At 36.8% G+C, this 144,179-nt stretch overlaps 1 long non-coding RNA gene across 2 annotated transcripts; it reads left to right on the top strand.

Moving 5' to 3' along the window:
* The first annotated feature begins 23,578 nt into the window (after positions 1-23,578).
* LOC103883511 lies at positions 23,579-114,607 on the top strand. 2 transcript variants are annotated; one of them, XR_002521441.2, is made up of 7 exons: positions 23,579-23,660; positions 25,838-26,016; positions 26,782-26,883; positions 28,967-29,126; positions 91,251-91,401; positions 93,026-93,176; positions 110,780-114,607. It is a non-coding gene; the product is annotated as an uncharacterized LOC103883511 (long non-coding RNA). The 2 variants fall into 2 exon arrangements; XR_002521440.2 differs by lacking the exon at positions 26,782-26,883.
* Positions 114,608-144,179: the final 29,572 nt, after the last annotated feature.

The raw sequence follows: 144,179 nt of genomic DNA, 5'->3' as shown, positions 1-144,179 counted from the left end.
CCTATTTCTACTTTATTTACTCAGCTTCTCTCTATCATTTTGCCTTTTTGGGGTCAGGTTGATCTCCATTTGGGTGGGTGGTTATACCTGAGAGCCTGGGCTCTACCGACTTGTCTCTGGAGGCACTCAAGAGGGCTCAGTGCTGTGCCTCACTTCTTCAAGGTCATCCAAGACTGACTGTAAGACAGTCTCGTTACCTGGTGTTGTAACCTCAGAGCAGCCTGCAGCATGACCAGTCACTCACTGAACAGAACAACAGCCAATTCTGTCACCCGTCCAAGGATTTGTAGCTTAGCCATGACATCTGGGGAAAGTGTTTACAGAGTCCAGCTCTGGACTCACTGAAGACATGTACTCACATCTGGAGTCTAGACAGCGTGGCTCTCTCATCTGGGCTCACAGCTTCTTCACACCTCCTGCACTTCTTTCTGACTGCTTCTTTACCCCGGTTTTCATTTTACTAAAGCTTCTTCCCTACCGCCATGTGCTTCTCTCTCTTGTTTTCTTCTTCCATTTTTTTTTCTTTTTTCAAATCACATTGGGCTTAAGTTTTTCCAGATAATCCTGACAAACTTCTTAGAAACAGGTTTTCCCAACAATGAGGAGACATACAGGCATAATGTCATGGTAGACAATGTCCTAGCAACGTTCTGATACAAGGTTTTCTACTGACCAGCTGCATGACCTTAAAAAAAATATATCACTGTGGCTTGGTTTTGAAAAAGTTAGACTACATTTGGTACAGTCCAAATGTATGTTTTTTTAAAAAGCAATAAAATCCTTTCTTCAAATAAAATTGTATGAGGAACATCAATATGGGGAAAAATGAAGAAAAGCTTTTCTGATTAACATGAGGGAGGGGGCAGAATAACTTTTTCACCTTCAAGAATCCCTAATGAATGCTGGGAGCAATAGAGCTCCTGGCATGCACAAATGGAAAATCTTTGGCCTGGATGATCTTGGAAGTCTTTTCTATTTGGTAGGTATGGCTGAAACAATAATGCTCATCACATATACTCTTTGTACCCTACACTCCTCAGCACCTTGAAGCTAGGTTTTGCAATGCAAATAGTTCTGGCCAATGTGGGCAGACATGATTTGTCATTACTGAGTCAAGACAGTGAAAACTCATGTGATTCTTGTAAGATACAATAAATCTTTCTGAGTTTATCTTCCAAGAGTTTAGCCTGTTAACTTCCTTATCCTTTGTTCTCAAACTCAACTTTCTTGTTCTTCCTTGCCCCTAGTTACCATAAACAGCCTACCCCCTTCCCATCAGCTCTAATCAATAACTCACATCCATTCCCTTGGTTACCTGTACCCATTGTTCCCCTGAAACTGCATGTCTCACATGCTCCACATCTGTACCTCACGTCCCCCTCCCCTTCTATATTTAGGAAAATATGTACAAGTAGCCAATTGGGTCAGCTCAGTTTGTGCAGTTCGACCCCAGCCCATGGGGGAGTCACATAGAGATAGGGACTGCATTAAGGATAAACCCCGCCTCCCCCGGTCTCCTTTGTTCTCCGTGCTCTTGCAATCTTGATTAACACAGGTAGCATCTTTCTGCAGAAGTAAATTGCCTTGCTGAGAGAATTAAACTTTTGCCTGAGTGCCGGTTTTACTTTGTGTCACTGAGCATTTATTCCTAGAGCATTTTTATATTCAACATTCTTCATACTTTTTTCCCTTGCTGCAGTGACAAAAGAGGCTGCCTCTTGCATGGGGTGTACCTATGAGAAGATGAACTCTCTGTTAGCCTGGGTCCTTGAATGGCAATGTGGAGCAGAGATGTTTATGGTGCCACTATGGACATATAGTATGATTGAAAAACAATCCTTTGTTGTGGTAAGCCACTGGGATTTGGAGATTAATTGGCATGCTGAACTGAAGCCAGCCTATGTTGATTAAGGAGAGAGGTAAGAAGAATAAAATTAGGAGAACAAGATCAAACTTTCCTTCAAGTTAGGGCTTATTCAGCTATCTGTGCATTGTGGAACTATCTCTTTCTACTGAGTTATATGATTAGACAAACCAGACAGTTTCCATACTGGTTTATTTAAATGAAATTCAATAAAAAAGGAGTCTCCTGAATAATAAATGGAAATGCTTTGAATATAATTATTCAAATCTCTTCAAATCTATAAAACAATTTTTAAACAAAATCCTTTCCCCAAATAGGGGTCCATACATTTCTACAGAATCCTATACCTTGGAAATAGAATGTTAGAGCTCTCAGGGCATCTTTGGAGAGGAGGGCATCAGAACAGGCTGGAGCAGAGGCTGCTTTCGTATTGTAATGCAGGACTTCCTTCCTGAGGGCTTTCTCTGTTTCTTCCCCCAAGGGCACTGTGCTAACTGAGGATCATTATTAGTTGGTATAAATACTCCAGCTCCTACCTGGGGATTAGTGAGAAGTGGAGGTAACTCTGAGTCCCATATTGTACAATGAATCCTGCAGGATTAAGCTCCAGTTACTCAATGGGTTAACTGGCATAATAAAATCCCCTTTATTGGCTGCCTTTCTTTCCCTCTTTCCCTGTTCCATTCCCTTTTTCCTTACTGTTCCCCTCGCCCCTCCGTGGTATCACATATCAATAAACCACTGCACATGAATCCTTATCCCATGATTTTGGGGGAACCCAAACCAAGACAAAAGCCATTTAGCCCAGTCACTCCATTTTCCACAGGTCCAACCAGTCTCCTCCAGGAAATTTCTAAATGACATGAATTCATTGGATAAGTGATAAAATCAGGTATTTGGGTGGGTTTTTTTAAATGGACATCACAAAAGAGTTGAGAGTTTCTAATTGGAATTGAGTTAAATCCACTATAGAACTGTAGCAGTGCCTCCTACTGGGTTTTGCTGTTAAGAGATTGCTAAAACTCATCTTCTACTTATTAAAACAAAAGTCTTAAAAGAATGCACCTTGTTTTTATGCTGAATCTCCCATTTCCATTTGTTCACAAGTGCAAGAGTATTGTCACATGACCATTGCCCCTAAAGTATTCCTGGTTTACTGGGTAAAGGCTGATCAATGTTCTTGGGAGAGTGTTGGACTATAGAACAGAAAATGCTAATGGATACAAAGAAAAGAGATCAGTGCTCCAAGGGGTGTAATGTCAAATAGATTTTTGTATTAGAAGCATTTGAGGGAGTGAAATGGGAGAAATGATGCTGATGATCTCAGAGTATAATGTCTGATTTCAGGAGTGGCACAGCAAAAGGAACAAATTACAAGGTATAACGACAGAAGAAAGTGGCTAAAACAAAGTGAGAACAATGGAGGAAAGATGGCAGAGAAGTATATAGCCGTCAGAGTAGGGTCGTATTTCTAATTCCTGTTAGTAATGAACTTCATGTTTCTAAATGTGCACTTAGTCTTTATATTTGTTGATTTCTCAAAAAATGTTGCCCCTCTCTCTCTCTCTTTTGTTTTCTGCCAACACACCCACTCCTCATCTTGGCTCCTTGGCTCCATAACTTTAGGAGTCTCATTTACCTCTTTTCTCTTCCCATATTCTTTGCAAATACCTCTTTTTAAAATGTTGGTGCTCCATAGGTGTTAAGTCCTACATTCTCGGTAGTTCCCAGTCAGCCTTTTTCTCTGGATGATTATATCTATTCTCATGGTATTAATTCCCATCTGTATGCTGACAAGTCCCAAACCAATATCTCTAGCCCAGACTTCTTTCCTGAGCTCCTTCAGTTGTATACCTCAGGCGCACCTCAAATCGAACGTGTTCGAAACAGAATTTTTCACAACTCCAACCTCCCACCTAAAACCCATGAAACACTTTCTATTTGACTTTTCTCTATCTTAATAAATGGCAACACTGGGATCCAAGCTTTATGAAGCCAGAGACTTTTATATGTTTTATCTACTGAAATATCCCCCATAGAATGGTGCCTTAAAAAAGACTAGTTATTAAAAACTATTTGAATGAATGACTGCTTGACTCTTCCATACTCTATAAAATCAACTAAAAAGTCCAGTTTAGCTCTGGCTGATTAGTTGCTTGCCAAATTTCTGTCCAGTTCATCACAGTGCAAAAATATAGGAGAAGTCCAATAATAGGAAATAAGTTTATCACATCGTTATTAGTAGCAACTAAATTTCATATTGATATATATGATTTTAGATTGGGTAATAATTCATACTCTGTGACTGAAAAATGTGAATATTATGGAAAAGGGAATAATATATAATAGTGCATTTTTCAAGGGAGCATTGACTTTTTCAAATATAGGATATTTTTAGTACATTCATATATAACTATATATGTGTTTAATGTACAAACAAGTGACTAGAAAAAAATATAGCAAAGTATTAATACTGATTTTCCTTAGAATAATGGTTTTTTAAAAATTTTATTCTTTATACTCTTGGCTCTTTACCAAGTTGTCTACAAATAGGCATGCTTCACTTTTATAACCAGAAAAGAGGTCTAAAATATTTATATGTAATAAAATCAAGGTTAAGCATTTGGTTCTTACCCTTTTTTGGGGTGGGGTGGGGTGGGGTGGGGTGAGGATCTCACTCTGTCACCCTGGCTGAAGTGCCGTAGCATGATTATGGCTCACTGCAGCCTTGACCTCCCCAGGCTCAAGTGAACCTCCTACCTTAGCCTCCCGAGTAGCTGGGACTGCAGGTATGTGCCACCATGCCTGGCTATTTTTTTGTATTTTTTGTAGAAATGGAGTTTTACCATATTGCCCAGACTGGTCTTGAACTCCTGGGCTCAAGCAATCTGTCTGCCTCAGCCTCCCAAAATGATGGGGTTAAAAGCCTGAGCCACTGCATCCAGCCTCTCTTTTTTTCATATTTTAAATTTTTTACAGTTTTCTTTTATTATTCAGTTAATTTTACTGAAAATATTTTCTTTTGATATCTAATAATGAAGTCAAATGTTTATTTTTTAATAGAACTACAAAAAAAAAAAAGAAAATGGTTTTATGTCCTGTGTCTCATTATTTTTTAAGTACTAATATACAATGGAATATAACATTCTTTTTATTTTATGTAACTACTTACAAAAGATCTGGGCCCTAGATGCATCTGTAAAGAATATAGAGTCAACAGAACAATATTGCTTTTTATATTAATGAAGGTATGGGTTAAATACCCTCATCCTGAGTTTTAATTGCCATTTATAAACTTTATGGTTCTTCAGTAAGTAAATCTGTAAATTGCAAAGCAGTAGTACCCATCACAATAAGAATACATTTCTCTGTCTCCACAGATATAGAAATATGACCAAATGTGCTATTACGAATGAAGATTGTTATATACATATAACCTGCTCCGAGAAAGGACTTTGTGAAAGAGGAAAGTAAAAACATGACTATGAAAAATTTAGAAAGATTATAAATATTCCTATGTCTACAAAATATGAGTGTACATAGAGTCTTTAAATGTGACCCATGTTAAACACAAATTTTGTTGTGAACTGAGAAAAGTTTATATCGTCATTTCAAATAGCTTGGATTTCAGAGAAGAATAGCACCTAGGAAGAAAAAGACCATCTTTTGTTTCATCAGGGTTCAGTATTAATTCAAAAGAGTGAATGGATTCCTTCTTGTTCTCTTCCCCAACCACCTGGCAATTTAGCTATATATCTCAAGCAAGCAGAGTTTTACATAAGCCTGTTCATTGCTTCCATCACACTCTCCAACACACATTCAATCACTCTCCTCTCCTATTTTGGGATAAGCAGTTGTGAAATTTTGTTGAAAATTTCTTACTGTGCCTTTGAGATTAATTCCCTCTGTTAAGTGAATACGGATGGAAATAATTAACCTTTCACTTGGTTTTAATAGAAAAAATGTAGAATTTCGGTAGCACTAACTTACTTTATAGGCTATTACTTCTATTGTCTCCATCCCATCTCTTCCCACATGTGACCATCTGGTTGGCTGAATGCAGCTGTTCATTTGTGTCATTTGCATGACTACAGGTCCAAAGAGCATAATAGGAGGCAAAGGAAATCATGCACATGTGGGAAGGGGAGAGCTGAGTTATGGACCCCAGGAGTTCTCATTTTGGATAATTTCTGAAAATGCATAGCATATCACTGCTGGGTGATGTGATTGTTAAATTGCTGTTCTGGCCTCAGAAAGGGAGCCTGGGTGCAGCAATTGGTGTTTGGGAAAAGAAACATGTTTATGGTATTATATGTTCAAATGACAAGTGAGATTTAATAAGCAGGAATACAATATCTCCTGCCTTTACTGCACACCTACTCTGACCATGGGAAATGAAATGTATACAATATGGTGTTCGATGTTGAGTATCAGATACATAATCCCACCTTCTAGGGACTTTTGAGGATGTCTCTGCCTGCCTGCTTTTTTTTTTTTTTTTGAGATGGAGTCTCATTCTGTCAGCCAGGCTGGAGTGCAATGGCGTGATCTCAGCTCACTGCAACCTCGCTTCCTGGGTTCAAGTCATTCTATGCCTCAGCCTCCCAAGTAGCTGGGACTACAGGCATGTGCCACCATGCCTGATTAATTTTTGTATTTTTAGTAGAGACAGGGTTTCACCCGATGTTGACCAGGCTGGTCTCAAACTCCTGACCTCAAGTGATCTGCCCGCCTAGGCCTCCCAGAGTGCTGATATTACAGGTGTGAGCCACTGTGCCTGGCCTGCCTGTCATTCTATACCCTAAGGACAGACTCTGGAGTTCAAACCCAGAAATCTGTGTTTTAACAAATTCTTCAGAAAATTCTGACACATACTCAAGTTTGAGAACCACTGGCAAAATCCTTCAGCCATTTACTCGAGGTGATGTTTCTTTCTACTATTTTAGATCCAACTATGTTGTTTTTTGATGTGTTTTGTTTTCACTCTTTCATTCCTTTTTTTTTTCCGGGTATCCAACAATTTTCATTGGACAATCGAATTATGTCTAACAATTGTTTCTCTACCCTGAATAACCTCTCCACCTTGAACTTTTTTCCAGGGGTGGGGGTTACTTATTTTCATATTTTTTTCATTGATATATTATATTATAGTTGTGCATCTTTTTTGGATATGTGTGATATTTTGATATCTGTATACAATGTGCAACGACCAAATCAGGGTAATTGGGGCATCTATCACCTTAAGCATTTATCTTTTCTTTGTGTTGAGAACATTGCAATATTTATTTTCTAGCTATTTTGAAATATACATTAAATTATAAACTATAATTTTTCTATTGTAGTATCAAATACTAAAATTTGCTCCTTTCATTTGACTTTGTTTGACCTTTTAATCTTTTTTAAACATCCCTTACATCATGGCCTCTTACTTCAACCCCTAGAAACTCCCCAGTGTCAATTGGATGAAGTCCAATTGTCCTGCCCTGTTCTGTAACACTCCACATGGTACAAGCTTCTGACAGTAACTTATGAACGTTTTTTTTTTTTTTCCTTTCTTCACAATTTAATTCTCTGGTGAAATTTATTTCCTTAATGTCTATACCATTCCTTGCATATATTTTTCCTCTGTGCTTTTGTTTACCCTCTTCTTCCAGGTCTAGATCATTCTTTTTTAACCGTTCTTGTGTTTTCTTTTCTTTTTTTTTTTTTTTGAGATGGAGTCTTGCTCCATCACCTAGGCTGGAGTGCAGTGGCGCGATCTCAGCTCCCTGCAAGCTCTGCCTCCCAGGTTCACACCATTCTCCTGCCTCAGCCTCCCAAGTAGCTGGGACTACATGTGCCCGCCACCATACCTGGCTAATTTTTTGTATTTTAGTAGAGACAGGGTTTCACTGTGTTAGCCAGGATGGTCTCGATCTCCTGACCTCGTGATCCGCCCGCGTTGGCCTCCCAAAGTGCTGGGATTATAGGTGTGAGCCACCGTGCCTGGCCCCTTCTTGTGTTTTCAAATCCTAATCACCTCTCAGTTTTCACTTCTTTCAGGAAGACTATCCCATCACCTCATTTACTTACTCATTTACTTGCTTACTTACTGTTCATTCTTCTCCTCTGACCACTACATGTACCCTATCTTATACACATGTCCTCAAGGACAAAAAAATTTGATTTTGACATTTTTTGTGTCTTTTCACCCAATAGCTTACAAGGCAGACTGAAGTGTTAATAAACCGTAGTGGTCTTTGAATAATAACTCCAAAGTTTTGAAAAATAGGTAGAAGGCTTATCTTCAGTGAATTGTTATTTAGATTGACATATTAGTATTTAATTGTTGGTCACGATTCACTATCCTAACTAGAAATCACTCTGGTGTTTTGGGATGAAGGTAACTGTGCAATGAGAGGTCATTGTTCTGTAGAAGCAGAGGAGCTCCGATGGCCAGTGGCAGTGAATGGCTCTGAGGATGGAATTATTGAACCAAGATAAGGAAAACTGGCACCGGCTTCAGTTTCTTTCAGTGTCAGAATTGCAAGTTTTCTAGTGTCACAAAGATAATGTTCTGGTTTTCTGTCAATGATACAAAAAGAACAAGGTGGGGATGTGGGAGGAGGAAGAAAATCCATCTCTCTGCTTGCCTTTGCTACTACAGGAGAAAAGTATGTTGGAAAATGAGAAAATTACATCAACTATACAACTCAAATGATAAACAAAGTCCTTATTGTAAATTCCAGATAAAGTTCTGATTTGCTATATGAGGTTGGTCAAGTAACTTCATGCTCTGATACTCAGACTTCATCTCTCAAATGAAGATTCGAATCCCTTTTCCTTGGGATTGTAAAAATTCAAGGAGATAATGGCTGTTCCTGGATCAGAAGTTGGCCAATTAAATCCTTGCTATTCTGGGGCTAGTACTGGGACAAGGTGTGAAGTGCAGGGTGTTCATCATACCAAGGATGACTGCCTTTGTTTCCCATGTCCTGCATTCTCCTTCTACTATTGGAGCTTTCAGGCCCAAAGGAGCTATGAAGAGAAGAAAGTCAAATGCTCAAGCAGATATGAGGGAAATAGCATGGCTATACCTTTATTAGGAAAAATAGATCTTATCCCTGGGTTTCCCTGGATACAGAAATATAAACGTCCATTTACTTGTGGAAACTATGCTTGCATAGTATCTCTAGATTTCTCGAGTTCCTGCCATGAGCCAAGCAACATGCTAGATGCCCTTACATAGATCACTTCAACCTGGTCACAGCTCCATGATGTAAATTGCCCAAAGAAGAAAAAAAATTCAAAGAAGGATATGTTGATTTCCCAGAGATATTTTTTACTCCGAAGATGATGTTCTTTCTACTCTCCCAGGATGCCATTCTGAAGCCAGCATGACCTAAGAGAAGAAGCCACACAGAAGAGGAGGGAAACTTATACTAACTATAAAAGTTTTGATCCAAGTGGCAGCTGTATTATTAAAGTCCCGGAGTTCCCTATTTTACTTGGGATAATCTACACAAAACCATATCAGTTAAGAATATTGAAGGGTGGAAATCAATAAGAATATAACATGTCTATACCTGGGATAAAGTTGCATACAATTTTTAAGTAATAGAGCATCCACTCCTGTCTGATCTAGATTCAAGACTCACTGGCACAGATTTATCAGTCTCACAAAACACTGGTTATTTTGCTCCTTCACTACTCCATTAGTTGTGCAGTCGTCTTGGGGCATCAGAGGTGAGTCCTTAAATGGTGGTTGGTCAACTCTCAGGGAAGCATGGGAAAGAGTATGAGACAGGTTCCCTACTCCATGCACTGGCCCTAAGCACTTAACATGGAGTCCCTCTTGCATGCTTCATTTGGTTCACAGGCTCCAGCATGACACTGGCCTTAGAACATCATCAGGTATCCTGAACCATTTCTTTGTTCTTTTTCCTGTCTTGTGCTCATGGTCCTGCCAACCCTTGATATTTGTTTAAGGTTCTCATTAGAAGACATCCTTCATGTCTTTTCTCCTGCAAAGGAGCAGATTATCCTTTCTAGAAGAGATTGATGGCCTATTTAGAAAGACCCAATTGCTAGAAATACAGAGTGAGTTCTTTGTCCAGCTTGGAGAACAGGTGGGGCAAATCCCTGTTATTTGCTGTTGATGTTTCACCCCTCAAAAGCCTAACAAAAAGGTTTCTTGCTATAGCAATGAAAAATAAAATACAAGTTAAATTCTCAAGGCACTCCGTAAGATAAGCCTTTGGCAGCATTCCCTCCTAAATTTATATTTCAACAGAGGTTATTTTTCCATATTAAAATGAACACAGGGAAATTATGAGAAGGAAGAGGAGAGGAAAAGATGGAAGAATTAGTAAAATGAATCCAAAAGGAGAAATTTAGATCTCAGGTTAGCAGTATATCTCTGAAATTTTGTTCTGTCAGTGCTTAATTTATCTGTGCACTAATGAAGGTAAATACTTGCTACTCTAATCTTAAAATCTCAGTGTTTCAACATAGTAAAAGCAAATTTTTCCAACACATTAGCATCTCATACATATCAGCCTTTGGGGGCTAGTGGAGGGGCTGTATACTCTGTTTCACACAGTCATTTGGGAACCTAGCTCCAGCTTGTAGCTTGCCATCTTTAAGAACTCAGGTTCTCCAATTATATTCTTTGCTTTGGGCAAAATGAAAGAAAAGCACAAGTGGAGAGTATTTCAGGAAGCTTCTAGGGGTTAGGACTAAAAGGGGTATACTTTCTCCAACATTCCATGGGTCAAAATTCAGAAATATGGCTTCATCTGTCTGTAATGGAAGCTATAAATAGAGCTTAGTTGTGTAAACAGGAATTTTAAAAAGCAGGATTTGGAGAAAACCCACATTGTTTGGTAATAATTTGGGACCAGAGCTAGGAATGGCTTTCCCCACTAGTAGTACTTCTTTCTGGCTAAGAGAGGAGTGTCCAACCAAGCTTTGGGAGCCTCTGGTTAGCCTTTTTAAACATTTAAACTGCATGTGGTAAAAGAAAATTTGACCTTCTTTTGTACTGTGTACAAATTCACAAAATATACCAGTAATTAATTTTTTGAATGTAAGTGAAGAGGTTTTATGTACTAGTTTAAATCTTAAATTGATGCTGCCATGAAAACATTTCATAGGTGTCTATATTTCTGCTGACTTAAAATTTAAAATACATTTAAAAAATTATAATCTGTAATGTACCTGAAATAAAATTTTGAGCAGAAAATAACCCCAAAATTGGTGTGTTATTTTCTCCCAAAAGCTTTCCCTTAAGTAGAAATAGAAAGGGTTACTGTAGGATTAGCATGGCAAGTAAAAATATTCTTTCAGCAAAACATACATTCTTCTATTCAAAAATACATAATGGCAAATACTCAATAGTTGATTATAGATCAACATTTGGGTAATAGAGTTGTTGTAATTTCCCCACACTCCTCTATGTTGCCATTACAATGCACTAAAAAGCGTTATTAACACCGTGATAAATTACATGTGCATAGAGATATATAAGTCAGAGTTTAACTAGAAAAATAAAAACCAGTTCCGGTACCTATGCTTAGAGAATTGGTTATACAGGTGATGGAGGAATTTAAAATGCAAATAAGACACAATAGAGTAATCTAAGATATTTAAACAGCAGGAAACCACTCCTAGTCTGAGGCTGGAGAGATAAAGGAAGGAGGTAGTGTTCCCTGGCATAGGGGCTGGGGTTACTGAGTGGAAGCCCGAAGCACAGCAGACGTGTCCTGCAGGAAGTGGCAATGTGGAGATTATGAAGGTGCTGGATATGAAGGATGTGAAAGAGCTGGCCCTATGGAGAGTATAAAACTGGTGTCCAAAAGTCTGCTGGCAGAGAAGAAGAGAAAGAAACACTCGGTTTCTTCTCTCCTTACCTCTCACCTCCCACAAGCTTCTGCCTGTGTCTACCATTGACCAAACACAGCCAAAGTGTGGCCGATAGTCAGAAAGGAAAATGCTTGGTACCTGCTTTTCGTCTGATAACACAGAGGAACAGAGAGTAAAGACCAATGCCTCCGAAACAAGGACACCCAGGATCATCAAATGCAACGAATGCACCTAGGCAGATCATCATGTGTGCTTTATATTCTTCACTGATTTCTCTTATTCAGAGCAAATGAATGATAGCCTCTCTCCATGTAGCTTCTTCAAGAGTACCTACAAGTTCAGAAGAATTCCAAAGCCTTCAAGTCATGTCTTTGAGTAAAACTAATGTTTGGTTTTAATAAATTGCTACCTAAGTTTCCAAAACACATGTTGGAAGTTTGATTTTTAGAATTGTGTTCTTGCTAGAAAAAAACTTTAAAAAAATAAACTAAAATAGTTGGGAAAATGCATCTAGACTTCACACCTAGAAGATCCTCTCCAAAAATATCTGAGAGATGAACATAGGAAGGAGATTGTGTACCTTGAGAATCTGAGTGGCAAATACTTTAAACTAAATGTCAAACTGACAGAACAGGTTGATAAACCCTGGGAATTCATTCCCCAGTCAACAAGCAAGAACTACACAAATAAATTCCCATACTTCCTACACTTCGCTAAAAATCTGTAACCTTTCTTTAGAGTTAGTTCAAAATCATGCAAATAACCTCAAAGATAAATAATTTGAGACACGCTGCTTTTTGAAAGGTGATAGAAATGAAACTGAAGTTGCAGAAATAAAAAGAGTTGGGCACAGGGAGAATCTCAGGGCAGTAATGAAAATGGCACATTTTCAACCCGGTAGTGCTAAACCTTATTAAAGAAATGTCTGGAAACATGTAAAATGCTTTAATAGTTCATAAAAATAATGAGAGTTCCAACAACTTTAGCCAAATCGATGTCACCAGAATTCTCTAAGGCTAGTGTCTAACGTGTATTTTGTCTGTGAAAAGCTGTTACTTTTTTTTTTTTTCAGAATGAATTACAGTCTAATAGAAAGAGCCAGAATTATGTAGCCCAAACAGCCTAATATGAGGCTGATTTAGGTATCTACTAAATGTATGGCCTTGGAACAAAGCATTTTCTCACAAGAACCCTCAGTTATTTCTTCAGTGAAAAGGAGAAATTACTTCTCTTATGGTTTGTGATAGGAATTAGCAATAATGTTTATAATGAGCTGACACATAGTAAATCAGTGTTCCATAAGTCTTGCTTGTGATTATTATCTTATTATTTGAGCATTTGTGCATAACACAAATTGACAAGGTAGCTTCCTTTAATATTATAATTTTTCTCTTCTCATCAAGAAAGAGATTATAACTTCTTGGAGACACCTTAAAAATGCAAACATCCTTGAGAGGAGTTACTTCTTTAAATAGTATCTGTGAATATAGTGGTTATTTTTAATACCCTTGCAAAGCTCAGTTGACAGTCACCAAAGAGCAAAATTGGGGCAGGTAGTTGGGTGGAAGGAGGACTTGCAGAAAGCTTTAATTCACATATTAATTGAAATGCTTGTCAAAAATGCAGGCAACTAGACACCATGCCTAGGATGTTAGAGCCCAAGAATCTGTATATTTACTAGGCAAGCCAATTGACTCTGAATTATGTAGCCTGGAACCTCACTTTGAAAAAATCACTGCTTTACAGAAAATATGAGAAGTTGCCAGGGAGGAGGAATTGAGAGTGGTGAGTGGTCATCCAACACAGACTACAGCTCCTTAAAAGTTTTGCTAAGCTTCTTGATTCTACCTTATTTTGTTGCCAAACAAACAAGAATAGACTGAGAGTAACCCAAAGGGTTTTATGGCTTGATGCCATAGCTTTGAGTCCAGGAAATCCTTTAAATGCCAGAACCTGTTGTTGAGGAGAGGGGAGTGGTATCTACAATTACATATTTAGAACTGCATTTTGGCATGATTAAAAAAATAGTCACTTTTTGCAAAGTATAGTGAATTTATCAATGCAGGTAGAGGGCCAAGAACCCACATTACCAGGGAATGGACAGTCCTCATTTTGGCAGAGATGGAGGGTGGGCAGACTGGTATGACCCTGACTCACATTTCAGAATAGTAATTGTGCTTCTCCTTTGCCACTTGACCTTGACCTTTTCTTGCCATGTTTTATTTTCTGTCTTCTGTCTGCTATATTTTGTACTCAGCACATCTACCACCCTTTCTTCTTACTCATCAGTGATTTGAGTTGGCCTGTGGCTAAAAAGGTCATACCCTATATATCCCAGCCCAAATGTTAAAGAAGTGACTTACTCCCGGGTTCTATAATGATTCTATATTGAGTAATAATAATGACAAAAATCATCATTGCTTTATTAATACTCCTGCCACTACTAGGAATATAACAAGTAAATGCAAAGGTATGCCAGAAAAACTAAAATTAATTTTTAAAAATGTTCTTATGGTTATCTATGTTAGTTTCAGTAAAAATACTTAAAAAGCATACAGTTTCATTGTTACAATAGTATTTTTCAGGGCTGAGATGATGAACCATCAGTAAATTCATTCCAGATTCAAAAGGAGAACCCACTAGTAGTTTGCTCCTCCCCCCTGTAATATCTTACTGTGACAGAAATAAACTCAAATTGCCAAATCACAGAGTAAATATGCAAGCTTCCTTTGCTGGTAGAAGTCTGTGAAATGTGTTCCTCCTGCTCTTTGGATTTCTGAACATGAAATTGAGTACCTTGTTCTTGGATCCAGCTGACAATCAAGAGAAGCTCACTGTTTTACATATTAGCCTCTGTAACTCTCTTTTTCCATTAGACCTAGGTGACTTATGAAGCTGATAGCAGACCTTTAGAATCAGGAAAAGGCCAAGGCTGAAGTCTTTATTTAATCTGATTTCATGGAACATCCCCTTTTTCTTTTGGATCATAGGTGCTGTGAAGTATAAAACTTGAGCTGTATGTCAGTTTCAGTTGAGGCAGTTTAATAATTTTACATACATGATCAGTTTCACACCTGATTGTCTTCCTTGCTCTAAATCTGGAGAAATGGTAAATTTACTGACTCTGGATCTCAGTAAATACGAAGCAAATATAGAAAATACACCCTGAGGCATGGACTCTTCTATTAAATATATGATACTATTTACTAAAATCCTTAAACTTAAATATGGCCACTGATTTTTAAAAATTAATTGCCTTTTTAAAGAACAAATATAGATTTACAGAAAAATTGAGATGATAGTACAGAGAGTTCCCATATTCCATCCCCTCTTTTGCACAGTTTCCCCAGTTAAAATCTTGCTTTGGAGCAGCGTATTTGTTACGATTAGTAAACCAATATTGATACATTATTATTAACTGAAGTCTACAGCTTATTGTAAGGTTTACTCCGTGTTTTACCTTCTATGAGTTTTGACAATGCATAAAGACATGCATCCACTATTGCAGTATCATACCAGAACAGCTCATCACCCTAAAAATCTATCATATGTCACCCACTTATTCCTCTCCACTCCCCTCTGCCTGTTTTCCTCCTGGCAACCACTGATCTTTTCATTATCTCCAGAGTTTTGGCTTTTCCAGAACATCAGACAGTTGGAATAATATAGTATGCAGCCTTTTTTTGACTGGCTTATTTCATTTAGTAATTTGTATTTAAGTTTCCTCCTTGTCTTCTCATGGCCCCCCCCCCTTTTTTTTTCACTGAGTATTTTATTGTATGGATGTACCAGAGTTTATTTATTTATTCTTCTACTGAAGAACATCGTGAATGCTTACAGTATTTGAAGACTACTCATAAAACTACTATAAACATTTATGAGCAGGTTTTTTTTGTGGACATAAGTTTTCAGCTTAATTGAGTACATCCTTGGGAGCGTAACTGCTGGATTGTATAGTAAGACTATGTAAGCTTTGTAGAAAGCTGCCAAACTATCTTCCAAGATGGCTCTACCATTTTTCATTCCTACCAGCAATAAATGAGAGTTCCTGTTGTTTTACAACCTTACCATCATTTGGTGGTGGTGTTCTTTGGATTTTACTCAAATAGGTGTGCAGTGGTATCTTATTTTAATTTGCAATTCCCTGAAGACATGATGTTGAACATCTTTTAGTACGCTTATTTGCCAGGTCATCTATATATATCTTCTTTAGTGAGGTTTTAGTTGAGCTCTTTGGCCCATTTTTAAAATTGGATTTTTTATTTTCTTACTGCTGAGCTGTAAGAGTTCTTTGTATATTTCGAACACAAGCTCTTTATCAGTTATGTGTTTTACAAATATTTTCTCCCAATGTGTGTTTTTCTTCTCATTCCCTTAACAGTGTCTTTTGCAGGGAAGAAGTTTTTATTTTTAATAAAGTCAGTGTATCAGCTTTTTATTTCATGGATTCTGCTTTTGGTGTTATATTTAAAAGCTTGTCACCAAACCCATGGTCACCTGGATTTCTTCTGTTATCTTTTAGTATTTTTAAAGTTTTGCAGTTTGCATTTGGATCTATGATTCATTTTCAGTAAACTGTGGAGTGTCTGAAATCTGTGTCTAGATTATTGTTTTATATAGAATGTCCAATTGTTCTAGAACCATTTATTAAATGGTTATCTTGTATCCATTGAACTGCCTTTGCTCTTTTGTTAACTATGAAAGATAGGTTGAAATAGTAAATTTCCCGACTCTGATTCTGAGTACAAAAGTAATTGGTTAAACCAAATACAGAAAATCTATACTGAAACGTGCTTTAGTATATCAAATATTTGGTAATGTTTGTTAAGATCCTTAAACTCAAACACAGCCATTAATTTTCCTGTTTCATCAGAGATATAAATATTTCACGGTGGCTTGAATTCCAATAATGAAGTAATCATTTATTGAATGTGAGATGCTAAGCTCTGTCTCTCTATATATATTCATTTAATCCTCACAAAACCCTTATGAGGTGTTATCAATATCCACATGGAGCATATCATAGAATGGTGGTTTACAGAAGTTAAATACCTTGCCCATGGTCGTCCAGTCAGAATATGGCAGAGCCAGGATGGGAAGTCACCAGGTGATTCCAGGAGCAAAGATCTTAAGCACCTTTTGATAATTTCTTCATGTTCTCCTTTAAAACTTAAGAGTCCTCACTTTAATTGGCTTCCACTTCAGGATTGTGGTGAAATGACTGCTGCAGTTCTGGGTCTCACATCTCTTCCAGAAACTTTAAAAAAGAAAATCAATGGAACTTTTTCTCAGAGAACCTCTTAGACGTCCCCTTTCATTTTGGTTTTTTGTGTATTCCTAAAACAACTCCAGTGAGCTGGGGAGTGATGAAAGGTGATTGACTTTGCCATATAGTGTTGATCAACTGCTGTTGAGGCAATTAAAATTGTCCATAGAAATATAAGGCCCCTTGAGCTGGGGATAGTCAGGTTTCCTTGCATGGGATGGTGATGATGAGAAGACACCTATTTGGAAATAAGCTAGGCTCTAAGTAGAAAGCCAAGAATTTCCATGATACCTGTTTGTATACTTTCCTAATCACGTTGCACCTTCCGGCCTCATCTCCTGTGTACTTTCCTTAACTTCACTTAAACTAGATGGTCACTGTTTCTACTTATGCTCATGATAAGCTCCCTCTGTGCCTTTGCTACTTTGTAGAGGCATTGTACGTTTGAGTCGAAGACAGCTGGTTGCAAATTCTAGTTCTATTCACCCAGAGTGAGTAACTTACCCTCCCCCATCCTTGGTTTACTCCATTGCAAAAATCGAAATCACAGATACCTCATAGAGTTACAACAACTATAAATTAAAAGAAGAACTTATCGCAATGCCTGTGGTGAGGAAAAATAAATGATTCCTTGAAATACCTCCTTGATAATACCTCCTTGCTAATAGCACACAATTGTCTTCTGGCTTCATCTCCATCTTATCTGTGTCAAGAGTTGAAAAATAACCAACGTATGAAAAGAGGGAAACATGGTAGTAAAAGCTTTTTTTCTAAATGTTTCATTTTAGACATTGGAAAAATAAACTTCTATAAAGTATGTTCAGAATCCTTGCCATGAACACGAGGCAAGGAAAGGAGCTAGCCTCTTACATTACCTTCTGTTCCTCAACAAAAGTGGCTCCTGGTGCCTGCAAAGCCTGAATTTCCCTCCCCTGCCATTGACATTTGGCTGATTCCTTTATTTCTTCTTAAAAATGTCACCTCTACAGAGAAGATATTGCTGATCCTTCAATCTTTCAAGCTCATTAAGTCTTCTGTCATTGGTTCAAACAACACTCCATCCTTCCCCTCTTGTAGCCCTCACCACATGTGTGATTATAGGTTCTGTCTTTGTCTTCTTCCCTGACTTGTGATCTCTCGAGGACCCAGGTGGCTTTATCTCCTTCATTGCCATAGCCTAGTGCTAGTATGGTCCCTGGCACACACACACAGGCACTTAAACATAGCTCTTAGTTAAGTGAATGAACAATTGGAACCTGGACTGAAAAGTGACAATTCTCAGAATCCAGAAAGCTAGATCTAATTATTTGTTTGCTGCTTATGCCTAGAAAAGAGTAAGAAAAATTAGCAGAAATAAAATATTTCTAACACAACACATAGATCTATTTACTGCCTTGTGGGAGTATTAAATGTCCAAACTGTTCCGTGAAAAGTAAAATGATAACTACATTGGGTAAGTTTTATTTCCAGTTGACAGACACATTCTTGTATAAGTGTCATATCATTCTTATTGAATCAAATCATATTTTACAAATGCAAAAAAATGGAGCAATAAGAAAATAGAGTATAAGAAAAAATAGAGGTAGACATGGCAATAAAACTAATTAAAATTAAAATAAAGGATGTGAGGCAAAATTCCCTGAAACATCTTTAAAATCCCACAGAATATTACAAAGAAAATGTTTAGAATGACTTAAACACAAATAAGGTGACTGATCTCATTAATATGTTAATCACATTAGACAATTTCTTTTGTATATTGAAAAATAATGCATAAAATTTGTTGATTTAATTTCACTGGTTCCTGAAGTACAGCATTGAAATTAAACACTTCAGATAACAACTTGAATGTTCCAAACGCAGTTCATTGCAAACTTGGAAAAAAACAAATATAATACAGTGTGCTGCTGCATGGATTTTGGCATTTTTCAATTCTCCTTGAAATGGGAAGGAATCTACATACTCCAAGGTGATTATCTTCAAGAGATCCATGAAAGGTGATTAGTATAAAGTTTGTATTTTAAAAAGTTGAAGCCTGAGAGAAATGTATTTATAGAACATTTATGATGGGAGGAGAATGGTGTAGAATACAGAATTGGAATTCAGATTTTCGTAGGTTTAAGTTCTAATTTCCAGTCAGCTATTTATTGCTATTTAATCACTCTGACATTGTTTTCAAAGCTACTTGATAAGGATAATAATTATAATAAAAACTCCATATTATTTTTGTTTGACTCAGAAGTAATATACACCAACCAGCTGACACAGAAATAATGGCACAATAAATAGTGAGTTTAATTTTATTGTGTAGAATAAGAAGCCACTTCTTCTCAACAAGACAATAGGCTGCTTCCCTAACATGAAATCAAGTTCATTTCAACACTGAAGTTGAAACCACCAACAGTTACAAATACTCAGGTAAAGAGCAATATATTTGGCCAATGTCATACAAAGAAACAGTCCTTGTCTATTACAAATTGCATTTATCATAAATCCTGCTGACAGCTTTGGTAAGAAGGCCTCAAAAGGAAAATATTTGCAAAACTAGAAAATGCTCTGAGGGCTCAAAGGAGAAAAAGACACTACTGCCAGCAAAAATACCTGTAAGAAAGCTTTGTTCTCAGTTGAACTTTTTTTTCTGTCAGTCTAAAAACCACCGGTTTCCTCCACCAAATGCAAAAACCAGTAGAGGAAACAGAACTGATGGATGAGTTCAAAGCCAGATTTCCTTAAGCCTGTGATGGCAGGTAGAGTCAGGGATAAAGATTGCTTCTTCAAGTGATCTGATTTCTTGAACTTAATTTCACAGTCTATCAGTTACCTGAGAGACATTATTTTCTTCAGCTTGGTCAAGACAAAAGCAAGATTTCACAGATATAAATAAAGAGAGGGAGTAATGTCTTCTTTCAGGGGAATATTACCCCCTAGAGACACGAACCAACTTCTTATAGCTGTTTGTACCTCTGATGTTTCCTGAAAGGTTGGTTAAACCATGGAATACCTTTAATAGCTCCAGCTTCCTCATGTGGAAAAAAAAAGCCCAATAATATCTTAAATGTACAAATAAAGGACATTGCAGCAGTGGATAAAATGTCACCATAAGATTTACAATATCAGTGGTATTGTGTTATTGTTCTTAGGTATATTTTAATGCCTTTAACATACTTCTCTTGGATGATTTGGAAAACAGATCCTCTTAGCTAATAGAAACAAAATCAAAACAAATAATTTTCAGAAGGAATTAGCCTTCAGGGGTAGATTTGTGGGTTGTGTAGTATAAGAAGACTAGCAGAGAAAATTTTGATGTATTTATGTATGAATTCATTTTTATGTATTTATGTCTTCCCTTGTTCCACAAATGATTTAAGATGCCTAAAAACAACACAACGTGATTTTTAAAAATTAAAAATAACTCAGTGAGGAAATGAGGGCAAATAAAAGAAAGAAAGAAAAGATAGACTGACAATTGGTACAAAAACTACTGGCCATGTGGTTTAGAATATGTGTTGTTTTGTCTACGATTCAGAATTAATTTTTAGTGAAACAGTTGCCCAAATGGTTATGGGCCAACAGAGATTTTACTTTTCAAAGACTGAGAAGAAATAAAGTGGTCCTGACCTGCTTCCTCTGGAAAGTACTTCTTGGACCCCACCATGATGGTAGGTGGCCCAGTCTATTTGGCTGAAGTTCCTGCATTTGACAGCTTGTATAGCTACAGCTTAATCACTGCTGAAACTTCAACAGAGGAAAAAGGGTATTCTAGGTATAATGAAAGTTAAACTTTTTTCTCTGTTATTCTGTATACCCTGCATATGGTCATCACAGATAATGCCTGCCAGAAAAGCTTCACAAAGCCTCCCAAGACAAAATCATATCAAAAGAAAATGGCCTCAGCTATAATGTAAATAGCAGTTTTTATTGTAGGTAGGACCACTTGAATCTACAGAGAGGATTTCCAAGGTCATGACTGTGTAGCTTTTCTCTCTCTCTAATTCTTACCCAGGGGATCGTCTATGTCAAGAATGACACATAGATTTTCATATTGAGTTACAACTTAGCTCAATGGTTAATTGGTAGTTGATAGCTAACACTATATGTTGAGCAAAATTCTGTGCCTGAATCTGGCCCCAGTGAGAAAGACTAATGTGATCAATTAATGATATTGGCCAAGAGAGTGAGAAGAAGGGTGGTGGCAACTGCACTGAGCATATCTGGTTTCAGGAGTTTTCTGTTTTTTTAATTCTGATTATACCCCAGAGGTGTAGGAAATTGACCTTATGGTACCTATATTTCTTTCTTAAGACCCTTTTAGAAAGGGTGATGATGAGTCAAGAGTTTTCTCAACTCTATATAAGGAAAGAATGATGACTTTCCTCCATTCTGTGATTGCTTCCATGTGTATTTGTTGCTGTGAACAAAGTACCGATATGAACAACAGCATATTTCATATGTTGAAAAAATTATCCAATTTAAGCAGAATTGATCTGGATTGCAGATGAAGAGCAAGAAAAGGGATCCATATCCAGGGTTATATATTTTCTGTCATTACGTTACAGATCTTTTCATTATATTAATTTGCTATTAAGCCAGAAATAGGCAGTTATGACAATCTTCTGCTTCTAGTGGTAGGTGGTTTCCAATTTTAGACTCTTCCTATTATGGATGGTAGAATGATTTCAAGTCCAACATAAGTCATGTTTGTCTTCTAAGATTCTGGAGGTATTACTTAATCCTCTAGGAATATGAAAGTATTGTGGACATTATCATGATTGAAAGGGTAAACACAGATGTGTGTTGCCAGTGAATTTTTGAGCATGAATAGTGTGAGAACATCATCGATGGAATTCCAAGAACTTAAAATGCTGTGGGAAACTGGCTCCCAAAAAGTTACACAACATCTGACATGCAATTATCCTTCCACTAATCATTTCACTCAGAGTCAGTAGTGTTCATGAGGCTAGTTAGTTGCTTAAAAATGTTTAGAGGAGAACATTTAAAACTATAATGAAATTGTAATTGTAGACTGAAATTTGTAGCTGAAGATAATGATAGAATCCAGGCAGTTACTATTATTTTCATATATAAATGTGTATAATGTATTGATCCATGACTGGAGTCATCTGTGATGTTGTAAAAGATCATAAAACTTGCTTAGAGAGCTAAGGCTTCCCAAAATTGGTAGGTGAATTTCTTTTTACTGATGTTGAATGTATTTACATTTTTATTATTGGAATAGAAATCTGTTTGGTAGGAAGCGAGCAGGTGTCTCTGAGGAGATATCACAGTGGGAAATGTTTATGGAATTTCCATACTTGGTTTCCACCCAATAGTACATATTTCATAACATTTCAGCTAAATTAGCACATTCATTTTTGTGTTATATGGGGGTGGGAAAGAACTAACCTTTTCTAGTTTTTGAAAATTAATCAGACATTTTTAGCTTTCATTTTCTTTTGAAATAAGAAATAAAAGTTGCAAATATGAACTTCCACCTTGGCAGGATTAAAAACTCATTCAGGCATGAAGAAAATCAATATCAAGTCAGGAGAAAAAGGAAATGAGAAGGCTCAAGTATGAAGGTTTGAAATAAAACTCCTGTGCACAATGAGTCCTATCTTTTCAATGTCATCCCTGGTAGCTGCTGATCCCTACAAAGACATGAACTTATGAATCAGGAAGTATAGTACAGCATGGTTGAGGAAACGCTCTCCAAGGGAGAGCTTCTGCATGACTGCTGCCGCCTTCAGAGAATCTCATAGCCATCACTGATATCCTCTAAGGCAGGTATTTAGAAGACGAAAGCTTGACCTGGTACTTGAGAAAAGCCACCTGACCAGGAATATGCATTATGTTACATGAATAAGAAGTAAATTTTTATTGTGTTAAGACATTAAGTTTTGAATTTGTTAGTTTCAGCTGCTAGCATCATTTTAACTAACGTGGACAATTCTTATCATCTCCAGAAATTTTTCCAAAGTGTCTCAAAATAATAACAAATTAAGTAAAACGATATTCTTGCTAGGTAAAGCCAGCTTTCAAGCAAATGTTCTAGACCCCAATCCCTCCTCTAGAGAAATTAAGAGATGAGCCTCCAATTCCCCCACCTGTCACATACTTCCACTACAGGGTTCACAGGAAAGAATATACCCACCACGAAGGTGCCATATAGAATGGGTTTCCTAGCAAATAGGACCTGGAGGTATTGTGATATAATAAGAAATATATTTGTGGATTCTGCCCCAGATTCCTGACATACAGAGCTCCTAAAACCCTGGTGTATAGGGGTGCTAGGATAATTTTTTGTTCTAATATTTGGTCTTTGATTCAGGTTCCTGACACAGAGCTCCTAAGACCTTTGTAATTTTCTGAGTGATAGGAGCATCTGGCACAGAGCTCCTACATTCCTTGGAATTTCCTGGGTGAGAGCAGTGTCTTTTGTTTTCTGGTTGCCAGGGAACCAACAATGTGATTAGAAGATTGGAACCTTCAGCTCCTGCCCCAAAATCCCTGGACCTCTGAGGAGAGGAGAGGGGCTGAAGGTTGAGTTGATCACTGATGTCAATGACTTAATCAATCTTATCTATGTAATTATGCCTCCATAAAATCCCAAAATGACTAATTTCAAATAACTTCTTGGTTAGTGAAAACATTTGCATGCCAGGAGGCGCTCACACTCCAACTCAACAGGTATGGAAAATCCTCCACTCAAGGCTCTTCAAGACCTTGCCCTATGTATCTCTTCATCTGGCTGTTCATCTGTAGTCTTTATTATATCCTTTATTAATAACCTGGTAAACATAAAATGTTTCTCTGAGTTCTATGAGACACCACAGCAAATTAATTGAACTCAAAGGAGGGGACCATGGAGACTCCAACTTATAGCCAGTTGGTCAGAAGCATAGGTCACAACCTGGGGCATACAACTGGCATCTCAAGTTTGGGCAATTTTTTTGGGACTGAGCCCTTAACCTGATACAATCTCCAGGTAGCTGTGACAGTATTGAATTGAATTGGAAGACACCCAGCTGGTGTCCACTGCAGAATTGCTTGGTGTGTGGGAAACACTCCACAGGCACCTGGTTACAGAAGTGTTAAGTGGGTGTGTGAGTAGAAAAAAACACTATGATTTTTCCTATCCATATTATATTCCCACCTCAATTCTAGGTAATCCTTTTAGTTTTCTAACAAGCAAACAAAACAATGAACACCTTAACACTGAGCGCTACCTTAGGAAGCCTTAACTGACTTACAGGACTAAGAAAGGCAAGATGCTTTATGTAAGGTAACAGGTTCCTGGATATTTTGTTTATTTGCCTTTTTTGCATGGAGTATCAAAGCAATAAACAATTTTATGTCAGGCTAATAGTGTGGCTGGAACATGAAATTTATAGAAGTAGTAAAAGCAATGATTTACGTTCTAAACTGAAAGGGTAATCACGTGATCTAAGACTGGCAGAATCAAAAGTCAAAACTGCTGTCAGTCATCTGGAAGTTTTCAAATATTTAGACATTTGGCAGTAAGTAAACAAAAGGTTTGAAGAAGTCACAATTTTTTCTTTAGCTTTTGAGAAAATTATTTTGGTATGTACATTAAATATTAATTGAGATAGTATATTTCAAATATGCATTTTAAATTGTATAGTAATATAGTACTACCACTATTTTAAAACCTTTGTTATAGCTTTGGTAAGGTAGCTATTCAAAATATACTTTAAATTTTTTATTGCCTGATAGATACTGTCCATATAAAATATCCTTCCAGGGATATGACAATAGAGTAATTTTACTGAAACATTTCCTAATTTTTCCAAGAATATTCTGAACAACCACGTATATGGAAATGTGAAATTTTCAACTAAGTGATGATTTTCTGCAGTCATTGAAAGCAAAATAGAAAAATGCAACTGTGAATCTAGACTCAGAGGTTTAAAAAAAAATCAGGTAGAGTCCTAAACAAATTAAGGCTGTCCTGGTTCATGCGCTGGCATTAATGTTCCATATGAATTTTGCTAAAACACATGCAAGTACTAGAATTTGTGGTCAACAATTGTGGACAGGTTACATTTTCTTTAAATCCAAGATACTTTTAATTGCTCTAGGCCTGTATTATTAAGAAGATCCATTGAAAGAAAAGATAGAATCCTTGAATTTATATTCTTTTTCTTTTATGAGATTCCTAGATAAGAATCTTAGGATTATTATGGTGGGGGAGAATTGGGAGGTTAACTTAACTGGGTTATAGCCTTTGCATCATATAAATAATAGTAACAATAAGTAGTTAGCAGATATCAACCATTGGTCTTAGATGCTATTGCAGAATTCTTTTTACAGAAAGAAAACAAATTCCATATTTTTGAAAAAGTTTACAATCTAGTTAAGTTTTGAAAAACAAATACTTTAAGGATTGATATAAAGCAAAATATTAAAAAGTAAGTGTTACAGGGATGCCAAAGAAGACTGGCATTAATGGATAATATTACCTCCAAAAGAGCTGAATATTTGAGGTTGATCTTAAAGAGTATGATGGGTATAAATTAGTGAAGAGTAGGGAGATAGAGTTCCAGACTACAGCAGGGTAAGAACAGGGAAGAAACACTAGTGGAAAGTTATATTTACACACTTTTTCATGTAGGTGAGAGTTTAATTTACCTTGAGAATGCAGCATCTAGGAATTGTACTTTTTGTGCCTCTTTCAGCAGATTTTTTAGTTCATAATTTTCCTCTGGCCCTGGTTGTAAGATATTTATGCTCGATTGTGTTCATTGTTTTTTGTGAACTTATAAAAATTGCTTTTTTATTAGTCTATAAAAGCCATGTTTGGAGACAGCCTAAAATAAAAATTAATGCAACTTATCACCCTACAGCATGGAACAAGTGCCTGTTTCAGTCTCTTATTTAAGCACCGCAGATGCGTTGAAACCTAATAAAAACAGTTCCCTGGCATATCAACCCTAACCAGAGAGTAAGAAGCTAAAAATCTGTGAATCGCCTACAACCAAAGGGGAGTCTTTTGAGAGCTGCATTGTTAAAACTCTGAGAACAGGTATGTTATGTCTAGAGGCCTAAAATCTGGGCTTTGTGAAGAAGCAAATGTTTATGACTTAGTAAATACTCTTCCTCCTTCATCACCTTGACTTTTTAAAACAATTAGTCCTTTTAACTGTGATATGGCACTCTTTGGCTTTGAAATATATCTTGCTGGACAGAAAAGGAAGCTGCATTCTTTATGGTCCTGAAATAATAATTGCAAGTAGTAAGACATATGAGATGTGCTAGTTTAAGGCATGTTCAATAACTATCTCTCTATATCCATGAGGGCGAGGGTCATAGAAAATATATTAAAATGAGCCAGTTTGGAAAATCATAACAATAACAGCAATAATAATGATTATTATTATATTACCAACACAAACACAGCACATAGCCCTGTGGATGTGATTGTTTCCCAGCAGAGAGCTTGGGCCTCCCAGTTTATTTCTGAATGTGTCCAGGGATGCTGTGCAGATGGCCAGTACTTGCAATATGAGCCAGCTCACTGGTACACAGAAAGCTGGAGTTTGAGAGGAGAGAGCAAAATACAAGGTGTGTGTCCTAGACTTTCCCATCTAGCCTTCTCATGAGATAGGCCAACAGCCTTCAACAGGTGATGCTTCCTTCAGTAGCCCCACCTCCCTTGGCTCCTGCCCCTGCCCTGGCTCGGGAGTCTTCATGGGAACAGCTTGCCCTTGTCTTAATCAAAAGCAGCCCTGCGGGGAGGAGGCTCAGAAGGAACTGGTAGGAAAATAGCACTCTAATGCTTTTTCCTCAGGTGCTCTCCAGATACGTTCTCAAGGACACATTCATCTGTGAATGCGGATTTTTATTCCTGTGCCTCATTCTGTTGGAGCTGTAGAAAACCAAACTCTATCTGGTTAGTTTTTAGGAAAAGTATGCTGGTCCTCCCAAATGTGATAAGAAGCCAGTTAAAATGATCTGGGCATTAAGGCAGCCACAGTGGAAGAATTATAGCTACATAGACACCATCTATACCCCCAGAGCAAGCACATCACATCCAGCTCCTGACCCGATTATCTCTGAGCTATGGCTCTTGTGGCTTGGTCCACAAGTCCATGCCTGGGGTTCCCAGAACACAGACCAACTTGTTGTGCAATGAAGACTTTATGAGAAACTTTGTTTTCTCTTTTCCTAAGGGCCTGAAATCAGCAAGCCAAAAAGCATTTTATCCTAATATAGAAAAGAATTAGACAGCAGATGCTTCTTCACAGCAGCCTGTGTGCTGGGGATAGAAAAAAAAATGGCGTAGCCTTCTCTCTGGCAAGAGTTAGGACTGAATCATCATGGGAGTGTTTGTGGTAAAATTACATTTTTCCTTTAGATAGTGGAATTATTATCACTGGGCTATAGACAGCTAGTCCGGAGTGACTTTGATGAGACATACTCTTTTTCACCACATAAAGAGTGTGTCTTTTGACTCCAAGGGAACAAAATATCCAAGAATATCGTCATGGGAGGAGAGCAGAGACCCTGGAAAAAAGTTGGCTACGATCAAGAAGGGAGGGGAGCCAGCAAAGTAATGAAGAGGATTTGTTTTCTTTTTGAACTAAGGATGGGGATTCGGTCATGTCTCAATAATTGGGTGAACACAAAAGGTCATTCCAACGAACAAATTTCCCAGTGGCCTTCATGAAGCAAACTACAAAATCAATTCTATATCATCCAACCAAAGACCACCAGTAGGGACTAGGACGCTTTCTTAGGCTTGATGAGTGAAAATACAATTTTGTCTAGAGGTTTATTCAGATCAGGAAGGGAAAGGAGAAAAGAGAATTATTGAGGAAGTTCCTCCAATGTTGGACAACATTGGATTCCCCCCCGCACCCCCCTCTTTTTTTTTTTGACAGACCTCACTGTTGCCCAGGCTGGAGTGCAGTGGTGCAATCCGGGCTCACTGCAACCTTCGCCTCCCAGCTTCAAGTGATTCTTGTACCTCAGCCTCCTGAGCAGCTGGGACTACAGGCGCTTGCCATCACACCTGGCTAATTTTTGTATTCTTTGTTAGAGACGGGGTTTCACCATGTTGGTCAGATCAGTCTCGAACTCCTGGACTCAAGTGATCCTCCCGCCTCAGCCTCCCAAAGTACTGGGATTACAGGCATGAGCCACCGTGCCCGGTGATTTTTTGCATTTCTAATGCTTTAGGTTTTCATCTTTACCTGGCAGTTGCAGAGATATCCAACTTGACTCCTTGCCACTAATGTCTTCTCTCATTTAATCAATTCTTCCAGTTGGCCTTTGTTTTATCTTTCTGAAAGATTAAATTTCCCTCTGCAATCCCTTCCCTTTGCTAGCTCCTCATGAAGTATCAAAGTCCAGCTTCTTCAACCTGAACATCATCTATAAAATATGGATACTCCCTGCCTCCTCCAATCCTACCTCCCAACAGTCCTCTGATCCAAGATGACTTTCTTCTCACTATTCCTGGAAGATATCTCCTCTTGCATTTCTATGTATTCAGTTGATTATGTTGTTCTCATCAAAAATGGGCACCTCCTTATATACATCTGCTTATCCAAATCTGTCCACTCCCCAAGCCCCTCCTTCAAGATCATCTTCAGTGCTCCTCCAGATGTGTCTTGCGTATCTGAATTTCTATAGCATCTAATGCTTATACTTTTGTAATTTTAGCACTCCATTTAGGCTTATTCAGATTTTTTTCCAACATTATTATGTATTTGTATAGAATGTCTTCTCCATTGAAAGAAAAATCTCCTCTATGACACGAACTGTGTCACAGACATTTTAATATCCCTCATGATAGTTCAAACAGTTTAATATAAACATTCAAAATCTTTTTGTTCCCAAATCAGTTTACATGTATGTAGCCTTTAAACCTCATTGCCAGCCTTTGGTAATGGGAAAATAAGTCCAAATGAGGCATTCCATTGGAGGCTCTTTTAAAGTCATCATGCTTCTATCTCTCCTCTCCCCACTAGGTCAAGAGCTCAGGGTGATCTTTGAGCTAACGAGGACGCTAGGTGACACCAAGCCCAAACACTCTCTGAGCAAGTGCCTGGTCCTGAGAGGTGATCGAGGTCACACGACTATAAGATATAGGCAGGAACTGAAAAATCACATCTCCAGACTCATCACTTGGTATGTTTTTTCTCCTTTTGTTATATTGCTCCCCAACCTAGCTTTTCTATGGCTGGTGGGCCAGCAAATATTGGTTAATTCAATTTTAGAAAGAAAAAAAAACCCAAAACTAAATAAATGAAAACAGTAAGAGAGAGAAAACAAAATTTAGGGTTGGTGTGAACAGGGTTTTAGCTTTTCAGTTAGGTTTCCAATGCTTCAGGAATACAGGGCATGGATGTCAATTATGGCTGTGCTTTTGTTCACTTTGATTCTGTTTTGATATTTTCTTTTTGACATTTTAGAAGTTGCTTTGTATCGAACTAACCACTAACTAACCACATAAGTGGTTGCTTATACCACTAATTATGATCAATTGTCAAAAAAGAGCCACATTATGCCCTCCAAACTGTTGGGTTGCTGCTTCTTTGTTCCAGATAATTCTACCTGAGATAAAGCAAGAATCACAATGTTGGACCTAGGAAGGTAACTACCCAAAGGGGATTCTAATGAAAATATTGATGAAATATTCAAAGTGGACAAATGCATAAAATGTGAAAAAAAAAGAGTAGAAATTTGATGCATTTTAGAAATACTCTAAGAAATCATTACATTTATATTTTAGGATGCCAAGAGGTATTTCTAGAAGGAATAAAATTAACATATCAGTATGGTTTTATAGAAAGAATTCTAAAGCAAGGTTTAAAAGTCCTTGAATTTAGCTGTTTTTCAAGGTATCAGTCATTAAATTCCTTGATTCTCAGTTCCCCCATCAGATGAGAATTACACAACTCACATATTTGCTTTTATTATTAGAAATATATATAAAAGTATGGGAAAATGTATTTACATATTGAATTTACTTTTTGTGGACTTAAGGAAGGGTTGTCCCCTGGGCTGAGACTTATTTTACTGTTTGTGTTATACTGATTTTCCATGTGCATTTGCTAGGAAGAAAATAGTAATAGGATTTTTACTTTTTAAATGTGAGGCTTACCAATCAGGCTCCAAGATGGATGAATTCAACCATATAGCATACAATTTTTTATTCTTTATGCTTCTTTGTTATCTTCCCTCCATTTCTCTCCACATCCCACATTCCATCACCCCATTCTGATCACTGTCAATCACTGCACTGTTTTTTCCTTGCTCTAATGTCATAACCAGATAGATCCACAACTGACAGGAATTTATCGGGAGAGACACAACAACTCACAACATACAAGCCATATATGAACCTGACAGCCCCTATTAGGGGTGGATGCGCACAGGATAATGATAGAGCCGTTGACAAATAACTAGCAGTTTGGCTCATTTACACTGAAGAGTTTTGCACGCTGGGGTAGTTTTGTGCCCATTTATTGCACCTTCATAGGCAGTATAAATCCGATTTAGTCCACTTAACCCTCTACTGTGATTTCTGCTGAGAATGCACTTACATAGTCTCACGGTAAAAGAGATTATCAGAACTGAGCAAAAAACAAAACCAAAAACTTACTTTCTAATTTTCTTTCTCATAATCACCTTTAGGATCACTACAGATCAAACATAACTAGTGTTTCTGCAAAGCAACATTCTTTTTTCATATGTGCAAAGGTAATTCTGTTAACATAATAGTTATTTATAATCTAAGTAGGTCTCTGTTTCTGCTTTCAGCTTGGTGTAGTTTATAGCAGACCAGTGTTAAGACCCAGAAAAAAAATCAGATAAAACAAACATGTAGAAAATTGAAATGTAAAAATAATATATGCTATTTACAATAGCTCAAAAAATATCAAATACTTAAGAAAGACATGCAAGACCTCTGCACTGAAAATTAAAAACAGTATTCAGACACACTTAAAAACTTGCAAATAGAAGCATATTCCATGTTATAGACTGATGACTCAGTATTTTATTTTTTAATTAAATTCTAAAAATATTCTCAGAGTCAGGGGATGAATTGTAAAGTGTACATTTTATGAACTATGTCCCAGTTCTGGCCACAGCGTCTTACTGATTTCAGCTGCCGACGACTACCTGCTCCCCAGAGAGGACCATTTTATATCTTAATGGTGTCAAAACGAGGGTTACTTCATTTGCAGTTCTGTAAAACCTACAGTCAGATGGGTATGGTGACAGGATCTGGTATAAGCAGTAATCATATTCAAAATTAACATACTAGGGGTTGCTAAGTTGCCTATAACCAATCATAGAAAGGGTGTGAACTAACACATGTAGAATGATTAATAACAGTGTAGTGAGTTAACTAGTGTCCACTCCAAATTCATGAGACACAATTTTTTCAAGGTTTTCTGGTATTTCCAAAGTAACATATATGGTTACTACAATTCCTATCAAGATGCCAACAGGTTTTGCTGCTGTTGCTGTCGTTGGGCTGTTGCAATGGTGGGGTGGGGGTGTGAAGATTGTCGGGCTTATTTAAAAATATATATGCATATGACAGGTTACCTTGTGGAAACACAACGTTGAAGGACTAACACCGTCAGATATCAAGATTTGTTCCAAAGTTTCATAATTAAGACAATGAGGTGTTGGTTCAATGACAGACCATCAGATATCAAGATTTGTTCCAAAGTTTCATAATTAAGACAATGAGGTATTGGTTCAATGACAGACCAATACAACAGAATAGAGAATCCAGAAATGGACTCACAAATATATAGTCTCCTGGGGCATAACAAAGTGTAATTGCAATGCAGTGAAGGAAAATATTTTATTTTCAATAAATGATGTCAGCTGAAATGTATATTTGTAGAGGAAGAATTAGTTTAAATCATAATTTAAGGTGGCTCATAGATACAAATGTGGAAGGTAAAACCCTAGGACCTCTAGAAGAAAAGATAATATTTTCATGAAACTTGGGGAGAGAATGATTTTTTAAAACAGGACTCAAAAAGCACTAATTATAAATAAAACTTTGATTAAGATTAAAACAGTTTCATTAAAACACACCATTAGGAGAGTGGTAAGGCAAGTTACAGAGAGGGAGAAGACATTGGCAATGCATACACACACACACACACACATGCACACACACACACATATATACACACACAAAAGACTTATATTAGGGATACATAAACTCTTACCTATCAGTAACAAAAAGATATGTCAGTAGAAAAATGAGGTAAGGATTTCAATAAGCACTTCTCCAAGAAACACATCCAAATGGCCAATAAAAATATGAAAAAATCTACCTTCATTAGTTGTCAAGGAAATTCTGACTAAAACATAAAACTCCTACGATACAACCAAATTGACTACAATAACAAAGACTGACAATAGCAAGAGATTGTAAGCATGTAGGGCAACTAGAAGCCTCACACACTGCTAATGGGTGTGAAAAGTGGTATAGCTGTTTGCAAAAGTTTGGCAGTATCCATTAATATATATAATATGCATAGTTTATTACCTAAATGTTTGTGTTCAACAGAAATGCATATGCGTGTGTTCCCAAAATACTATTTGTAAGAGCACAAATACTAATAGATATTTAATCTATTGTTGATACCTGCAATAAGATACTATACAGCAATTGCTATCACATGAATGACTTGATAGCATTGCTATCACATGAATGACTTGAATAATCGCTGCACACACTACTGAGTGAAAAAAAACAGACATAGAAGAGTACACACTATATAATCCGATTTATGTAAATTTCAAATACTGGCTAAACTATGTTGTTAGAAGTCATGAGAGTGATTACTTTTTGGGGAATTGTGACTGGGCAGGGCATGGGGCTTCTTGGGTGTTAATGTTCCATTTCTTAGTCTGATAGTTAAAGGGGTGTGTTTACTTTGTTCAAATACATCAAACTGAGCATTTGAGATTTTTACACTTTTCTACATGCATAATATACTTCATTAAGAGCTTTCTCAAAAACAATCCAGATCACCTATTCCTTCTGCTTCTACTAATCACTTTAAGTCATTTAATGCAATTACTGTTGCTCTCTAAAATTGCTATGTAATATCAGTGCAGTATGTAGAACCTGGTCTAAAATAATCAGGAAATTCCAACTTTAATGATTTCATGTTGTCTTTTAAAAATCAACACACATACAATCAAGCTGTCAAGGACCCAGCTTGTCTATCGGAGATAGGAGATTCAGGCCAAGAAGAGAATTTTAATATGGCCATGCATTATCTATAACTTGTAGGATGAATAAAGATAAGAATTAGAGTGGACTTAACTGAAAATAGCCTTGTGATAAAAACAAGTCACTTTATTTCAATGACACTTCCACTGTGATTTTTATCTTGTGCTTATTTAGTTCCTAGGCCCAAACCAAGCCTTCTCAGGTTTTTTTTTTTTCTTTTCATTCTTTTCTTTTTTTTTTTTTCTTCAGCTCTGCAAAGTCAATGTAACCTATGGAAATGGAATTGCCCTTTTGCACAATGTCACTGAAGACATAGTAGAGAAGGAAAGCAAGTGTGAAGCCAAAAGTATTTGTGAAGTCTGAACTACCTGTTCTGAACTTAAATTTCAAAAACATTGTTTGAAGTGACTCTGATATTATTTTTATTTACTATATTAGAAACAGCCCTTTCTTAGTTCAGACTTCCAAGCTAGTCACATAAATTAAAGCAGGATCTCATGAGGGCTGATGAGAGAGAGGAGAGAGAGAGAGAGAGAAAAGACAGGTAACTTCATACAGGCAAGCGGAAGTATATGTTTTAAGTAAGACTTTGAGGGGACATTGCCAGATTAAAATTCTTGTCCTTAATTTTTCAAATGATACCCTCCTTAGTAAATTTAAATACTATGCCAACTTCAATTCATTCAGATACATCACCTACAATATTAATTTAATTGCTCCTCTATTCCATTCTGGTTTCTCTTGTTGCTCTGACTTTACATTTGGTCATCAAAATATAAAGACAGAGTCACCTCAAAGCAATTTCCCCAAAGGCATGGAAATAAAATAACTTGGGGCATTTTTAAATGTAGCTTGAAAGTTCTAGGTAAGAAAATATAAAACTAACGAGAGTGAGAGATGAGAGGGTAAGCAGCCATCCTTAATCTAGTCCTGAGAGATTAGGATGATGACATCTTGTTGTAACAGGAATTCTTTGAGAAGGTGATGAAGGGTGAATAAATGGGTTGTCACTGGCCATTTTACTTAAGGATGTTTGCACCACTATGGTTATGTACCTTTAGAAGACTTCAATTGCCTGAAGATGAGGTTAGATATTAACAAAGCCATGTGAAATTTACTGTGATCAGCAAATAGCTCACCACAGGTGAATCTGGAATTATACTCCTCCAATTTAGCAAGGAATAAACTGGAGTTGTCTGACAGGGACAAAAAAACTGATATTTAGTAAAAGACATTTCACAGAAGGTCTGTTCAGAAGGAAATAAAAATTTAACTTCTAACAATTTTTTGTGGCTAAAATTGCATTTTAAAAATGTAATAAGCAGCCTCAATAGAAACTCATATAACCAACTGAACCATGCTTATACACACAGCAGTTTTCACCACCTCTTAAGAGACAACAGCTGATTCTTTCGATCTGCCTGCTTCCTAGACAAAAGTTCACGGTCTCTGAATTAGCCCCATATTTGGAATCATAGCCCTTTTTTTTTTTTTTAAATCTATGCACGTTCTTATTGAGCAAATCCTGCACACTAACTTGCTGCAGAGTAAATCACTGGTCTAAGACGAATGAGCACTCTTCTCCTCCCCCTCATCACCAGTGCTTTATTATATGTCACAGCAATAATGATGGCATGAATAAAGAAACAGTAATCAAACTACCCCACTGTAAATGGAAAGTTTATACTGAGGCTCAAACCATATTCTATTTAGGTGGAGAAATGGGTATCTTTCTCAATGAAATATAGAAAATATCCTATGCTACAGTTGTGGCTAATGCTTCTCTGTAACCAATCTAACAATGTTGGAAAGTTATTAGAAGTCAACTTTTTCCAGGGCTGGTACTTAGTGATATATACGTGGACTTGGACACTGGAAACCTCGGCATGAATAGCTTCACCAAGATAACTAGGCATTCATCATGTCCCATTCAATAAAATAAAGAAGTTAGAAAATAATGCACTCTGTGACATCTTGTATCTGCCATGTAAAATTTTAATCATGTATATGACCTTGCATTTGTAGGATATAGTAAATTCCTCTTCAAAGGTTTTAGCCTGTAATTTGTTAAGTACAATGAGTTCTGAGATCCTCCTTAAAGAACCAATGTATCAGTATGTTCAGCTCCCCTGTTCTTTGTTCTCCATTTTAAAATTTAACTTCCTTGTTCTCCTCACCCCTAGTTTCAGTAAACAACCTTTCCCACCAGTTCTAATCGGTAGTTCACAACTGTTCCTCTGGTCACCTGCTCTGTCTTGAGTCACTCCTAGTCACCTGCTCCATCCTGAGTCACCCCTGGTCACCTGCTCTGACCTGAATCATCCTGAGTCACCTGTTCTGTAACTGCCCTTCCGACCAAACTACTCACCCCGGCACTATGGCTAGTACCCCTGCTTTCTTTCAAATAGCCAATCAGAATTAGCTTAGACTGTGTAGTCCAACCCTAGCCAATAGGGGAATGACACAGCAGTAGGGGCTACCTGCATCAGGAATAAAAACCCCTTCCCCTCCCTTGTTTGGGTGTGCTCGCCATTGCTCCTTCCGTGAGTCATACCCTTCTATGGAAGTAAAATTGCCTTGCTGAGAAAATTGAATTTATGTTTGAGTGCTATTTCTTTTGCTGCACCAAAAATTTATTTATAACACATTTATGAATCTGTATTTGCTAATAATGGCTGCTATTGAAAGATCGGAGAGCTTAGAAGCAACTTTCATCTATATTTTTTGTAAATAAGGTGATGCTGATTCTAGATCTTACCAAGGTGTTAGACAAAACAAGTTATTCCATTGAGTGAAAAATGAAGAGCTTTTGACCCCAGCCTTCTAATACTACACTTGCCTCAGTACCCATGGAAGGCAAATCATTTATACACTAATACTCACATTTGCATTTTATAATTGGTATGGTAGTAAATAGTTTATAAGCAAAATGAAATTCAGTTTAGTTATTAGGAATTCATGTTCACAAAAGGCAAAGATACAAGTGTGTAGCTGGTTTATCAGAATAGGAAAGCAAAGGATTATATGGATTGAGAATGCCAGAGAATTCAAAGATAGAAAGAAAGTTGTGATTCATGTTGCATGTTAGATATGGACTAGGAGCTGAAACCCAAAGAAGTTCAATTACTTGTCCAAGTTCATATAACTAGTTGGGGGTAAAACCAGGGCTATAAGAGAAATCTCTTCTTTGTGATCCAATTCTTACACCACAATACTGTGCTTCTTTTTGAAGATTAGATTTTCATATCTGTAGCTCAATACATTTTAATCATATATCTCAAAATTTCCTTCTAAGTGATTGTTAGGTAAACACGTTTATTTTCAAAAGTAGCAGTATTGCCTCAGGAGGTCACCAGGAGCTTTTAATGCAGTTTTCATTGTCAGTTGTTCTGCTCCAGCTGAAAGCAACAGTCTCCAGGCTCCTGTGCAACCCAAATTCAGAATGTGTTAAAATCCCTGGAGACCGCTCTGCCATGGGGCCCTAAAGAATTCACACAGTCACTAACAAGAGTCCAGAAATCAATTTAGTGGCTAAAATATGGTACCTTGAGTCCCCACATAATGTGAGGCTGTGGGTTCTCTGCCAAAAGTGGGGTCTACAATGTTTGACTCTGTAAGCTTTAGTGTGAAGAAAACCAGGGCTTGGAGGACATCTGAAACCCTCATGACTTTTTAAAAAATTTTTTCCCTCTTGAATTTTAAATAGAGCTGAGCTGTGAGAATCCTTTTAAAGTTTTTGACAATTTCCTAAAATACAGTATGCACATTGCCATTGCCAGGTGATATGAGTAGAGCTCATTTCACCCAAGTCTTACATTGAAAACCAGAAAGCTAAAAGAGACCGTGACTCTTTTTTCAATTAAAAATACCAATTTGACAGATATTTTACTCACAATAGCCTGGTAACAATCTACCCAAATGGCATGTAGTCATGCATTTTCTTTTTCTCCAAGGACTAGCTATGTCTCATGATTTTCACATATATTATGCAGAAGAAGAGGAAATGTTCAAAGAGGATGCTTAGCTCAAGTGAGTACTCAGTGAATGCGTGGAAGGGAGAACCATTAAGAAAACTGAAACAAGAAGAGAAGCAAGTCATTGTGGGAGAGGGATCGATAGGCACAGCTGGTATATCATGCATCTATCCATCCAGTTAATATTTATAAAATAAACTCCATTTTCTTGCAATAAACTCACCGTGTTACAGCAGAAACCGATCAAAAAGGAAACAAAGAAACAGATAATTATTTACAGGTACATATCCTGGTGGATTTTTCCAGCAGACAGGTTGGAAGTACTAGCTTGGGGATGAAATAAAAATTTACAGATGTTTGTATGGGAGAGGGTAAACAAGGAGTATAATAATTCTTACAAATGGCACCAGAATTCCTTTTAAGGTGGGAATTATGTTTGTTGGGAAATATCACTTAATTGCTTGGGGGAAAAATCGAGATCCTTGTTATTGGTTGGTTCCAAGGTCTCCAAGAATAGAGCTAAGTTGTTCTGTTAGATAAAAGGGTGGTATGTGTGTTTGATTGGCTGGGTAGGAGGGGCGTGCAGGATGGGGAAGACTAGAAGATTCTAGAGCACTTCTAAAAGTGGGGTCTGCAGAATTCTAGGGGTTACTGATACTCTTCTAAAGGACCTGAGAAGTCTAAACTATTTATAAGATAATACTTTGGTGTTACTTGTTTTTACTTATAACATTGACATTTGTACTATTGGTACAAATGCAATGGTTGGTAAAACTGCTGGTGCCTGTGTGAATGAAGGTAGTGGCACTGAAAGATATTTTGTAAAGCTAATCTAATTTAAAAACATCTTTTGGCCTTGTGCAGTGGCTCACGCCTGTAATCCCAGCACTTTGGGAGGCTGAAGTGGGAGAATCATTTGAGCCCAGTGGTTTGAGACTAGCCTGGGCAACATAAGGAGATCCTGTCTCTACGAAAAAATTTCTAAAAATTAGTAGCATGTGGTGGTGCATGCCTGCAGTCCCAGCTACTCAAGAGGCTGAGGTGGGAGGATTGTTTGAGCCCAGCAGGTAGAAGCTTCAGTGATCCGTGATTGTGCCATTGCGCTCCAGCCTGGGCAACAGAGTAAGGATCTGCCTCAACAGAAAGTCTTTCATAAGGCAGTAAACGTTGTTAATTTTATCAAATCTTTTTTTTTTAATTTTTGTAAATTATTTTATTTTATTTCTTCCTTGATGAAGGTACTATCAAGGTACTGTCTTCAAACCAGTACAAATATTTCATACTTAATACCTGGTCATTTTCTAACCAATTGAGTAATTTGTTGCACAGTAAGCTACCTCACATCTTTCAGCAAGAAATACATTAAATCTGAATAGTAAAGACATTACATAATGAATTAGGACACAATTAAAATTTGCTTTAAATATTGCTTTGTGGGAGAGGACACCATACTTCTACTCAATAAAGAGAAACATTTTTGCAGTCTAGAGGTCTTTTATTTTTTAACACCTACGAGGCCATGAATTCATAGAGAAGAGGTTCCAGCAGCTCAGGCTCCTTCCCATTGGTTCTCACACAGTGTGCTTCTCTGGGTAGAGCAGGCTGGTGCTTCAATTGAACCCGGGGACCTTTCTCTTTGGCTTCTTTCTTTTTCTGATCATTATCCTTCACGCGTTTCAGGAAGCTATCTCAGCTCTTAGAGTGCTTAATGTGCTCAATACGCACATTAATTCTCTTGGCAAGAATCTTACCCTTAACTTGTTTGTTTACAACAATGTTACAGCATGCTGGGGAACACTGTAGACTCTCCCAGTTTTGCCATGGTGACATTGTGGGCATTCCTTTTTGAACAGTACCCATTCCCTTGATGTCTACAATATCACCTTATAGATTTGCACATACGTAGCCAAAGGAACAACTCCATGTTTTTTAAAAGATCTAGAGAACATATATCAGGTGCCTCTCCTCTTTCCCTTTGTGTTCGTCATTTTGGTGAATTACTGTAAGATGGCAGTTCCGGCCAAAAGAAATGATCAAATCTTAATTCTTGAGTTTATATCTCCCTTTCCAAGCATATATCTGGGCATGGTCATATTTTCTTCATAAACTTCAGCAAAAACTATTATAACAGGTAGAATGCAGAAACAGATATGAGAATCAGCCATCTTCTATTATGCCAAAAATTAAATAGGTTTGCAAAAATAAAAACAATGCCATAGTTCATACGTCGTAGAGCAGCTATGCCACCCAATACAGTAGCCACAGCCACAAGTGATGATTCACATTTAAATTAACTAAGATTAGAGTAAATATCTAACTCTCAGTCATACTAGCTCACTTCAAGAGTTCAATGGCCACATCAGCACAGAATGCATTTCCATTTTCACAGAAAGTTCTACTGGGCAGCATTGTAATAGAGTATACATATAAAGGTGATTTTTATTCTGTGTTTCTAGACAAAAATGAAGTTTTTAAGAAAAAAAGTGAATACTTTCATTGTAATGCGTAAAAATAAGCATTTTTCAATAAAACTGGTCTCTGTTCTCCTCTTCAACTTCACTTCTTTTGGGCACTCGGAATCTCCAATTCCCACTGTCAGTCATTTCAGATCAAGGATCAGATGAAGTAAGCATATTTATTTACTCCATAGCCCAGAAGGTGTCAACCCCAGGCTGTTCCCAAGCAATAAGGTCATCTTCAGTCAAAAGTCCCCGAACTCAAGTGACCCTGTTGTCGGTAGAGCTCTTCTGTTGTCAGAAGGAAGACAGAGAAGGCAAAAAAATTCTTCTTTCTAGCATGAATTCAAGTTACCCTCTCAAACCTTCTTAATAGCACATTTGCCCCCAAAGTCACAGTTCCCTCTTCTGTGTCCAAATCTGCAATACTTATGACACACATTTCGAAGAATATGGCTCTACCCCAGAGATTTAAGATTGCTAGAAACTGGGACAAGAGAATGCCGGTTAGCAGATGCCAATGCTTTACTTTCCCAATATTTTCTCTTCCTGTGATAACAACCATCATCATTCTTTTTTTAGGAGACAGAAACCCATGCACAGAAATTTGTGTGCTGTTATTCGCAAGGTAACGATATTTGAGTGTTTACTCTCACGCTGGTGTTAATTAGTTCACAGCATATTTAAGTCTGGGAACAAGGCAAGTCAGCTAACATCTCCGAAGGACATCTTTTACACAGCTACATTATGTTCTGACAAAACCCAAGCAGCATTGCCAAGACACCAATGGTGCCTGGTAAACACGGTTTTGGCAGAGTGCAGGGGATTTTTCTCTACTGGCAACCAGGCAAATCCAGGTTTACAAATGTGCCACTCTTGGTTAATTAGTGACAGTGCTGGCTTTTAATTTAATTTAAAGCAATGTGAGAAAAAAATAAGGAAAAAAAAAAAAAGTGGGTAAACAAGCACACTAGTCTCACTGCTGGAGAAATGAAGTTACATAAGCATGAACGATCCAGGCCTGCAAAGAGCTTGATGGATGTGGTTGCTTCTGAAACACAAGAACATCTGGTCACACTGCACAGCTGAGGGGGAAAAAAAAGAAGGGTCCAAATTCATGGACACATTTCTGTCAGAGACATCGGTAAACAGATGGCACTGGTTCCAAATAAAGTCCCATAGATATGCTGAGAGGTTTTGAAAACTCATGTGCCCATAAAGGCATTCTTTCTACCCCTTTATTTCCAGCTCAGTAACTTGTCATTAACTCCTTCCCTATGCACTATCTTCAGAGCAGCGACATTTCTGAAGGCAGAGGCAGTAGTCGTCTGAAGAGGTTCTGTGCTGTGCTCTTATCCTCAACCAAGTCTGACAGATGTGATGAGGAAGAACCACATACCACGATCTAGGATTTCAGTCTAGGTGGGAACTGTACTGCTACAAGAACCAAAATGCTCCAGATAAATGAAAGGCTAATAGATAGTAATGGCCAGCATTTATTGAACACTGAATATCAGACATTGCTTGTATTATCTCATGTAATCTTCATTCATTTTATATGGTGGCTACTATTATAATAATTTAAATTTTAAGGATGAAGTTCAGATACACTGGATACCTGAAGTTATCTAATTAGTCAGCAGCAAGCTTAAAATTCATACTCCGGTCCCTGCTGGCAAAATAATAGGTTCCTAATTACTTCACTGTCCTGCTGATGAATATTTTGGGATAAATCACGTACTTTTCATTTGAGGCAGACAAGTCCCAGGCAATAAGAAGGTAAGATGCATCATTTAGAGTAGTAAGTTGCTGTAGTCTTTTGAATAGGAAATCATATGTTGTTGAGCAAATATGTCTAGAAACTGAGATTTTTGCTTCTTTTTGTGATCTGCTTCTGGTCCAGAAATCTCTTACACATGGAAAGGGGAGGACAGAGAGCGGCAGCTGAAACTCCTTGGAAAGCCAGCAGAAGCCTGTGCTTGCTGCAGAACCAGAACCCCACAGGTTTCGCCCATTGCCCCCACTCAGCTGAAACCAATCAGGAACAGAGTTATTACTCCTAGGAAGAGGACATATCAAAGTTCACTTGTTGCCTTGCTGTTCTAATAGATGATCACAAATACCCACAAACATCAATGTCATCCATGAAGACGAGATACAATAGAAATTAAAAGCATTGGCACGGTGGCTCATGCCTGTAATCCCAGCACTTTGGGAGGCTGAGTCAGGTGGATCACGAGGTCAAGAGATCGAGACCATCCTGGCCAACATGGTGAAACCCCATTTCTACTAAAAATACAAAACTTAGCTGGGCATGGTGGTGCACACCTGTAGTCCCAGCTACTCGGCAGGTGGAGGCAGGAGAATCGCTTGAACCTGGGAGGTGGAGGTTGCAGTGAGCCGAGACTGCGTCAGAGCAAGACTCTGTCTCCAAAAAGTAAAATAAAATAAAATGAAATAAAACAAAACAAAAACACAAATATATACAGACTTAAACACCTTGAACACAATGGTCTGCAGAGAATCTATGCAATCCTACAGCTCTGAAAATCAGACCAGATGCAGGCAACTGGTGATACTGAAGCAATGCATACTTTCATTAAGCATGACTCTAATAATGTAACTTTTTCATGAGAATCTGGTAATAAGGCCATCTGCAGAAAAAGACATAAAAAGGCAAAGTCATGACTGTATTATTGCATTACTTATGCCATACAATTTATGAGACCCAGACTTGTGGTCCAAACTGATAGTGGAAATTACATAAGGCAAAAGAGGATTTTGCATATTTTCTGATTTTCTCACTTCTGAAGCAGTGCAAAACTCCACAAAATAATTTGGTTCTGTTTTTGACTGTTTGCAACTACACTGGTTCACTGAAGTGGTAGAAGGTAGAGAATTAAGACTCAGTTCACTAAATTGAATTTTAGAACTAAAAGAAAAAAATACTTTATTCTTTCAAGGCTCACATTGTTATACATGTAATAATATATGTAAGGATAACAAAATGCTTTATGAATTTATGTGGTATGAACTCAGAATACTGGTTATATAGTTTTAGTGTGTTTATAATCTGTTACTTCTATCTCTGTCTTCAGATTGGGCCCAGGAGTGATTGCTGATTACTGTATAGCCCGTAGTGAGCCCAATGTTGGACTAAACCCACATGGGTGAAACATATTATGGGCACCCCTTACTGCACTAATACCAGGGAAATGACATCTGCAGGGAAGTCTGACACTGCGAAAAGGGCACTCCTTTGGAACGTGAGAAGTTCATTAGCTGCAAAACATCTTAGCTCAAAATTAACTCTAGTCTGTGGAAGGGCTCTAGATGGGGTATGACAATACCAACAATGATAATGATAACCGATAACATTTACTGGGTGCTTGTGTATGTTCAAGGCAATGTGCTCAACCCTTTATGGACATGACTTCGCCACAATAACTCTATTCAATTAGTTCCGTAATTATTCTTTATCATCGGAGAAAACTGAGGGACAGAGAGGTTAAAACTTGCCCAAGAACAAACACTGCCAAAAACTAAGTCAGAAAATGACAGCTTCTAGATTCAAATTCTAATCCATCTGGTGCCAGAGCCCCTAAATTTAACTCCTATTTTCTGCTGAGTGTATGGGAGATCTGGAAGCAGAGCAAACATATCATTTAACATCTTCTCAGGGACATATTTGAAAGTGGAAGGAGGCACTATTGATAATTACACCAGGACAGCACGAAGTAGGATGTAAAACCATTCTACCTAAGAAGAGTACTGACATGAGACGTGTACCTGCCTGAGAGAGGAAATGACAAGTCTGAATGCACTTGGACATTAACATATGTCAACTGCCCCCAGATTTTAATAGAAACATTTTCAAAAGAGAGATCACCATCACCAGGTAGGCAGTTCCCCTTATCTGTTTCAGATGAATATGGGCTTAAAAAGTTAGCCTCTGTTTGCCTTTGCCTAATATATTTTAATACCTTTCTCTTAGTTTCATTTTATGCTGTCACAAGCATTTTTAAACATCAAGAATATTTTGCTTTCAAGTATTTGTTGCCTTTCTAGTTTAGGTTGGCATTAAAGTGAGCTGTTTTATATAGACACTAAGGCAGAATTGCAAAATCCCTGCACCCAAATGACCATTTTCAAATGGTTTGGTTTTTAAAGTCTTGGCTATAGTGAAAATATGCTCACAGCACTTGGTGTAAACTCTTAGTGATTCCAGTATACAGGAAACTGACTTTGGGAGAAATATTAAATATAGGATTATCAATTCTATCTGTTCTTCTCACACATTGCCTCCCCCAAGGCAATGTACATGTAACAGTAGCATTTCTTTTTAAGCAAGTCTCTAATATCATGAAACTCCTATCACATCTGACACTGTGGGCCACTTCCCTCTTTTCCTGAAACTTTGCTCTGATGATTTTCTGGGACTCCTCCTTCCCTGTTTCCTACTCTTCCTCTGTCATTTCTGTTTTCTTTCTCAGCCACTCTGAATGTTGCCACTGTCCCTGGGTCTCACTACTGTCTTCCTGTTTCTATTTTTCTCAATACGACTTGTCATTTGACAATCTCATTGATTTCATGGATTCAATAAATACTTTCAGGTAATACAAGACTCCCAAATCTATATTTCCCGCTCTAGCACTCTCTCTCAAACCCTAACACTCTATCTGTCTAAAATTCTCTATCGGGATTTCAGGATATTTCCTTCTGACATCTCAAATTCAATGCGTGCATCTGAAGCAGGTCTCACGTCTCTCTTCTCTCAGCAGCCCTCACCAGTGTCCTGTCTATCCCAGGCATGCCTCTTCCTTTGAATTTCCTCTTTGCAAATGAAACAACTTACCTAGGCTCACAATCTTTGCATCCCTTTTCTTTTCCTCATCCAAAATAATCCAAAATAAAATTAGTTGACACATTCTCTCAGGTTTGCCGTTCTAATACCTCTCAAATATAATGTATCACTTGCTCTGATTTTTTCTAGCCAAAGTTGCCCAGGACATTGCTGTCTCTCACCTGAAATATGCTAACTGTTCTCTCCTATTCTTAATTCCTCTTTTGCATTCATCCTGTAGTAAAGATTCAACTGCTTTAAAAAAAAAACCAGATTGGAGTACGCCATTTTTTTCTTCAAATTGCTGTGCATGCAAAATATCCTGTTCTGTTCACATTTCTCAGGCTGGCATCTAAGATTCAGTATTGATTTGACCCCACCTCATGATTCAGATCTTAGTTGGCATGACATTTCTTCTGTGAGTCCCTCTCTGAACCCATGGGTTGTGTAGCCCTGATCTGAACTCTCCCAGCACCTTTCCCTCCATCATAACCTGCATCGTGCTTTATTGCAAACACTCATTTACTTACTTATCTTCCCTTAGTCTTTCAAGTGTCTACAAGGACAGAGAGAACAGAATGCTTAGTCATATCCCAGTCCTAGCCTGTGGGGGGAATTCAATAAACATTTGTCAAATTAACAAATAAATGAATCTACTCACTGTAAACAAATAAATGGACCCATTCACTCTAAAGTTCTGTGGCTCTGGACAAAGTGACTCATTCTCCCCAGTTTAGCCATTTATCTATCTCAACGCGGTCCTTAGCTGGTCCCACCCACCAGTCTCCACATGGCTAACCTCAACCTACTTTGACAGAAGTGTAAGTAAAAATGCCCCCTCTACCAAGAAGTCATCTTTGAGTCTCCTGTGACTGACCTGTTCCACTTCTAAACTCTCACAGTATTTTCTGTGTACCTCTTTTATGGTATTGGGTACCTTCCACTTCGTAGCATGCATATTTTACTCCCCAATACATCTGTAAGCTCTCTGAAGACAGAACCTTCGTTTGATTTGTTTTTAATCACCCTAAGTACCTAATGTAATGCCTTTTAAAAAGAAGCTCAGAAGATCAATATTTATTGATCTAATGAATCAATACGTGGCTTTAATGACCTAATGAATTTCTTATATCCACAAATAAGACACTCTCTTACTTCAAACCATCAAATCTGTATTTCTCAGAACTGTTTTGTACATTTTTATTGAAACAGATTCTCAATTAGAAAAAAGTGATGTCCCCTCCCTCAGTGATTTTAAGACTTGCACTTAGCTCCATAGTAAAGACCTTGTGCACACAGTTGATTTCTCTCTCTGTGTGCATGTGTGTATGCATGCTGTCTGTATGCAAGTGCGTATACATTTTCAAAATATAAACTACAAGCAAAAAGTACAATGATCACAGATGTACAGTTTGGTAAATTTTCCTACAGTGAGTATATCCATGTAACCAGCACTCAAATAAAGAAACAGAAACGGCAACAGCACACAGAAACTCCCTCATACTCCCTTGCAGTCATTAAGTTTCCAGAGACAACCATCATCTTGACTTCTAATCATATAAATTACATTTTCCTGCTTTCAAGCTATATGTAGATGAAATACTAAAATATATGTTTTATATACATTTTTATGCACAATCCAACATTTCATTTATAAGATTCATCCACGTTGTTGTATGCAGCTGTAGTTTGTTCATATTCATTGATGTACAGAATTTCATTGTATCAAGATTCTATGGTTGCTTTGTCCATTCTATAGTGGATGGACATTTTGGTTGTCTCTAGTTTGGGGCTATATGGGTAATGCTGCTATGAACATTTATGTTCTTTTCATGAACACATTCATATATTTCAATAGGGCATATATTTAAGAGTGGAAAAATTGAGTCAAAGCACATATAGACCAGACTTTAGAAGATACTTCTAAACAGTTTTCCAAAATGATTGTTTTGATTTATACTCAACTACAGTGTATGAGAATTCCAGTTGTTCTGTAGCTTCATCAATGCATGACAAGGTCATGATTATGATGAGGTTATGATTATTAATAATTAATCATTATTAATTTCATTATTCTGGTGATATGGCATTATATCATATTGTGGTTTTAATGAGCTTTTCTCTGAGAAATGAAATTGAACATCTTACATTATTGATTATTTGCATATCTTCTGTGGCATTCAAGTTTCTTTGCCCATGAGTTTTTTTAATCATTTTTTATGGGTTTGTGAGAGTTCATTTTTACATATTTTAATATTAACTTCTTAGTTAGATACAGGTATTGCAAATATCTTCTCCCAGTTTGTGGCTTGCTATGTACTCTCTTAAAGGAGTGGACTTGTTTTTCTGCTTCACTGATATTCAAGTTCAAGGACCATACCATGTAAGTGTGATTAAAGAAACATTCTTTAGCTTGACATATCTTACTTTAAGCCAAAGCTGCCCCTCCATGCTGCCTAAGTTAGATGATAAGAAATATGTGTCAGCGTCCATGGCAGCTGGCAAGTGTCCTAAAACTGCTTGTTCTCTAATCCCTGTGGGAGCCAATTTTTCTGGGTTACACAGAATCACATAACACATAGAGCATGAAGTGAACTGAAGGGGCACCTGATATAGTACATCTAAACTGGGTTCCTCTGAGTTCTAGGGTCCCTTACATGTGAAGTTGAGGACTGAAAACAGAGAACGGGATATGGGGCTTTATACCCCTTTTCAATTTATACAGCTACGCATTTCTTTGATTCATTTAAGAGGGTTGTATAAGATTTCATTTGATGAATTTGGAATCCGTGCTTGAAAACCTAGATCTTATTCAACTATCTAACACAGTGTCTGTTGAACAGTGCATTTCCATGTTTGGTTGATGGGTTAAATTGAGTTGCATTTAATTGATGAGAAAACTGAGCTCTGGAGAAGTTAAACAACATAGTAACTTTATACAGTATATCTGGCATCTCCCATCCACTACATCAGTTCACCCATTGCTTTGGCCACCAACTGATGTAGTGAACTACCATGCTCTGATGACTTCCACGCTGGCTTTGTCTAGGTTTGCACAGGCACAACAGGCAAAGCCCTACATGAGGCCCATACTACATACCTCATGGTTCCTGTTCAGGGACTTCTCTGATGCCTTGTATTGAACACTTCATGGAAATGAAACCAGAGAGTTTCCTGATTCCTCTTGCAGGACGTGTGATGGAGTGTCATTGCTTGGTCACCCTGCAGTTCATACCCCCAGGGGAACATGCAGATGGGCAGCTGCAGAGGCCAACATGAGTGCTTTGGGGCTCTGGCCTCATGGTAGCGTCTAGGGATGGGTGTCTGCAACTCCCGAAGCCCCAGTGGGCATGTGTTACCAAGCTCTTTCAGATTTGCCATCTGCAGATGGCATATGTGTTAATCAACTCAATGTATCCTCTGCCTTATCGCAAGAGCAGGGGGCCAATGTGACAGTCTTCTGTATCCCGAGTCCTTGCCAGTGTACTGGAAGATTTGGATCACATACTGGAAGAATGTGTGCAAAGTTTTATTGAGTGGTAGAGACAGCTTTCAGTGAGATGGATGGGGAGCCAGAAGGGGGGGATGGAGTGGGAAGGTGGGCTTCCCCTGGAATCAGGCCACCCAGTGGCCAGACTCTTCTCTGACTTCTCCTGGCTGAACTGCCCTTGTCCTCCAGGCATCCCTCCTCTTCTCTGTTTCTCTGCCATGTTTTTCCACTGTCTTTTGCGCTGGTCCCAAAGTTCAGCCACTTGTGTGTGTGCCTGTTGAGGTCTCGTGGTGGGCCAAAAGTCAACTTTTGGGGTGCGAAAACAGAAATGCCTGTCCTCATTTAGGTCCACAGGTCTTCAGGCTTGAGGGTGGGGCCTTTGCAAGGGAACCACTCACTTCTAGCCAGTATTTTCCTGTCTCCTGTCTATACCAGAAACACATGTAGCACTCACCTATGTGTAAGCCAGAAGTGTAAGGGAGTTAACCTACACAGGTATCAGGTGACAGCAGATAAATGCTTCACTCTTTTATACTTGGGTGGACAGTACGAGACCTATTTCATAAAGCTCCTGAAGAGATCTAGTGGGACGGAATTCTAGTTATCCTCTCTGGTTGCTAGCTTAATAATGCTTCCTTGTATTGGCTTTTTTTCTTTCCTATTTCATTATCTCTTCCCTATACACTTGGTCCTTGCCATGGCACTCTCCAGTATACAACCTCAGTGTCCTCACATGAGACATGGTCTCAGTCTGCTTTCAGAGACCCAGACTAAGACACATACCTATTAAGTTGAAAGACCCAAATATTGGACTTTAGCTCTATATATTTAAATGCATTTTCTGCTCCTCTGGCCCAGAAGGTGTGAGCTTTGCAAAAACTTATAATGTCCTTATTTTATTATCTCTCTAAGGAACATCACACCTAGAAGTAGAATTAAACAAACAAAAACCAGTGTCACTGGTTACCACTCACTTTTTCCCCCATGAAAGAATGAAATAACCAGTATCTGGAAAACTTAGAAACACATACAACATCCATGTGTATGTGTACATAGTAACCACCAAATGCTTTTCAGTAGAGACGATGCTATAGAAAAAGAATATATTACAGCACAAAGTGCAGATTTGGACTGCTTCCATTGTGGGCTTAAATATTCAGTCAATGGTTAACTATGATAATTAGTGCAGAACTTATTTATTAACACAGAGAACAAAGGAATTCTAAACTGAGACGATATGAAGAACTCTTTACTGGATATCCAAATACCACGCAGATAATCAGGAACAGACATCAATGAACATGAACCTGACTGAAAGCCCTATCTGCCACATCACATGGCCAAACCATCATTATTTCAGAGAAGAGGACTCCAAAACAAACACTTACTGTGTCCCCAATTTGTGCCAGACACTGTCTTAGTGCTTCCCTCTTATACTATCACCCCACACAGGCATCCTTTACAATAATATGAGTAATAACATAATCATAATAATAGTAGCTCTCTGTCCTCTTTTATTACATATATATACGCAGCACTATTTCAAACATTTAAAACCATGTTATTTAATATTCATGACAACCTTATGAGGTAAGCACCCTCATTACTCCTACTTGTCAGATGACAAAATTAAGGCTTACAAGACTTGCTGTCTCTTGCCTGGTGAGCGAGAGCAACAGATAGGTCTGTAACTTGAAACCTTGAGTTCTTAAATTCAGATTACTTCTAGAACTTCAACGACTTTTACTTCTCACATGGACATCCAGGTATTAGTCAGCACTGTCTCAGATCTTTCATTCTAACATATTTCAGTCACACTCTTTGCTGCAAAACTGTATTCCTCATCTGCCTGATCACTGAATCATGGCTCAGTTTTGCTATCTGTGGCCCTATATTTCCGAGGAATCTCAACTATTCTCTGGGCCACCCTATCCTCTGAGATATCACTCTTATCATTAGTATTTGGTGAAAATCTGCTCATTAACATGGGCAAATGGATTTTCATTCATCCTGCACAGATAGGCTTTGAAACATAGGCCTTTTTTCAAGGAGATTTCTTCATCCTAAAGAAGCCTAAGATTTACACTTGCAATCCTTTATTATTTGTTTGTGCTTAGGTCTCTGAGAATCTGCTTCCATTTTTAAGATGGCTATTGTGATGTATCATAAATAATCTCAGATGCAAAAGTTTCCTTATTTGCCAAGTAGCCATTCTCAATAATCTTATTGAGGTTATGTTCCATAGTTTTAAAAACACTCTATTTTAGGAGTCACTTCCAAGTTCCAAAGTCTACTCTTTCTGCAAGCATATGACAGAGACACATTAAGGCACATTCTTTTATATATCGCTTTTCCTAGAGCAACAAAATGCCATGTTTTTTAAAATAAACTTTCTATTTTAGAATAGTTTTATGTTTACAGAAAAATGTTCAAGAGAGTACAGAGAGTTCCCATATACCCAATACCAGAAAGATCACAGAAGTAAAAAGCTATTTACATCACATCATATGAAATGTACATACTATCAATGTGACTTACCACTGTTGATGTTGACCTTGGTCCTTTAGCTCAGACAGTGTTTCTCAGGCTTCTCCTGTTAATAACATCAAATATAGTATGGCACATTAGTTACATTAATGAAATAATATTGATACTTTGATATTAACTAAAGTCCTTACTTTATACAGATTTCCTTAGTTTTGTCCTTTTGCTATTCCAAAATCTCAGTATTTCATACAGGCTACCACATTACATTTAATCATTTAATTGTCATGTTTTCTTTTATTTTCTTTTTCTTTTCTTTTCTTTCTTTCTTTTTTCTTTTTTTTTGAGACAGAGTCTCGCTCTGCCACCCAGACTGGAATGCAATGGCGTGTTCTTGATTCATTGCAACTTCTGCCTCCCAGGTTCAAGCAATTGTCCTGCCTCAGCCTCCCAAATAGCTGGCATTACAGGGGTCCACCACCATGCCTAGCTAACTTTTTTGTATTTTTAGTAGAGGTGGGGTTTCACCATGTTCAGACTGGTCTGAAACTTCTGACCTTGTGATCCGCCTGCCTCGGCCTCCCAAAGTGCTGGGATTACAGGTGTGAGCCACTGTACCTGGTGAATTGTCATGTTTTCTTAGGCTCCTCTTGGCTGCTACAGTTTCTCAGACTTACATTTTTTTTTTAAGACTTTGATAGTTTTGAGGAGTACCTGTCTGGGTATTTTGTTAAATGTCCCTCAATTAGGAGTTGCCTGGTATTTTTTTCATGATTAGCCTAGGGTTATACATTCTTAGAGAGGAAGATCACAGTACAGACTAGCAAAATGACTTATCACTACTGATGTTCACCTTGATCATCTGGCCAAGTAGCATTTGTCAGGTTTCTCCATTATAAAATAATTGTTTTTCCCCTTTTCCATACTGTACTCTTTGGAAGGAAGTAACTATGTACAGCCCACACTTAAGGAGTGAACAGCTATGCTCCCCTTCATGTAGGGTGGAGTATCTAAATAATTTACTTGAAATTCTTCTATATGGGTGATTTGTCTTTTCTCCTCCATTTACTGATTTATTAAATCATTTATATGCACTCACAGATATAATACTTATTTAATACTTTGGGCTATAAATACTGCTTTTCTTATGCTCTAGTTGTTCCAGGTTGACCATTGAGAGCTGCTTCTGTTGTCCTTGTAACATAACTTCATCATTATGGGTTTTCAGTTTGTTTGTTTGTTTTGCTTTTAGTACTTCTTCATTTCTGAGCAACAAAGTGCCATGATGCTTGAGGTCATTTTGTATATTTCCAGCCCTGGTGCTCAAATCAACCATTTCTCCAAGAAGTCCTGCTTACCTTTACTAGAGAATGGTATTAGACACCAAGATCTTCGTGCTAGGTGTGCTTGTTGCTAACTGGTTGTTTTTAGGCTGCCTCAACTGACAGAAGAGGAAAATAAATGTCTGTATACTTACCCCTATACATACACATATTTATAAATATTTCTATTCATAACTATCTGTATATTAAGCTAAACATGAGTTGATACTGAAGTGTCCAAATCTAACCTACTACCACATGGATCATTCTAGCTTCCTCCCCTTGTTTTTCTATAGATTTCTACTCCAGCAGTGAGAAACTTAGCTATCATCATCTGTCATCTATTTACTTCACTGTTCAATCCCAGTGTACCTGTATAGCAATAACAGAATTAACAACCCATACTCCCATGGAAAACAACTTTATCATCTAAAGTATTGAGCATTGCCATGTTTTTTAAATGTATGTATGAAAAAATAATTCTAAGGGGCTCTCTTCATTTTTCCACCCTTGATTTCTAAATTTTATTCACTTTACAAGTGGAACAAAAACTACAGACCAGAAAAAAAATATATATCTAGAAAAAGTCTTAGGAAAGAGTAAAACTGAAGTCCACAAATATAGAGTTGGTACCTCAGGACTATGAGAGGAGTGAGTGCAATTTCAGATACGACTTTAACAACCCCAGCACAGGGAGCTGTGTTGCTGTCTTTGAGTACAGCACAAAGCTGTCTTTGATTGACAGGCTATCTGAAAGCTGGTGGCAGGCAACAATAGCCCTTTACTTTCTTTCTTTAGTACCCCGACTTGAGAAACAACTCCAGGCTCACCCTTATCATTGCTAGGTGAATGTAGAGGATAAAACTAGAAACTCTTTCTTTAAAAAGAAAAAAAAAAAAAAAAAAAAAAAGCTTTAGTTTTTAAAGCCATTTTGAGTTCACGGCAAAAACCGTATACAGAGTACCCAAAGAGTTCCCCCATACAGCCTGCCCTCACACAAGCACAGCCTCTCCTACTATCAACATCTTGTATCACAGTGACACATTTGTTATAATTGATAAACCTACACTGACACACTGCTGTCACCCCAAATCCATAGTTTATATTAGGGTTCACTCTTGGTGTTGTATACAATCTAGGGATTTTACAACTGTATAATGGCATGTACTCACCTATTCAGTAACATGCAGAATAGTTTTACTGGCCTAAAAATGCTCTGTGTCCTGCCTATGCCTCCCTTTCTCCTGCTGAATTCCTGACAACCACTCATCTTTTTACTACCTTCACAGTTTTATCTTTTCCAGAATGTCATATAATCAGAATTATATAGCATTTGGCTTTTTTTCAAATTGGCTTCTTTCTATTAGTAATATGCATTTACACTTCTTCCATGTATTTTTATAGCTTATTTCCTTTTTACAATAAATAATATTCTATCATCTGGATGTACCACAGTTTATTTATCCATTCACCTACTGAAGACCATCTTGCTTCCAAGTTTTGACAATATGAGTAAAGCTGCTGTAAACATGTGTGTGCAGGTTTTTGTGTAGATAGAGTGTTCAGTTCATTTTGGTAAATACCAAGGAGCACCACTTCTGGGTTATATGGTAAGTTTGTTTCGTTTTATAAGGAAACTGCCAAACTGTCTTCCAAAGTGGCTGTACCTTTTTGTATTCCCACCTGTAATGATCGAGAGTTCCTGTTCCTCCAACTCTATCCTGTGTTCTCAGTGTTCTGGATTTTAGTTCTTCTATGTGCGTGGTGATAATTCATTGTTTTTCTAATTTGCATGATGTTGCTTTAATGCCATGATTTTGAACACCTTTTTATATGCTTATTGCCATCTGTATATCTTTTTTGGTAAAGTGTCTGTGTATATCTTTGGCTTATTGTCTTTGGGTTGTTTATTTCTTATTGTTGAGATTTAAGAGTTCTTTGTACATTTTGGATAAGTCTATTATCAGATATGTCTTTTACAAATGGTTTCTCCCCATTTCAAGCTTGTCTTTTCATTCTCTTAACAGTGTCTTTTGCAGAACAATTTTTTTTAATTTCAATGAAGTCTAACCTTTGTTATTTCTTTTATGAATCATTTATTTGATGTTATATCTAAAACATCATTTCTAAACCAAGGTCATCTTGGTTTTCTTCTATGTTATCTTCCAGGAGTTTTATTGTTTTGCATTTCACATTTAGGTTAGAGTTCATTTTTAGGTAATTTTTGTGAAGGTATAAGATCTGTAACTATATTCACTATTTGCCATGTGGATGTCGAGTTGTTCCAGTACCACTTGTTGAGAAGACTAGCTTTTCTCCATTGTATTGCCTTTGCTAATTTGTAAAAGATCAGTTGACTATATTTATGTGGATCTACTTTGGAGCTCTCTATTCTGTCCCATTGGCCTATTTGTTTATTTTTTTGCCAGTGCCAAACTGCCTTGATTACTGTAGCTTTGTCTTGAAGTTGGATGGTGCCAGTCCCCCAACTTTGTTCTCCTTCCATATAGGCTCTGTTTTAGGCCAATTCCTTCTGAATGTAGTGCAAAGGCATTTAACCATATTCTCTTTTTCTCTTCCTAGCTTTTCACCTTTCCTACAGTATTTGTCTTGGGAATAACTGACAAAATGGTATTCTGCCTTTTTTTTTCTCTCTGACCTTAAGAAAATTTTATATTAGAAACATTTCTCTGTTAATGCTTCTGATAGGAAGAAGCTGGTCTAACAAGGTGGGTAAGACAAAAGAGACTGAGAGAGATACAGAGACCAACTTCCTGGATGCTTCTGTAGTGATTCCAGATACTTTCTTCCTGGAAGATGCCAGGCAAATGAGCTTCACTGAGCATGCATCTTTCTTAGGCCAGACCCTCTCCTATGACCACAAGGAACTGGATAAATAGTTTTAAACACTGACTGGTGAAAAGTGTTCTTTGCTACATAAAGTTCAAAAATAAGAAAATATTGCAAGGAAAAGATTCCACAAAACCTGAAGTATATTTTCCTAATGCTGGTCACACAGGAAAAAGTGAAAATGTAGTTTTTAAAAAACTATAAATATAATGTGTATATTGTTCTAACTAGAAAAAGTGTCCTTCAAGTATTTAGTAGTATTCAAAATAGGCATTTTTTTTTTTCATTTTAAGTTGTGGGATATATGTGCAGAACATGCAGGTTTATTACATAGGTATACACGTGTCGTGGTGGTTTGCTGCACCTATCAACTTGTCATCTAGGTTTTAAGCCCCACATGCATTAGGTATTTGTACTAATGCTCTCCCTCTCCTTGCCCACCATCCCCAACCGGCCCCAGTGTGTGATGTTCCCCTCCCTGTGTCCATCTGTTCTCACTGTTCAACTCTCACTTATGAATGAGAACAAGCAGTGTTTGGTTTTCTCTTCCTGTGTTAGTTTTCTGGGAATGATGGTTTCCAGCTTCATCCATGTCCCTGCAAAGGACATGAACTCATTCTTTTTTATGGCTGCTTAGTATTCCACAAAATAGGCTTAAAAATCTTTACAATGCTTGGGGCTAAAGCAGGTACTTCAAGACTTCCTTTTGTTACATCAGTGAGATTCATTTAATAATCATATTTTAGAATGCTTTAGTGAAAATAATTTTTATTGTCATCAGGTTTTTAAATATTCAACACAAGTAATTTTCATTTTTGTTAATTTTCGTAGTAAAAGTGGATACTTCAGACATATGCTTTCTTTCACTCACAGAAGCATATTCAAATTGTTTTGTTTTAGTAACACAGAATTAAGAAAGTTTCTCATATTTCATTTAAAATGAATAGTGCATTTCTGGATGCAAAGAGCTATCAATAAGAAAGGTAAGAAATGTGCTTTATTTTCTAGACTACCTGAAACAGCCACAGGTATATTTACAAGGTCTCCACTAAGAATCTTGTAAGTAATATTGTTACTAGTTTTAGAAATGAAATCTTCATTTGGAAGAAGTGTCCTTAGAAAGTATTTATTTATAAGTAATGAAGAGGACTAGATAGAATCATTCTTGAAGAGCAGTAATCCACAATACAAAACCACCTGGTACTATTTTTAAACATCAGTGTAACATGCATTTTCTATTCAATAGGAGATGATCATTATTTGGAAAGTTCTGCCTCCCAGCACTTTCTGAGTCATTATCATTACATATATAAATGTACCTTACAGAAGAAGAGAGTTCACATGATAGTTGTCATTGCTTATGTACTATTCTTGTTTCTTGTTTTGGCCTAGTCCTTAGTCTTACCAAATTTGTTTGAAGCAACTTACTCTGGAATACATCCTGGAAAAGTGTGTGATCCAATATTGCTTTGTAGCACAAATCTTCTCTCAGATCAATCAAACACAACTTCACACTCTACCACACATTTTACACAATAATAGGATTATCTTGCAATTTATCAAATGGGCACAATTTTGAACATGAAAAAGTATGTGTTAAATATTACTTTGGGACAACAGGCACAAACTGGACATGTCATATAAATGGAATATACAACATGTAGTCTTATGTGTCTGGTTTCTTTCACTTAGCATAATGCTGTCAAGGTTCATCCATGTATCAGTACTTCCTTCCTTTTTCGTGCTGAGTAATATTTCGTTGTATGACTAAACGTTTTGTTTCTCCAGTCTTCAGTTGATACACACTTGGTTTGTTTCTACATTTTGGCTGTTATAAGTAATCCAGCTATGTACCAAGTATACATATTTTTGTGAAAATCTGTGTTTTCAATCCTGATGGTACATACTGAGAAGTATAATTCCTGGGTCTTATGGTCATTCTACATTTAACTTTCTGTGAAACTGCAAAAAAATGTTTTCCACAGTGGTTGTATGATTTTACATGTCCACAGGCAATGTATGAGAGTTCTAACATCTTTTCAGGGTCCCCAACATTTGTTCATTTGTTTAAATTATAACCATCTTAGTAAGTATAAATTGGCATTGCATTTTGGGTTGAATTTGCATTTTCCTAATGTCCAATGATACTGCATACCTTTTCATAAGCTTATCCACCGTTTGTATATTTTTATAGAAATGTCTATTCACACCTTTTGCTCACTGTTAAAAACTCGGTTAAATTTGTTTCTATTACTGAGTTGTAAGAATTCTGTATATATTCAGGATATTTGACCTTTATCAGATATATGATTTGCAAATACTTTCTCCCAGTTTTACCTTTTTCACTTGCTTGATAGTATCCATTAAAGTAGAAAAGGTTTAACGTTTTTTTTCCTGGGTTATTTTTAAATAGTGTTTTCTTAGTGGTGCCCTGGGGATTACCATGACAACTTCATTTATAACAATATATTTTGGATTAACACCAACCTAATTTCAATAGTATACAAAAACTTTGCTTCTATAAAGTTCTATTTCCTGTCTCTTTCATGCTGTTATTGTCACAAATTTCATCTTTTTACATTGTGTGCCCATCAACTTAGACTTACAATTTTTTATTTATGCAGTTGTCTTTTAAATCAGATACAAGAAAAAAAAGGGTTACGAACAGAAAATACATTATACTGTCATTTATATTTACCTTTGTCCATACCTTTACTAGTGTTCTTTATTTTCTTTACATGTATTCGAGTTACTGTCTCGTGTTCTGTCTCTTCAACCTGAAGGACTCTTTTCAATGTTTCCTAGGGAGCAGGTCTGCTAGTAGCAAACTCTCTTTGTGTTTGCTTATCTGGCAATGTCTTAATTTCTCTATTTTAAAAGAATTATTTTACCAGAGATGGTGTTCTTGATTGACACAGTTTTTGTCTCTCAGGCCTGTGAATATGTCATCCCATTTTCTTCTAGTCTCCATGGTTTCTGATGAGAAATCTGCTGTTAATTTTATTAAGCATCTCTGATATGTAATGTATCTTTTTTCTCATGCTACTTCCAATTTCCAAAATGTTTTAAAATTATCATCATGATGTCTTCTTTGAATCCATTAGTTATTTATTTGTATGCTGCTTAGTGTCTAAATATTTTGAGATATTATAGTTGTCCCCTTTTATTTCCACATTTGTTGTCAAACCCCAGAAGCTAGTTTGAGTACATTTTGCATAGTAAGCCAAACACTGACATATCACTGATTAGGAGCAGAGAAAGGTTTATTTGATTTGGCCAAAGCATGAGAAGAGGAGAGGCAGACTCTCAAATCCAACATGGCTTTGAACATAACTTGTGACTTTTATGAGTAAGGTAAGTATGCAGGAGGTGAGGTCCCCAGTGATCAAAGGTGCTTGCATCCCTCAGCTGATCAAACTCCTGAACGCCATCGAGGAGGTCAGCATGACCTAAGAATTACTGTTCTCTGAAAAACAAGTTCATTAATCAAGTAGGCAACTCCCAAGGGTCAGGATGTGAAGTTAATCAATTAGTAGTGACTTCTCTCTCTCTATGGAAATGACTAAGCGCAAGCAATCATGCATGGAAGAAGAAAAGGACAAAGAGAATGGAACATAAGTAAAGCAAACACGTTAAGATTTTTAAAATATAGGCTCTGTTATACTTTAATCTTACTTGGCACAGAAAACATACTAAGTATGGTTCTAATACTATAGAATTTGTTCAGAATCACTTTATGATCTGGTATATAGTCTATTTTTATTAATGTTCCATGTACAATTGAAAAGAATATGTATTTTGCAGTTATACTATATAGTATTCTATATGTTTAAATGAAGTCAAGTATATTAATCACGTTGCCTAATCATCTGTATCATCTATATCTTTACTAATTTTGTCCTGTTAATTTTATCAGCAACTGGGAGTTGTCAGTAAAATCTTCTCCTATTTGCCTGCTTCTTTCATTTCTCTAAGAGATTTTCTTTATATATTTGGAGGCTGTATTATTGGGTAAATATAAATTTAGAACCTCATTTCTTTGTTTTAAATTCATTATTAAATGATTAAATTTTTATCTCTATAATATCTACTGCTTTAACTTCTAATTTATCTAATATTAGCATAACTATATAACATTTAGTGTTTGTATGGAATGTTTTTTCTGTTCTTTTACTTTCAATATTTTTGCCACTGTACTTAAAGTATGTATTAAAGGAAATAAAAACTATTTTACCCCAAAATGTATTTTTTTGATATATTTTGAAATGGTTGCCTTGAGACTAGCAGACTGAGGTAGGGGAAATTTGCATCTGTAGAGAATCTTCATTAATGCAGCCATGCCATCCATTTCTATGCCTCTCTTGGATCTAGGAGAGATTGAGAGTCTGACACCTTCAAAAATCTGAAAAGAAACATTTACCATCTATTCTCTATAAGGGAGGCTTCATCTACACAACAAATCCAACTTTGCTAGCCAAATCTATTCGTTTCTCCCTCTCATGATCTGTCTTTCCAGTAAACCTGATTTACCCACATAACCTGTTTGGGGCCATGCTCTGAGTCTGCATTTTTTTCAGTGGCCTCAGGATGGTATATAAGCTTCTGTATCTTATTGTTGGGTTGAGTCTTCATTCTGAAGACTCCCATATAAACACGTTAAATAAATTTGTATGCCTTTTCTCCTATTAATCAATCAGTCTCATGTCAGGGATTTTTCAGTGAACTTTTAGGGGACCAAGAGTCTATGACTTCCACAGTTTCTTATAAGCAACCTATCACGGTTATTTTTACACAGTCATTTCCTTTGTCTTTTAATTCAAACACGCTATTTACTTTTAATATAATCATTGATACATATATTTGAGTTTATATCATTTTACTGTTATCTAGCCCATTTTTCTCCTATATTAACTTATCAAGATTAGCTCATTTTATCTTAGCCCATTTTCCTCTTATATTAACTTACCAAGTGTGATCCTCCAGCTTTGTTCTTCTTCCTCAGCATTGCTTTAGCTATTTGGGATTTTTTGTGGTTCCATAAAATTTTCAGGATTTTTATTTATTTATGTGAAAACTTTGTTTTTTTCATACAAGGTAAGAATTTTAGAACAGTTTATTTTCTCTTATCTATCTTCTGACTTCTGTGCTTCTTATTTTTTGTATTTTAATTCAATGTGCCTTTTAAATCCCAGGAGACATTATTTTATTACAGTTTTATGCAATCTATATATACATATACATATATGTGTGTATATATACACATACATATATATTTTATGCAATCTATAGATACATATATGTATATGTGTATATATAGACGTATATGTGTACGTATACACATACATCTATGTGTATATATATAGATTGTATACAACTATAATAAAATTCCATTGATAGGAATTGCACTGAATCTGTGCATTGCCTTGGGCAGTATGAATATTTTGACAATATTGATTCTCTCAGTCTATAAACATGAAATATCTTTCCATTTATGTGTATTTTTTTATTTTTTTATCAATGTTTTATAGTTTTCAGTGTGTAGATTTTTTAACCTCCTTGGTTAAATTTCTTCCTAAGGATTTTACTATTTTGGATGCTGTTGTAAATGTGAATGTTTTCTTGATTTCTTTATTGTGTAGTTTGTTGCTAGCGTAGAGAAATACTAGTAATTTTTGTATATTAATTTTCTATCCTGAATTCATTTATTAGTTCCAATACTTTTCTGATAGAGTACTTAGGGTTTTCTCTATATATATAATATGCCATCTGCAAACAGAGACAATTTTAACTCTTCCTTTCCCATTTGGAAGTCTTTTCTTTCTTTCTTTTGCCTACTTTCTCTGGCTAGGACTTCTAGTACTTCTAGTACCCTATTGGAAAAAAAAGTGGTAAAAGTGGGCATTCTTACCTATGTACTGATTGTAAGGGAAAAGCTTTCAGCTTTTCACCAAGAATGATAATGTTACCTCTGGTCTTGTCATATGCAGCCTTTATTGTACTGAGGTACATTCTTTGCAGATCTAATTTGTTGAGTGTTTTTATCATGAAGAATGTTGAATTTTGGCAAATGCCTTTCCTGCATCTCTTGAGATAGTCACATGGTTTTTATCCTCAATGTTGTTAATGTAGTGTATGAAATTTGTTAATTTGCATATGTTGAATCTTTCTTGCATTCCAGGAATAAATTTCACTTGATCATGGTGAATGAGTCTTTTATGGGTTGTTCATTTCAGTTTGTCAATATTCTATTTAGAATTTTTACATCAATGTTTATCAAGAATATTGGCTTGTAATTTTTATTTCATATTATGACCTTGTCTGGCTTTGCTATCAGAGTAATGCTGGCCTCACAAATTAAGTCTGGTAGTATTACTTTCACTTCCATTTTTGGGAAGTTTGAGATAATTGGTATTAATTATTCCTTAAATGTTTGGTAGAATTCAGCAGTAAAGGCATCCCATCCTGAGCTTTTCTTTGATGAAAGACTTTTTGTTACTGATTCAATCTTCTTACTTATTATTGGTTTGTTCAGGTTTTCTATTTCATAATGATTCAGTCTTGGTAGATTGTATCCAGGAATGCTTCATTTTCTTCTAGATTATCCAATTTGTTTGTATATAATTGTTCAGAGTAGTTTCTAATAATCCTTTGTATTTTGGTAGTATCAGTTATAAGTGTCATCTTTTTTTCTTTAAAAATATTTTTAAGTTCTGGAACACATACGCAGGACATGCAGGTTTGTTACATAGGTAGACGTGTGCCATGGTGGTTTGCTGCACCAATCAACCCACCACTTACGTGTTAAGCACAGCATACATTAGTTATTTATCCTGATACTCTCCCTCCCCCTGCCTCCTCCTCCCAACAGGCCTCAGTATGTGTTGTTCCCCTCCCTGTGTCCATGTATTCTCATTGTTCAGCTCCCACTTATAAGTGAGAACAAACAGTGTTTGGCTCTGTTCCTGCGTTAGTTTGCTGTGGATGATGGCTTCCAGCTCCATCCATGTCCCTGAAAAGGACATGATCTCATTTCTTTTTATGGATGCATAGTATTCTATGGTGTGTATGTATCACATTTTCTTTATCCAATCTATCATTGATGGGCATTTGGGTTAATTTCATGTTTTTGCTATTGTGAATAGTGCTGCAATGAACTATTCACATGTAGAATGGTTTATATTCCTTTGCGTATATACCCAGCAATGGGATTGCTGGGCCAAATGGTATTTCTGGTTTTAGATCTTTGAGGAATCGCCACACTGTCTTCCACAATGGTTGAACTAATTTACATTCCCATAAACAGTGTAAAGGAGTTCCTATTTCTTCACAGCCTTGCCAGCATCTGTTGTTTCTTGACTTTTTAATAATCACCATTCTGACTGGCATGAGATGGTATCTCATTGTGGTTTTGATTTGCATTTCTCTAATAATCAGTGATGTTGAGCTTTTTTTTCACGTTTGTTGGCCACATAAATGTCTTCTTTTGAGAAGTGCCTGTTCATGTCCTTTGCCTGATTTTTAATGGGGTTGGTTTTTTCTTGTAAATTTGTTTAAGTTCCTTGTAGATTCTGGATATTCGACCTTTGTTAGATGGAAAGACTGCAAAACTTTTCTCTCATTCTCCCATGTCTGTTCATTCTGATGATAGTTTATTTTGCTGTGCAGAAGCTCTTTAGTTTAATTAGATCCCATTTTTCAATTTTTGCTTTTGTTGCAATGCTTTTCATGTTTTTGTCACAAAATCTCTGCTCCTGATTATGTCCTAAATAGTATTGCCTAGATTTTCTTCTAGAGTTTTTATAGTTTTGGATTTTACATTTAAGTCTTTAATCTATCTTGAGTTAATTTTTGTATAAGGTATGAGAAAGGGGTCCAGTTTCAATTTCCTGCATATGGCTAGCCAGTTCTCCCAGCACCACTTATGAAATAGGGAACCCTTTCCCCATTGTTTTTTTTTTGTCAGGTTTGCTGAAGATAAGATAGTTGTAGATGTGTGGTCTTATTTCAGAGTTATCTATTTTATTCCATTTTTCTATGTGTCTGTGTTTTTATGAGTACCATGCTCTTTTGGTTACTATAGCCTTGTAGTATAGTTTGAAGTTGGGTAGCATGATGCCTCCAGCTTTGTTCTTTTTGCTTAGGATTGTCTTGACTAGTAATGTATCATCTTTCATTTCTAATCTTATTTATTTGAATCTTCTCTCTTTTTCCTCTTCTAGCTAAGAGTTTCTCAATTTTATCTTTTCATAAGCAAACTCAGTTTTGTTAATCTTTTTTAATGCTTTTCTAGTCTCAGTTTCATTTATTTCTGCTCTGCTCATTTATTTCTTTTTTTTTCTTCCTCCTTCTAACTTTGGTTTTAGTTTTTTCTTCTTTTTCTAATTCCCTGTAGTGTAATGTTAGGTTTTTTATTTAAAGTCTTTCTTTTTTATTAATGTAGGCATTTGTTGCTGTAAACTTTCCTCTTAAAATTGCTTTTGCTTCATTCCATAAGTTTTGGTATGCTATGGTTCCATTTTCATTGTCTGTAGATATTTTTAAATTTCCTTTTGACGCCTTCTTTGACCCATTGGTTGTTCATGAGTGTGTTAATTCCCATATGTTTGTGAATTTTCAAATATTTTATATTATTCATTTCTAGTTTTATAGCATTGTGGTTGGAAAATATACTTGACATGATTTCAATATTCTTAGAAATGTATTCAAACTTGTTTGTGGCCTAACATATAATCTATCCTAGAGAATGTTCCATGTGTAATTGAGAAGAATGTGTATTCTGCAGTTGGATAAAATGTTCTATAAATTTTTAGGTCCCTTTGGTTTAACGTGAAGGTCATATTCAATTTTTTATTAATTTAATTCTGAATGATCTATCCACTGTTGAAAGTGGGGTATTTGGTAGAAATGATGTTAGCAAGATGGTGGAACAGGAATTCTTCAGCTAAACTACTCCCCCATCTCCAGCCCACACCCCTGCCATACACACACACACCCACACACAGAAATCCAACTAACAAATATCCTCAGGCAAAAATACCTTTGTGAATATCCCAAAACTCAGGAGTGAGGCTGAGATATCCCCTGGGAAACTAGACCTGAAAAATGCTGCATTCAAAGGATAAGCAGAATGATTCTCTTTGGCGATGTTACCCTTCCCATAACCCAGTACAGCACTACACACAGAGGATGCGACAACATCCATGGTTTTTACAGTGGAAGAAGTGTGGACATTCAGCTCACCACCATTCTGTGACCTTTTTCAAGGGGCTTATTTCTGTCTTGCCCTATAGGAAACATTGACATTACCAGCAGGAATAGATCACCTAGATCAATTAGAAACAAAAAGCAAGGGTGGGGCTCACAGCAACCAAAGTACAGATCTTGGCTGTTGGTCTGCATTCTAGACGACAGAGGCACCACAATGTAGAGACTTGCTCACAGAATCATGTGGCAGAAAGCATGTTCCATAGATTTTCCAGACTTGAGTCCCTAATCAACTTCCTCACACAGCCCTGGTGCTCTTGTTAAGCCATATCCAGGCCAGAAGGCAATAGCAGGTCAGTGGTTATTCATAGAGGGAACATCCAGTCCCACCCATTCACGGCTGTTGAGTGGCAACTCTACATATCCTTGGTGCTCTGCTTAAGCCCAGTTTATCCTGAGAGGCAAGCCCAAGTCCATGCATATGTGTGGAACATAACCTCTGGCCCTACCCACTCAGTGTGGACCAAACAGCAAGCCCAGAGATATTACCCAGCCTCAGTTCCCTGCACACAGCATTTCCCAACTTCATATTCCACACAGTATTGCCCAGCCATGGAAGATGATATTCATCCCTGCCCAATCAGAAATATTTACAGGACCTCGCCGGCAGCTCTGTCTGATGGCATAGTCCAGCCAGTGGTATCACTGGAACATGGACCACAGCCAACAGTACCACTTGACCTCAGAGCACAAGAAGTAACCCAGCCCAACTAAAGAACCTAACACCAAGGTCTGCCTGTGCAGGGTTGCTACCAGTTAGCCCATCCAAAATCCCAGGCTAGATTAAAGAGTAAAGGTCTGTAAATTCCAAAGAACACCTGCAAATGATGAAAGAGGTGGCAATCTTCTCAAATGTGGAAGCATTATGTAAGGACACAAGGATTGTGAAAAATCAAGGAAATATGACACCATCAAAAGAAATGAATAAAGTTCCAATAATCAACTCTATAAAAAATGGAGATCTGTGAAAAGGCTAACAACGAATTCAAAATAATTGTACTAAGGAATTTCAGAGAAATCCAAGAAAATATGGACAAAAATTAAATAAAATATAGAAAGCAACTTATGAACAAAATGGTAAGTTTGACAAAGAAACAAAACAATAAAAAATTTGAAATCCTAGAGATAATACAATAACTGAGCTGGAAAATTCAACAGAAAATTTAAACAGGAGACACGATTAAGAAGAAGGAAGAATCAGTGAGCTCTAAAATACATTTGAAATTATTCAATCATAGAGGCAAAAACAAAAAAAAGAGACTAAGTCAAGAAGACAAATGGGAATTATGGAACACCATCAAGTGAATTAACCTTCATAATAGCAATTCCTGAGGAAGATGAGAAAGAGAGAGTCCTGAAAAACAGATTGAAGAAAACAATGGCTATCAATTTTGCAAATCTTGGGAAAGATGACACCACTTGGTTACAGAAAACTCAGAGATTACCAATCAAATCTAATCCAAAGGGAAGTTTACGAAGACATGTCATATTAAATTATCAAAAATCAGGCAAAGAATGAATACTGAGCAGCAAAAGATATAAGACATACCACATTCAAGAGAGTTCCAACATGGCTGTCAGCAGATTTCTCAGCAAAAACTCTGCAGTCCAGGAGAGAGTAGGATGACATATTCAACATGCTAAAGCTGAAAAAAAAAATTGTCAATCAGAAATGAGGGGGAAAAAACTTTCTCAGAGAAACAAAAGCTAAGGTAGTGTATCACCTCTAGGACTCCATTAGAGAAATTGCTAAAGGAAGTTCTTTAAGCTGAAGTGAAAGTCTGCTAATTAATAACATAAAAACATATGAAGGCAAAATTCTCAATGATATAAGTAATACATAGTCATATGCAGAATCTCTTGTACTGTGAGAGTGGTGTGTAAAGCAATTCTATCCCTACTAGAAGGGTTAAAAGACAAAACTATTTTAAAAACGATAACTACAATAAATTCTTAAAATATAAAAATTACAAAAAAAGATAAATTTTGATAGCAAAGTCACAAATGGTGGGAGGGAGAAAAGGAAAGTGTAGAGATTTTGTACATTATTAAAATGAAGTTTTTATCAGCTTAAGCAGCCTGTTACAAGGAAAAGATATTTATTGTAAGCCTCATTATAACCACAAACCAAAAGCCTAAGGCAATTTCATAAAATATATAAAGACAGGATTCAAGGCATACTGCCACAGAAAATCATCACACCACAAAGGAAGAAAGCAACAGAGGAAGAAACAAAGAAAAGACCTCAGCTGGGTGCAGTGGCTCATGCCTGTAATTCCAGCATTTTGGGAGGCCGAGGCGGGCAGATCACTTGAGCCCAGGAGTTTGACACCAACCTGAGCAACATGACAAAACCCCATTTCTACCAAAAATACAAAAATTAGCCAGGAGTGGTGGTGTACGCCTGTAATCCCAGGTACTCGAGAGGCTAAGGCAGGAGGATTGCTTGATCCTGGAGGTAGAGGTTGCAGTAAGCTGAGATCACACCAGTAGACTCCAGCCTGGATGACACAGAGACCTTGAGAGGGGAAAAGAGGAGAGGAGAGAGAAGCAAGGGAAAGGAAGGGAAACGAAGGGAAAGGAAAGGAAACAAAGGGAAAGGAAAGGAAAGGAAAAAGGAAGAAAGGAAGGAAGGAAGGAAAGAAGGAAGGAAGGAAAAGAAACTACAAAACAATCAAAAGCATATTACAAAATGGCAGTAGCAAGTGCTCACCTTTAATAATTACTTTATATTTAAATGGGTTAAATCATCTAATAAAAATACAGATTGGCTGAATGGAGTAAAAAACAAGATCCAATCATATGTTGCCTAAAAGAGACTCAATTTTCTAGTAAGTATACACAAAGATCGAAAGTAAAGGGATAGAAAAAGATATTCCATGCAAATGGAAACCATGAAAGAGCAAGGGTAGGAACACTTATATCGGACAAAACTCACCTTAAGTCAAAATTTTAAAAAGAGACAAAGAAGGTCACTAAATATGATAAAGGGAATAATTCACCAAGAGGACATAACAATTATAAGTATACATGGACCAAACATCACAGAACCTAAATATATAAAGCTATTATTAAATAATCTGAAGAGAGAGATTACAATACTATAATAGTAGAAGGACTTCAAAATTCTACTTTTAACAATGGAAAAATTATCTAGACAGGAAATCAATTTAAAAAATTAAACTTGCACGAATTTTACAACAAATGAACCAAACGATCATAAACAAATATTTTTATCCAACAACAGTAGAATACATATTCTTCTGAAATGGACATGAAACATTCTGCAGACTGATCATATGCTACACTACACACACAAAAAAAATCTTAACAAATTTAAAAGATTTAAAATTATATCACGAATCTTTCTGGATCCCAAAAGGAATAACTCCCAAACTTATTTCCTGAGGCCAACCTTAGCCTGATGGCAAAGCCAGACAAGGTCATAAAAAGAAACAAAAATCACAAGCCAACATTCTTGATGAACATAAATACAAAAACCCTAAACAAAATAAAACATTAACAAGTTGAAGTCAACAACCTATAAAAGAATCATTCATCATGATCAAGTGGGATTTATTCCTGGGATGCTTGCATCCATATATAGTTCAATATATACAAGTCCATGTATGTGATATACCACATTAACAAAATGAAAAACAAAAATTACAGAATAATTACATAATAAAAAATCTCAATAGATGCAGAAAAAGCATTTGACAAATTTTATCACCTTTTCATGATAAAAATTCTCAATAGATTTAGTATAGAGAGAATGTACTTCAATACAATAAAGGACATAAATGGCAAACCCATTGTTATCATCATTTTCAACGAAAATTTGAAAGCTTTTCCTATAAGATCAGCACCAAGCCAAGAATACCACTGTCACTGCTTCTCTTTAAAAGGGTACTTGAAGTCCTAGCCAGAGCAATTAGAAAAGAAAGCAAAAAAAACTCTCCAAATAGAAAAGGAAGAAATGAAATTGCTTCTATTTGCTGACAACATGATTTTATATAGAGAAAATCCTACAGACTCCACTAAAACACTGTTAGAATTGATAAAAATACAATATAAGTTGCAGGATACCAAATAAACATATAAGAATCAGTAGTTTTTCTATATACTAAAAATGAGCTATTTGAAAAGGAAATTAAGGGAAAAAGTCTAATTTACAAAAGAAACAAAAATTATTTTATTATTTTATTATTTTATTTTTCAGTTCTGAGGTACATGTGTACAGGATGTGCAGGTTTGTTACACAGGTAAACGTGTACCATGGTGGTTTGCTGCACCTATCAACCCATCACCTAGGTATTAAGTCCAGCATGCATTAGCTCTTTTCCCTAATGCTCTACCCCCTACCTTCCCCCTACAGGTCCCAGTGTGTGTTGTTCCCCTCCCTGTGTCCATGTATTCTCATTGTTCAGTTCCCAATTATAAATGAGAAGATGCAATGTTTGGTTCTCTGTTCCTGTGTTAGTTTGCTGAGGAAAATGGCTTCCAGCTTTATCCATTTTCCTGCAAAGGACATGATCACATTTCTTTTTATGGCTGCATAGTATTCCACAGTGTATATGTACCATATTTTCTTTATCCAGTCTATCATTGATAAGCATTTGGGTTGATTTCATGTCTTTGCTATTCTGGATATGCTGCAATGAATATATATCTTTATAATAAAATGATTTGTATTCCTTTGGGTATATACCCAGTAATGGAATTGCTGGGCCAAATGGTATTTCTGGTTCTCGATCTCTGAGGATTTGCCACATTGTCTTCCACAATGGTTGAACTAATTTACATTCCCACCAATAGTGTAAAAGAGTTCCTATTTCTCCACAGCTTTATTAGCATCTATTATTTCTTGACTTTTTTTTTTTCTTTTCTAGATGGAGTCTCACTCTGTTGCCCAGTCTGGAGTATAGGGGTGGGATTTCAGCTCAGTGCAACCTCCACCTCCTGGATTCAAGCAATTCTCTTGTCTCAGCCTCTCAAGCAGCTGAGACTACAGGCATGCACCAGCATGCCCAGCTAATTTTTGTATTTTTAGTAGAGACAGGGTTTCACCATGTTGGCCAGGCTGGTTTCAAACTTCTGACCTCAGGCAATCCACCTGCCTTGGCCTCCCAAAGTACTGGGATTACAAAGGTGAGCCACTTCACCTGGCTACTTCTTGACTTTTTAATAATCGCCATTCTGACTGGTGTGAGATGGTATCTCAGTGTGGTTTTGATTTGCATTTCTCTAATAATCAGTGATGTTGAGCTTTTCTTCATATGTTTGTTGGCCACATAAATGTCTTCTTTTGAGAAGTGTCTGTTCATGTCCTTTGTCCATTTTTTAATGGGGTTTTTTTTTCTTGTAAACTTGTGTAAGTACCTTGTAGATGCTGAATATTAGACCTTTGTCAGATGGATAGATGGCAAAAATTTTCTCCCATTCTTTAGGTTGTCTGATCATTCTGATTATAGTATCTTTTGCTGCGCAGAAGCTCTTTAGTTTAATAAGACCCCATTTTTCAATTTTTGCTTTTGTTGCAATTGATTTTGGCAATTTAATCATAAAATCTTTGCCCATGAATATGTCCTGAATGGTGTTGCCTAGATTTTCTTCTGGAGTTTTTATAGTTTTGGGTTTTACATTTAACTCTTTAATCCATCTTGAGATAATTTTTATATAAGGTATATGGAAAGGGTCCAGTTTCAATTTTCTGTGTATGGTTAGCCAGTTCTCCCAGCACTGCTTATCAAATGGGGAATCCTTTCTCCATTGCTTGTTTTTGTCAGGTTTGTTGAAGATCAGAAGAAGCAACAAAAATTTAAATACTTAGAAGTAAATGTAACCAAGGAGATAAAAGTCCTCTACACTGAAAACTATGAAAGAGCAATGACAGAAATTGAAATGAATACAAATAAAGATATCACATGATCAAGAATAGTAAGAATTTATATTACTAAAATGTCCCTATTACCCCAAAAGATCCACAGATTCAATGCAATTTCCATCAAAATTCTCATATACTTTTCACAGAAATGGAAAAATCAATTCCTAAATTTGTATAGGACCACAAATGATTCTGAATACATAAAACAATATTGAACAAAGAACAAAACAAAAAAAATAAAAAGAAAGCTAGAGATATCACACTCCCTGATTTTAGAACATATTATAAATTGACTATAATCACAATAGCATGACACTGTCATAAAACAGACACATTACCCAACGAAACAAAATAAGAGCCCAAAAATAAACCCATGCATCTATGGTCAAGTGATTTTTGACAATGGTGTCAATAACACACAATGCAGACAGTACAGTCTCCTCAATGGTGTTGAGAAAATTGCAAATCTACATGCAGAAGAATGAATGGATCCTTTTCTAGCACCTTATAAAAATCAACTCAAAATGAATTAAAGTCTTAAATATAAGATCTGAAACTATAAAACTATTAGAAGTAAACATAACGGGAAAGTTCTAAGACAATGGTTTTGGAAATGAGTTTTTGGAAAGCACCCCCAAAGCACAAGCAACAAAAGCGAAAGACACACACACACACACACACACACACACACACACACACCCCTGGGACAGCATCAAACTAAAGCTTCTGAAGAGCAAAGGAGGCAATTAACAATGTGAAGAGACAACAAACAGAATGGGAGAAAATATTTGCAAACCATACATCTGATAAGGCTTTAAAATTCAAAATATACAATGAACTCAAAGCACTAAATAGCAAGAAAACAAATAACCCTGTTTAAAAATGAGCAGGACCTGGACAGAAATTTCTCAAAAGAAGGCATATAAATGGCCAACAAGTACATGAAAAAGTGCTCAACATTACTAATCCACAGAAAAATGCAAATTAAAACCATAAGATACGACGGTAATCATAAGAAGACAAGAGAGTAATCTTGTGCTAAATTTCAAGGGGACTGCTTCCAGCTTTTGCCCATATCAAAAAAAGGAATAACTTTTGGTAAGGATGCAGAGAAAGTGGAATTCTTGTACAATGATGGTAGGAATGTAAAGTTGTTGCAGCCATTATAGAAAATGGTATGACGGTCTCTCAAAACTAAAAATAGAACTAACTATGGGCCAGTAATCTCACTTTTGAGTATATATTAAAGAAATCTGAAGTCAATATGTCAAAGAGGTTTCTGCCTTCCCAGGGTTCTTGCAGCATTATTCACATTAGCCAGGATATAGAACAAAACCAGATGTCCATGGACAAATGAATAAATAAAATGTGGTGTGTGTGTGTGTGTGTGTGTGTGTGTGTGTGTGTGTGTGCGCGTATATATACACATATACCTATGCTAAATGGTCATGGACACAAGAATGAAGAAAACCATCTTTACTCATTTGTCCATGGACATTTAGCTTCGTGGTGTGTGTATATGTATATATACCTATGTATACATATACATACATGTACGTATATACATATACATACACACACATATATACACATAGGTATATATCTGGTGAGTGTATATATGTGTATATATGTGCATATATACACACATGGATACATATACATATATGTATATGAGTGTATGTGTATATGTACACATATGGACACACATATATCCACACAAAGTATGTACATATATATACATATGTATGTATATACACATACCAGATATACATATATACATATATATATATAAAAATGGAATACTATTCAGCCTTTAAAAAAGAATGAAGTTCTGTCATTTAAAACAATATGGAGAAACCCAGAAGACAATAGTCTAAGTGAAATAAGCCAGCTGCAGAAAAATCAATACTGTATGATCTTACTTTTATGTGGAATCTAAAAAAGTTGAAATCACAGAAGTAGAAAGCAGAATGATGGTTATCATAGGCTGTGGATGGGGTGGGGTGGGAGGGAGGAAATGAGGAATTGCTGATCTAAGGGTATAGAGTTTCAGATAGAATAATTTTTGAGATCTATTGTATAGCAGTGACTACAGCACATAATAATTGATTGTACATTTCAAAATAACTAGGACAGTAAATTTCAAATGTCTCACCATAAAAATGATGGGTAAGCAAGGTGACGAATATGTGAACTAGCTTGATTTAAGCATTCCACATTGTATACATCTATCAAAAATTAATTACATTTTACCCCACAAAGTATACAATGATTTCTAAATCAAAATCATATTAACAGAAAGTAGAATATTAAAGTATCCTATTATTTTATTATTGTCTATTTCTCCTTTCTCCTGTTACATATTTTCATGCTTTATGTTTGATGCATATATACTTACAATTGTGGTAACCTCCTGATGAACTGACCACTTTATTATAAAATGACCTTTGTCCATTTTTACAGTTTTTGATTTAAATGTCTATTTTGTCTGATGTGAGTATGCCTGTCCTTGCTCTCTTTTGATTTCCATTTGCATGGAATATCTTCTTCTATCTTTTCAATTTTGGTCTTTGTGTGTTCTTACCAGTCAAGTGAGTCGTTTATAGGCAGCTTATGGTTGGATTTTCTTTTTACATCCATTCATCCACTCCGTGTCTTTTATTTGGAGAACTTAATCTATTTAAATTTAAGAAAACTATGGATAGGTAAGAACTCACTATTGCCATTTTGATAATTGTTTTCTGGTTGTTTTTCAAATCTTTTGTTTCTTTTTTCCTCTCTTGTCTTCTTTTCATGATATTCTACAGTGGTATACTTTGAATTTTTGTCCTTATTTTTTGTGTATCTAATGTACGTTTTTGCTTTCTGGTTGCTAGGAGGGTTACTAAAAATCTCATAGTGTATGTGATTATAACAGGCTATTTTAATTGGTAACAACTTAACTTTGAATTTGACTATATACCTATCTTTACCAGTGAATTTTATACTTTTATATGTTTTCATGTTAATTAGCAGTTTTTCATTGGAACTTGAAGAATTCCCTATATTATTTCTTGTAAGGCAGGCCTAATGGTGATAATCTCCCTTAGCTTTTGTTTGTCCAGGAAAGTCTTTATCTTTCCTTCATGTTTGGAGGAAAACTTTGCCAGGTGAAGTGTTGTATTCTAGGTTGACAGATTCTTTCTTTCAGTACTTTAAATTTATCATCCTCTTCTCCCTGACATGTAAGGTTTCTGTTGAGAAATATACTGATAGTCTTATGGAGGTTCCCTTGTGCATATAAGCCTCTATTCTCTTGCTGTTTTCATAATTTCGCCTTTTACTTTGAGTTTGATTATAATACACATTGTTAAAGTCTTCTTTGGATTGAAACTGCTCATTAGAGGAATGCAAGTCAAAACCACAGTTAGATACCATCTCATACCAATTAGAAGGGCAATGATTAAAAAGTCAGGAAACAACAGATGCTGGAGAGGATGTGGAGAAATAGGAATGCTTTTACACTGTTGGTGGGAGTGTAAATTAGTTCAACCATTGTGGAAGACAGTGTGCAGTATGGCAATTCCTCAAGGATCTAGAACCAGAAATGCCATTTGACCCAGCAATCCCATTACTGGATATATACCCAAAGGATTACAAATCATTCTACTATAAAGACACATGCACACATAGGTTTACTGTGGCACTATTCACAATAGCAAAGACTTGGAAACAACCCAAATGCTCATCAGTGATAGACCAGATAAAGAAAATGTGGTACATATACACCATGGAACACTATGCAGCCATAAAAATGGATGCGTTCATGTCCATTGCAGGGACATGGATGAAGCCAGAAACTATCATTCTCAGCAAACTAACACAGGAACAGAAAACACCACATGTTCTCACTCATAAGTGGGAGTTGAACAATGAGAACACATGGACTCAGGAAGGGGAGCATCACACACTGGAGTCTGTTGGGGGATGGGAGGGCTTGAGGAGGGAGAACATTAGTAGAAATACCTAATGTAGATGACAGGTTGATAGGTGTAGGAAACCACCATGGCATGTGTATACCTATGTAACAAACCCACATATTCTGCACGTGTATCCCAGAACTTAAAGTATAATTTTAAAAAAATAAAAAAATTTTAAAAAAGAAGTAGCACTGAATTTGTAAATTGTTTTGGACAGTATGGCCATTTTAATGATATTGATTCTTCCTATCCATGAGCTTGGGATGTTTTTCCATTTGTTTGTATTTTGATTTTTTTGAGCAGTGTTTTATAATTCTCATTGTAGAGATCTTTCATCTCCCGACTGGCTGTATTCCTAGGGGTTTTTTTGTGTGTATGTGTATGGCAATTATGAATGGAATTGCCTTCCTGATTTGGCTCTCAACTCGGCTGTTGTTGGTGTATAGGAGTGTTAGTGAGTTTTGTACATTGATTCTGGATACTGAAACTTTCCTGCAGTTGTTTATCAGCTTAAGGAGCTCTCTGTCCTAGACTATGGGGTTTTCTAGATATAGAATCATGTCATCTGCAAAGAGGGATAGTTTGACTTCCTCTCTTCCTATTTGGATGTCCCTTATTTCCTTCTCTTTCCGATTGTTCTGGCTAGGACTTCCAATACTATGTTAAAGAGGAGTGGTGAGAGAGGGTAATCTTGTCTTGTGCTAGATTTCAAGGGGACTGCTTCCAACTTTTGCCCATTCAGTATGATGTTGGCTATGGGTTTGCCATAGATGGCTTTTATTATTTTGAGGTACATTCCTTCAATACCTAGTTTATTGAGAGTTTTTAACAAGAAGCGATGTTGAATTTTATCAAAAGCCTTTTCTCCATCTATTGAGATAATCATGTGGTTTTTGTCTTTAGTTATGTTTTTGTGATGAATCACATTTGTTGAATTGTTCAACATACTCAAATCAATAAATGTGCATCCCAGGGATGAAGCCTATCTGTTTACAGTGGAGTAGCTCTTTGATGTACTGCTGGATTTGGCTGTGTATCCATCTGCTCCTGGGCTTTTTTTTTTTTTTTTGGTAAACTATTTATTACAGATTTAATTTTGGAGCTCATTATTGGTCTGTTTGAGAATCAATTTCTTCCTGCTTCAGTCTTGAGAGGGTGTATATGTCCAAGAATTTATCCATCTCACTAGGTTTTCTAGTTTGTGTAAATAAATTTTCTACCCCTTTATATTTTTCTCTTGTTCCCTTTGGACTCTCATTAATGTGTATACTAGTTTGCTTTGTGATGTCCCATAAATCTCAAAGTATTTTTTTTCACTAATTTTTATTCTTTTTGTTCTTCTGACTGGATAATTTGAAATGGATTATCTGTCTTCAAGTTTGCTTATTCTTTCTACTACTTCATTGTGCTGTTTCAATCTCCTTAATTTTTCAGTAGAGTCATTTTATTCTTCAGCTCTAGAATTTCTGCCCTATTATGATTTATACCTCTCTTGAATTTCTAGTTTTGTTAATACATAACTTTCCTGATTTTATTAACTGTGTTTTTTTTGTTGTTGTCTTGTAGCTCACTGAGTTTTTAAAAGACAATTATTTTGACCTCTTTGTCAGGCAATTCATACCCACATTTCTTTGGAGTCAGCCATTCAGCTGTTTTGTTCCTTTCATGGTGTCATGTTTCTTTGATTTTTTTATGTTCCCAGAAGCTTTGTGTTACCATCTTCCTTTCATGTTTCTTGAAGACTTTCATTGCTGCAGTTGAAGGAGCAATCACATCCTCCAGTCTAGCTAACTAGTTTATAAAACAAACAAACAAAGAAAGAAACAAAAAAACCACAAAACTTTTATCAGTCAGCCTGGCTAGAGATTCTGGGGGTCTCTCAGGCCTTTTTTTTTTTTTTTCAGACAGAGTCTCACTCTGTTGCCCAGGCTGGAGTGCAGTGGCACGATCTTGGCTCACTGAAAGCTCCACCTCCTGGGTTCAAGCAAGTGTCCTGCCTCAGCCTCCCTAGTAGCTGGGACTACAGGCGCGTGCCACCCCCCACCTCCCGCTCCCAGCTAATTTTTGTAGAGATGGAGTTTCACCATGTTGACTAGAATGGTCTCAATCTCTTGACCTCATATTTCCACCCGCCTCGACATCCCAAAGTGCTGGGATTACAGGCATGAGGCACTACGCCCGACCTCTCAGACCTTTCTATGAATGTGCCTTTCCCATTTCTCTTGTTCCTTCGCAGTGGTGGTGGTGGTGGGGCGGGGTGCAGGGTGAGGGAGGTGTCTTAGAACTGTGTGCTTTCTCAGTCCCACAAAGCAGGTTGGACTCTGAGAGCCTTTTGTTTATTTTTCTTAGGGCAGTGACGGGAAGGTTCCTAGCTGTGCACTTTCTCCTGATCCACGAGAGCTGCCTGCTAAAGTATGTGTCCTATGTGTGGAAGCTCACATGCAATCTGTGGTAGTTCATGTGTACTCTCCATGGGGGGAGTACATACATGTTGATGTCTATGGTGTGCTCAGGATGCCAGCCACAGCAAGTGGTGCATGCGGAGTGCTGGGGATATATGTCAGCTTGTTGGGTGTTCACAGTTGAGACACCCTATGAGACTCGCGTTTGGAGATCCGGGCAGAGTCTTCACCCCAGCCAGTAGGATCTGCAGCTTGTTGAGATTTGTGTGCCAGTTGCCACGATGCCTCTCTTCTTGTCCCTGCTCCTAGCTGCCCCCAGATGTTTTTGCTCTGCGTATTCCCTGTGTTTTGGATGGGGTGAAACAGAAGTGAGCCTCCTGGATAGCATCCCAGAAGACTGGGGAAGCCAGGTACTCATTTCGATCTCCATTTTTCTCGTTAGGAGAAATCACAGGCTGAGTAAATCTCTTAGCATTGAGCTGTGCTGCACTTGGGCAGGGGTAATATGGGTAAGGTGAAGCTATTCTTACTCCCCTTAGTGTATTTATTCTTCAGGTTTTTTTCACTTCATTGAGGTGCTGGAACCTTTTAACTAAATGACTGGGCTACCATAAAAGCATTGCTATCATGTGTAGTTGTTAAAATCAGTGTTTCTGGGTGGGGGTTGGGGATGGAGGGAGAGTTGAAGGCTGAAACTTCCCATTCTATCATCTTGACATCCCAAATAGGACCTTCACTGCAAGAAATTGGTTTCTATGTTTCTTTTTATAATTCATATTGCTTATCTTTTAAACATTTAATTCAACAATCATCTCTCTGTTCTCTGCGTCTTAAGTGGCCTTCCCCAGTTACTTTCTATCATGCCATATACTTTATTTACTTTGCAGCATATGTGACAATGAAAATTATTTTGTGTTTTCATTGCTGTTTATTTCTTCATTATTTATTTCTGCCATTGTAATAAGGTCTTAGAAATTTTATCTATATTGTTATTTTTGTAGCCTCTAGAATAATACATGGCCCAGAGTAGGTGCTCTCTGAATAGTTATTGAATAAATAATTTTTTCAAAGGATTCTAAAGTTTTCTTCAAAGCTCCAGAAAGTTCCAATTAGTCTATTATTTTGCTGAAATAAAATCTAATTTCTCAAATATTAGCATTTGTAATAAAAATGATTTATTCTTCAGCTTTATGTTTTGATTATATATGTGGCATAGCCAATTATATTTTATTGCAAGTCTAAAGCAGTTCTGTTATATCCTAGATCAAATAGGCTTTATGAGCCTTCCAGGGAGCTTAAAGTGTATTTATTACATTGTTTCTGCATGAAAATATGATTTTGTGATTGAAGTAACAATAATTTTTACTTTCCAACAAACTTTTACTTTGTTTACTTTTTTTGTTAAAAAAGAAGTTATTTTTACATTGATAACAGTCTACCTTTGAGTTCCGAGCAAGCATTAAACCTTTGGGTTATAAACCACGTTTGCATTAAAAGCACACTAATATTCATGCAACAACTATACTAAGTCTTTTTTTCAGAAGTGAGTAGGAATGTAAATGTCAAATTGGTAACTATAGAAGTATATATGAAACAGATAAGGTATCTGATATATAACTTCTGCCTTTGTTAGGTATTTGTTTCTGCTGTGGCCATTGGATTTGAGTGCAGTACCCCACGGTATTGGATAGTCACTAAGACAGTGGGTCTATTTAAAAACACCATTGAATAAGAAAATACTTATTGGTACATATTTGCCTATTGTTTAGAAAAAAGTTAGAATCTGTTGCATCCCACTCACTTTCTTAAAGTTCACCTGAGAGATAAATATAGAAAAGGCATTATCGTCTACAACAAAATGTTTTGTTTTTATTATGTATTCATATTTTTCTTTGATATTTATTTAACTTCTTTTTGTGAGATTAATGGAGGCCATATTCTTTACTATTTAGCCAAACTATTTTTTAATTCCTTAAATAATTATTTTATTTCATTTAAGAGGTTTAATTTTTTTTTAATGAATGGGACTTTTAACATATTTTTCCGGCCAAGAGTTAATATATAATTTACTGAAACATGAATAATATCCAAATTTCTGTGTTTATAGTCAGGAGCTCAAAGTGTTACTCCAATAGAAAATTATACATATTTGGTAGCTCTTATGGAATAATTAAAAATACTTCTATGCCCATATATCAGCAAAACTATTTATACATGTTTCTCTTAAACGAATTTTATTTTCTCTGAAGTTTAGAAAAACAATTTCATCCTTTAAAATGTTGGAAAAGAAAGAAAATGAGTTAAAATGTGTTCTGATATTTGAATGTTGCAAACTAAGATATGTGTGTGTGTTTGTATATTCTTTATATGCTTGAAATACAGTTTTTCTCTTCCCAGGCTAACGTTAGGCATAAAAAACTTCCCATAACAGGCTGCATTGGTCAATGTGTCCCTGGAAGAAGGTATTTTGTATCTCAGAGGTAGCATAAGCAGCATTAGATGTGGTGTTGCCATGGTAACTGCTCTCTTTTTTTTAATTGAATGGCATAGTAAGTAGTCTTATAAAACCCACCAACCCATAACTTGCTGGTGCCCCAAGGCAGTTTTAACTTAAGTACCTTCTCTTTGTCTTTATATTTTTAATCTAAGGGATTCAGGTGTTTGACTATACCAGTTTTATGAGTCTAATGTGCTTTGGAACTTAAATCCTTGGTTTCTTGACCATAGATTATTTCTAAATAGGAGCTCAATGCAGTTATAGTATCAAGGAAAGAATACAAAATTTCCAGTGCAAAAAGAAGAAAAGCAAACTTGTACATAAGGCCATGTCTATAACACACAAACTGAGTAAGATGCTAATATTTGATCATCTGATTTCACCAGAACCTAGCTACACATGGCAAAGCGCAAATAAATCATTCTAGAAATGAGAGCCACAGAAATACTATACTAAAATATGTCTTGGGCAACCAGTACAAATAGCTTAGTTTAAATATAAATTCTCCTGGGATGCAAGAGTCCTTTGTATTTTTTTGTTTGGACTCAAGACACACCTCTTAAAATATCTATACCCTGCTGCAAAGATACTGCATAGAGTCAAATAAAATGTATTGTAACTTCCTCTTCACCTACTTTGCTTCCTAGAGACACTAATTCTTTTGATTATTTTGCTAGTCATTTATGTTTAAACTGTTAATAAATCTATTTAAATTAAAAATTCAATATATAAGAATTGATAATGCTCTGTAGGAAAATAGGGCTCTTATAATATGTCTATTTGTGGAAAAGAGGGCATTGCAATATTGATGAAAAGATTATTCCAACAATATTAATTTAGTATCAATAAACATTATCTTCCTACTGAGTAGCATTGTCATTTTCCAAAAGACTGTGTGGGTAAGTACAATTAGAAATAACTGTAAGTTTATAATGGGTACTAACGATTAAGCATACCAAAGAAACCCAAGTTGAGAGTTTAGAATTTACCTTGTCCAGCTTCCTGAAAACATGCTTTATCTACTCTTTTAGTGCTTCTAATTTTTTTTTTTAAGAGAGGGTCTCACTCTGTCACCCAGGCCAGAGTGCAGGGGTGCAGTCATAGCTCACTGCAGCCTCAAACTCCCAGGCTCAGGTGATATGCCCACCTCAACCTCCCAAGTAGCTGGAACCATAGGTGTGTGACACTATGGTTGGCTAATTTTTGTTATTTTTTGTAGAGACAGGATCTCCCTATATTACCTAGGCTGGTATAGGACTCCTGGGCTAAAGTGATCCACCCACCTCGACCTCAGAAAGTGGCTTATAAATTTTGAGGCAACTCAAATATAGATGATTGTTTTCTCAAATTTGCTAGCATCTTTTTATAAGGTGAATAATTTAATTTACATATAGACAATTAATACAGACCACAGTAGAGTGGGAAACTATGACAGCTTACTCTTTGCAGGAAATTCCTCTCCCTAAGTCAGAAAAAGCCCACAGGAAATAAGGGTATTGGGACAAGGAGTTAAGTATGATGATGAAACGTATCCACACTATTTTTTTGGAAGAATCACATCTCATTGAAATCAGAGTAAAGAGAACTCCAGAGGAGAGATGTTGGGAGACACTTCTCCATGGGTATCTTTTGTTCCTGCTTTCTTGCTTAATACGCAAAGAATTCAAGGCCCTCATGACTCTTACATGGTCATTTTTCAGTGTTGTGTTTGTAGCAAGCAACCTTAAGGGATAAGATAATGTGTTCCTCTGGAACAAAGAGCAGGTTTGCTTACTGCTTGCTATAAAACAGCAGGTTTCCAATCTAAGCGTTCCTTGGCTGTAAGACAAAGTCACTGCATCAACCTGGGCTCTATGCATCACCCCTGTGGAACATGGGGATCAAGGGGGAACTGATGCAAAGATGCTGGTGCTTGTGTTGCTTGCTTTGCCATGATTAATAAAGTCCTTTGTCTCTGATTCAGGAGTCTTGTGTCTTCTACTAGCATTCATGAAGCAGTAGCAGCCTTACTTATTAGCTTAGAAGTAGGGCAAAATCCCTGACCAGATAGGAGAAAGCTGCATTAACTTACTCCATCATCCTTTTGGGGATGGAATTAATGGACCACCAAAACTGCAATCTGATTCTTGCCAGAAAAGAGAGCCATGATTTAATGAATCTAAATCTGAAGCCATTACCTTGGTAGATGTTCCATGAACAAGTGAAATGTTTTTTAGAAGCACATTCAAAAGTTGTGGGAGTGGGGGAGGGATCGTTTACTCAGAGGTATGTATTGTTAGTCCTTTAAATAAGATGAGGGTTTTTGTTTCCCTCCCAGTAGCAGAAAACTTTTAAACTAACATTATTCTGAACATTTGGAATAAAATTTTGCACCTTTGACCACTTATGTATTTATATGGTATAAAGTAATTTTGAATCCATTATAAGCAGAATCTTGGCATGATCTACAGACTTCTAGCAAAAGTGGCATTTGGGTCCTAATACTGACCTAATACTGACCTAATAACTGAGTTGTTGGGCAAATCAGTTATCAAGTAAAAATGTCAGATCTATCCCTTCACAGATACCTGCTTGGGCGTAACTATTTGTATTCAACTGGTAACAGCCTAACTACACTTTTGATCCTATGGGAATAGACAGTCTGGAATGTGGTGATACTCTGTAGCTATCAAATCTGCAGGTGAGAGAAATAATATTTATGAAAATAATCCAAAGAACATGCAGTCCATTTATTTCTCTAAACGGTTATTTCTCAACCTTTTGCTTTTTAAATTGGTCCCTTATGGAGCCTTTTTAGGCATTTTTCTCCTTATCACCTTCCTGCTCCTAGAGAAACTTGAATATCAGAGATAAGTGGTGTATATATTTATGTACTGTGGCCCTTTAGAAGTCTACAAGCTATTTTAAGATCTAAGATTTTCTTGCCTCCTAAGAACAAATAATCATCTGCTTTTGGATGGTATTGCCTATGTTGAAAATTCATGCTCCAAGCACTAGGAAATCTATCCCTGGACTGATAGAATATTTCTCTGCCTACACTCCATTATATTGACTCCCAACAATTGCTTTTTTGCTTAACTGTCCTGTACTTTGGATTAATATGTATATCTAGTAATGCTATAAGAAACAACACCAATAAACTACTGTAAGGCTACAGATAAATTGCTAATTGGAGGCAACATAGCATAGTGATTACAAGTTCTATCTGACCACTTAAATTTAATCTTGACATTACCACTTACTAGCTATGCAACATTAGACCTATTATATATCATCTCTCTAAGTCTCAATTTGCTCATGTATAAAATGAGAATAATAATAGTACTCACACCACAGGATGATAAGAATTAAGGATAAAACAAACATAAACTGCCTGACCCAGAATAAATGTTCAGCAATATTAGCTCTTAGATATACATACAGTAATGCAGGGTGCTCTCCACAAATATTCTAAATGGAATGTTTTTTAGCCAGGACCAGTGGCTTATATCTGTAATCTCATTGTTTTAGGAGGCTGACGTGGGAAGATCACTTGATACCAGAAGTTTGAGACCAGCCTGAGCAACATAGTAAGATCCTGTCTCTCCAAAAAAATTTTTTAAAAAAAGAAAAGCTTAGAACTTAGCCTGGTGTGGTGGGGTGTATATACTGCCTGAAGTCCCAGCTATTCAAGAGGCTGAGTTGGGTGGATTGCTTGAGCCCAGGAGATCGAGGTTACAAGGCTACACTGAGCCATGATCACACCACTGGACTCCGGCCTGGATAACAGAGCAAGGCCCCATTTCAAATAAGACAAAAAACAAAAAAAACAAAAAACAAACAAATAAACAAAAACAGAAAACAAACAAAAAAACTCCAAAATCAAAAAGAATGTTTTTACTTGTCATACTGAGTATGTTCACACTGGTCATATTAGTTGAGTAATGGATTTTATCTGCAGAACACTAGAAATAGACATTGAGGCTAGTGATATATCAATTTTCTTTCTTTGTACCATCTGAAAGTTTTAAGTCCAATTTGTCTCCTTCCGTTAGCAAGTATATAGTAATTCATAGCATATATATTTACTCCTGATATCTAATTATGTCCTTACTCTCATTTCCGTTTCTTGTTTACCATGGATATACAGAACTGGATTTGAGTCCTTCATTCATTATTCATCAACTGGTTAATCTTGGTTGTGTTTTCAAGCCTCCTTAACATCCCACTTATATAAAATAGGGTCAATAGTAGGACCTAATTAATAGGATTGTTTTGAGGAAAGTACACAGTACCTAACAAGTAATAAGAATTCAATATATGCTAGTTACTTTTACTATTTATGTTATTTTGCCATATTTTGAAAATCTGTGTAAACCACTGTAAATATTTTTTCTGTAAAAAAATGAATAAATAAAATATACTTAGAATGTTGCCATGACAGCAGTGTCTTCTCCACCAGGGTTTGGGGTTTCAGGTATTTTCTCACACTATTACTTAAGCCTTCTTGACTAGGAAAGGAGCAATGAAATTCACTCAGCACCACTCTGGTCATCATTGTAGACTCATCTTCAAGTCCCTAGTTGGGACACTGGCTTATGGTCTGTGGATGAATGAGAATGAGAATTTTACCAGTATGATGACTGCTTTAGTAGAGCAAGCCCTGGAACTAAATTTAGATCTTTAGACACTTTCCTTGAAGGTCAATGAAGCTTTGCTCATGATGCTAAGCAAAGTAACTTGTACATCCTCATGCCTGTCTCACATCTGCTAATAAAAATAGTTGTCTTTTTTAGTAGCTGACATCTAGGGCTTGTACTAACATATTTAAAAATCCTCAGCCTAGATGAAAGTTCTAGCTTCTTTATTTCACTTCTGTGGCCTTGAGCAGGTTATTTTATCTCCTAGGTTTCTCTTCCATAAAATGGAGATAATATTCAGACATGCTGTTGAGAAGGAAGTGAACTTATATATAAATATGTAAAGCTTGTGCCATGCCTATTGTAGATACTTTGTCAATGTAAATTTGATTCATTTCCCTTTTCTTGGTAGGGGGATCAGGGTTTTCAGGTTGATTCTCAGGTTAAGAATAGAAAAAGTAAAGCATTTCTTACCTTAAGTCCCTTATACTGCTGATTTAGCCTAGTAAAAATAGACCTCAATACAAAGTGCAAGGGCAGAATCCTCTCACCACAATAAGGAATTTCTTGCTTTTCTCTTTTCAGAGGAGTTTGGCTGCGCATGGATGAAATTAATGGGGGTAGATACGAATGGAGGAAGGGGAAGGGGATGTTTAATAGTTTTTCTCCTCCTTTAGTGTTGGTGTCATGGGGAATGCAATTTCTGAGACCCTGTGTGATAGTCATAATTCTAAAATGATTCTCAAGGACCCATTCTTGTATAATTTCCTCCCTTTAACTGTAAGAGGAATGCTTGAATATGAAAGGACATCACTCTGGTTAAGTTACACAGCAAAGATCTTGCAGATGTAATTTGGGATGCTAATGAGTTGACTCTGAGTTAACCAAAAGGGAGATGATTTGGATAGGCCCAACCTAATCACAGGAGCCCCTTAAATCTGGGTCTAGAGGACAAAGACAAAGTTAAAGACTTGAAATATGACAGGATTTGACTTGGCACAACAACTGCAATAGAAAGGGGGCCATATGGTAAGGGTGGCCTCTAGGAGCTGAGAGCAGCCCCACGCTGACAGCTAGCAAAGTAACAAAGACCTCAGTTTTATCACTGCAAGAAGCTGAATTCTGCCAAAAGTGAGAATGAATTTGGAAGTCCGTTTTTCTCCAGAGTCTCCAGCCAAGAACTCAGTCTGGTTGACACCATCATTTCAGACTTATGAGACCCTCAGCAGAGAAACCAGTCTTGCCATGTCCAGACTTCCGACCTATGGAAACTGTGAGATAATAAATTTGTGCTGTTTTAACTTGCTGGGTTTGTGGTAATTTATTGTACAGAAACAGAAAACGAATGTGCCCTGGTGCATTATATATTTACTCCTGACAATACAATAGGTTTTCTATTAAATAAATAAATATGGCAAAAAACATAAATAGTAAAAGTAACTAGCATTTATTGAATTCTTATTACTTGTTAGGTACTGTGTACTTTCCTCAAAACAATCCTATTTATTAGGTCCTACTATCGACCCTATTTTATATAAGTGGGATGTTAAGGAGACTTAAGAATTCAACTAAGATTAACCAGTTCATGAGTAATGAATGAAGGACTCAAATCCAGGTCTGTACATCTATGCTAAATAAGAAAGGGAAATGAAGGTAAGCACATAATTAGATATCAGGAGGAAATATATATGCTATGAGTAAATAGTTTTTATCATATTTATTATATTTTTTAATAGTTTTTCTATTAAAAGAACCATGATATAGTGAGTTTTACTTGTGCTTTAAGTCTTACCCTCAATTACTAAGCATATAATAACTTACAAAGAAGCCCAAGGCAGCACCTGGGAAGAGCCTGAAACTTGTTCCACTTATTTGAGCAATAGCTTCATCACTGTTAGACATTATCCTCTTGAGCTACCAGCCCTTCAGATTTAGCAACTTTATCCTACACACAGCTTGGGAATGAGGTCATGGTAGCTCCTCACTGGCGTGGGCCCTAATTCATGATTCAAACATATCAGGCTTTTCTGCAGTAGTCAGTTCAAAAGTTTGATTCTGTATGATTCATAACATGCTCATTTATTTCTTTTGTGCCTCTTAATGTTCTTATTCCTTCATTATTATTATTTGAATCCTCCTAGATTCCGAAGTCCTGGGATGACGAGACCTTTTTCTTCCTTTTGATCTTCTACAGTACTTATTATTGTTTGCAAACTAGATAGTCAAAGATTGATTAAAAGAACCATGATATAATAAGTTTTGCTTGTGCATTAAGTCCTGCTCTCAATTAGTAACAATTTTTCTGATCTAGCATTCACCTGAAAGATAGAAAGGAGATGGAATCTTATTAATAATAAACCACCAGAACAGAGTCAAATGATGCAATAAGAGTGGAAGCTCTTCTTTCTGGCAGAGAAGAGGAAGTCCATATGCTCAGAACTGTCAAGCAGTGAGAGCAGAAATGGGCTACGGTAGTTATCAAGGAATTAATTCACATACTCTCTATGAAACAACTGAGCTACTAATGTCTTGGCACCCCAGACACACTTCCCCATGTGAATCATAGCCATTTCTATCCTGTGATACAAGCAGAGAGCTGCCATTAAGGAAATGCAACAGTTTGCCAGAGGAGAACTAGAAATACAGGTGCTGATACATGAAAAAGTAGAGCAGAGACTAATGTAAACTGTCCAACAGACAAGATATTTTAAAAGGAAGGCAGATCTGACCAAGAGGGGAAAACGATAATATGTTCCCAGAGTAATGGATGACATCACACACCAGAGTAAGTCCATCCATATTGGCTGGACCCTAAACCAACTGGCTAGAACCTTTTCATACATACTAAAATCAGTCATGCTACAATGCACACTTTACCCATGTAGACAAAGCCTGCAGTCATCCCACTATTTCAAGGGAGAATAATAGAAAAACAGACCACAAGTTGCAGAGGCAAACCACATCAGTGACTTGCTAATGTAAGTTCAACTGATATTAGGTTCCAAACTGGAAGCCAGCCATGGTGGTTCATATCTGTAATCCAAGCACTTTGGGGGGCCAAGGGAGGAGGATCGCTTGAGTGCGCATGAGTTCAAGACCAGCCTGGGCAACATAGCAAGACCCCGTCTATAAAAGTTTTGGGGTTTTGTTGTTGTTGTTTTTGTTTTTAAATTAGTCAGGTATGGCGGCACACACTTGTAGTCCTAACTACTTGGGAAGCTGAGATGGAATGATCACTTGAGCCCAGGAGTTTGAGGCTGCAGGGAGCTATGATCAGTCCACTGTACCGCAGCCTGGGTGACATTCCAGCTTGTCTCTAAAAATTAAAATAAAAAACTCTTCTACACCATGTACTGTGTGCTATTCATTGTAAGTGAATACTAAAAGATGGGAGCTATTTGTGAATTTTGGAACTAAGAAGGCCTAACAGATGCAGATGGAGTCACAGTATGAGCTCAAGTACAAAGATGGAAAGAGCATGGCGCATTGGAGACAGACTCATCCACTATATCCAAATTACTTAGTGGTTCATGAACAACTGTGAGTGGATAATCAAGAATCACCAGATACATGCGTAGAAGCAGCAACAAGGGGCCTTATAAAAAGAAACTTGATTCTGGAAAGAAATAGATAATTCAGGAAGAAAACTTAAACATGATCATTTTGGTATTCTCAGAGAGATCTAAGAAGCCATTATATCCAGAATTGAATAAGATAAAATAACTAGAACTGGTCCTTAGAAATGCGTATGATTGTCAAAATAAAATACTGGATAGGATAACTGAATAACAACTTGGACACAAATTGTTAAAGTTGGTGATACAAAATATTCATAAATATCTCTCTACATATATATAGAACATAAAGAAAAAGACAAAAAATTTTTTTAAATGGGTGAAAATATTGAGCTATGAATAATATTTATTAAAATATATCAATCAAAGTGTTCACAAAAAAAGTAAAACACATTATTGAAGATGCAACAGGAAAATTTCTTTGGGCAGAGTAAAGATTCACATCTCCAGATTTGAAAGGAGCTGTAAAGTATCTGTTTATTTCTTTACTCAACAATTATTTGAGCTTAGTATTATTCAGAATTTTGTGGTTATCAAAGTATCAAAAAGGGCTGGGCGCAGTGGTTCCCACCTGTAATCCCAGCCCATTGGGAGGTCAAGGCGGGCAGATCATGAGGTGAAGAGATCAAGGCCATTCAGATCAACATAGTGAAACCCTGTCTCTACTAAAAATTCAAAACCTAGCCAGCACGGTGGTGCGCACCTGTAGTCACACGCAGCTATTCGGGAGGCTGAGGCAGGAGAATCACTTGAACCCTGGAGGCGGAGGTTGCAGTGAGCTGAGATTGCACCACTGCACTCCAGCCTGGTGACTTCATGACAGAAGGAGACTCCATCTCAAAAAAAAAAAAAAAAAAAAAAAAGAAAAAGGAAAAGGAATTGTGTGAAAAATACATGATAGGCAGTGTTTTAAAATACCCCCCAGGAATCCCACTCACTGTGTACATGCCCTATGGCATCTCTTCTTCTTAAATATAGGGAGAGACCCCTGATTCTGATAGATGTCATTCCCATACTAGGTTACGTTATGTGGCAAAGATGAGGAATGTTTTCAGATAGAATTAATGTCCCCAGTCAGTTGACTTTTAGTTAATCGAAAGGGAGATTACTCTAGGTGTGCCTGACCTCATCAAGCAAGTCCTTTAAAAAGGCTCCCTGGACTAGAGACAGGAAGAAGAGATTCTCTTTCTATGGCTGTCTTTGAAAAAGCAAGCTTCCATAAATTCTACAGCTTCAAGGAAGTGAATTCTGCCAGAAACGTGAGGAAGTGTGGAAGTCGACGCTTCCCTAGCCAGTTGAGAACGTAGCTTAGTAAACACCTTGGTTTTAACCTTGAGAGACTCTGTGCTGTGGATTCAGCTGGCCTTTCCTGGACTTCTGACCTTCACAAACTGTGCTATAACAAATGAGTATTATTTTAAAGTTACATTTGTGGTAATTTGCTAAGCTGCAGTAGAAATCTAATGTATCTACATAAATTATGGTGAAACTTCAGAACACTGTGTGTAAAAAAATTTCTTACAGCTTTCAAATAAAATTTTAAAAGTTATAAAACTCAAAATAACTTTAAACTTTTCATTAACAACACCATATTCTAGAAAACAATGCAACAACTCTCTCCATGTTCTGACAGAAAATGATTTGGAGCCAAACAATTAATAAAGTCAGAGTGAAATAAAGACATTTTCTGACATGTAGACTTTGGAAGTTCACTGTCCATATGGCATGATTCTGAGAAAGTGATAGAATATTTTTTTAAAGAATGAATTTGACTTTCACTCTTAAGATAATCTCCTTGCAGGGGTACATATGAATATGTGCCAGATATCTCACTTGGATCTGGATGACATATTTGAAATATCTTAGTATTTTAAATGCTGTTTATTGTTTTTTACATTTTTTACTGAGGTAGAATATATGTGGTCAAATGAGTATCAAGTTCACTAATCTTTAGGAGGTTTGATCAAGTTTTAAAGATGTATACACCTAAGTAAACACTACTAAGATGAAAATATATAACATTTCCAGCACCCAAAAGTAGTCTTTATGCTCCTTTCTAGTCATACCCTTCCATTCTCAAAATAGTAATCACCATTCACACTTCTTTCTTCATTCATTAGTTTTGCCAGTTCTTAAACTTCATCCAAATGTAATCCAATGGTGTGTATTATTTTGTGTCTAATTTCTGCCATGGTGAGAGTCATCCTTGTCATTGCGTTTACCAGTTGTTCATTCTCTTTTCATTGCTGTGTAGTATTTCTTTACATGCTATAATTTAGCCATTTTTGTTGTTGGACATTGGACTTGGTTTTGGTTCTTGGTTGTCATAAATGAGTCTGTTATGTACATCTTTCCACAATATTTTGGTGGATGTGTGCACTCATTTGTGGATGGGAAAATACCTAGGAATGGGAATGCTAGGACATAGGGTAGTAGATATTTTTATTGTTTTTAACATTTACACTCAATTTACAGAGGAAATATTGAAGGCTTATGTATAGTTATAAGCTAATAAAAATAATAAAATTATTGCCAATTTGAAAGCAATGTTAAGACTGAGCAATAAGATCTATAGAGAAAGAAATAAAATTTCAGTTTATTTCTTTACATCTACTAAGCTGTAATTAGGGTAAACTCTCAAAAACCTTATTCTGATCATGATTTGATCAGAATTCAGTGACTTTTCCTCGATCTTAGGATAAAGGCGAAACTCCTTTATAAACGCTGCAAAGTTCCAAATGGCCGGTCGATATTTATCTTTTCTTTTTTATGTCTCTGCAGTTCTTGACTTTCTCCACTTGAGTCCTACTGACACTCATCATTACTTCTCCGCCACAGGGTCTTTGCACAAGCTGTTCCTCTGCTTAGAAAGCTTTTGTTACAATTTTCCACATAGTTAAATCCTACTCATTGGTCAGATTTCTTATCAAGGGTGGTCTCTTCTGAGAAACTATCCCTGACCTCCTTAATATAAATTCTCATGACTTATCTCATAATGATTTTATTTTGGGCCATACTTATAATTTATTTTGTTTTGTTATTATTGATCACCCTTTTCATTAAGTGGTAATTTTCACTATGGCAGGATTTATGTCTGTTTTTACTCATTTTATTGCTAGAATCCAGTGCAGCATTTGATCCATGTGGACACTCAATATTATTGAGCAGAAGAAAGAATCTTGTATGATTTTCAATGTCGAAATCTCAAAATTGAAGGAGTAGTATCATTTAAAATTATGAAGGCAACCACTTGAAAAACTGAAAATAGTGTAAATCGGAATGAAAATAGGAGAAGACTCTAGTAAGGGAACTAAATTTCTCTTCTTTGTAGAATGGAGTCTGTATAAGCTATCTAAAGCCCAGTACTTATAGTGACAAACACTAGAACTAAAATTAGAAATATTTAAATGTAATTGTCTCTGGGAAATGAGACTGAGGCTGAGGAATGGAGACTGGGAAGGTGAATTTCTAAGTTTTACCCTTATTTTTAATTTATTTTGTTACATTTATTATAATATATATCAGAAAGATGAAACTCAAGGTCACAATACACGCCCAGCTTTAGAAAACTTTGGAAGACTGGGAGACCTAATTTGCATATCTGCCCCTGTGCCACAGATTGGGCATAAGGTATGGCACATGTAAATAGTTATTTGAGATTGCTGACAAAATTACTGGATATATGATAAGCTCAAGGCTTTTGGGATAAAGTTATGCCAATGGGAGCCACAAACTCATTTGAAGACTATCAACGGTAACAATATATTTTGGGAACTGACTTGTAAAAGGTTGAAGTTCACTGGAATTAGTTCAAGCAGTCAGGGATTAGTACAAAATTTTAACATCCTGGGTGGTTTCTGCATTTGCTCCCACTTTAGTCACAGCACAGGTGGCAGCAATACCAAACCAAATTGATCACATACAATGACAGAGTATGATAGAGGGGAACAAAATGTTAATCACTATATAGGTTTCAGATATAAGATCTCAAGAGCTGAACTGGAGCAAATATTTCTAACCTAATTGATGAATTCAAGCTAAGGATTAGTACTATCAGGAGAAAATTTAGTAGTAGGATGTGGGGACTTGGGGTCAGGATGATCCACATTAATTCTGTACTCCCTCGGTGACTCTGTTTAGAAACCAGGACCTTGCCTTCTGGGCTGTATCACTGAACATTTCCAGTATGTAGCCTGTCCTCCAAGTTCCAGCACAAAGCTAATTCCTTTTTTGAAGCCTTTCTGTTGCCCATAGCCAGAAACAGTTCCTCTCTCCCTTATCTCCCACAGCATTTTTCCAACTTTCTTATGGCATTCAGCACTTTATACTATGTATTCTGGTTACGTATGTGCATCCCTTACTTCTTCCATTAATCTGAGAGCTCATAAAAATTATGTCATTTGCATTCACCACAGGGCCTGGCCATGGACTTGCATATCATTGCTGAGAGAAGTCTCAATAGCAGCTTAAGTACTATTGAGGACCTCAAGATGACAAATTTTCTCCATCTCTTCTAAGGCTGAATTGTCATATGCAATGTGCTTTATGACTATGCTGGTGAGGCTGGTAAGTGTCACAGAATTTAGAATTTGTGCTAATCTATATATGCTCTAAACATATACTATAATTTCCATTGTATTATTTAAGGAAGTGGAGAAGGTTTTTGTCAGTGTTAACAAGCACTGGGTATCTTCCTATATCAAATATATGTGTTAAAAAAGCAGAGGTTGGTTTTCATTAATAAGAACTGAGAAGATATTTGAATGTTTGTAATAATTACAATGATTTTTGCAAGCTGTATAGCTTAAGCTAATTTCTAATATTACATCACTTAAATTCTCACAAAAGTTGTAATATTCTCCTACAAAGACAAACTAACACTCTACATATTCATTGTCTACAAACCTAAAATAGTAATGAAAATGTCTTAGAGAGGAAATAGAGACAAAATTCATGCTACATTCAAAGCAAAAAATTTTTTGTGATTTTAAGTATGTGCAAAGAGATTCTTAGCAGCCTGTACACTGAAGTTGTGATTTCTAAGTTATGTTCCAAGGAATTCCTTTTCTTATTTTCTCCCAAGGCTATCTCTTTTTTTGTATTATTATGGATTAGATTTGTTTGGAACATAAAAAACAGAATTGATCTTCCCTCCTTGAACAATGCAGAAGACAATATATGTAGGAAACTTTTTCCAAAGCATGTCTGAGTATATACCTTTGAATTTTACTTGAAAACATGTCATTCCATTCAAAACTCTGAATTAAGATGCACTATTTTTTGCTGAAGGCTATTTTAAATTAGGCTAATAAATTGCTACTCTCTGCCTTGTGTGATAATGCATTACATTATCTACTGATGTACATGTATTGTTTGACTCTAATGGTGTGGAAATTAAATGTTAGATATGGGCCAGATGTTCCTATAGATGAATATGAAGTATGACTCTGGCATAGTTATGTCTCATCAGAACAGAGAGGAAGAATGCAATAACCAAACAACAATAATAACCACCCAAGAATGCCCTCTGATATTGGTCTCCAGTAAGAACTAACAATCATGCAAGCCTAGATCTTTAGTCCCTACCTTTGAGGAGTGTTCTAAATGTCAGCAGTATTTGCACCTGTTCATGAGGAAAGTGATGTCATTTCCTAAAATACAGAATAAAATAAAGTTGTTAATATACTACTATTTGGAGGGGTGTCCAGAGACGGTAAATATATGTCGTCTTTATTTGGCAAACAGGAGCAGCTTGATTTGGACCTCCACAGGACCATCAGATTCCACGGGTCATTCCTCTGCTCTGAGCAGTTCACAGCAGGGTGGGAGGAATATGTGACTTGGGGGAAGGGAAATGGCAAACAAATGGGCCTTATGGTGAATTTTAATGAAGATTCCCTGCTGGCTTTAGCCCCATTGGGAAAAAGAAAGAAAGAAAAAGAAACCCATAATCTCCTATTTGAGGTTAAGTTACAAATGGGATAATAATTCAAATAGTAGCAACATCTCACAAGAATGAGGTGGGGTTAGGAGGGTATATAGGATGTTTGCTGCTGCTGCTGCTGTTTCTACTAGCGCTAACTAGATTACTAATGATAAGTAGCTATGTCTTTGAAAATAATCAGAAAGACAGTGATAGAAGACTAATACATTGCATCATCATCCACTCAGTGAGAAATGGCTTTTGCAGATTTGTGCTGATGGATCTAACGTGTGGACTTCTGGAGGCTTTGAGGTGGATATACTTCAGTTGTGGATAAAGAGGTGAAAAAGGACATCTATGGTGATGCTCAGTAATATCTGCGAAGAACTGTGGAGACAGACAAATAGTCAAAGGCGAGGTCAGTGCTTGCAAGTATCTTCTTTTAAAAGAGTTGCCTAATACCAAGAGGAATATCATGGGAAAAATGCAACATGAAGAAAGAGGATAATTTATCCCTGCAAGAGTTATTTCAGCTGCAAGTGTTGCTATCAATTTTTTCCCTCTCTAGTGGTTCATTTGAAATATGGGATAGTGAGGGATTCATTGCTTTGTGCATTGGAGGTTTGTTTGTGTGCTCCTTTTCATTAACAGCCATATTTCCTTTCCAATTTATGTGAATTCTTTTTTTTTCTTTCTTTGGCATTGTTTCTGATTTTTAGCCCAAATAAACACTGATTTCTCAGGAGTAACCTAATGTCTACCTTTTTCTTTTTCTCTCATTTCTATATTATGTCACTTTCTAAAAACAAAAAACTGGTGTCTTGAAAATCTTTTCCTTATTAATCATAAAGGTAAAGTTTCTCTCTAATGTGAGCTTTGCACTCAGATGAATGCTACACCTTCTGGATCTCTCTCTCAAGCTATCTGTAAGCAGAAACCTATTGCTTTTCCATTTAAACGTATGATTGATTACGTATTTAATTTGTTCCTGGTGTCATCAGTTCCAGGCAAATTAAAAGTGTGTATTCCTGCCTGCCAGGTTAATGGAGGCACTGGAAATAACTTTCTAGAACCTTCATCTTTTGGAGAAAATTGATTTCATTCTCCTTAGCTCTGGAAGTTTCCTTTTCTTATCATCTAATCAAATCCGCTGTCATCACAGAAGTAGATTATTTGCAGAATTTCCCTTGATAGGTTGATGTTGGCATTTTTTTGCCTGGTTATTTAGCCAAATTTAAAAAATGGATACTTTTTGTGTTTAGCTCAAACTCCATCTTGCTCTTGGATTGGCCATTTCTTTCTAGACTCACACTTCTTCAGCACTGGCACAGTAAGTAGATGGTGGGCCCAGGACAAAAAGCAAAAGGAAGCCACTTTGCCCAGCATTTGCCTCCTCAAGAAGAGTCACTGGCAGCATCTAGACTAATTCACTAGTTATTTTATTGGGGTTGAAGGCTGAAGCCCTAATTCCCCTTGTGCTCTAGACAATTACTTCCTTTGAGGTCCTGAAGGAGATGACCATGGCAGGATAGGATGGGAACCCAGGATCCTGAGTGATGTTCGGATATTAAGTATTGTATAGCTAGAGTAGTATTTAAGTAAAGAACATAAATTGGAGAGTTAGGCTTAAAATGGAGTCATGTCGTTATCACTTACTATGTGGTCATGGTCAAGTTGTTGATACTCATTCAACCTCAGTTTTCTCGTCTGTCCAATATATGTGATTATAGTTACTACTTTATAGCACTGGTGTACTAAATGAGATACTATATATAAAAATGTTCTGCTGAGGGCCCAGTACAAGGTATACCCTCAATACACATTATCTGCTATTAGAACACTAACAATAATCATAATATCATTAGTGAAAGTTAGAAACAAGGATTAATTTTAAAAATTCAGTCAGACACTTTGGCTGTTTGGGACAGTCAGATAAAATCAAGCACTGACAAACTCCCTCTTCTACTTTGTTTTCCACGTCAGATTTATCATGACCCCTGTGAAACAGGCACCACACGTTTTATTAGGTGATCGTGACCACTCGGTATTTACTTTGGGTTTAGTTGGAACAGACTTAATATTTTTGGAAAGTAAATTTTTAGTTTTCAACCCCACTGTAACTGCTCAGTACCTATCAGTTAAATCAATAAAACTAATCAGGTATGTAATCTAATCATATAGAGGCTGCACGATAAATATAAGCATTTTTCCTAAATCCAACAAATCTTGGTATATTCCAATCTTGCAATGTAATTGAGAAACTGAGGGTAACATATGACAAAATGTGAGCGCAAAAATAAAAACTATACGATGTACAAAAACTTTGCCTTTAAGACTATTTTGGGACGTACCTTTCCACTTACGTCTTTTTTGTTGTTGTTGTTACTGTTTTTCTATGAGAATTCTGGACCTGTTATAATTGCCTACTTTCTTATCAAACACTGCTTGCTTAGATTTGCCCAGAAATTATTATATTTGAAGTCTGTCTTTATGTCAACCCAAAATAGAAAACTTCCATTTGACCTGTGACATCACTATTATTTTAACGACTTAGGTTTGGCAGCTCGCCCATAATTTTTCTAACTTTTGACCTTGGCCTCCATTTTTAGCTTTGCTATTCTTAATTTCACACTGACAATGCCAAAAGACATTGCCCAACATATTGGTATTGGCATGGCATTTATGTTATGTTTTACAGTTTATCAAGGGTTCTCCCATGTAATCAGTTTAGTTAAATGTATGATAAGGCACTAAATTATGTAGTGTATAAAGGGAAAGAGTTTTAAGAGTGCAGATAAAACAAATCAGTAAATGATGGAGTAGGGAAGACTTTATTTATTTATTTTATTTTTTATTTTTTTGAGACAGAGTTTTGCTCTTGTTGCCCAGGCTGGAGTGCAATGGCGCGATCTCTGGCTCACTGCAACCTCCACCTCCTGGGTTCAAGCGATTCTCCTGCCTCAGCCTCCCAAGCAGCTGGGATTACAGGCATGTGCCACCAAACCCAGCTAATTTTGTATTTTTAGTAGAGACGGGGTTTCTCCATGTTGGTCAGTGTGGTCTCGAACTCCCAACCTTAGGTGATCCACCTACCTCGGCCTCCCAAAGTGCTGGGATTACAGGCATGAGCCACCGCGCCCGGCCTGAGTAGGGAAGACTTTATAAAATGGGGAGAATTGAACTGGGCATTGAAAGTGGGGTAAAATAGTGTTTATATTTTATAACACCTAACTTTATTTTATTTTTAGTTTTTCTATAACATATGAACATGTGCTCCTTATATAACATTCAAAGAAAAGTATATAGAGTCCTCTCTTAAAAATCTTCCCAATACTGTACTCTTCTTCAGAAGTAGCAACTGTTAAGAGTTCAATATAGGCCTGGCGCGGTGGCTCACGCCTGTAATCCCAGCACTTTGGAAGGCCGAGGCGGGCGGATCACAAGGTCAGGAGATCGAGACCATGATGAAACCCAGTCTCTACTAAAAATAGAAAAAATTAGCCGGGAGCAGTGGCGGGCGCCTGTAGTCCCAGCTACTCGGGAGGCTGAGGCCGGAGAATGGCGTGAACCCGGGAGGCGGAGCTTGCAGTGAGCCGAGATTGCGCCACTGCACTCCAGGCTGGGCGACAGAGCGAGACTCCGTCACAAAAAAAAAAAAAAAAAAAAAAAAAAGTTCAATATATATCACTTTAGTTCTTATGCATTTTCACACATAAATGCGTACATGGACAAGCAAACATTTTAAATAACTAGGACTATATTCTATTTAACCTACAACTTTGTTCTCTCCATTGACAATATAACTTGATAATTTTTTTCTTATGCATTTTTGCATACCATAATTATTTTTCAGGTACCACAAAATTTACTCTTAAGTTAAACCACTCAGTGGGTTTTAGTAAATTCACAAAGTTGTGCAGCCGTCAATAATACTAATTACAGAACATTGTCATCACCCAAAAAGAAACAAAGAAACTCCTTATTTATTATTCTTCCCTTCCCCAAACCTCAGGCAAGCACTAATCTAATTTGTGTGTATAAGAATTTGCCTGCTATTGACATTTTACATGAGTAGAATCTGTGGTCTTTTGCATCTGCCTTTTCTCACATAGCATGTGTTCAAGGTCTACCCATGTTGTAGCATATATCAGTAATTCATTCATTTTTATGGCTGAATAATGCACCACTGTGTATATATAACAATTTTGTTTATCCATTTACCAATCAATGGACATTTGTGTTGTTTCTACTTTTTAGCTATTATGAATAATGCTGCTATGACTATTCATGTACAAGTGTTTATAAGGATATGTTTTATGTACATATGTTTTCATCTCTCTTGCATATGTGCCTAGGATTGGAATTGTTGGGTCACATTGTAGCACCTGGTTTCAGGCATGGTAACACTAGCTTTAAGAAACTGTCATACTGTTTTTCAATGTGGAGACACCATTTTACAATCACATCAGATATATTGGAAGATAACCACACATCCTTGTTGTTGTCTGTTTTTCTGATAATAGCCTCTAGTGGGGGTGAAGTGGCACCTCATTGTGGTTTGGGTTTAATGATGTTGAGCATCTTTTCATGTGCTTATGGGAATGTGTCTATCATCATTGGAGAAATGTCTATTCACACCTTTCATCTGTTTTCTCGTTGAGTTGTAAGAGTTCTTTATATATTCTGAATACTAGACCCTTATCTGTTATACAACTTGCGAAGAGGTTGTCTTTTCATTTTCTTGGTAATGTCCTTTGATGTACACTTTTACATTTGTTTAAGGAAATCTAACACTTGTTTTTTGTTATTACTTGTACTCTTGATATTATATGTAAGAAACCATTGTCTAACCCAAGGTCATGAAGATTTATGCATATCTTTTCTTATAAGAGTTTAGAGTCTAAGCTATTGCTTTTAGGTTTTCATCCATTCTGATTTAACTTTGGCAGAAGGCGTGAGATAATTTTAGAATCAGCTTGCAACTTTCTGGAAATAAATCAGCTGAGATTTTGATAGGAATTGTGTTGAATGTGTAGATCAATTTGAGTATTGCCATCTTAACAATATTCTTTCATTCTATGAACATAGGGTTTTTAAAATTTATTTAGTCTTTGTTAGTTTGCTACTTTCAATGATGTTTTATAGTATTTGGTACATAAGTCTTACACTTCCTACACTTTTAAAATTATATTAATATATTATCTGACACCATTGTAAATGAAATTGTTTCTTAATTTTATTTTCAGATTGTTCATTATCAGTGTATAGAAATACAATTCGCTTTGGTATGTTAATTTTGTATACTGCACCCTTGTAGAATTTGTTTTTAGCTTTTGTTTTGTTTTGTTTTTGTGAAATCCTTGAGACTTTTGTATAGAAAAAAAAGTCATAGAGATTGTTTTACTCTTTTATTTCTTATCTATATATCATGTGTTTTATATTCTTGCTTAAATGCCCTGGCTAGGACCTCACTTACAATATTAGATAAAAGCAGCAAGAACAGACATCCTTGTTTTGCTTCTGACCATAGGGAGCATGTAGGTTTATCATAAATATGCTTTATCAGATTAAGTTCTTTTATATTCCTAATTTGTTAAGGGTTTTTATCATAGAAATGTGTCAAATTTTGTCACATGATTTTCTTGCATTATTGAGATAAAAAATGTATTTTTTGTTCTTTATTGTATTCATATGATATATTACATTGATTTTCATATGTTGAAACAATTATGAGTTCTTGGGATAAAACACACTTGGTCATTGTGTACAACTCATTGTAAACGCTGCTGTTTTTGGTTTGCTAGCATTTTGTTGAAGATCTATAGTCATAAAATATATTGGCCTGCTTAGTGATTTTTTTCCCGTGTGATATCTGCATGTGATTTTGATAGCAGGGTAATACTGGCATCATGGAATGAGTTGGGAAGTGTTTCCTCCCCTTCAGATTTGCTTATGGCCTCTTTATTTTTTCAGAAGAGTTTGTAAAAGATTGGTATAAATTCTTCTTTAAACCTTTGGTAGAATTAACTGATGACAACTTGTCCTGAAACTTTATTTGTGAGAAGTTTTTTGATTATGAATTCAATCACCTTACTTGTTCTAGGGCTCTTCATTGGAAAAAAAAAATTAGGTCTGTTTTGGTAGTTTGTGTCGTTCTCAGAATTTGTCCACTTCATCTAGAATATCGAATTTGTTGGCATACAGTAAATTTTGTATATAGATGTAACTCATTCTTCTAAATGTCTTGGTGATATTCTGTGGCATGGATATGCCTTAATTTGTTTAGGTGTAAACAGTTTTTCTCCTGATTTTCCCTATTATGGGCAGTGTTACAAGTAACAAAAAACAAATTGGTCTCATATATTTGAGAATGTTTTTGGCTAGTGATTTATTCTCAGACTTCTATTTTATCTTTCTGTTATAATGTATATGCAATATGATGTTTTAGGCATTCTGTTTCTTTAGCTTTGCAGGCTATTATGTTTAATCACATAATTTTCTCACTTTCACATCACATAGAAGAGGCAATATTAAGTGTTCTCCAAATCCTGTTTTATTTTCCTCTTCTTAAACACACAGGAGTACTGTACTCCCTACCTCCTCTTGCAGTTAGACCAGGTGACATGACTATTTCTGGTCAGTGGGCTACACACACTGGGGTTTTCCACTTTTAGTCCCATGGAAAAAATAAGCAAGAATGAGTCCTCTATATCAGCAATCCCCAAACTTTTTGGTACCAGGGACTGGTTTCAAGGAAGGCAAATTTTCCACGGTAATGGTTTCAGGATGAAACTTGAAACTGTTCCACTTCAGATCATCAGGCATTAGATTCTCATAAGGAGCATGCAACCTAGATTCCTCACATGTGTGCAGTTCACCACAGGGTTCACGCTCCAGGAGAATCTAATGTTCCTGCTGATCTGACAGGAGGTGGCGCTCAGGTGGTAATGCTTGATGGCCCGCTGCTCACCTTCTGCTGTGTGGCCCAGTTCCTAACAGGCCACAGATGGGTACCGTTCTGCAGCCCAGGGGTTGGAGATCACTGCTGTCCATTCTTTCTTGTTGGGATTGCCTAATAAGATGGCAGAGTTACAAGATGGTGACAGTCTGGCTCTTTGAGCAATAGCTTTGGAAGAGCTTTTTATGCCAGGAGGAGCTTCCTGACTTTATCAGACTTTGTTGTACTACTGGCATTGAGACACTGGGATAATTTGCTACCATCACAGGACCTACCCAATCCTGACTAACAGAGATGAGTATCCATTCACTCCTCTAATCCTTACCAGCCTTCATTTATTTTGCTTTCTTCTTCTGTCTCCCTAGACAATCTCCTCCTGCTGCGTACATCAACTATATGGTGAATTAAACAAAAGAAGTGATGGCTAGAAGATAGAATAGGTGGGGTTTAAAAATTATGGGGGGGAAAGGAAACTTCACATTTTTCTTGGAAGTAACAAACAAAGCAGCTCAAATCTCAGCTACTTAGGATTGTCTCAGAAGTCTGACCAAAGCTGATTTTCTTTGCCCTTCACTATGTAGTAGGAGACTTGTGTTTTTTTAAATATTTACTTTTTTTTGGATACATAATAGTTACGCACAGTTTTGGGGTACATGTGATATTTTGATACAAGCATACAATGTGTAATGACTAAATCCAGGTAACTGGAGTATCCATTATCTTAAACATTTATCATTTCTTTGTGTTGGAAACATTCCAAATTCTCTTTGCTATTTTGAAATAGTCAATAAGTTGTTATTATTGACTGTAGTCACCCTACTGTGCTATCAAACACCAGGTAGTATTCCTTCTATCCCCTGCCCTCACACACCTTTTTAGCCTCTGGTAGCCACCGGTCTATCCACTACTTTTACTTTTTAGCTCCCAGTTATGAGTGAGAACGTGATATGTGTCTCTGTGCCTGGCTTATTTCCCTTAACATAATGTCCTACAGTTCAGTCCATGTTGCTGCAAATGATAGGATTTCATTCTTTTCTTTATGGATGAATAATATCCCATTGCCTACGTATATACACCACATTTTCTTTTTATCCATTAATCCATTGAGGGACCCTTAGGTTGATTCCATATCTTGACTAATGTGAATAGTGCTGCAAAAATAAAGAGGGGGAAGTTCAAATCTCTCTTCAATATACTGATTTCCATTCTTTTGGATATATACCCAGCAATAGGATTGCTAGGTCATATGGTAGTTATAGTTTTGGTTTTTGAGGAGCCTCTATATTATTCTTCATAGTGACTGTGCTAATTTACATTCCCACTAACAGTGTGCAAGTGTTCCCCTTTCTCTACATCTTTGGCAGCATTTATTTTCTCTATTTTGATAACACATTTTAACTGGGGTGAGATGGTATTTGATTTTGATTTTGATTTCCTTGATGATGTTGAGCATTTTTTCATATACCTGTTGGTCATTTGTCTTCTTTTGAGAAATGCATTTTAAGGTCTTTTGTCCATTTTTAATCAGATTATTTGGAGGTTGTTTTTTTTTTTTTTTTTGGTATTGAGTTTTGAGTTACTTATATATTCTGATTATCAGTCCATTTTTGGATAGTTTGCAAATATTCTTTATTAATTTTGTATATGGTGAGGGAAGGGGCCTAATTCTTCTAATTCAACCTAATTCTGTAGGTGGTTTCTTTACTTTGTTGGTTGCTTCCTTTGCTGTACAGAAGCTTTTTAGCTTGATATGATCCCATTTGTCAATTTTGTAGATGGTGAGATGGGAATCTAATTTTATTGTTCTGCATATGGATATCCAGTTTTCCCAGCACTGTTTATAGAAAAGAATGTCCTTTCCTTAATGTATATTCTTAACAACTTTGTCAAAAATGACTTGGCTGTAAATGCAAGGAATTATTTATGGGTTCTCTATTCTCTTTTATTGGTCTATGTGTCTGTTTTTATGCCAGTACTATGTTTTGGTTACCATAGATTTGTAGTATATTTCAAAGTATAGTAGTGTGATATTTCCTGCTTTGTTCTTTTTGCTCAGGATTGCTTTGGCTATTTGGAGTCTTTTCTGGTTCCATTGGAATTTTACGATTGTTTTTTCTATTTCCGTGAAGAATGCCATTGGTATTTGATAGGGAGTGCACTGAATCTGTAGATTGCTTTGAGTAATACAAATATTTAAATAGTATTAATTCTTCTAATCCATAACATGAGATATCTTTCTTTTTTGTGCATTTTCTTCCATTTCTTTCATCAGTGTTTAGTAGTTTTTATTATAGAGATAAAAACTTTAGTCAAATTTGTTCCTAGGTATTTTTTGTGGCTATTGTGAAAATGATTGCTTTCTTGATTTCTTTTCCACATCGTTCACTGTTGGCATATGGAAATGCTAATGATTCTTGTATCCTGCAAATTTACTGAATTAATTTATCAGTTCTACCAGTTTTTTTGGTAAAGTCTTTAAGTTTCTCTAAATATAAAGACACAAACAAGAACAACTCAAATTCTTCCTTTACAGTTTAAATGCCTGTTCTTTCTTTTTCCTGCCTAATTGCCCTGGTTGGGACTTCTGGTACCATGTTGAATAAAAGTGGTAAAAGTGGGCATCCTTGTCTTGTTCCAGATCTTAGAGGAAATGCCTTCAGCCTTTCCCCATTCAGTATGACACGAGCCATGGGTTTGTTTTATATGGCTTTTATCAAGTTGAGGTATGTTTCTTCTATACCCAGTTTATTGCGAGTATTTTTACGAAAGGATGTTAAATTTTATGCTTTTCCAACATTGATTGAAATGATTTTTGCCCTTCATTCTGTTATGTGATGTATCCTTCATTTTATTATGTGATGTATTATGTTGACTGGATTGTGTATGTTGAAACGTCACTCTATCCCTGAGATGAATCTCATTTAATTGTGTTAATGATTTTTTTTTCTTTTTTTTTTGAGGCGGAGTCTCACTCTGTCACCCTGGAGTGCAGTGGCGCGATCTTGGCTCACTGCAAACTCCACCTCCTGTATTCATGCCATTCTCCTGCCTCAGTCTCCCAAGTAGTTGGGACTACAGGCACCCGCCACCACGCCCGGCCAAATTTCTGTATTTTTAGTAGACAGGGTTTCACTGTGTTAGCCAGGATGGTCTCAATCTCCTGACCTCGTGGATCTGCCCACCTTGGCCTCCCAAAGTGCTAGGATTACAGGTGTGAGCCACCGCACCCGGCCTTAATGATCTTTTCAATGTGTTGGTGAAGTTGGTTTGTTAGTTTTTTGAGGATTTTTGCATCTATGTTGATCAGGGAAACTACAGGCCTGTAGTTTTTGTTGTTGTCAAGTCTCTGTCTGGTTTTAGTATCAGGGTAATACTAGCCATCTAGAATGAGTTTGGAAGTATTCCTTCCTCTTCAGTTTTCTGAAGAGTTTGAGTAGGATTTGTATTATTTTTTCTTTAAATGTTTCATAGAATTCAACAGTGAAGCCATCAGTTCCTCAGCTTTTCTTTGATGAGAGACTTTTTATTACTATTTCTATTTCATTACTCATTACTGGTCTGTGCAGGTTTTCTATTTGTTTATGGAAAAACCTTCATAGGTTGTATGTTTCTAGACTAAATTCATACATTTCTATTATGTTTCCTAATTTACTAGCATATAGGTGCTCATCATAGTCTATAACAGTTCTTTGCATTTCTGTGACATCAGTTGTAATGTCTTCTTTTTGTCTCCAATTTTATTTATTGGTTCTTCTGTTTTTGTCTTAGTCTCGCTAAAAGTTTCCAAATTTTATCTTTTCAAAAATCCAACTTCTTTTGTTGATCTTTTATTTTTTTTTTTTTAGTCTCAATTTTATTTCTGTTTTGACATGCATTATTTCTTGTCTTCTACTAATTTTAGGTTTGGTTTGGGTTTAGTTCTTTAAGGTGTACCACTACGTTGTTTATTTGAAGGCTTTCTATTTTTATGATGTAGCCATTTATAACAAAAAACTTTCCACTTAGTACTGCTGTTGCTGTATTCCACAGGTTTTGGTATGTTTTATTTCCATTTTTGTTTCCATAAAATTTTAAATTTTCTTAATTTCTTTGTTGACCCACTAGTGGTTTGAGAACAAGTTGTTTAATTTTCATGTATTTTTATAGTTTCCAAAGTTCTTCTTGTTATTGGTTTAGAGTATTATTCTACTGTGGTCAGAAAAGAACCTTGATATGATTTTGATGTTTCTGAATTTGTTAAGACTTGTTTTGTGGCTAACATATAGTTGATCCTGGAGAATGTTCTATGTGCTGATGAGAAGAATATGTTTTCTGCATCTGTTTGGTGAAATGTTCCACAAATGTCAGTTAAGTTGATTTAGCCTAGCATGTAGTTTAATTCCAATATTTCTTTGTCGATTTTCTGCCTGGATGATCTGTCCATTGCTGAAACTGGGTTGTTGAGGTCCTCTGATATCACTGTACTGCAGTCTATCTTTAATACTCGCTTTAAATGTCTGGGTGATGTATTAGTCTGTTCTTGCATTGCTATAAAGAAATACCTGAGACTGAGTGGGATATAAAGAAAAGAGGCTTAATTCACTAACAGTTCTTCAGGCTGTCCAGGAAGCATGGCTGGGGAGGCCTCAGTAAACTTACAATCATGGCAGAAGGCAAAGGGAAACAAGCACATCTTATGTGGCCAGAACAGAAGGAAGAGAGAGAAAAATGAAGGAGATGACACAAACTTTTAAACATCCAGATCTCATGAGAACTCACTGGCTATATAGTACCAAGGGTGATGTCACTAAACCATTCATAAGAACTCCACCCCCATGATCTAATCACCTCCCACCAGGTCCCACCTCCAACACTGGGATTACAATTGAACATGAGATTTGTGTGAGGACACAAGTTTAAACCATAACAATTGCTTTAATTTTTGTTGCATATATAATACAATTGGTTGCATATATATTTAATACAATTAAATACAGTTCTTATATCCTCGTGCTGAATTGACTTTTTAATCATTATATAATGACTTTTGTCTCTTTTTACAGTTTTTGACTTGAAATGTACTTCAAGTATAGCTACTTTTGTTCTTTTTTGGTTTCAGTTTGCACAAAATATCTTTTTCCATCTTTACTTATTTATTTTTCATCCATTTTTACTCTCCACATGTCTTTATAGGTAAAGTGAGTTTCTTGTAGAGAGCACATAGTTGTGTCTTATTTCTTTATTCAGCTACTTCATGTCTTTTAACTGGAGAATGTAGTCAATTTATATTCGGTGTCAATAAATCTTCTCTTTCTTACTGGATTTGTGGATAAATGATTTTCTCTGGCAGTATGTTTTAATTCATTTTTTCTTTTTAGTGTATTTGTTAGATTTTTGCTTTATGGTTACAATAAGGGTTGAAACAAACATATTAGAGTTGTAACAAGTTATTTTAAACTGATGACAACTTAACTTTGATCCCAAAGAAGAAAAGACAGAAGCAAAGAAAAATTAAAATACTCCACGGTTTAACTCCATCCCCCTAGTTTTTGACTTTTTGTTGTATCTATATATCTTCTTACAATTCCTATGTCTTAACAAACCTTTGTAGTTATTATTTCTTATAGATTTGCCTCTTAGTCTTTATACTAAATGTATGCATGGTTTACACACTGCAATGGCAGTATTAGAGAATTCTGTGTACTTAACTTTTTCCAGTGACTTTTCTACCTTTAGGTGATTTCTTGCTGCATGATAGCATCCTTTCTTGCAGTTGGAAAACTCCCTTTAACATTTCTTATAAGACAGGTCTGGTGATGATGAATTTTCTCAGGTTTTGTTCATCTGGGAAAGTCTTTATTTCTCCTTTGTATTTGAAAAATAGCTATGCTGGGTACAGTTTCCTTAGTTGGAGCTTTTTTTTTCCTTTAGCACTTTGGATATGTCATTCCTATTCCCTCCAGGCCTGTAAGGTTTCCTCTGAGAAGTCTGTTGCTAGATGTATCAGACCTTAGATGTTACTTGCTTTTATCTTGCTGCTTTTCAGATCCTTTGTTTTTGACCTTTGGGAGTTGATTATATGCCTTGGGATAGTCTTATATGGATTGTATCTCGATATTCTGTGAACTTCTTGTACCTGAATATTAATAATTTTACATAGGTTTGGAAAGTACTTTATTATTTACTTGAATAAATTTTCTACCCTGATATCTTTATCTACATCCTCTTTGTGGACAATAACTCTTAATTTTGCCTTTTAGAGACTATTTTTTAGATTTTGTAAGCACACTGTATTCATTTTTTCTTCTCTTCCTATTTTTAAATAGCTCATCTTTGAGTTCACTAGTTCCTCCTTCTGCTTAATTCTGCTGTTAAGACAGTGTTGCATTTTTTAGTTTATCTATTTAATTTTTCCGCTCCAGTATTTTTTTTAAATGTCAATGTCTTTTTAAATTTTTTGGATAGATTTATGAATTCCTTCTCTGTGTTATCTTGAAGTTTGCTGAGCTGCCTCAAAATATTTATTTTGAATTTCCTATCTGAGAGATTATATCTCTGTCACTCGAGGGTTGTTCACTGGTGCCTTATTTAGTCTGTTTGGTGAGGTAATATTTTCCTGGATGTCCTTCACGTTTATGAACATTTGTCCTTGTTTGGGCATTGAAGAGTTAGATATTTGTTCTAGTCTTCACAGTCTGGCCTTGTTTGTTTGGGACTCAGTTTCCTCCTGCTTGGGTGATGGAGTCTCCTCTGGTCCAGGGCTTGCCTTAATGGCATCAACAGAATTCTGCCCTGTGCTGTGTTCTGACTGTGACACGGTGGGACTGAGTTCCAATGCCAAGTTCCAAATTCACTTTGCTCTTCCTCCTCCAACCACAGATTTTCTCTCTTGACTGTGCTGCTGGGAGTTGGGGTAGGGACAGTGTAGGGAACATGAGAGACTGTCCTTCCCACCCTCTTCAATGTGTCCTAGTTATTATGCTAAACCCAGGTACTCTGATCACTCACCTGATATTTTTGGTTCTTATGAAGGTGCTTTTTTGCATGGATAATTGTTTATGTTCCTGCAGAGGATGAAGGAGGAAATTTCTGGAGGGTTCTAGTCGGCCACCTTGCTCCACCTCCTTCGGTAGGAGTCTTATCTTTGTAGCGTGGTCTTCCCAATAATTTTCTATGGACTTTTAATAACTATGTCAAAAATTAATTTACCAAAATAATTTTGAAGTGGTATCATGACAAGTTTAAGTGATAACGCACATTCAACCTAAACCAAATTAAGCCAAACTAAAAACTGGGGAAAAGTTATTAAAAAATTGCATCTAGCAATTTTAATCTGACATGATTTTAATGAAAGCAATAAATTACTTGAAATAGAAATAATACCATTAATATTCCATATAGATTATTTAAACAACTTTTCTACATATGTTGAGAAGGAAATAAAAATTGAGACAAAATTTTGTAGATGAGAAAGAAAAGTATATATTTCTAAGTAACACGCTTGGATAAATGCTATTCTAAAATAGCAGCTAGTAATTTTAATTTGACATGAATATAATAAAAAATGCAACTAAGGTGAATGAAAGAATTGTAGGACTTCATATTGTCTTCATCATATCAGGTAACACGTACCAAAATGTCCCTCTAAATTAAAAAAAAATTAAACTATCAATAACTTGCAGTCAACATAGATTGAAATTACATATTTTAATTTCAGTAATCATCATTAACTAACTCCTTCTCTGAAAGATGATATAATATGGAACCTCTATTTCTCTTTTCTTCTGAATTTGTTGATTTTATAATATTTAATTTGTGATGGTTTATTATATATCTGTTCTATTCTGCAATAATAATTACCTCAGTTGTTTTATCTTAGATCATACTTAAATGAAGTAAGTGTTCAGCCACCTGTTGTATAACCATGGTTTCCCAATTTCTGTATTCTTTATGATGATTTATCTCTTCATCAGTTGCATTTAATCTTCAAGTAGGGTTTAAGTTTCATTTTGGTAAAATTTCATTAAACCTGTTATTTAATGTATAGAAATGCCTTTCTGTTGTATTTATAACTGAAGAGCAATTTGCTCTATATAATGGAGACTTTGTTACATTGTTTCTGAAACTCAATATTTATTCTGAGGCCAATCAGATTTCCCACTTGTTATGTAACTTGCTTTTTTTCCCTGAAACTTGAAGAATGGTTTTATTTTTGAAATTTAATAACTAAATATGTTTTTATATTATTAGTTTTTTATTAACTTTTCTTGATATGTGCCCTATATTTAGTCATTCATTTACTTTAGGTAAATTTCCCTCTTCTATATCTCTCATTATTTTCTGTTCTATTTGTTGGTGTCTTTACTTCAGCAGTATCAATAGCCTTATGGTGGATGCACTATAGTTTATATACCTATTATCTAATTATTTAAACCTGTTGTCACTTTATTTTTATTCAGTATAACTAAATCAATCATTATCTCCATGGTGACTTCTGTTTCCTGCTGCTTCTAATTTTTTTATCTATACTGTTTATTTTGTATCATAGTTTTTTCTTTTTCTTAGAATATTCCTTTTCTCATAATTCTGATCTTTTATTACATTATTGTGCTTTCCTTGTTTTACTATATCTATGTCCTTATTGGATTATTCAATAAATGCAAAACACCAGCAAAGAAATTTTAGTTCCTTGGATTGTATATTCTTTCAAATTGGATTATCTGTGTTATGTTTTAAAATCAATGCCTTTCTCCATTTATATATTAATATATTTTTATTTTGGGGCTGTAATATATTTTCATCACTCTCAAACCATTTTTTTCCTCTTGTACCTTTGTTAATATCTTATATTTACTATGAAATGGTGTATGTGGTTTCTCCTTGACATCACTCTTACCTTATCTGGGATTATTTCTCTTCCCCCTGTGTACTAGAAGGTACAGAGAACAGACAGAAGAGAGTGGGAAGCACAGCTGGGACTGATTGCAGTCTTTGAGGAGGTCCTGGGTTTACTCTTCTTGCTGAGATCCCACCAGATGTTCTTCATTGGACTCCATTACACCAAGCTTGGCATGAATTCAAGTCTTTTGGGCTTTGGCTCACTTCCCTAATTTAGCACTGTATGCTGGAGCAAGAGAATCTGTGGCCCTTCCTGCTTCTGCCAAGGTCCAGATGTGATTTGTAGAGCATCCACTAAGTGTTTTATCTTGATTTTCCCAGACCCATCAATTCATCCCTTTATCCCACTCCTTCCAAGTTACAGAGCATTCAGATTCAGGATTTGTGTCACTTCTTACATCCCCTGTGTCACTTCTGTAGGTGGGAAGAGTTGGGAATTCTGTTGACCTGGCCATGACACCAGAATTTTCTGTTACTTCACTGTTCATAATTTTTTGAGGTTATAATCCTTCCCCATTTCTTTCTGCTGATGGGAAAATTGGCAGGGTTGTTTTTGTTTTGCTTTTGTTTATTGGAGGAGGAAGATTCTGTAACATAACTTCACAGCACCACCATCCCACAGATAAATAACCATTTTTAAATGTATTTGTGAGATATGCATCTTAAGAGATGAGAGCAAAAATATTAATGTATAAAAATAAGCAAGCAAGTGCGTGAAACACCTAACTTCGATGCCTTGGACTATCAAATACTAACACTTATCAACATTTAGTGTCCATTTTATACAAAATACTAGGCCTGGTGCTATGAGAGACATAAAGGTGCATAAGTAGGGACAGGAAAATGGAAAGAGGCAACTATGCTTAGACCACTGTATAAGGTAGAATTAATTACTTCCAATAACAAATCACAGACAAAACGTAAAGGTGAGTTAAAGTGGGGAGATAGTATATCCAGTTAAGGGAATACCAAAATGCATAATGAAAAACATGGCATTTATAATGTATTCCAAAGGATGGTCAGGGATGGGAGCAGGTACATTTAAAGAAAAGAAAGTAAAAGGATAAGCATTAGATATGAAGGTAGAAGAGCATAGAGTGTAGCTAGAAAAGAACAAGTTACATAACATGTGTAAAACAGATAAGTTTACACACATTGGAGCAGTGAAAAAAGCTGGAAGTGGAGCATGTAGGTGCAGTGTACTTAACTGAATGCCGGAGTGACTTAACTCTATAAGGTAATGGAGAATAAAAACCATGAGCAGTTAATAAGCAAGAGTATGACACGAATAGGCCAGTGAGGATAAACATTAATCTGGCAGCAGGATAGAGGTTGAATCCTGGGCAAGTGAAAAAAATGTTACACTGGGTGTCATGAGATTTAGACTCTCAGTCCAGCTTTGCCACACTACCCATATGTGTGAGATTAAGTGAATCCTTTGACCCCTTTTGTTCCCATTGAGCTCTCTGTAAAATAAAGATGGTGAACTTGGCTTCTAATATTTATTCTAGCTCTCAAATAGCATAGGCCTATATATTATAATGATGAAAACATGGGAAATATGGAAACTCTTTAGTATATACATAAGTTTGGCAAAAAATAAATGGAAAAATAAATTATGATTGAAGTGTTTATAAAAAAATATTTTATATGCAAGGGAATTTACAAAGGTAGAGTCAAGAAGTCAAAGAAATTGTATGAAAAGATGACTCCAAGTTTCTGATTTGGCCTTATTAGGAGAATACAGATAACTTTCAGAAGAAGTGTGAACACCAAGCTGGGGAGTTTTTTTGAAGAGCAGGATCTTTCTATCAAAATGGGATAGTGGAAGATTAAAGTAGTGATGACTACATATAGGAATACAAAGTTGACAGTGAGAGATGCAAGTCTGATACTGCAAAAGAAAAATGTAAGAAACTTAGGACTCAACTTTATCAATGAGTTTAACTATAGAAATGTACTAGGGACTGAATGGTGTCCCCCAAAATTTATATGTCAAAGCTCTACTCCTCAATATGATGATCTCCAGAGATGGAACTTTGGGGAGGTAATTGGGTTTAGATGAGGTTATGAGGATGGGGTCCTCATGAAGGGATTAGTGCTCTTATAAGGAAAGGTCAGAGAATGCTCACTTGTTCGCATATGCTCTTGTATTCTCTCCCTCTCCTCAACCCCCACCATAAAAGGGCACAACAAGAAGATGGTTGTCTACGAGGCAGGAAGAGAACCTTCACAAGGAACCAAATCAGTGGGCACCCTGATCATGAGACTGCCAGCCTCCAGAACTGTGAGAAATAAATGTCTGCTGTTGAAGCCACACAGTCCACAGTATTTTGTTACAGCAGCCTGAGCAGATTAAAATAAAGAAATGTAACTTGTGAGACAGAAAGGTAAGAAAAAGAAAATGTAACATAAAGCCTATGCTTAAAGGAGTGCTTATTAGTAGTTAAGATGAGCTAGGCAAAATATAAGTGGTAGAGAAGTGAAAGATGACAATACTCATAACTTGCCCATTCATGCAACAGATACTTGCAGAATATTTACTGAAGGACCCTGCACTGGCACTTAGGGATCAAACTTAAATCCCACCTTCCAATCTGACAGAGATAAGACATATACTGTTTTTTATTCAGGTAAATTATGCATACCCATTAAAAGATCTGTAGATAAATGCCTTTGGATTTCTAAGATGGGGGATATTATTTCAACTGGGAGAAACACAAGAATAGAATATAATTTTATATAGTAGGTAGCATTTGGTCTAGACCTTATAGAGGAATAAGATGTTCGCATGGACAGAATGCTCTATGGGGAACTCCAGATGGAATAGTTCGTATTAGCTCTGGTACCAGAGTAGTGAGTATCTTTGCAGGAAACCTCAGGTGTAATCTTATGGAGCTCTGGAAAGACCATAATGAAATAACTATTTATGGAGATGGCTGGCAAAGTTAAGGACATGGACAAGGGACATGATGGGCCTAGGGACAGGCAACAGTGAGAAGTCACTCCTAGGAAAGAGTGTTCGAGGAGCTAGTAAAGAGTGTAGCCATGTGGAAAGAACGGCCTGACAGAATGGCTCATCCTAGAGGGATGCAAACACTGCAAGAGCCATGATGCTGATGCAGGAGAAGAGGGAGACAGGAGACAGGAAGAGACAGGAGGAGACAGGAGGAAAAGCCTCAGCCTCTCTCTTCCCACTCTCCAACCTCCCTGCTTGAACTCTCACCAGCTGATCCCAACAAGAAACACGGTCAGTAGGAACAGCTCAGTGGAGCACAGCTTGAGGTAGAAAATGGAGTGGGGTAGGGACCAAGAGGAAAACGATTGCCATAGCTACTGAGACAGGAGAGAAAAAAATGTGTATGTGAGAAAACGGTTCATTTTGGCTAGAATAAATGATGCATGAGGGCAAAAAGCCAGAGTGTGCTTATAAAAGTAAATGGTAGCTGAAATTCATCAGAATAATGACAAAACAAAGGGAAATGAAAAAACTTATGAATCTGGTGCTTAACGCATCAGGGATGTTTAGTGCCTTTCCTGGAAATTACAGATAAAAGCAACAGGAATGGAGAGAAATGACATCAGAACGTAAGAGGTACCACAAAATATAGTTAGTTTTTACCAAATGTGAATGTAACAGTGGCCAGGAAGAGGCCAGAGGAAGAAAGCAGTACTCTGATTCCTCCATCTCACTCAATGAGGTGAACAGAAAGAATGCCATTTATTTTCTTGGACAAGGGCAGCATAGTCTTCAGACACTTGCTGGGATCAGGAGGGACAGGCTACTTCCATGATTTGGGTCACTGTGAGGGAAATAGTTAAAAAAAATGAAGGACAGGAGATCAAGGGAACTATTTGTGGGACTAGTAGAAGGAAGGCAGCAGTGGAGCAGGGAGAGGTGGAACAGAGCTAAAGATGAAGGAGAGAAGGAAAAGGGATGGCAGAGGACGGGATGGTGATTTTTAATGGCAGGATCGCAGAGTCACGTTGTCAGAAAGTTGAACAAATATATATATGCCCCTGTAGGAATTCTAGAGAGGAAAACCAGCCATGAGACCTTTCTAAGTATATACTCTTAAGAGAAATCTTGATATGGTATTCGACCTCAGAGGTTAAGGAAGAGTGGGTTTCAGGAAGGACCTGGGGGGCGGTTAGCTACACACATAGAGGTGTGCTGCAACCAGCTTGCACCAGCTCCTGAGAATCAATTGTTACATCTCTTTCCAACTCTGGGCTCTGTGGCTTCATATAAATACCAAAATAGGTCATGGTAGGTGTAGTTCTACCCATAGAAACTGACAAATGCTACAGATGAGGGTCCCCTTCTCACAAAGTCAACTATCAACCCCAGAGCCTATTACTAAACCTTTATGAGCACAACACTGATCTGCTGCAGCTTCAATTTGAGGACAGGCTGTTGCAATGAGCACTGAGGATGGTGTTGCGTGAGAACATTTTCATGAAAGAAGCAGCACCCTCTGCCAGAGGTCACCGGGTGAGTGTGTGCTGAGCAGGTGCAGGCACGGTCCTCCTTAAAAGACTGGAATGAGTGGCTGTTCATTGATAAGAACTAAAGTTTGATCGAGCTGAGAGAATTCCAGATGATGCAACCAAGAAGAGGCTAAGCAAATAAAAATAAGTCATCAACAACCTGTTAGACATGCAGAATTTAGTGAATAGAAAATTAACCCATTCCTCTGAACTGAGCAATGCTTGATTTAGCTTCAGTGAGCCTTACAAGTGGAAGCTGGAACTTTCTTCCTGTTTGTGTCTACTGCAAGAAGTAAAAATACACACCACCTACCTGAAGCCTGTCATGATACTTGTGTTTCTGTAGGAATATTTTCTAAAACATCTTAAGTTACTGCTAGAAATTGCCAGCAACTGTGTCTGTGTTTTCCCATTTTTGAAAGAAAGTAATACCCTCAATGCCTTAGAATTGCTCCTTCCCACCTTCTGATGCCTTGTCCTGGGCTTAGTGGATGTAAATTAACTCTGCTGCTGAATAAAGAAAATTTTATTCTAGGAATACAGTGCTGAATACAAAAAGAGAGTCATCAATTTTGTCTTTCTTTTCATTTTCTCTCCTTGACCCTTTTCTTCTTAACTATTCTTCTAATTTTTTTTTCTAGCTAGCATGTTTTCTATGTCTGTCACATACACAGGGTTTCTTGGGGACTAGAAGTGCATAAGAAGTTTAACAAGGGGCGATTTACCTGCTTAATGTTATTGTTCACATAGCACAGTCATTCATCATCAATTCAGTAATGTTTGTTAATCACCTGTGATGTGAGAGACACTGTTCTAGACATATTATATCCTACACAGCAACATCTTCTAAGGTATATATTAAAACAGAAGATACAGACTTCAGACAGGTCCATTCTGCTCTGATTTGGGTTTGAAATCAACAGTTCCATATTTGTTTTCATTTATTTTTAATATAAATTTCCTTGAGTATAGTTAGTATACAACATGATGTTATAGGATACATATATATAGTGAAAAGACTATTATAGTGAAGCAAAGTAACCTATTTGTAACTGTATTAGTCTGAATACTCTTGTATATTGACCATGTGAATGTCTTTCATTTTATTAGTTTTATTTTCTTAGCCTTATATCTTGGGAAATATTAGGTTCTCAGAGTGGAAGCAGTTCAGATGAGCCATACTGTAGGAAATACACTGTTACTATAAAGGATACTTGCAGGAGAGCACTGTGCATTTCCTCCCTCGGTGTCAGCCAAATACACATAAAAAGTTGGGGCAGTGATACAATTAAAATGTTAGTTGAAGGATGCCTACAGGGCCCAGGCACAAAAGTGTCACCTCTTTTGTCAGTCACCTCCCTGACATCCCTACCATCAACCTCTCCTTCTTCCTGTTATAACAAAAGTCTTTCTTAAAAATGTTAAGTAATGTCTACCACTTACAAAATTTTAGTTTCAGCTGTGCAAGGTAGCCCTCACCTGTAATCCCAGCATTTTGGGAGGCTGAGGTGGAAGGGTCGCTTGAGACCATCAGTTTGAGACCAGCCTGGGCAACATGGTGAAATTCTTTCTCTGCGCACGCACGCGTGCGCACGCACACACACACACACACGCCAGGCATGGTATGAGTGCCTGTAGTCCCTGCTACTAGGGAGGCTGAGGTGGGAGAATCACTTGAGCCCAGGAGTTTAAAGTTGCAGTGAGCCATGATCACACCACTGCACTCCAGCCTGGGCAACAGAGCGAGACCTTGTCTCTGAAAAACAGACAAATCAAAATTTAGTTTCTTAAAGAACACCTTAAATAGGGCTCTGAGCCATTTTTCAAATCACATGTATGTTTTCACAGGAAATGGGGCAGGGGGATAGGAAATAACTGAAATACAGGCTGTGTAGAGGAGTATCCACAGGGGAAGACAGAAGTTAGCAAAAAAGCATGGTGTGGAGGATGGTCCAACTGAGAAAGAGAAGCATTACCAGAATATAAGATCTGCTGCAGTTAGAAGAGACCCAAAATAACATTGTGTCAAATGGAGACAACTTTATATCTCTGTTGTTTAACGGCCCAGAGAGACATGGGCAGGGCTAGCATTGTGAGTCAGCTCCGTGGGGTCATCCAGGGACCCAGGCTCCTTCTACCTTGTTGCTCCACATCCCTAAAGTGTCACTCTCCCTCCAGGTCTCACTACTACAAGCTAAAAATTCCCAAGTTCATTACACCTGTGCTTTCAATCAAGTTTGCTCTGCCAAGCCCCATTGCCACTCTACTTTGTCATCATGTCCCCGGTACAGCCTTCTTGTCCCTACTAGATACCCAATAGGTGGCAATACAGGCATTGATGGATCCTACTGGGCTCTGACAGGCTCTAATGCCCACTGACTGTTTGTTTTGCTAAATCTGTAGGGTTATCTGTGGTTAGGTAGGGGAAAATGCTTCTTTCTCTTCTGGTTACACCATGGTCTAGGGTTTCCAAAATAAGATTGTTTATACTCCAGTGTTCTGTAAATTTTTATCAGAAAAAAACTAAATAAAATAATTCCAGCTTTAATGGACAGTCCCTATTCTCCACTGCTCTAGATATGTATCCAAGAGGAACTAAGTTGTAAGATACACATGGAAAATAACAATCATACTGTGTTCAGAATCACTCCCCCTAACTTACAACTGTATCTCTATTATAGTAAGCTCATTTACCTAGGCTCCCTTCCCCCAAACAAGATCTCCTGTCCTCATCCTACCCCTCCAAATATCTTCTGTTAGACCTGTGCCACCAGTTCAGTGACATGCTCTGATCACTTATATTTAAAGTGAAGTTCAGCTAGACACAGCATTGGCACAAGGAAATAGGTTGGGGCATAATACTTTGAAAATCGTAACACATGAGAAACAGAACAACACATCAGTTTGTTCATTGGGAGCCCCTCATAGCATGAGGTATACTATTCAAGATAGTAAAAGTGTCTCAAATTGTGACATCTGTATTATTCAAAGTAGCCAGCTATTGAGTATAGCAACCTGCTTGAGTGTTGGGTCTATTGATTGAAAGTTCTATTATAATTCTAAAGTGGATTTAATCTACTATGTTGCAAATGTCAGTAAATATTAATTTTGAAACAAGTCATTTTTTAACAATACAGCAATAGTATTCCTTAGGATTTACACGAAAGAGTTAAAAACCACAATAAGATACTATCTCACACCAGTCAGAATGGTGATTTTTAAAAGTTCAGGAAACAACAGATGCTGGCAAGGCTGTCAAGAAATAGGAACGCTTTTACATTGTTGGTGGGAGTGTAAATCAGTTCAACCATCGTGGAAGACAGTGTGGCAATTCCTCAAGGATCTAGAATCAGAAACACTATTTGGCCCAGCAATTCATTACTGGGTACCTACCCAAAAGATTATAAATCATTCCACTATAAAAACACATGCACATGTATGTTTATTGCAGCACCACTTAGAATAGCAAAGATTTGGAACCAATCCAAATGTCCATCAATGACAGACTGGATAAAGAAAATGTGGCAAATATACACCCTAGAATACTATACAGCCATAAAAAAGAATGAGTTCATGTCCTTTTCAGGGACATGGATGAAGCTGAAAGCCATTATTCTCAGCAAACTAACACAAGAACAGAAAACCAAACACCACCACATGTTCTCACTCGTAAGTGGGAGTTGAACAATGAGAACACACGGAAACAGGGAGGGGAACAACACATACCGGGACCTGTTGGGGGGTGGGTGGCAAGGGGATGGAAAGCATTCATTAGGAGAAATACCTAACGCATGCAGGGCTTCAAATCTAGATGATGGGTTGATAGGTACAGCAAACCACCATGGCACATGTATACCTATGTAACAAACCTGCACGTTCTTCTGCACATGTATTCCAGAACTTAAATTTAAAAAAAAAAAAAAAAATGAAAAACTTATGTCCAAACAAAAACTTCCACATGATGTTTTAGTTTCATTCATAATTGTCAAAAAGTAACTAGGATGTCCTTCAGTGGGTGAATGAGTAAATAAAGTGGAATACATCCAGACAACAAAATATTATTCAATGTTTGAAAAATGAGTTACCAAGCTACAAAAAGACATGCAAGAAACTTAAATGTATATTACTAAGTGAAAGAAGCTAATTGATAAAGACTACATACTGCATGATTCCAACTAGATAACATTCTGAAAAAGGCAAAACTATGGAGACAGTGAAAAGATCAGTGGTTTCCAGGGATTAGAGAGAAGGAAGGGATGAATAGCTGAGCACGGAGGATTTCTAGAGCAGTGAACCTACTCTGTGTGACACAACAATGTTAGACACCCCATTATACATTTTTTCCATGCCCACAGAATGCACAACACAAAGAGTGAACCCTAATGTAAACAACTATGGACTCTGGATGATTATGATGGGTCAGTATAGGTTCACCAATTGAAACAAATGTAGTACTCTGGTGGATATTGATAACGGGGGAGGCTATGCATTTGTGTGGGGAGAGAGTGTATGGGAAATCTCTGTACTTTGCACTTCAGTTTGCTTTGAACCCCAAACTAGTCTAAAAAGTCAAGTCTACTTTAAATGAGGGAAAATACAGTTCTTCTGAAACAACTGTTAATATCCTCAGTGCAATCCAGATTCCAACAACACAAATACAGCCCTAAAGTCCACCTGTGGAAACTTCTCTTCCCAATTTATAAACACCAATATTTTGTCAATAATAAATTATATAGATGTAGGTAAAAATTTTGTAAAAGTTTCCTAAGTAATTTAGAGAAAACAAGAAAAGCTTCACACCCTTCCTTTTGGGGGATTACAGGAATATATTCCGTATGTTCCAAACCTGAGATATTAAATAAAAATAACAATCTGGATGAGAGCCTGCCTCTAGGGAGCACAGGGGAGACTGACTAAATGTTGGAACATGCCAGTGTATGGCAGCAACATGAAATGCATTATATCATTTTAAACTCTAAAGCAAATTTTAAGCAGACATTATCATTCTCACTTTATTAAAATTTTGCATGAGACAAGGTCAGGATTTGATGTTACAAACATGTTTTATTTTGTAGTCTCATTCTCCAGGTACTCAAATTCCCTGGTTGTAAAAAGAAACAGCATTTTTATCCAGCTTATTTGTCAGGATTATATGAAAAAAAAACTGAACTCGGCCAGTGGCCTTGAGTAGGCGATAAAACTGTAGAAATAGTTCTATGAACTAGAAGTAGGAGAGACAATAAATGAGGCAGAACTGGAGTTGAAGAATCCTCAGGAAGGAAAGCAGCATTACAGAACCAAGAGAGGCTAAGAAAGGCAGCTATGGCTGGGTGTGGCTCATGCCTGTAATGCCAGCACTTTGGGATGCCAAGACATGAAGATTGCTTATGGCTAGGAGTTCAAGCCCAGCCTGGGTAATATAGTGAGACCCTACTAAAAAATAATAATAATAAAAAAAGGGAACAAAAGGAAAAAAAAATTAAAAAATGCAGTCATATTCTCAACTGGGAGGAGAAGGTTGAAGTAGGCTGGAGATGTGTATATATATACACACACACATATATTTTATATATAATCATACACATATACACACATATATATCTTTAACTCATAAATATATGATAAAGATGAAGTTGGGCCAGAAGTGGAGGCATCCACCAGTTGTGGGCCAGTGGCAAGGGTTGGGGATTAGTGGTGATTGCAAACCATGAGCAGGAGGAAGGAGGGGGTAGGAATAAAAAATAATTTTTATGTTTATTTTTCACTCCTGAGTCTCAGCTCCAGCTTGAGACTGACCTCACTCTCATCATTTGGTGTCTTAACATGGAAAGTGGCATAATTAAAGCAGAAACTCTAACAAGCTTGCTTCTGAGGCTTTGAGCCTAAATTATTGGGGTGACTCTAACATTGGAAGCCTGATCACTTTCTCAACACCAAGATCAGGATCTTTCCAATCAGCCATGTCACTGCTAGGGAGTAGGAACATAAAATAATAATGATTTTCAATAATTTAGGAAAGTTCAAACCAAACTAACATTAACTTTTCTTTGCCTCTCCATCCCCTCTTCCTCTGGCTGAGTTCCACTCCATGGATGAAAATTGCCTGAAGCTGCAGTGGTTCTCAAGCCTCACTACCTATTAGGCTCACCCGGGCAGGTTTTAGAACTGAAAAGGCTGGCCCTACTCCAGAAAAACTGAACCCAAACCTAGGAGATGGGGAAAACCTGAGCAATGACATGTTTACAGCACTCCCCAGGTGACTCTAATATACATCCAGGGTGCTGAGCATCTTTCTATCTGAACTGTTCGAGGGAAAACAAAGGATAAGATGTTATTTATTTAATTATTGAGCAGGTTTCCAATTCTTATATATGAGCTAGAGCCTTTGTTGTGAGACAATTTGTCTGTCAATAAAATTACCTTCAAATGTTTTGAAGGCTGGGATTTCTTGTTCTTAGCACAAAGAACAGCATATGCCATTATCAAAGTACCAACAGGAATCTGGATTTAAACCAATATGGCATTTTTCCTTTATATCTTTTTTTGTCAATTCATTATCATATTCTCTAAGAGAAACAGCAAGAAGTGAGCATTTCCTTAGGGTAATCACTTGAATATGAGTGCCAATAATTTCATTCTACAAAAAGCAGATACTCAATTAGAGTCTGCTAAGAAGAAAAATAAAATATATTAAATTCATAAGAACAACTTCCAAATACTGAACCTTTAACATTATCTCCGATTATAGGTCGTTGTCATATCTAGGGTGTAACCAGCAATGTCAAAAAGCTATAGAATCCTGAAAAGTGCTCCAGCACGAGAACATGACATAATGAAAAACTTGCAAAGAAATTCCTGTTCCTAGAAATGCAATACATTGTTAAAAATAAAAATCATTAATTTTTGGAGGGGAGGTGTTTTCCAGGACTCTTTGTCTTATGACTAAAGTATTTGTTAATTGGATAAAAGTAAAAGGAATATTAAATTTCAGTATTTGATGGCAGAAGCCAAGGGTGTTTCCCTAGATACAGTCTCAGTTTCTCTTCCCCCGGGCATCCTGCCATAGGGATTGCTGAGGATGTACATTTGTGATGATGTGCACATCTGGTAAAATGACATACGTGTGACCTTCAGTATTTTCAACGTGCGTGCAGCTTGTAGATTGCCTTCGGTGTTGACTTTCCTTCGTCTAGCATTTGCAAGAAATTTCCATAGTTTCTAGGTCACTTCATGGAGCTTTTCACAATCTCTAATTTTAATTTTTAGACAGATATACAAATGTATTCATCACAGAAAAAAGTCCAGAAATCTCACCTGCTATAGAAAGATTGAAGAAAATTAAATTTAAACATACTCAACTTGTTCATAAGACTCCAGCAGTTATTCCCCACTGATAACTTTTGTGTACTTGCCTGGGTTCATCATACCTGAGAACTATATCCCCACCTAGTTTCACATGTAAGGAGCTTGGAAGTTGCCATTCTGTCCTATTAACGTGGAGAAAGCAGAAGAAACTGAAAATATCAACAACGTTTCTTGAATGTGTAAGAGAGGTGAGACACAGGGTGAAGCACTGCCCCCAAGATTGGAGAGATAGGCGAATGCAGGAAGTCATAGCTTACTGGAGCAGAGACTCACAAGCAGAAACCTCAGCAGGAATCAGCACCAGGGAAGGAAAAATCTGAACTGTAATTGGCAAATTGCTGGAGGCCTCATGCAGGTAACTCTTAAGACTTAAAAACCCTAGGAGGCACCCAGTCATAGGGGGACCCTCCCAGTTTTGTGAGGTTTACCTCCAGGATCTTGTCCAGGTTCCCACAGTAAATAACAGAGAAAACATCGAGCTTTTGGCAAAGGTAGGGGTATTTATATAAGCATATTAGTTTAAGTTATCTTTTTCTCTCTCATCTACATATTTTTTGTTTCAATTTTATTTATTTCCCTCTCAATATATGTAGAGAGGTTGTTTAAATAATCTTTAGGGAGTACTAGTGATAGAGGTTTCTATTTTAAGTAATTTATTCCTTTAAATAAAATCATGTCAAATTAAAATTACTAGATGCAATTTTAATATTTTCTTTCCAACTTTTAGGTTCAGGGGTACTTGTGCGTGTTTTAACGTTTTAATTTTTGTGGATACATGGTAGGTGTACATATTTACAGGTTATGTGAGGTATTTTGATACAGGCATGCAGGGCATAATAACACCGGGATAAATGGGGTATCCATCACCTCAAGCATTCATCCTTTGTATTACAAACAATCTAACTATACACTTTTAGTTATTTTATTTTTTTTGTTTTTGAGACGGAGTCTCACACTCTCGCCCAGGCTGGAGTGCAGTGGCACAATCTCGGCTCACTGCAAGCTCTGCCTCCTGGGTTCAGGCCGTTCTCCTGCCTCAGCCTCCTGAGTAGCTGGGACTATAGGCGCCCGCCACCACGCCCAGCTAATTTTTTTTTTTTTTTTTTTGTATTTTCAGTAGAGACGGGGTTTCACTGTGTTAGCCAGGATGGTCTGGATCTCCTGACCTCGTGATCCGCCCACCTCGGCCTCCCAAAGTGCTGGGATTACAGGCGTGAGCCACCGCGCCCGGCACTTTTAGTTATTTTTAAATGTACAGTTATTTTTTACTATAATCACCTTGTTTTGCTAGCAAATACTAGATCTTACTCATTCTTTATAGTTATTTTTTTGTACTCATTAACCATCTGCACTTCCCTCCCACCACACCCCCACTACTCTTCCCAGACTCTGATAACCATCCTTCTACTCTTAATCTCCATGAGTTCAGTTATTTTAATTTTTAGCTCTCACAAATAAGTGAGAACACGTGAAGTACGTCTTTCTATGCCTGGCTTATTTCACTCAACATAATGACCTCCAATTTCATCCATGTTTTTGAAAATGGTGGGATCATCTTTTTATGGCTGAATAGAACTACATTGGGTATATGTACCACATTTTTTTTAACTATTCATCTGTTGAAGACACTTACGTTGCTTCTAAATCTCATTAAATAGGTGAATTACATGTTGCAGGAAATTGGTGCACAGATTATTTTGCCACCCACATAATAAGCGTAATACCTGATAGGTAGTTTTTTGACCCTCATCCTCCTCCCACCCTCTACCCTCAAGTAGGCCCCAGTGTCTATGCTTCTCTTCTTTGTGTCCACTTGTACTCAATTTTTTGCTACCGTTTGTAAATGAGAATATGCAGTATTTGGTTTTCTAATCCTGTGTTAGCTTACATAGGATAATGGCCTCCAGCTCCATCCATGATGTTGCAAAGGGCATGATTTGAGGGGTTTTTTTATGGCTACGTAGTATTCCATGATATAAATGTACCATATTTTCATTATTCAGTCCACCATTGATGGGTGTTATGTTGATTCCATGTCTTTGGTATTGTGGATAGAGCTACAATGAACATACACATGCATGTGACCCATCATAGAACAATTTATATTCCTTGGGGTATATACTGACTAATGGGATTGCTGGGTCAAATGGTAGTTCTTTTTTAAGTCCTTCGAGAAATCTCCAAACTGTTTTCCACAGTGGCTGAACTAATTTACATTTCTAGTACTAGTGTACAAGCATTCCCTTTTCTCTGCAACCCCACCAACATCTGTTATTTTTTGACTTTTTAATAATGGCCATTCTGACTGCTGTGAGATGGCATCTTTTGTGGTTTTGATTTGCATTTCTCTGATTAGTAATGATCAACATGTTTTCATACATTTATCTGCTACTTATGTCTTCTTTTGAGACATATAAGTCTTCTTGTTTTCTTGTGTCTGTTCATGTCCTTTGCCTTATTTTTAAATTTTTTTTAAATTTTCTTATTTTTTGAGACAGAGTTTCACTCTTGTTGTCTAGGCTCCAAAGCAATCTCAGGTCTGTAGCCTCCACCTCCTGGGTTCAATGGATTCTCCTGCCTAAGCCTCCCAAGTAGCTGGGATTACAGGCACCTGCCACCACGCCCAGCTAATTTTTGTATTTTTAGTAGGGATGGGGTTTCACCATGTTGGCCAGGATGGTCTCGAACTCCTGACCTCAGGCAATCCGCCCACCTCAGCCTCCCAAAGTGCTGGGATTACAGGCGTGAGCCACTGCACCCAGCTATCCTTTGCCCATTTTTTAATGGGGTTGGTTTTTGCTTGTTGATTTGTTAAGTTCCTTATAGAAGCTGGATATTAGACTTTTGTCAGATGTATGGTTTGCAGATATTTTTTTCCCATTCTGTAGGTTGTCTGTTTACTTTGTTGATGGTTTCTTCTGCTGTACAGAAGCTATTTAGTTTAATTAGCTCCCACTTGTTAATTTCTGTTGTGTTGCAACTATCTGGAGGGACTTAGTCAAAATTTCTTTACCAGGGCTGATGCCGAGAAAGGTAGTTCCTAGGTTTTCTTCTAAGCTTTTTATAGTCTGAGGTCTTACATTTACATCTTTAATCTATCTTAATCTTTGTATACGGTGAAAGGTAAGGGTCTAGTTTCATTCTTCTGCATATGGCTAGCTAGTTATCCCAGTATCATTTATTGAATAGGTAGTCCTTTCCCCATTTCTTGTTTTTGTCAGCCCTGTTGAAGATCAGATGGTTGTAGATGTGTGGCTTTATTTCTGAGATTTCTGTTCTGTTCCATTGGTTTATGCATCTGTTTTCATACCAGTATCATGCTGTTTTGGTTGATGCATCCTTATAGTGTCATTGAGTATAGGAGGCATGGCTGGGGAAGCCTTAGGAAACTTACAATTATGGAGGAAGGTGAAGGGGAAGCAAGCACATCTTCACAAGCTGGTAAGAGAAGGAGGAGAGAGTGAAGAAGGAAGTGCTATGCACTTTCAAGCAACTGGATCATGTGAGAACTCACTCTCATGAGAACAGCAAGGGGTAAATCCATCCCCATGATCCACTCACCTCCCATCAAGCTCTCCCTCCAACATTGGGGATTACAATTCAACATGAGACTTGGATGGCAACACAGAGCCAAACCTTATCAGGTAGTGTGATGCCTCTGGCTTTGTTCTTTTTGCTTAGGATTGCTTTGACTAGTTGGGCTCTCTTTTAGTTCCATATGAATTTAAAAATACTTTTTGTAATTCTGTGAAGAATTAGATTGACAGTTTGATAGGGATAGTGTTGAACCTCTAAATAGTTTTGGGCTATATGGCCATTTTAACAATATTGATTCTCCTACTCCATGAGCATGGTGTGTTTTCTGGTTTATTTGTGTCATCTTTGATTTCTCTGAACAGTGTTTTGCAGTTCTCATTGTAGAGATTTTTCACCTCCTTGGTTAGATGTATTTCTAGCTATTTCATTTTCTTTGTGGCTATTGTAAATGGGATTGTGTTCTTCATTTGATTCTTAGCCTTGATGTAACTAGTGTTCAGAAATGCCACCAACTTCTGCACACTGATGTTGTATTCTAAAACCTTGCTAAAATCTTTTACTAGTTCTAGTAGCCTTTTAGCAGAGTCTTTAGGGTTGTCTAAGTATAGAATCATGTGATTGGCCAAAAGAGATAGTTTGACTTCTACTTTTCTATTTGAATGCCTTTTATTTCTTTCTCGTGCCTGATTGCTCTGGCTAGGACTTCCAGTAACATGTTGAAAAGGAGTGGTGAAAGTGAGCATCCTTGCCTTCTTCCAGTTTTCAAGGGGAATACTTCCAACTTTTGCCCATTCAGTATGATGTTGGCTGTGGGTTTGTCATAGATGGCTCTTATTATTTTCAGGTGTGCTCATTTGATACCTAATCTGTTGAGGGTTTTTATCATGAAGGGATTTGGGATTTTATCAATCATTCTTCTTCTGCATCTGTTGAGATGATCATGTAATTTTTAATGCTGTTTATGTGATGAATCACATTAATTTGTGTATGTTGAACCAATCCTATATCCCATGAATAAAACCTAGTTGATGGTGATGAATTAACTTTTTGATGTGCTGCTAGATGCAGTTTGCTAATGTTTTGTTGAGGATTTTTTCATCTGTGTTCATCAGGGATATTGTCATGAATTTCCCTTTCTTCACTGTGTCTCTGTCAGATTTAGGTATTAGGCTGATGCTGGTTTCATAGAATAAGTTGGGGAGGAATCCCTCCTCTTTGATTTTTTGGAATAGTTTCAGTAGGATTGGCACCAGTTCTTTGTACATCTGGTAGAATTCAGCTGTGAATCCATCTGGTCTAGGGCTTATTTTGTTTGTAGGTTGTTTATTACTGCTTCAATTATAGAGCTCGATATTGGTCTATTCAGGATTCTAATCTCTTCCTGATTCAATCTTGAGAGATTTTGTGTTTCCAGGAATTTGTCCATTTCCTCTAGATTTTCTAAATTGTGCATATAAATTTGTTTACAGTATTCTCTAAGGAGCATTTTTTATATATGTGGGATAGGTTGAAATTATCATCATTGTAATTTCTGATTGTACTTATTTGAATCTTCTCTTTTTTCTTTGCTAGTCTAACTAGTGGTCTATCAATCTTGTTAATTTTTTAAATAATCCACTTTTGGTTTCACTGATCTTTTGTATGGATTTTTGCATCTCCATTTTCATAAGTTTTTCTCTAATTTTAGTTATTATCTTCTTCTGCTAGGTTTGGAGTTTGTTTGTTCTTTTTATTTCTAGTTCCTTCAGGTGCAAAGTTAGATTGTCAATTTGAGATCTTTCTGACTTCTTGATGTAGCCATTTATGGCTATAAACTTTCCTCTTAACACTACTATAGCTGCATCCCAGAGATTTTGGTAAGTTCTGTTCCTATTTCTGTCAATTTCAAATAATCTTTTTTAAAGTTCTGTCTTAATTTCAATGTTCTCTCAAGAATTATTTAGGAACAAGTTGTTTAATTTCCATATGTTTGTATAGTTTTGAGAGGTCTTTTTGATATTTACTTCTATTTTTATTGCACCATGATCCAAAAATGTGCTTAGTATGATTTCCATATTTTTTGTTGTTGAGTGTTGCTTTATCACCAAGTATGTGATCAATCTTAGAATATGTTCCATGTGCAGATGAGAAATATATATTCTATAGTTGTTGGGTGGACTGTTCTGTAGATGCCTCTTATGTCCAGTTGGTCAAGCGTTGAGTTTAAGTCCAGAGTTTCTTTGTTAGTTTTCTGCCTTAGTGATCTAATGCTGTCAGTGGGGAGTTAAAATCTTCACTATTATTGTGTGGTTGCCTACATTTTTTCATAGGTAAAGAAGAACTTGTTTTTTAAATATAGGTGCTCCAATGTTGGGGGCATATATATTTAGGATAATTCAGTCTTCTTTTTAAATTGCACCCTTTATCATTATGTAATGCCCTTCATTGTCCTTCTTCATTTTTATTGATTTAAAGTCTGTTTCATCTGATATAAGAATTGTGACTCTTGCTCTTTTTTGTTTTCCATTGCATGGTAGATTTTTTGGCCATCTTTTACTTTGAGCCTGTTGCTGTTGTTACATGTGAGATTGGTCTCTTGAAGACAACAGATGATTTGGTCTTATGTTTTTATCCAGTCTGTCTTTTACATGGGGCATTTAGCCCATTGACATTCCAGGTTAGTATAGATATGTGTGAATATAATCCTTTCATCTTGTTGTTAGCTGGTTGTTATGTAGACTTGATTGTATCTTTGCTTTATATTTATGCCTGTGAGCTATGTGCCTAAGTATGCTTTTGTGGTGGCCAATCATGGTCTTTTGTTTCCCTGTTTAGTACTCCCTTAAGGACCTCTTGTAAGGCTGGTCTAGTTGAAAGGTATCACCTTAGCATTTGTTTGTCTGGAAAAAGACTTTATTTCTTCTTCACTTATGAAGCTTAGTTTGGCAGGATATATAAATTCTTGGTTGACATTTCTTTCCTTTAAGGATGTTAAAAATAATCCACCAGTCTCTTCTGGTTTGCAAGGCTTCTACTGAGAGGTCTGCTGCTACCTTGATGGGGTTCCCTCTTTATGTGAATCGACCCTTCTCTCTAGATGCGTTTAAGAATTTTTATTTTACATTGACCTCTGTGAATCAGACTATGATGTGCCTTAGAGATATATAGTCATCTTATACAGTATCTAGCTGGGGTTCTCTGTATCTCTTAGATTTGCATGTAAATCTCTCTAGTGAGATTAAGAAAATTTTTGTGGACTATGTCCTTGACATAGTTTAGATATTTGTCCCTGCCCAAATCTCATGTTGAAATGTAATGCTCAATGTTGGAAGTAGGGCCAGGCAGGAAGGTGATTGGATCATGGGGGTGGTTTGCTCATGAATGGTTTAGCACCATCTTCTTGGTGCTGTCATTGTAATAGTGAGTGAGTTCTTGCAAGATCTGGTTGTCTAAAAGAGTGTGGCACCTCCCTCTCTCTCTCTTGCTTCTGCTCCCTGATGTGAGATGCCTGCTTCCCCTATACCTTTCACCATAATTGGGAGCATCCTGAGGTCTCCGCAGAAGCAGATACCTGTGTTATGCTTTATGTACAACCTGCAGAACTGTGAGCCAATTAAACATCTTTTCTTTATAAATTACCCAGTCTCAGGAATTTCTTTATAGCAAAGCAAGAATGACCTAATTACAATCCTCAAATATAGTTTCTAAGTCGCATATTCTCTCTCCTTCTCTCTCAGGATTGCCAGAGAGTTATAGATTTGGTATCTTCACATAATCCCATATTTCACAGAGGTTTTGCTCATTTTAAAAAATTATTTTTTCTTTCTTGTCTGACTGAGTTGATTTGAAGAACCAGTCTTCAAACTCTTGAGATTCTTTCCTCAGCTTTCTCTATTGTAATATTAATATTTCTGATTGTATTATGAAATTCTTATAGTGAGTTTTTCAGCTCTAGAAGTTTAGTTTGGTTCTTTCTTTAAATGGCTATTTAATCTCTCAGCTCTTGGATTATTTTACTGGACTCTTTGGATTTGGTTTTAACTTTATCCTCAATCTTGATGAATTTCCTTGCTATCCAAATCCTGGATGCTGTCTGCCACTTCAGTTACTTTAAAGTGGTTAATAACCATTGTTGGGGAATTATTACATTCATTTGGAGGTAAGGGGACACTCTGGTTTTTTGAATTACCAGAGTTCTTGCACTGATTCGCATCTGGGTGGTTGGTGTTCCTTTAACTGTGGCGTAAGTTAGATATAAGCAGTTTTCTTTGTTTCTGGTGCTTTCATAAGGCCGGGGCTCTGTACAGGACCTTTATGTGTGGATGAATTCTTGCAGTTAGGTTCACAGATATATATTAGTGGCAATCTTTATGGTATTGTCTTTTGGGCTGCAATCCAGTAGATGACACTTAAGAGTAATGGTCGGTAGCTAGGTTAATACCTACTCTCACAGCTCTTTTGTATTTTCTGACATTCAAAGCATGCTCTGTAGTTGAGGTGGGGCATAGCCTCCTCACCAGGTTCATTCCTGGGACTTGGGGGAGCCACTTCTGATCACTGGCACTGCATCTACATTGCTTTTGTTAGATGTTCTGGGCTGTGGGGGTCTCTCAGGCAGAGGCTGCAGGAGGCAGATATGCCACACCATTTCTAGACTGGCCTTGTAGAGGAAGGCATGCCCCACTCCTGCACTGGCCCAGGAACCCATGCATCTTACCCTTCTCAGTGCTCTGAGGGTCAGGGTTCTCCCCTGCTCTTCTGTCAGCCACATATCTCCATATTCCTCAGCTGAGCACCACAGTCCTTGGGACACCAGAACATCCCACAGCTTGGGGTCAGGTTCCAGCTGCACAGAGGGATCTTATGTGCTCCCAGGTCACCAGGAAAGTACTCAGGTACAGAAATCCACTCAGTATGGCATGCAAGGGCTGTACTGTGACCTGCTCCTGCAGTTGGCTAGCCCTGGGCCCTGGGAAGGGCTGGTAGGCAGGGGAGCTTGCATCTTCCCATTGGAACAGATGCATCCCAGGTCCAACGGGGAGCTAGCCCTGCTGTCTCCTGGCTCAGAGGTCAGTTGAGACTTCCAGCTCCTGGAAAGGGATGGGGAGACCTGGGGAATGGGTGTCCATGGCCACTCTCTGGCGAAGCTGCCCAGCTCACAAAAGCTTCCCAGCTCTATGTCATCTGAAGGCTATCTCTGTTTCTGCAGAGAGGCAGATCCCTATGCTTGCTCACATAATCACAGGGGATGAAGAGTCACCTGTAGCTAGGATCTAAAAGGTCCACAGTGAGAGTGAGCCATCCTTCAGTTCCCTCACTCATCCTTTTCCCATAAGCCATTCAGGGCCAGAAACTACTCCTAGTACGCCTAGTACCCCACTCAAGGGTCTAAACTTCCTTCCTCTTAACTTCAGCTTTAGTACTGTTTCTACATCCACTCTTGACATTTTGTATCTGAAGATATACACAAGTTATGGTGGTTTACTCAATAATTTGGTCTCCTTGGTGGGAGCAGCACTTCCTGGTTGTATCTAGTAGGCCATCTTGTCCCATTTCTCTAGGCACATTATTTTCAAACTACAGAAAACCGAAGATGAAGGAAAAGCCCTGAAAACATCAGGATAAAAACACTTTACCTTTAGAGGAACAAAGAAAATAATTATATACGACTTTTCCTCAGAAATAATACACGTAAGAAGAGAGTGGAAGAGATTTTTAAAGTGTTGAGGACCCCACTGACCTAGAATTCTGCACTCTGCAAAATTATCCTCCAAAACTAAAGATGTAGTAAGACCTTCTCAGAAAAACAAAAATTGAGGAAATTTTACCAGTAGAACTGCCATGTAAGAAATGTTAAAAGAAGTTCCTTAGAGAGAAGGAAAATAATATAGCTCAGAACTCAGATTTACATAAAGAAGAGTATTAAAAAAAGAATGAGTGAAGATAAAATAGAAATTTTTGTTTTCTTATTCTTAATTGATTGAACAGACAACAGTTTGTTCAAAATTCATAATAACAGCAATGTATTTGATTTTTGTCCTCATCCATTTTCTGCTGCTATAACAGAATACTGAAGACTAGGTAATGTATAATGAACAGAAATTTGTTTCTCACAGTTCTGGATGCTGAAAAGTCTAAGACCAAGGCACCAGCGTCTGGCAAGGCCCTTTCTTCCCGACTTCTGGGAGGGAGAAACACTGTGTCCTCACATGATATACGGCAGAAGGGCAAGAGAGGAAGTATACTCCCTCTTCCACCTAGAGCCTTTTTATGAGTCCTAATCTCATCTATGGGGGCTCTGCCTTTATTATGTAATTACCTCTTAAAGACCCCACCTTTCGATACTATTACATTGCGGATTAGGGATTAGGTTTCAATCTATGAACTTTGGAGGGGACGTAAAAATCTAAACCATAATAATTATGTATGCTTATGTATATATAATACATAGTTGTAAATATACACTACAAACTCTAGGGCAACCACTAAAAATAAAAATAGAAGTATAACTGATATGCTAAGAAAGGAGATAAAATGGTATCATATAAAATGCTCGATTAAAACCACATACAGCAGAAAAAAGGACAAAAATAAGAACAACAAGAAAAACAAATAGAGAACTGTTCCAAGTAAATATTAATACAAATATCTATATACCAATAATCACTTTGAATGTCAATGGTCTAAATGACCTACTTTAAAAAGAAAGATTGTCAGAATGAATTAAAAACAAGACCCAACCATATCTTGTCTACAAGATACCCACTTTCAATATAAAGACACACATAGATTAAAAGTAAATCGATGGAGAAAGATATACCATGCTACACACACACACACACACACACACACACACACACACACACACCAGAACAGACTTCAAAGCAAGGAGAGTTATCAGAGATAAAGAGAAGCATTACATTACAATAAAGCAGTCTATGCTACAAGAAGACATAACAATTCTTAATGTGACAACAGACAGTTGAATTGTGTGAAGCAAAATCTCATACAGCTGCAAGAAGGAAAAGGTGAACTCACTATTATAGTTGGAGACATCAAGACCCCCATAAGAAATAGAGAAATCCAGCAGGCAGAAAGGCAGCAAGGATATATTTGAATTCAACAATACCATCAATTAGCTGGATATAATCAACTTCTATAGACTACTTCATGCAACAACAGCAGAAAATACATTTTTCTCAAGCTCACATAGAGCATTTACCAAGGTAGACCACATTGTGGGCCATAAAACATACCTTAACACATTTTTAAAAATAAAAATCATTTAAGTTCTGCTTTCAGACTAAAATAGACTTAAACTAGAAATTACTGAAAAAATAAATGAAAAATCCCCAAATACATGAAGATTAAACAACATACTTCTAAATAACACATGAATTAAATAAGAAATCTCAAGACACATTTAAAAATATTTTGAACTAAATGAAAATGGAAAATACAAATTGAAATTTGTGGGATGTACAAAAGCAAAGCTTACAGGGAAATGTATAGCATTGAATGCATACATTAGAAAAGAAGAAAAATCTAAAATCAACAATATAAGTTTCTACCTTAGGAAACTAGAAAAGGAAAAGCTAATGAAATCCAAAGGAACAAGAAGGAAAGCAATAATAAAAATTAAAGCAGAAATCGTGAAATAAAAAACCTGAAATCAATAAGGTAAAGCAACAAAACCCAAAGCTGTTTCTTTGAGAAGATCAAAAAAATTAATAATCCTCTTTCATGCCTAATATGCAAAAAGAGAAAGGATATAAATTACATCAGAAATGAAACAGAGAACAATACTACAGATCCAATAAATATTAAAAGGATAATAAAGAAATAGTATAAATAACTCTATGCTCTCAAGTTTGGCAATCTAAATGAAGTGAATCAATTCCCTGAAAGATACAATTTGCCAAAAATTCCACAAGAAGTAACAGACAATCTGAATTAGCTTCTATCTATTAAAAATTTTAGTTTCTAATTTTAAAATTTCTAAAACACAAAGCATCAGACCCAGATGCATTCACTGGTAAATTCTATCACACATTTAAGGAAGAAATCATTTCAATTCTCTACAATCTCCTTTAGAGAATAGCAGCAGAGGCAATACTTCCTAACTCATTTTATGAGGCAAGAGTAACCCTAATACTAAAACCAGGAAAAGGTGTTAAAAGGAAGGAAAACTACAAACCGATATCTCTCATGAACATAGATGTAAAAATTCTCAAAAATAAAAAACTAGCAAATCAAATCCAACAATGTATAAAAAGAAGTATACATTACCACCAAGTGAGATTTATCCCAGGTATTCAAGACTAGATAAACATTTAAAAATCAATCAATATATTCTATCACATTAACATTATAAAAAAGAAAAATCACATGATCATATCAATAGATGCAGAAAAAAGAATTTAAAAATGATAAATTTTTTTAAAAATCTACGAAACCTATAGCTAACATCTTAATTAATGATGAGAAACCTGAAGCTTTTCCAATGATCTGTAGATTAGGAGGAAGGCAAGGATGCCTTCTCTCACCATTACTTTTGAGCATCATATTGGAAGTACTAGCTAATGCAATAACACAAGAAAAGAAAATAAAAAGTATACAGACAGGAAAGGAAAATAAAACTGTTTTGTTTGCAGATGACATAATCATTTATGAAGATAATCTTTAAAAACTGATGAAACAAAAACACTATTACACAATTATGGCAAAGTTGTAGGATATAAGATTCATATACAAAAGTCAATTACTTTCACATATACCAGAAATGAACAAGTGAAATTCTAGATCTAAAACACTATGCCATTTACATTAGCATCCTCCAAAATAAAATAGTTAATTATAAATCTAATAAATATATATGTATAAGATCTATATGTGGAAAACAATGAAACTCTGATCAATGAAATCAAGAAAGAACTAAATAAATGGAGAGCTATTCCATGTTCATAGTTAGGAAGACTCAGTATTTTCAAGATGTCAGTTACTCCCAAATTCATGCATAGATTCAATGCAATCCTAATAAAAATTCCAACAACTTATTTTGTTGATATAAACAAAATGATTCTAATGTTTTTATGGAGAAGCAAAAACCCATAATTGCTGATGCAAAATTGAAGAAGAAGAACAAAGTTTGAGAACTGACACTACATGGCTTCAGGACTTACTATGAAGCTATAGAACCCAAGATAATGTCATATTGGTTAAAGAATAAAGAAATAGATCAACGGAAAAGAACTGAGAGCCCAGATAGACCCACATAAAGACAGGCAACTGATAGTCTTTCAGTGAATGTTGCTAGAACTGGAGAGCCACATGCAAAACAGTGAACTAGACAAAGACCACACACACTTTACAAATATTAACTTGAAATAGATCATAGACCTAAGTGAAAAAAAGAAAAACTATAAAACTCCTAGAAGATAACATCAAAGAAAATATAAAAGACTTTGTGTATGGTAACAACTTTTTGAATAAAACACCAGTCACAAATAATGAGATAAAAATTGATAAGCTACACTTAAAAAAAAACCCAAAAATTCTGGTTTGTTAAATACAATGACAAGAGAATAAGAAGACAAGTCACAGAGTTGGAGAAAATATTTGCAAAAAGACACATATCATAAAGGACTGTTATATAGTCCTATTAGTACTATTATATAGGTCTTTATCACGTGAGTCTTTTTGCAAATACTTTTATATCAAAATAATATAATATATAAAATAATATATATCAATAATATTTTATATATCAATATTTATATCTATATTTATATATCAATATTTATATCTCTATATTTTTATATATACCAATAATATTTATATCTATTACAATTTGAGTTTCTAATTTTAAAATTTCTAAAACACAAAGCATCAGGCCCAAAATGCAAGTATTTTGATATATTACTTATATATATCAAATATATTAAAAACTTGAAAACTCAACAATAAATAAGCTGATTTAAACAATAAACCAAAGACTGCACACACATCTGACCAAAGAAGACATACAGGTGACAAATAAGCATATGAAAATATGTTCCACTTCCTATGTCATCAGGAAAATACAAATTAAAACAATAATGAGATAGCAATATACACCTATTAGAATGGCCAAAATCCGTAACACTGACACCACCAAATGCTGACGAGAATGTAGAACAACAGGTACTGTCAATCATTGCTGGTGGAAATACAAAATGGTACTGCAACTTTGGAAAACAGAAGTTTCTTACCAAACATATTCTTACCATATGATCTAGCAATCACTCTCCTTGGTATTTACTTAAAGGGGTTGAAAACTTATGTCCACACATAAGCTTGTGGACTAAACTGGTACTCAGGTGTTTACAGCAGTTTTATTCATGGTTACCAAAACTTGGAAGTGACCAAAATGTCCTTTAGTAGGTGAATGGATAAACTGTGGTACATCCAGACCATGGAATATTATTCATTGTTAAAAAGCAATTAGTTATCAAGCCATGAAAAGGCATAGAGGAAACTTAAATGCATATAATCAAGTGAAGGAAGACAACGTGAAAAGGATACATACTTATTATTCCAATTATATGACATTTTGGAAAAGGCAAAGCTATAGGGACAGTAAAAAATCAGTGGTTGCCATGAGTTGGGGAGGGAGGCATGAATAGACAGAGCACACAATATTTTTAGGGGATTGAAACTATTCTATATGATACTATAATGGTGGATACATGTCATTATATGTTTCTTCAAACCCATAGAGTATATTATGGTAAACTGTGAACTCTGGGCATAAGTGATGTGTCAATGTAGGCTTATTAATTCTAACTAATGTACCACTCAAAAGGGGGATGTTGATAATAAGGCAGACTATGCATGTGTGGGGGCAAGGGTCATATGGAAAATCTCTGTACATTCCTAATTTTGCTGTGAGCTTTAAATCTTCTAAAAACATAGTCTTTAAATAAATGGAAAAGAAAAAGAAAGGAACAAAAGAAAGAGGGAAGGACGGAGGGAGGGAGGAAGGGAGACAGAGAGAGAGGAAGGAAGGGAGGAAGGGACTGTGTCCCCTTTTATCATAAAAAGTGTAGGGCAAGTAGATGCTTCTATAGCAGAGTAATGACTTTGGGCTCATGAATTACATGCTCCATTATGGTTGGCCCAGTAAAGATCCCTTGCAAGATGGAAAAATATTTAAACCTTGGTCCTCCTTGTGAAATACCAGAGAGTGAAAGAACAAATTCGAAAAGATGTATATTTTCCTTTTCTGAAACATTCAGCAATTTCCAAAATATTTGCAAAAATTTAGCTTTAATCTGTAGTATAAGCATACTACTATCCACTTAGGGATTAGAAGCAAAAGTATTTATTATGCACTGAACACGGCATCTGGAATATATGATAGAAGAGACTTAATAAATGTGGATTATTGACCTCTTCTCTTTATTTCTCAGAAATGTAAGTGAACGCTACACAGGACTTTTGAGGAGCAGAATTTTGAAGATATCTTAATACCTTATTATACTTTTCCCTCAGGCACTGAAGAAGTGCAGGATGAAGCCAATTCTTTCTATCTGAAAAGCAAAATCAGATCCCTATATTTTTTAAGTTCAGATGTGTAACCTGGTGCTTCTGAGTTGTTCTTATCTAGGATCGTGATGACCTGTTACGAGCGTGCTTTAGCGACCTTGAAAATGGATAAGATCAAAATGCAATTTACTATACAAAAATGGCATGAAACAATGCATCTTTCAAACATGCTCTGAAATGCTCATCATGATGGTGTCACAAAGATGAACGGTAAATTACAAAATAAGTACATGATAGCATAGCAGTGCATTTTAAATGAAAATGGGCAGGGGAGAGAATGAAAACATAATAGGCATCTTCTTTCTGAATTTCTTATTGCCAAATCTTAAATGAAACAAGAGGCATAATCACAAGTAGATTAGGAGCACAGCCCTGAAATTGTTGAGGACAACGTGCTTTTAAAGGGCGAAGGTCATGTCACCTTCTCCATTTTGGCCTCTATTACACTCATGAAGAAAAAGGTAAGTGTGTTTCTAGTTAATAGAGTAGCCCACAAAATCAATATAGAGAAATAGTAAATACATAGTGCAAATGTTACTTGAAGGAGATACTATCAAGGAAAAGACACTTTCAGCAAAAGAGAGGCCTTTAGAAGCAATTTTGTTCAACTGTATTTTATTATTATTATTATTATTATACTTTAAGTTCTAGGGTACATGTGCATAACGTGCAGGTTTGTTACATACGTATACTTGTGCCATGTTGCTGTGCTGCACCCATCAACTCGTCAGCACCCATCAACTCGTCATTTACATCAGGTATCAACTGTATTTTCATTGGTGAGGAAAAATGAAGTCCTGAGATGTAAAGGACATAGAGTGTGGTGTTGTTGCTTCAGCCTCGAATTGAACCCAGGGCCTGTAAGCTGTTAGTGCTTCTCTTACCTTTTACATCCTATTGGATCTAAGAGTGTGAATTGAAAGGATTTAAGTGTAGCTACAATTTCCTTTCTAGAATAGGGCCCATAGAAAGTCAGGTGGACTTTACAAAATAAGTGAAAGGCAATTTTCAGCAACGAAAAGGTTTTGATTCTAAACTGTCTCTATTTAATAATCTGTAATTCTGCTCACACGGAAAAGAATGTCCGAAGAGAATTAAGAGATGAGTTTTTTATATGGGGCTTAAGTGGATGTGGTCTGATAGAAAACAATCATTTTATTTTCTAATTAAGTTTATACAATTTGGCAACCATATCCATTTCCCAAAAAGAATTTCCTGTGGATTCTACAAACTGGAAGTCAGAAATAATACTGCTCAAAAGTTTCTCCTTCCTTTCCCAACTCCAGTTTAAATTTGTCTTCTTGACATGAAAATCCAAGCAAAGCTTTGCCCAAGCCTGTAAAAGTTTTATATGAGGTTCCAGGGAAAAACAAGGCAAAATAATACAAACAGCAACTCTGACAGCAGAGACCAGAGCTCTGCTCTCTGTGATTTTCCTGGCTGTTCAGTAAAGGTCTTGATGCCTGGTGATGAATAGACTGCATGTGTACAGTAAAAGATAATAATGATCTCCATTGGCCCTTTCCCAGCTACAGATGCCATTGCCTTGACCTTAAGCATCTTATTCCAGCCCCAGTTTGCTGAAATGCTCCAAGGCAAAATACTCTGTGTCACTCTGCCTCAGTGTGGCGAGCGGCTCCTGGGCCTGGGAATGTGCTCATATTTGGTGATGTCTTCCTGCGTCACTAAAGCAATCAGATGGATCCAAACTGAAAAGACAATAAGGGCTGAACAAAAGCCGAGAGGGCAGACAGATGGGTAATAATCCCCTCTTCTATCATTCGTGTCTATAGAGAATTATTCAGCAAAATTGAACTCTGATGAACAGAGCCTAAGATAGCTTTATGCAATGAAAATTATGGGATTCTTCCTTTCTATTTGCTTCTGTGCTCTGAGAGAAATGGTAAAATGATATTCTTATTCATGGTAGTAGAAAAAAAGGATCTACTGATGTTTGTCACAGTCAGCAGTGTGATACCAGAGAGTGAGAACTTTATTCAGCCAGGCTCCCTTTATCATGAATCAGGATGTATATGGGAGATCTGTCGACACCTCTGTCAGTTCCCAGGGCCTCTGATCTGGGACAGATAACGCTTGGGGAAAGAAATGGAACATCTGCTCTTCTAAGTTGACTCTGGAAATCAAGAGAGCCAAATGGATAATAACCTTTCATTCAGTAAGTTTTGAAATAAATCAGTCAACTATGATTTGAAAACCTGTAGCGACAGACTTGGGAAAAGGAAGTCCCCCATATCTAAGGATGTGGAGGCTAGAAAGTGGGGAGGTATTTGCTAAAATGAGAAGTTCATTGGTGACTTTCATATTTTATGTGGCCCCCTTCATCCCAACTACATGCCTCTGAAAGGGTGTTACAGGCACTGTGGGTACCAGTGGCAGTACCTCTGGTGACGCATAAATCTAGTACTGCTTACCACTGCAGAGGTATCTCTAACCAAATGCTACTGCAGTAAGTTTGGTGGCCCTGTTTTCCCCTGAAACATAGCAGAAGACATCTTTTAAGCTTAGGTTCCAAGTTATCGTGGTCTGTGTTTCCACCAAGGGAGGGTGAGTAACAAGCCACTTATGACAGATACCTATCAACCAGATAATCTAGAAGAAATTCTTTCAGACTAGATGAGTAATATCTTTACCTTTGCTTTGGGACTGCTGTTCAACAGAGGTTTAAAAAGGGTAACTGGGATAATGTCCTATTTTATCCCATGTCTGAAAAAAATTCTATTTCTTATCAAGGATGTTTTTTATTAAAAATAACAGCAGTTATTACTTCTTGAGTTTTTGAGTTATTAAGGATACATACTGATTGAATATTTTGAATATTCCTTATCTGAAATGCTTGGGACCAGACGTGTTTTGGATTTGTACTTTTATTCATATTTTGGAATATTTGTAGATATATATCTTGAGGAAAGGATGTAAGTCTAAACACAAAATTCATTTATGGATTTTATACTTTCTACACATAGCCTGAAGATAATTTTATACAATATTTGTATTAATTTTGTGCCTGAAACAAAGTTGTGTTGAGTACTTATGTGTAGAATTTTCCACTGTGGTATCATGTCAGCACTTAAATACTATTGGATTTGGGAGCATTTTATCAGATTTTTGGATTCTCAGCCTGTATACATATGTATGTTTATGTGTACACACACACACACACACACAGAGTTAAGTGACTTGCTTAAGATAATGCAAGTAGTGAACTTTGGGACCCAGGGCTGCCTGATTCCATATCTCAAGGTCCTTGTACTAAAACCAAGCTAGCTTATCTCTGGCACTCAGTTGCAATTGATTCTACATTGCCTTCTACTCTTACCTTTACATTTCCTTTACCATGTTGTAAGCTCCCTCAAAGGCAGAAGCTATATCCTATATTTGTCACTCCCATAGAGCCAGAGCCTAGCAAGTCATTACCTGACTTCATGTGATGAAAGCCTGTTCCATACATAGAGTGATTATTTGTCAATGTTATGAGACCTCAAGCCTTCATCGGGTTTGAAAGATAAGGTGGAAATAGTCACTCACAGATTACTGAGGTCCTTGCATGCCATATGGGGCTGAGAAAGCTGCTCATTGCATATCCATATGTGCCCTACATTTTCCAGCCCTCAGCTGCATTTGGGACACAACAGTGCTGAGGAATGGACTGTGAGCAGAAGTGACATATGTCACATCTAGGTCATGGCAACTAAGAATCAATTTCCCTTCTCCATTCTTCTCTTCACACACAGGGTGACATGAGGTAGTAGTATCACAAGATAAACCCAGCCTGAATTTCTCAGTGATCAAATAGATGAGAACTCTTTCATCAGACTTTGCTAGAGAAAGAAATACACTTTTGTCTCCAAACCATTGAGATTTGGGGTTTATATGTTGCTGCCACAAACCCTGTCCTTTTCTTGTCAATATGCCATGCCATGAAGTTTAGACTTTTAAATATTAACTAACGCAGCTCATTAGAAGCTTTTATGCAAAGCAGCAGCAATCTAAAGTATCTTAACTATCAAATTAGGTCTTTTTAAGTCATACCTTCATATTTTCTTTCCTTCTAGCATTTTCCAGGGTCTTTGACTTTTCACTTATTCATTCAACAATTGATTGTTAATTATGTTATCTGACTACTACTGTGTGTCTGGTGTGGGACATTGAGGTCATTTAATTATTTGTTAAATATTGAAGTATATCATGTACCAGACACAGTTCTAGTGCTTGCAAATATTTAATCTAGAAATCCTGGAAGGCACTATCATCACCCTCATTTTATATATTAGGGAAACTGGGTCACAGAGAAATTAAGGAACTTGCTCAAGGTGATAGAGCTGGTAGTGGAAAATACTGAAGCTTGAAAATAGCCAGACTTGGCTCCAGCACCTAAGCTCTTAATGAAAAAGCTGTACTGATGATAGTGTTACAGCTGAATCAATGCAGGGGATGGAGTCCTAACAGATCATCATGGCCAACCTGGTCCTTGCCCATGGGCCTTACTGAAGCTGCTGCTTCCCTCCTATTTTATCACAAACATCAGTTTGGTTTTAAGACCAGGAAGTTCTCAGGAAAATGCTGAGAGAACTCTCAGGGAATTCATCCCATCTCTACATTCCTTTAATATCTTCTTTACATTTCCATCAAGCCACTGCTGATCCCATATATTTATTTAGTTAGTTATGTACAAGGTTTATTCATATTAGTAAGCCTACAGCATTTACTTCACAACATGAATATGCAGAGTGAATATTTTACAGATGATGTAAATGAAGAATGAGGAAACTAATTAATACAAGTTAAGCCATAATCTACTGCTAAAATTTAAGCACTTTTGAATATTTCTGTCTACACTACCCTACCCTATAAATGGCAGGGTAGACAATACAGAGCAGTAAATATATTTTTTTTCTACCTATGAAGCCTAACTATATAACACTTTCAATGAGTGTTATTTAATATCTTGTGTTGTTGTTTCCAACTGTGGAGGGATCTTTTACTGTTCTAGTACTGAGAAAATAATAATAGAGGGCATATATTGAGCATTTACTGTGAGTTAGGCAGTTGCTATGGACTGAATGCTTCTTTCTCAAAATTTATGTATTGAAGCCCTAATTCCCAATATGATGACATTAGGAGGTGGGGCTTTCAGGAGGTAATTAGGTCATGAGGATGGAGCCCTCATTAATGGGACTCCTGTCTCTTAAAGAGATATGAGAGAGAGGATCTTTCTCTTTCTCTACCACGTAAGAATCCAGCAAGAAGGCACCCATCTGCAAACCTGGAAGCAGGTCTTCACAAGGAACCAAATCAGGCAAGTGTTAGTTTGTTCTCACACTGCTATAAAGAAATCTTTAGACTGGGTAATTTATAAAGAAAAGAGGTTTAATTGGCTCCTGGTTCTGGAGGTTGCACAGGAAGTACAGTTGTTTCTGCTTCTAGGGAGGCCTCAGGAACTTTCCAATCATGGTGGAAGGCAAAGGCGAAGCAGGCCTGTCTTACACAGCTGGAGCAGGAGCAAGAGAGAAGGAGGGGCATGCTACACCATTTTAAACAACCAGATCTTGTGAGAACTCTATCATGAGAACAGCACTAGGGGGATGGTGCTAAACTAGTCATGAGAAACCACCCACCACCATGATCCAATCACCTCCCACCAGGCCCCTCCTCCAACACTGGGGAATACAATTCAGCATGAGATTTGCATGGGGACACAGATCCAAACCATGTCAAGCTAGTAGCTTGAGCTTAGATTTCCCTGCCTCGAAAATGGAAAATAAATGTGGTTTATGCCACCTTGTCTATGGTATTTGTTATAGCAGCCTGAACTAGGACAGCAGTCTTATAAGGACTTTATGTATAAAAATGTATTTAATCTTCATGATAGCTTGATGAGTCATACTCAATCAGTTCTCATTATTCACAGTACTTATGTTCTGTACAAACATTGAATTGGACTGCTGCTCCTAGAAAAAATAAACGGTCAGGTTCCTTTGAGCCCCTGGTGACAGCATTTTCATCAGCTGAACAATATACAACCCTGTTTTATGTGTGCTTGTGTTTAAAGACACCTCATGTAATATATAATGTTGTTTTATTTACATTGAACTCATGGCCAACAGCACCATAGCTCCTGCCTGAATAAAACTTACCTAACACATGTATTTTCTCCATAAAACACACCACAGCCTTCTTGCACACAGAAACACTAGACAGACAGCACTTTGGCACTACACTTAGGACCATTTTAGGAGGTGAAATCACCAACAGTAATGCACAAAAATGTGAAAACGTGGCATCACCTAGACTGTGGAAAGGATATGTGTTTATAGCATGTGAGCTGAAACCAGAAAGCAGAGAATCACCTTGTTTGACCTCAGCTGGGAGCATGTATATCAGGTGAACAAAATTTTTCACAGCTCTATGCATGTCTTCAAATAACCATGAAAGTGCCGCAAGTATTGATTTTGGAGTTATAAATAAATTGTAGTGAGCAGACAAATTTGTAAATATGAAATCTGTGAATAACGAGTGTTAAAGATGAAATATTTGTGCCTTAAATTGATAGGTAGGTCCCCTATCCCACAGTGTGAATGTGTTTGGAGATGGGGTGTGTAAGGAAATAATTAATGTTAAATAAAGTCATAAGTGTGGGGTCCTGATCAGATAGGACTAATTTCCTTATAAGGAAGAGACACTAGAGAGTTTTCTCTTTCTGCACCTCATGCTCTGAAGAAAGGCCATGTAAGGACACAGTGAGAAGGTGGCCATCTGTAAGACACAAAAAGAGCCCTCACCTAAAGCCGAACTAGTCAAATTGGACTTCCCAGCCTCCAGAATTTTGAAAAAATACATTTCTGTTGTTTAAGCCACACAGTCTAGTATTTTGTTATGGTGGCCCGGAGCAGACTAAAACAGTAAGTACTGGTTGTACTATTGTAATTCCACTTTAAGAATAAGGAAACTTGGGCACAGGGATATATAACTAATACGTGACTTTCCTATCTACTGCTTAATGGACCCAGTTTCAAACCCATGCAGTCTGATTCCAGATGACATATTTTAAGTGCTGGAACACTATGCTAGACTGCCTCCTTGAACTAGACCACATGATGAGGCTGCCCTTCCCTTTTACTCTAAATTGGTCTGTGAAATCATCAGGTTGAGCTCTGAAGCACACCTCTTCCTTTCCTGACAAAGCAGATTCTCTTTGTATCTCTCAGACTCCTCGATAGCTCAAGATATAAAAAGAGAACACCAACATGACACATTCTTTTTTAAAGCTGAACACCACTTCTCCCAGCTGCCAGCCAGCAGAGAGTCAGTCTTCTCCTGGAAATTTCCTCTCCTTGACCATGCTGTATCCATTAACCAGGGAGAAAGTTTTCCCAGTGCACTGACCATATTACTGCATTGTCATAATTGAAACCATTAGGTTACATTCTTTCCATATGTGAGAGTGTAGCCAATGCACTTCACTTGGTGATACTTCAGTTCCTTGGTTCTTAACGTGTTTTGGGTAATGGACCACTCTAATAATTTGAGAAAAGTTATGGACATACTGCCCCAGGAAAAAAAAATGCACAGGCAAAGTGATATAGGAGCTTTTGCATAAATTTCAGGGACCCAAGGACCAACAGAAGCCCACTCTCCCTTCTGAAAGCCCTTGCTCTAGTAATACTATTTCATTTACACAGAAAGGATAACAGCTCTATCTACAATCTATACAGTGGTGACGACAGCAAATGGAAAATCTAGGTTGGAAGACTTGGCATTTATGTGAAGCTGTGTTTCTGGCTATTGCAGAATCTCTTGTTACATTGTATCATGCTTATCTTCATCATGCATTTCAATACTTCATCTTTATTCCCACAGTCCCTTAGCTGTTTCCAAGCCCTTCTCACTAAGAAACAGGGGCAAAGCACAACATGTACTTGAAAAGAAAGAAATGCTCTGCTTCCCTTTAGAGGGGCATTGGTTTCTGAACCTTGGGAAATGGGTGATGTTACCACACAGCCAGCCAAAGTTTCCAATGGCAACTGAAAGCAGAATAGCAAGAAACCAGTTCAACAGCTGACACCAAAATGCTTTTCCATATGTAAAGCTGTCTTAAACCCACAAGAGACACTGAGAATAAACTTTGTGCTTTCTTTTCTTTTTTGCTTAATACCAAATGGGTCAGGGAGAAGCCCTGGACGCTTTTAAAAATGTACTTATAATTTTGAATCCAAGCTGTGCAAGTACCCATTGGAGACAACTGTTCTCTCATGGCCTGCTTTGAATAAACAATCACAGCTCTGTGTGATATTACTTCTTAACCAGATTCTAGCATTGAGCTGTTGGCTCGCCATGGTTACTTGCATTTTAAACCAGTGGCTCCTTTTCCTTCCCGTTGGCTAAGATTTCTGCCTGCTTGGCAATGGCTCCCTCTCATTTGAACTTTTGCCCTCTTTTAATCTCCACCAAATTTTAGTCTAAAAGAACCTTTCATGGGCACCTTTTGTTACTCTGAGTTTCTTTCTCGTGTGAGAACCAGCTTAGGGAGCTGCTTACTGGAAAACACTCAAGGGCCTGTCTTCCTCCTCTGTGAAGCCAGCAGTGACAGGCTGTTTTGTGTATGTACTT

This window comes from Papio anubis, chromosome 6 (genome assembly GCF_008728515.1).
Source record: "Papio anubis isolate 15944 chromosome 6, Panubis1.0, whole genome shotgun sequence".
Taxonomy (NCBI): Eukaryota; Metazoa; Chordata; class Mammalia; order Primates; family Cercopithecidae; genus Papio; species Papio anubis.
Note: the sequence above shows the minus strand (reverse complement) of the source record. Positions and strands in the feature narration are given on the sequence as shown.